Raw genomic sequence first — 144,179 nt, 5'->3', positions numbered from 1 at the left:
GAAGTAAGACTTAACAAACATAATACAATGAAGTCCTCATGGTGTTATAAAACACAGAAGTTTGGAATGGTTTAAGTGTTCACTGCACAACATTTTATGTGAGCAAAAACAGCAAGAGCTTTGATTTTTTAAAAGCAGCTGTCTATTCACGAAGACAGAAACTGGGAAATGTCATCTTTTAAAAATAACTTTGAATATTGGATATATGTTGTTTGCATAAGACATAATATAAATATTTAATCAATTAAACACAATTTTCTTTTGTTTTCGTGGTAAGCATACAAAGTGTTAGTGATCGTTACCACTTTAGAATAAACTCAGACAAAGGCATCATATAACCAACTAAGGGGCCTCAGATTTTTTTAACTGCAAATCATCATGTTTAAACAAATCCATTTTGGTTGTCTTTATGAAATTTAATTTCTCTGACAGATCATTAAAATCAGCTCTTGTTTCACCTTTTGTGTACAAAACAAATCAAAATCTCTAAAGACACGGGCATTGGAGAAAAACATACACTCTTTCTTTTGAGTTGGAGGACTAACTATGTTTATGGTTTTTCGAAAAGGAATGGAAAAACAGTACATTTGTAAATAAACAGGGCTTTACTTACAAAGGAAGTAATCCCCTACCATTCATAATCAAATACACTACCATTAATATTGAACTTGATTGTGGAAAAAAACATGAGTTTTACATAAGAAACATGTTTTTTGTTTCAGTTTGTTAAAGAGAACAATCCAAATGTGATCAAGAAGCATGTATTGTATATGTACAAGACAGTTAAATCCATGCGTTATACATGTATTTAACACATTAAGTACATGTTAAATGCATCTGTATGGATGAAGACATGAGAACTTCCCATCATAAACCACAGGATTGCTGCATTGTTGGTGGTGCTGGGAATGGTGAGAGGGGGGCCTGTCAGCATGACAGATGCTGTCAAATTACCCATATTTATACCCTAGAGAGCCAGTGATTGGCAGGAATTAGGTCTTGTCCTTCTCCTGAACTTTCATTACGAACACCAAGTATTTTCCCACACCTTTCGGTGCATGACTGAAATTCACATCAGAAAAGATGCTAAGCTTTGCTCTCAGTTCACTTTTTTAACCTCCCCCATTTCATTTTATCCCCCTCTGCTTTATGTCTGAAAAAGCGCGATCCTGTTTTGAGTCCTTTAAGAATCCTTCGTTATAATCTACAACAGGAATGAATCCAAAGGTAAAAATAAAAAATCAGTAGAACAAATAAACAGCTGTGACAGTTCTTAAGGTTAATGTGCTGCATTAAAGATGCGAGTGTTTGTAACATTTAACTTTCATGGTGAAAATGTTTTTTGTTTGAGTAGCTCTAATTTCTGTTTTTATTTAAAAAAAAACCATAATAAAATCTGTTTCGTGGTCAAATTAAGGGGGGGTGGAACACATTTCAGAAGAGTCGTGCAAAAAGGAGGGTCAGCTTCTTTCATATTCAGAAGTAATTTTTCTCACAGTCCATTTTCACATAACTCAAATCTTCACAAAAACATAAACAAAGGATATACTTTTCCACTTAGTGATGCATCTTAAAAATAGAAGGGAGCAAAAAAAACTGTAAAAGCATCCAGTGTTCCCAGCTGTTGTAATTCAGAAAGGTGCTACTGGAACAGACTATACTGAAGAAATTAGATTAGTAACGCCTAAGTGCCTAAGATCCATCTGTAGGTTATAAGTTCAGCAATGCACTTGGGAAATTAAAATATGTACGGGTTTCTGGTACATTCAGAATGATGCACGTGCCATTTGATTCAACCTTATATCCATGTCAATCTATGAATCACTTTCAAGACCCTTGTCATTGAATATGCCATTTTTATGCTGGAACCAGAACTTTATATCTATGTTCACATGCTTCATATTTTCTTGAAGCAGACATCTACTGTTTCACCAGTGAAATTTGTGGCATTAAAAATAAATTAGCAGATAGACAGTCAAAACATTAATTTGAGAGACGAATGTTGTTAAAATGGAATGAGTACCCAGAATCCCCACTGTAATATATTGTTTAATAGATATTTTAATGCATGGCTGGGGTGAAAAACAAATAGCAATAAAAGAGAAGAGAAAAGATTGTAGAGTAATGTATCATTACACCATTAAGTCAGTGTGTTTAAGGCTAGAATATCATATAAAAAATAGAATATAAAAATATATATTTAGTTCGATTGTGCTGATATTTGTGCTGAAGGAAAAATATTAAAATACTAAGACAAAATTATTTAGATGGATAATGTAAAATTGTGCAAATTCAAAATGCAGCTCTGCATTTCTAAAACATATATAACTGGCAAAAGATACTGTACCCCTGCTAAAGTCATTTAATGCTGAAATTAGAACATTTTTAACTAGATCAGGAGCTGAACGTTCCATAGAAAGTAGATATTATTCATTTATTTGAAAGGATTCGAAAACTGGAGTCAGTTCACTTTGAGGTCATCAGTAATGTGTTCAGAGATGCATCCTACACCCACTTTTTTTGGAGAAGTATTTGTGGAAAACCAACTCCACAGCTTTAATAATAAGTTGATAGCAATAATAATAGAAACAGAATTCTAATTCCAACAGGAATTAATGAGATTGAGTACTCAGTATTGAATCAATCTATTTAAGATACTAAGATATGTTTCAATGATATTCTTTTATTTTTCACCTTTAAGTGCCTTTTCAAATACTAAACTGGACTTTGGGGAAGGAATAATGTTAAGGGCCTAACTTTCAACTGTAAGTAAACTAATTATCTACTTTATTACAATAGAGTGGACAGCTTTATAGGGTTTTCTTATAGTGATATAGTATATAATCTGGGTACGATTTATCTGATTTAATGTGATTTACAGTTCACTGATTCACAAAAACTTAAAACCTAACACTGGCCTAATAAAGATACAAAATAACATAAAGAGCAGTCAGTTATTGTCACAACATAGAGACTTCCAAAACAAGGAGCAAGCAGTGCACAAGAAGCAATATTAATACCCAGGGGTGTGCAAAAAGACAGTGCATCTTAAAACTAAATCAAGAAGTATATTACTGAATTATTTGCCTCAAATCATCAGAGAAATGTGTGGAGTATAAAGGCCAGTAATCTAACATGACAGTTAATTAGAGGGTGACTATTAGAAAGTCACTCCACAGCCTTTATTATCCAAGTTCAGCCTCAGAAGCAGTGAGCTGCTCATACCAATTTACCCACAAAATAACCAGCACTCTTCTACTAGACACAGGTTTAGGTCAAACATGAGATGTAAATTTCCCTTTACTAGAGCATTATCAGATGAAAAAAGCACTGAAAAATGAAAGAAAACATAATAAAATAAACTAAATTAGAGCTGATCTGTATGTCCCAAGGACTTCACCTATAGTAATTTCTCCTTGTGATATTTTACCTGAGGCGCTAAACTGAACCTGATTGCCCCATTCACAAAAGACATTACTTTGTAATTTTTTCAAGACCTTGCACACCTCTTCACATCTTGAACTCTGGAGGAAAGGGTGCATTTTGATTTGTAAGGGAAAAGACTAAAGATAATTATAGAGTACGGTCTTAAATGACCAAAGCACTTTATGTTTATAGGTTCCTGATGCAAGCCAGAGCAGGAGACTAAACCGTTTTTAATTTGTTCAACAAGGTTTAAGTTAAAGTTCCATAAAACAAGTACCTTAGACCCTTCTGTATCAGATGGAGAAGTAATTTTGAAGAGGGAGTTTATGAGCTGCATTCTCTTGTGTCCCTACAGGAGACTTCAGGTTCCTGGGGTAAACCAATTATTGCTTAGAACATTTTAATTCAGCTTTGCCCTGCAGGAGAGAATGTCAGCAACAGGCCATGGGTGTTATTGGAGAGAATTGACATGGGTGAGAGCCTCATAACAAGGAAAATTAAAAAGGAGAAGTTTTTTTTTTTTTTTCAAAAGAGCCAGAAGGATATGTTTATTTGGATTACAACACTTAGGATATAGCATTTCCAACTGTTACAGAACACTATGATGAGATTGTTTTGAAATCCTTTCCAGTACTGTGAGACCTGCTGTGACTACAGAGAGACACAGCAGTGCTGACTTCCATCAAAGCATGTTAGAAAGGATTTATTTATGTCTGTTAACGAGAGGTTATTTGATAGTAAAAACAATTTAACCTAATACTTATCAAATATGGAAAATAACTCATTTTAATCTTGATTTGTTTACAAATCAGATAATGGGAAATTCTCAGTATGGTTGAAATAACTGATTTGCAGTACTGGTTTTAAAATATGCGATATCCCTTTAATTATAGCGATGTGAACATAAAGGAATAAACCTGTTTTAATGTATTCCTCAATATTTAAAGAGACATTGTTGTTTCTGGCATATTTTCAAAATACATGGGTGGACCCTCCTCTGTCATGATTATTTAGTCAATTTATGGGAAAAATAAATCAAGCCTCTTGAAATAATTCTGACTATTGTACACTTATTGTTTTCACATTCTTGAAGAGCAAAGAAAAGAGATTTCATAAAAGCGTACAAACTCTGAAGAATCCTTTCTATATTAAGTCAGGGAACAATTGGAAACTGGTGATTCAAGAGATCTGCCTCCAACACCCTGAAAAAATTAAAATGAAAATGACTTAGTGATCCCTGTTGGCTTTAAAATGTGACTTTAAAAAAACAAAACAAAAAAAACACTTACTTTTAGACCCATGTACTGTACAGTCCTTGGAACAGTTAAAAAGTAATGTACTGTACTATTGAGGTTGCCTTTTTTTTTCTTTGAAGAAAAGGTCTCTTTGTATTCATTAAACAATTTCCTAGCATGAGACCGCTATTTAATGTTAATGTTCCACATTCCATTTCTCCTTTGCTTTGTGTCCATCCAGTGTCTATTTTTTAGAACTCTTACTTTGCTTTTCCCATAGGCAAATGTTACCATTGGGCTCCGATAAATTATTAATCAAAATAATAAATCAGGAAACCCTTTCTATATGAAAAAATGTCTCTTTCCTGAACAAAATATGATATATTTTAAATACTCATTAATATTTAATACTATTAATAAAGTCAACTTATTGTATACTATTGTACCTGAAATATATCAGTGGCTCATGACAGAAGAAGATTTATATCTTCGTACAGTATTTACTATTTCCAAGTATATTTCAAGGGCTTAATGCATCTACTGTATTTTGTTAAAAACAGTGAAGAACATACCAAATTCATAAGAATATGAAATATTTCTTTCCACAGTTGTATTGCTGAAATAGTTACAGACAATATCTTATATTTATCTACAGACATAAACAAAATCCTCCACTTTTATACAGTACCACACTTTCAAATTAAATGTTATCATCTTTCTTCTTAGAGCAAAATGTCTTTGCTCTTTAACGTATTTATACACATCTAATTAGAACTGTAAACACAGGTCAAGAGTTAACCTGTTGTCCCTTTTTTGCTTTAAATTAATAAGCAAGATCGTTCACATGACTGAGTATACATAGATAACTGGTAAACTAATTTAAAATAATAAATAGATTACATTGATTTATGAAACCTATCAGTTTCAATTGCTACCTGCATTTCTAAATAAGTTAGTGGGTTTCCTGCCATATCAGAGTATAGATTTTTGAAGTACCATCCATTTGGCCATGCAATATGTACTGAGGATAATACCATTAACAAGTTAGACTCTCCTTAACAAGACTAACAGACAACGCCAAAGCAAGATCATTGATTTAAGTGCTTTTGGACAGCAAGGAGGATGTCTGCTTTGGCTTCAATTAATCAGTCTAAATGTTGATCTACGAGGTTAGTCTTTAATGTTGCATTTAAATGGGGTTTTTCTCTGACTTATTTTAAATGTTTTCTCTGATAATGACTAAGTAACCTTTAAAAGCATATAAAGATAAGTTCCATACATTGACACTAATGTGTCATTAGAGCTGCATGGCTTGGAGGCAAAAGTGTTGATTTAAGATCCCCAGTTTGTTCTTTGTACATTAAACAGGTATATCTGCCGTTATTGCAACATGATTTGCAATATAATTGGATCCTGAAAAGTGAAGTTTCGATCTTTAAATCTCTTTTGAAATGGTTTGAAAATCTGCCTTTGTTTTTCCTTGCTTCCATGTATTTCTTTTACTTCCCAACATCACTCAAAGTTTTAGTAGCCTTCAAAGGTATTCAAACTTTTAATGAACTACACTATAGCTAAAAGTTGACATTACATTTTAGGTGCACTTCTTAAACTGACATTGTTTGACTAGAGTTTATAACAAAAGTCTGGGAGGAATGATAACAACCAAGTTCAGTCAGACTTGGCTTTCAGTAATCCACAATCATTCCTCTTCTAAAACACTATACTTTAAATGTTGTATGTGATCCCCTTCTCTCCCTTACTTCCCAACTCCACCCATCTCCACCTTTGCAGGTACCCCTTGGTCACTCCTCCCTCTGCATGGGGGTCCTGGCCTCTTTGACTTATGGTCCAAATTTTGACTAAACACTCCAAAATCCTTACTGTACACTTAATACGTGAGTGTTGTTATTCCTATTGAATGCAAATAAATCACAAACTAAAGAATTCCAATATAGATTTTCAATATACAGTATACTGATATAAAAAAGAAACACAACATTTCCTGGAATGAGAATACTATAGTTATACAGTAGCTTATGTACTTTCACAAAACGTTTTCAATTTGTTTTAAGCTTAATCACATGACAGCTCATTAGGTTCACTTTTACCCAATGAGGTCCAGGTGAAACAATGCCTGATCAGGTCACCTTTAAAAAAGACTTAATTTAAAACTTAGGTCACTGCAAGAAAAAGGCAGCACTTAGTCAGTTTTCTGTGCATTCCATAATGCCTTGAATGTCACCAAAAGCAAGGGAGAGGACCATTGGTATTCTACAGGCAGGCATGGCATGCGCATGCATTGCCAAACACTATGGAGTAAGCTGCTCCACTGTGTCTCAACTGCAGAGAAGGTTTCAGCAGACTGGCAGGACAGATGACCGTCCAAGATCTGGTCACCCTCGAGTGACCACACTAGAGCAGAACGACACATCAGACTGGTCCATCTGAGAGATTGTTTCAGATCTGCCACCCATACAGCTGCTGAAACTGCCGGCAGACACAATACCTGCATCAGTGACAGGACAGTGAGGCTCCATGCTGCTGGCCTTAGAGCAAGGCAACCTGTCAGAGGCCCTTTGCACACACCTCCTAGATGCCACACCTGACTGGCTTGGGCCAGATGGAGGCTGTGATGAACACGTCAGCAGTGGCATCAGGTCCTCTTCAAGAATTAGTCACTCTTCAGCCTGTTCCACGTAGACGGGAGGGCCAGAGTGTGGAGGAGGAGGTGTTGCATTTTTGTTGTCCAGCAGTATATGTTTAAGAAGAATATCTGTGAAAAAGTACATGTATTTCTTAATGCAAGATAGTTCACATTTATTCATGCTCTGGCAATTGATATTGTGTGAACTTTCTTTTGGTTTCGATAACCTGATAAATGGGCATTAAACTCAAGGTTTCACTCTTTTAACCTATTCACATAAGGTCCCAGGTTTAAGCTAAAATTTTCTGATACGTTCTGCCAGTTCTAATTAGGTTACCAGGGCAAGACAATACAAAACCAGCTATGTTCTTCACAGAAAGAAAAGATTAGCACATTTCTGTGCTAATCGTACTGCTAGAGAGACTATACGATAATTCAATTTGTGTGTCATCCAACCAAAACATTTGGTCCTAAGTCAATTAGTTGTCCTTTAGCAAATTCATGTTTTTTTTTCTTTTAATGTCGCCATGGATCTCTGAAGCAGACCCCACCTCAAACGGTACTCTTGGAAACATTGTATCCTGATAAGATTACTAAAGGTAATTCAGCCTCCCTCACAACATTTTTTTTAAATTATAACAATCAATTATTTTTGGTAAATCTCAAATGATCTGGAAATGCCAATCACATGTTGTTGTTTTTTTACATCACGGCTTGCAATTGTGTACCCCACGACAACATACAAGGAAGGAAATGAAAAAAATGTATAGAAACACTCCTTTGACACCACAGCCATTTTAACACATCAACATTTCACAGAGAACTTACAGGAGTTCAGCACTGACTGGAGTAGAGGAGATGCTCTCACTGAAGCACCTCAAGCCTGCACCATATTTGAAATTGAGATAGTTTGTGGCTCATATTATGCACTAGAGTTGTCAGGGATAATATTTTACTTTTGATCAGTATTTTTACACCAGACTTATTTTTACACCAAGATCCAATTTTTCTCTGACTTTCTCTAGGATGACATGATGGAATTTACTCTCTCTGTGTTCAGCTCCATTTAATGGAAGTGGCAATCAACAGTAGAGTTACATTGGCTTCTATAAGAAAATCCTGGCTTTGTGAAAATACAAGATGACTTAAAATAAATGAAGGGCCCAATTTACAGCATTTCTTCTGTGTTTATATATTTAAACATTGTACATTTAGAGATGTTTTTATTTTTACATTTATCTAAGTATATATTTATATCACATTTTAAAATATAAATATTAAAGAAATGTGATGTTCTGAACATTTTCTCAGCTTAATCACCATTTCAGGGACTGCTGTATAATATTAAACACTACACCATTTTTCTCTCCAAATGTGATTTTATATGCTTTACCTTATCGTCCTAATTTGTTGTCACCTGTAACTGTAGATAATCTGAATTTAGAATTTATCCCTGTTTGAAATGAAGCAGTGGTCATGCTATTTGGCCAATGTAAGACACTTTGGTCTATTTGCAGACTTCAAAAACAGTTTGGCTGCAGCAGCTCTAGTGTGCAGTACAGCTTTTGTCTGTATTTAATGAAATTGTGACTACAGATATTATTGTATCCTCATCATTTCAGAACACTCTGCTCATTTTCCTCCTCTATATTATACTTGTAACAGTCAGGTACTTGTCATGATATTTTGGAGTTTTACTTGTATTTGCAGTTATCACGACCTTTTCTCTGCTTTCCTATTTCGGGGTGTTCCAAGCAACATTAATAGATACCTGTATTATTAAATATTAAATCTGAATATTTAAACTCAATATTAAAGCTGAAAAGAAGTTAATTTTACTCTCTTGGAGTCACACAGATTAATATTGTTAATATGAGGGAAGTTAATACATGAAGATATATAAAGTGATTTTAATATCACTAACAGAGCATAGTTTTTATGTTTGTGTGAGGAGCTGCGTCAGTATGCATTGTTTGCAAAAGGAACAAGAAAAGGAAATGTATAGAAACACAAAAAGACAAACACAAAAAGAAGGCTCAAGTGCCAAAACATTGTGTTTCTCCATTCTATTATTTAGCATGGAAATTAACCTTTACTTGTTCCTATGTACAAGATGTAAAAATCTGTGATATTCATGGGACTCCAAAGTATGATGTGAATTGTATGTTGTATGGACTAATTGTATTGTATTAATTGTATTAGTATGGACTAATATGCATAAATAGTGTGAACAGTTCTCAAAGGGACAGACAAATGACTTTTGCAAACTGTCAACTTCCTCAGAGAATTAATGGTATGTATAAACAGATTCAACTGTGGGTGTGTTCAATCCACAAAAGTCTTAGTAGAGTGTGCACATTGCCAGTGTCAAAATTGCTCTTTGATAAACACAGGCGTTTCACAAATGTGTCAGTCATCTACATTGAAGCAGAAGGTGATGCTCTTTTTTGTGTATCATCACTAAAGTAAAAAATGTGTTAATCATTATTAACCACAGAAAAAAAAATGGCGTCCATGCAATGGAGACAGCTGTCACAAGATGTCATCGCATCATATGGAATTGAGCTGTGCATAAATGTAAAGATACTAATTTTAAATATTAATATTACCTTGGGTACGTAAACATATACTATATCCATGCATTTTTGTCAAACTGATTCTAGATTAAGTTAAATATCTACATATTTATTCCAAGTAAGATTTTCTGTAAGATTGGCAAACACATTCATACTTAATCTCTTTTGCTAATATCATTCTATGAAGAGTTTATATTGAATTCTAAACTTTCACCTACTTCTTCAGTGTTTTTTCTGAAAAACATTTTAATTTAACTTTTAACACTAAATGTTGCTTTCATAAAACTGAAACTAACTAAATATACATAAGTAAAAATACATTTATGAAGGGATTGACAAGACTGGGATGATTTCCAATAAATAGGTACACAGTGCTTCATTTATTTATGAAAAACAAGTTCTAATAATAATATTGCTCTTGAAAATGTACCAAATGTGTCTTGTTGTGTACTTAATTGAGAAAATTAATTTCTCACAAACTAGGGCTATTTCATGTATTTGAAGACACTTATACCTCCCTCACTTCTCATTCCTGGCATATTCATGTAGATTTTCTGTCTCAGGGGTTAAAGTTCAGCATCGTGTTCAAGTGGATGTTTGTCTTTTCTTTGGCTTGGAAATGTAAAGCTGACTTGATACAAATACAAACTGACATGTTCCCAACTGTACCTTACAGTAAATGGTGCTCTATTCAATAAAGCATTTCAAGATACATTTCTCCTTAGTGGCAGCTACAGTGCAGAACTGGAGACTCCCTGCTGTCAGAGCTTATAAAAAATGTGCACATCTTGCAGTCAGAGCCAGCTCAGACAGGAAAGGTAAGAACAGCTTGCCAGCAGAGAACACACCACAGAAGATTGCCTCCAAAAATGCAGGATGCACAAAATCAAACTAAACTAAACCAATCTCTCTCCATTGCTCCTCCAAATCAAAGAACAAGCCATTGTTTTATTGTTTCTTCTTCTGCATTCTTTATATCTCACATCCATGTGTATTACCCTATATATATAATCAGAAATATCAGTTAAATCAATGGAAACGTGTAACGATTGTAGTCCCTCCTCCTTAAGGGCGCTCCGGCTCTTTTCACTTTGGACTTATTCTGTGCACCTGCCCCTTGTTCCAGCCTCCTTCCCGTTCCCCTTAAAAGCCAGACACTCAGTCAGTTCCGGGCTCTGCATCTGATTTCCGTATCGTGCGAGCCCGGGTCGGGATGAGTCTGGCTCCGTCATGGTTTTAAGTCTTTGTTCCTGTTTCCCTTGCCGGTTCCGACCCGGCTCCTGATTTTATCTCCTGTTTCAGATGGATCGCCTGGCCATGGACTCTAGCTTGTTTTTGGATTTCCTGTCTGGATTATTTTTGGATTGTTTGCCTCGCCCACACCTCCCCCGTGCACCAGCGCACTTTGGACACGCCCCCCTGTTTTCATCCCCATATTCCTGCATGACTTTTTCCACAGTGTTTCCTCACTATTTCGGATTGTGTCGTCCGCATAGGGACCAGAAAGAACTGTTTCGTTACAAAAAGCTTTTGAATGGCTTACCAAGAAGAACAGTAAATGGATCGAAACTAGTCATACAGTCCATATATAAATATAAAATATGATACAAACACAAACATGAAATGTAAGGTTAATGGAGTTTTACAACATAAATTTGGAAGGAAGTGAGTTCTGCTCTTTTATGCATAAATATCTCACCTGCTGAGTACTGTTGACATGCATCTTTTCTCACAACAGTGTTTTGGTCCTGCTTAAACAGATATCTCTTACACTCAGAGTTGCTAGACTATCGTTTTATTGTCACTCTGCTGCTCCGACACTCCTCACTTGGCTCAATCCCATCATCTCGTCATGCGTGCCATCCTTTCTAGCATGGCCAGACTCAATCATCCAGCCATCATTGGTTGTATCCCCTCCTCCATGCCAGGACAGGAATCGCTTGCTTCTTGCTTTCCCTGCTTCGTTTGTAGAGTTTCTGTTTTGGTGTCCAACCCATTGGTCCTTCATTGTTTCTCCCCTTTACTCAATCTTTTCAAAGTCCCAATAGGAGCTTCAACAGTCACTGACACTCAATTTCCCCAATAGCTTAAGTACATCATGTCTGTTTGCACTTGGCTGAGGCTCCTCTATCACAAACCTTGCTGCCTCCAATGCCCACAAAGGTTGCAGCCCAAGCTGTTATAGTATTGGCAAAAAAACTCTCCCCCTCACCAACTCATAAGTGGCCTCCCAACAGCATTGGACTCTTATTGCTTCCATGACCATCACTTTAAGACATTTTCCTCTTTGTGAGGATTCTACCAGAATCCATTCTTATTTATTCAAATTAAAAAAGGGCATCTACAGTACATTCAGTATATCAAGCTTGATTCTGTTATTAGCCGTATGGGTCACTTCTTGGGCTTTTGGCTAAGATCAGGTGTTGTGTAAAGACTTTTTACAAATAGTAAAAAAAGTGTAGATCTTTTACTTTCTGCTCTTTTTCTCAGCCTTCCTACTCACTGACAAACACCAGCAAATGGCTTCTTAATACTGTTTCCTCTGACACCTAGCATATTGGAATCAGCTCCATCCAACAAAACATTTGCTCTACTACTCTATTGTTAAAGAACCCAGCTTGATGTTATATAGTTCCTTTAACCCTTTTTGGAGGTAATGTCTGCCACAGCCTCAGGGCCATACTGTCATTTCCTCAGCCAGGTGTGTTAATACTAAATATTATATATTGAATGCTCTATTCTAATATATTTAATCATCTTGACATATTAATTCAAATTAAACTAAACTACGGAATTTGTTATTGCAAAGAGTAAAGATGTCACAATCCCATTTTAATTGTGCCACTCAGTTTTTCTGAGTAAATAAGAAAACATTTCTCCTTCAAAGCCAAAGATAACACTGCAGTTAATCATAGTATAATATGATTATGGTATATGGTATATAGGATACACAGTAGTATATAGTACATAGTATAGAGTAAGTAATCGCAATGAACAGTATTATTTAATTTTATTTGTATCAGCAAAGAGTGCTCTACGAAGAGTTACTGTAATTACAGAGATCATACTTTAAAACACTAAGAATGTACTGCAGTCACATGTAGTAAATGTTTTTCTAGTCTAATATATCAAAACTTATCCTTGAATTCAACAGCTTCTTACATATTGAAGGACCCATATTAAAAGGCTTCTTAGTCCTGCATGTGCACATATTTATGCAATTTGTAAATGGCCAAGTAACCATGTTGCAAATATTTTATCTGTGAATTAAATTACTGTCAAGCACATATTCATCTCACTGCCTGAAATTGTACCCCAACAGCTGTTAAATTGCTAAACACACTAGTTCACAGTGCAAAGTTAATATTTGGCAACTATCATTCCTCCAACAGACTTCAAATAATGTTTCCCTTGTAACTTTCTTAGACCTCCAACCAGCAAGGTCTGGATAGAAGCAAAGCTTTTTTCAATGCAACTAGTGATTTAAAAATGTTCTGTATAAAACCATCTTGTAAAACTTTCCATATGATTTCATGCACTCTTAGAAATCTGTTATATTTTTTAATGTAAATATTTAGATACCGTATCAGTAGACCGGTAAATACGTATTTTAAATGTAGCAATATTTGGTCCGGTAACATTAAATTCCTAATTCCATTCAACAGACCTGACTACATTTCTATAGCTGTATCTACATTATTGAAGGGAACCGGTATATTCCTGTTTAATTAAATAGTTGAATGAATGTAAATTTAAAAACGAAAATCATATCGCAACTATCAACACAAGACATACCAGTTCCTAGACTGTGGAATGCACTTTCAAGAATATTTAAAAATCTGAATCTTCAGACACTTTTGAATCTAGTCTTAAAAGTATTTTTCTACCTTGGATTTGTATTAGTACCATATAGTACACAGAACCACTATATAATAGCAGAAGCATTATATAATAAGAAAGGAAACACTTCAGTGTGGAAGATTATAAAACAACAAATTAATTTAGCTACCATTACTTATTATACAGTGTATTATAACTATGTTTATCAACCTTTCTAGAACACTGATTAATCCTGGTAAAGTAATATCAATGTTTCCAGGTCAATTAAATGAGTTCAAAAGGGGTGTGTCACTACACACTGTATGTCTTTCACTCCATTGTTATCTATGGATTTCTAGATGTAAATACTGATATTACTCTTTGGTCTGTCCTAATGAATAAGTTCAGATAGGGATTATTTACAAATTGAAAACTGAACAATGTGACAATGAACATTGCTTCAGATCAATCATTTTGTCTGCAACTGTAAGACATAGACATAGATTTGATTATCGCTTATATCTCAAAATAATCCTAACAAATCCCAAAAACAAAGCCCAACTGATCTACATCACATAATAAAAATAAAGAAAAGTTTTGAAAATTGGAAAATTGTTTTTGAGAAAAATATTCTGTTTAAGACCTTCATGAAATGCTTTAGCATAAGAGTAATTTTAAAATATTGAGACAAAAACACTACAATTTGCAGTTTGCTTATATAAATTCCCAAGAAAACCAAATATTGTATTTTTTTAAAATACTATGCTTCAGACTTACAGAAATCAAGCTTGACTGCACTGTAATATGGATTATTTTACCAAAAGACATTAAATCTAATTAAATTTAGTGATATTTAATGTCTGAATATCATCATACCCTTATAATTTGTGATCAGAAGGATGTAAGTTATATGCTTTAAAGTTTACTAAATATTGTTAGATGTTTAAACCTCTACACATAGAGTGGGCTTTTAGAAAAAATATTTGCAATACTAATTAAAATATTTTGATATCATTTTGATTAATTGGTCATTGATTGACTGACCATGATGATGAGCCACAATTATCCAAGTGCTCTATAGCAGTTAATCAAAGTTTTATTATTAATATCAGTGAGTGTGGCACAAACATAGGCATAGATTGTGACAGAACGCTACACTAATTTATAGAACAGACCGATAAATGCAGATGTCTTAATGTCATGGTCGGTGTAGATGAGTCTCGTCCTTACAGAACTCCACCTGATAATAGTGGTTGATGACAACATGACTGCATGTTGGTACGTTGATCAAGTTCCAAGACATTAGTACTGTAGGTGCCCTTCCTGCAGGCTCATTCTGACATGACAAGATTTCAACACGACAGCACACATCACAGCACGTCCTACTTTGACATGTGTGTCCAGACTTTAAAAGAGCCAGAAATTAGACAGAAATCCCCATGACAGCATCTGCAGCCTGGTGCAAGTCAGGTAACACAAATGTGCTGTACATCTTGTATTGCTTCTAAGAGGGTGACACAGTCTACTAGCTGGCAACCTTTACAGTAGGCCCCCTGTTGATGACAAATGTTAATCTCCATAATAAATTTAGCTAGGTCCTGTCTGGTCAATTGTACAAAAATATTTTTTCTTGGAATCCTTATACATTTGTTGCAGTTAGAAATAATGCTTCTTTTGATGCTCAGTATAATTTGTAACTTTTAAAAGCCAATCATATGATCAGACTCCCAGAATCTACAGTTTTGCCATGAAATATAAAATGGAAAAGCAAAATGAATATGTCAACCTTACCCTTTATATGTTTAAGCAATGTTTTCAGTAAGGTTTTGAAAATCTTACTGCTTGGATAGGGTCATGGCCTTTACAGTGCAACTAATCATTCATGTTTCATCTTTTTTTCCTCGAACATACACTCACCAGGCTCAGTCTGTTGAAATAGATGATTGTTCCTTTTGTGAGCACCTTAGTAGATCAATCAGAGTAACTGTTTGTGAAGGGCTTAAGTTGCTCAATGAGAAGCCATTTTCCAGAATGTTGGTGCTAACAGTGGCCCATGTCTATAAGAGATTGCTGCTGACGGCTAGCCTTGACTTCAAATTGTTACCACTCGCCTGCCATCTCGATTGGATCAAACGAGAAGTTGACTAGAAAAATAAGGCCATATTTTTTTCCCCTTAAATTAGATTTTAAAAGATGGTGTGGGAAACGATTAGTGTCAAAATGCCTCTCACATTTCATACCCATCTGTTTTAGATTTTAGTCTGTGACATATCAGGAGGTCTGATGCCAGTGCAGCAGTGTAGTTTTGCTGGCACCCAGCATGAACTTTCAGCAGGTTAGACAAGATTGAAGCAATTTTCAGACTTAAAATACTGCCAGATTTGACTATTACACAGCAAGTGTGGGCACAGCACACTCCCTGGGCCAACCATAACCTTCAAAATTATGTTCCCTTGTTTACATTGGATGTTTCACACAGAGTCTGTTTTTTTTTAATAATTCTATTTTCAAAGGCCTGTCATTAAATGCTGTATAATCTATACCTTACATGCAAAGTCCCCAAGACATTATCAGCACTGCAATATTCTTCCCTTTATATTTACGATTTCCATGCAAAAACATTCTTTAATAGATTATTTAAATGTTTAGGCTTGTGAACCTACCAAGTACTGTATGTTCCTCATCTATTGGTTACCTTCTATAACTTTTTGATCTCTCAGAGGCAGGTGGTATCTGCCAGTATAATTTATTTCAGAAAAAGGGCATTTCAAATTTTGAGGTCTTCAGTAGTTATCTATTGTAAAATGCACTTCATGCAAATCTTTTCACCCCAGGTGGTATACTGCTTCATTTTATCTTGTGGTACATAGTTTATTTAAAAGACAAAAATTAAGTCTAAGTTAGTGGCTTTATTTACTATGCTTTGTAGTTTATAACATTATAGAATAGTGCAATTATAATTATAATATTATAAATTATCATTTATAGTAGAAAAAATTGATTTAAAATGGGAAAACTAATAAAATGATTAAATGAATAGTAACAAGAAAAACAAGATAACTATATTAAACAGAGAGAGGATTACCAGACAGTACTGAAGGAACTGATTTTTAAACAATCTTCCTTTCAACTGTTGCTTTAAAGATTGCAGTCATGACTCATTGAGGTAGTAATTGATATTTATTGTATATTGTACACAACATTTTGTGCAGACACAACACATCACATCTCATGTAAACACCATCCTTGAAGTCAAGTATGGTGGTAGCAGCAGCATACTAAGACGATACTTTTCCTCAAATGGGACTAGAATAACTGTTATCAATGAAAGAAAAATGGATGAAGCAAAGTACATATAAATACTGGAGGAAACCTGTTAAAGACTTAATATTCAGTTTTTAGCAGGAGAGTGGTAGCTATATAACCAAAGTTATGTCAATGTCCTGACAAGAACCTTATTAAGAGTCAGAGGAAAGATTTAAAAACTGCTGTCCATAAGTGATACACAAGCAACATGAGAGAATCTGAGCAAATTTGCCAAGAAGATTTGGCAAGCACACAAGCCAGTGTGCAAAGTTGTTAGAAAGTTACTGAAAAATATAAATAGCTCTAATTGCCAAAGGTAATTCTACCAAATATTGAGTTAAGGGGTCTGGATACTTACTTTACATTTTGCATCATTTTGTTTATCACTTGAAATTATTGCTTTAAACACATACTGCAGTATGCTTTTTTCTAAAGTGACCAAATATATGAAAGGAATGACCAACAAGTAAATGCACTGCTCTTATCATTCATATTAATTTCATGATCCAAATTTAAATTGTGTGTCTTTTCTGCAAAATCACAGTTTTGTCATGCCAGTACATTTGAGGGAATTGCATAATTACTGTTAATAATGATAATTTTCTACTCTCCCTGGCTTGTTTGTTTACTCCACTATTCTTCTCAAACTATAATAGAGTGTTTAAGTAATTGCTCTCACTTGTCTTTTGTTACTAAAATTATTTTTTCAAGCTGGTAAGTTTTAAACAATGCAGTATCTCCTATTGTTATTTTCAAACGTATTTGTAGTCTTTTACTATTACAGTCTTAATTTTTATGTTTCTTGCCAGTTTGATATGAATCTTGAAATGTGCTGAAAACAATTCTTATTAATATAACTTCTACACACTCAGAGAGGAAAGTCTAAAATAGCATGCATAGTTTAAACTGTGTAAAAGAGTACAAGTGAGTGGAAACAAAAACAACAAATCTAAGTTTAAACAATGACAAATATTAATTGCTAGTGTTTTACTTTCACCCCTTCTATCTGAGGACGGGCTGTCAGAGACAGGTACATACACGTAATTATCATCTGACTCACATTAATATGCACATTCATATACTTTACTGCAGTTGTAATGTTGTTCTTGTTCTTTTGTGCTGTTTTGACTTCTTTAAGCAGTACAGATTTTTTGTCGCTCTGCATTTATGTCAAATCCTGGTGACTGTAGTCATATTTTTAGAGTCCTGTTGGTCTCATTCTATTCTGGTATTCATTACAGCTGAGTTTTCAAATTATTGATGAAATTTTGAAGTTTGAACATATTGTGATATTTGTTTTAACATACCTGTATCTGATGCATTAGTTGGATAACTAAATATTCTCCTTAGTTTCAATTTTGTATTTGCTTCCAATATTAACATCCTTTAAAATTCTAATTAAGATTGCGTCAAGTCCTTTGTCATATATTTGCTGTCTCTATGTAATTTCCTTTTGAATTGTGATGATTATTACGATTACGATGATTATTACTCGGAGGAATGCATCTTTTAAAAAATGTTTGAAAAAATATAAAAATAGTTTGTTTTACCTATCTCTAAGATATAATTCTCTGCAAATCTTTAAAAAATCAGTTTCAATAACTACAGAAAATGCCCTGGGCATGGCTGCTAAAGATATCTCCAACACAATGAACATAAGTAAATTATGTTACAGTATGATGGTATACAATATAGAAAGAGACATATTTGTTTATTTTTGGAAAAAATCCTAAAGATTCATGCAGAAATGAGTGACATATATTGGATGTTTTCCCTGTGTATTACAAAATGGTACAAAATTAATTTCCTATAAATGCAATGAACTGATTGTTAACACAAGCACTGCCTTGGCTTTATGTTTACAGAATCTAAAATTCAGCAAACATTACATACAGTATATACCAAAATATGTAAGAAGCAGTTCCATTTTTTCATCTTCTCTAAACATATGGAATAATGATAGCTATATACTTGCTGTTGATTGTTTTCTTTTTAATTATTTTAAAGAAAAATAATACATTAAAAATAAAGTTTCATATAACTAAAATGTGTATTAAATATATAAACAGATCTTTGCCATTATTGTTAGGCTGCCTTTTTTATAAAATATATAAATAAATGGAAACATTCTTAGGAATAATATTTTCAATGAAGGCAAAAACATGATTCAATAAACTGTAGGTATTCAATCTGAATTGCTGCTGAGACCCATTAGGGAATAATGTCCATGAGGGCATTACTTAATTCTTCAGTAAATTTTGTTGTCACTTCTGCCTCTAAAGACCAACTGAAAAGGGTTTCTGGCAGTCTGGCAAACTGCCCCCTGATTGCAAGTGACTCAAAACAGAGAATTATCTTGTTGAAATAAAGCTCCAGAAGGTATGGAATTGAAAAGGCATTTTAACATGTTAGAATAGTTCAACCTTTGTGCAGTTTGCTAAATCCTACACCATTATGAAATTTGGCAAATGGGACAATAAACAAGCGTTAAACTCACCATCTTGCTTATTGAAATGACATCCTAATTATGTTTCATATATGTTATGTATTTAATGTTTCATATTTCATATTTAATGTTATTTTCAAAATCTTTGATTAATTTACCAATCTTATAATTGCTTCTGTCTGACCGACCACTTTTGTATATTCCTGTTTTAAATTATTTTGTCAGTAAGATTTTTTCATGTTCATGACAATGAATGATCCATCTTTGCTTCATACCCATCTTCACATTTCATTCCCCTGTCAAGTTTATCTGTCCGATCTGATCTTTTTCCTCCAATTACTTCCAGTAATTCGTAAGAGAACTTAGAAGAATCTACAAATTAATTGTGTCTCTAATTGACAAAAGTCCATTATATGCATGTGTTCATGAAGTTGTGTGAGTCTTATCATGATCACTATGTGATGTTTGTTTATATGGAATTTTGTCTCTTGATGCTTATACTCTGTGACATCACCTGTAAGGAAAAGTTTTATCTGAGTATATTTTTGCTCAGCTCACTTTTTGTATTTTATATTGCTGAGCAACCTTTAGTCTAAGAACATATGTGCTCTTCAAAAATATCACAGATGTAAGCCCTAAAAGAATAAAAGTATTAATTAATCTGTAATTAATCTATTAAGAGCTCTCACTTAAAATCAATAATGTTTTTTAGATTTAAGCAGTAATTTGTTATGTATTTATTCTTTCCCACCCAAAATGGTTGTCCATAGTAATAATTATTTGGCTTGTATACTAATGAAATTTGTCACACAGTTATCTCAGAAGCTAACAACCATACATTCAATATTTAAGGAGACGCACAATTAAATCCTCAAAAAATGTGATGTTTTATTACACAAAACCCATTCTACGCATTCTTTGTCTATGGCCAACTTTAACATATCCCAGGTCAACACTGGAACAACAAAGTAGTAGTTTGAACAGGATTGGGCTTATTGCCCAGAATTTATATGTAATATAAGATTACCTCAATTACTTAACATAGTAATAAGTGACAGGAAAAAAAATTGGAACGGCAAAATTATGCTTTTCTTTTGTCATCTACTGACAGAGAGTAACAATGCGACACGATCACTCCCTGCAGTCTGTGGTGTTTGCAGGAGAGACATCTGTTGCTCATCAAACAGCTTTCTGCATTCACTGGGACAGTGTGCCTGACAAGAGAAAGCATTCAAATGTCCAACACATGCAAAGCATTTTTACCAAACTAAAGAGGGGTGAGAAGAATAATTAAGTTCTTTTACTTTTTTCTCCTCAATAGGTCTTAACAGTTAACAGATGAATGAATATTACAGCATTGCACACCATGGTTATATGTGTGTATATTACCTATTTCTTTAGCTATGTTTACTTGTAATAACATAGAAATTATAATGTATCATGAATTCAGACATATGGTTCATTTTGAGAATACATGAGCATGACTTTTTACATTTACAGTAGTTACACACAAATGTTTTTTTTTAGTAGGGAAATTTCACACATAAAATAAGGCTAAGATTTCCCTTTTAGTTTCCCTTTTAGGACTATTCATATGTAATTTAAATCTTATAATAAAATGGCATTCTAGACTTAAGGTTAAGAATCAATTTTTGGCTTCACCCATTATGTTTTACCCAAACCAATTTATTTTATTGCATACTCTTTAGGTGCATTACAAGAAATAGCTTTCTGACATTTGGATTCAATTAACAAGCCAAAGACAGTAACTACAAAAGGTTTCTACTGAAGTCTCTGGCTCCCTCAGCTGGAATATTAAGTCAATAAGTGTGTGTTCAGTATAACAAATATCAAACCTGGCAATGTGCTATGCAGCTATGTTGTGATCTAACAAATATGTGGAGGAAACATGCTGGATTTGTGGTGAAAGTAAACAAATGAAAACAATTGAAAACAATCTTGAATATATTTAAAATGAAATTTGTGATAATATATAAACAAGATGTTCTTACAACAAAATTCTGTTAAAATTCTCTGCTCTTTAAACGGACTTTTGTGTACTAATGAGCACTCTACATAGGTTCTGTTATACTGTATCTCTGTGACAGTAGCTGTAATTTGGCCAAGATGTGAAAGACATCCATAAAATGTTTACAGCAGTGTATACAAAACACAGAATTAAGAGACTTACATGCACAAATTAAAGGAGCTGAATCATGCTGATCTTTTATAATTTGTAACAATATGTCTTTATGTTCTCAATTAAACTGATCATTTCTGGACAGGAAAACTCAACTTGGTTGCATTAGTCTTGCATTTACACCAGATATTTTAATATATGTAATAGTGACATACATTCAAGGAACACAAACCACACCTGAAGAAGGCTCCACAGCTAAAACATTGTGTTTCCTTTCTTTTCTTTCCAGCGTGGAATAAACCCATTACCCGTTCCTTTGCAAACTACAGTAGATACAGTACAGCCAACTATACACTTCATACTAGTACATACTGTACTACAAGAACATCATTAATATATTCGGCATTGTACAGGTTGTACAGTCACAGTCACTCTCATTCTGCTACTGCTATTACTTCTGTAATCCTCCACAATCCAAGTAACAATGTCCGTAGCTACTGCATGTCCCTCAGGAATGCTTCAGATGGCGCTGAAGTACTACCATTGTATTACTAAATCAGCAACATGAAATCCACTAAGGTTTCAAATCTTCTCTTTGCTATCTAAAATTGATACATTTGTCAATCATAACAATAAGAAACTAATTCTTAACTGCAAAAACAACAGATTCTGTAATATTTTCATGTGAAAAAAATGCTTCTTAATACTTTTAATATGGATTAAATAATAACTTCAATCTTTCAATTACATATTCTAAATTTTCCGCTTTGTGGTGGCGTTTTATTTTCCAGATAATTCATTTGTTTGTCCAAAGATGCCATCAGTTGGTTGGGTGGAAATCCCTGTGCTGAGCCAGTGCCCATTCTCTCTGTAGTCTGCTTAATGCTACAGAAACCAGGATAAGCTCTGGCCCAATGAGCCACTATGTCTCTGGTATTGAATTGAATTTCCTTTGAAGAATCAATTTTCTAAATGTTTCATCCAATTCAGGGTCAAGGGGAAGCAGGAGCCTCTCTCAGCAAGCAACTTGCACAGGATGGAGTACACCCTGGACAGGACAAACACAGACATAGACACAAACACAGACAAGCACACACTCACACCAGGGCCAATTTTCCCAGAAGCCAATTAACCTGCCAGTACTGTACTGTATGTCTTTGGACTGTGGAAGAAAAACTGGAGCACCCAGAGGAAATCTACATGAACACTCAGAGAACAACTGAAGAATCATACAGTCCAATTCTGTGCTTGTGCTCTACCTACAGTATTATTTGGTGAAAGTTCTGTACATGTAGCAAAAATCCCATGTCAGAGGTCTGGTCATTTAACTAGTATCTTTTTCTTTCTTTTTAAATAACCATCTAGTAAAACATTTGTCAAATTCAGGTCCATAACTACTGTACTGTACATGAACAATTGTCTCTTGATGTTATTTTCAGTGTGGAAGACTAGGAGTCAGCTAAAATAAATGAATATGAATATACAACATATTTAATGCCATACAACATACATAATCCCTTGATATACTTAATTTTACTTTACATTATTTTAAGCACTCATAAGGAATTTGCTTGATGCAGTTTTAAATGCTGGTGTGAGAGTTCTTTTCATAAGGGGAGGACAAAGAGAATAACCATGCAGTCTGATCTAGGTTTTTCTCCTCTGTTTCCTTTGCGAATAAACATGTCCGTAATTTCTATTAATATGGCTCCTAAACATATGAGAAAGGGCAAAGATTCCAATGTTGCTAAGTGTTCTAGATCTATGATAAGCTTAAAAGGAAAAGAAGGGCTTGATAAGTTGCATGAAGGACTAAGTAATAGTGCTTTATGCCAGTTGTTTGGTGAAAATTAATCTACAATATATAGAATAAAGAATACTGTGGAAGCTATCAGAGTGAGTGTGGAACAGCAACATCTCTTAAGATCTTGTAAATGCCACATGACCTGAGCTACTTGAGCATCATCACACCCATAAAGGTAAGAATTATTGAATGTTATCAAACTCACTTAAAACTACACATATAATATTATTTCCATATTATTATTTTATAATATTATTTTACTCTGATGTTATGGTTTTACTTTATTATCAGTGATTTTTTTTTTAGGAATTTTAATAAGTTGAATTGAAACTTCAGTCCCTCCTCCCAGTGTCCCCATAACATCTTACGTTTACCAACAAATTACATTCCTGAACTGGCAAAGGATTGTTGTATTTCCAATATACTAGGAATAATCTTTTGGTTTTAAGTCTGTCAGATGTAAAAATATTGATCAGTAATAGCTTTGAAATTTAACTAGCAGAGGGGCTGATACAGAAGTGATATAGAATCAGCACTTCTTCTATTAGATAAAAGTCCAATAACCATTAAAAATAGAACTACTAATAACTGCTTGACTTTTGAACACAACTTCAATTAAGGCAATAAATTACAGTGAAGCTATTGTTTTTCAATCTGTTATAAACAGGACTGTATACTGCTAAATGCAAGCTGATCAGCATTATATTGTTAATTACTGTAGATAAGTAACTATGGTAAACAGATTTAATTTATTATAGTGAGCAATATGACTACAGATTTGAAGTTTTTGCCAAGCAAAAGAATGATCAGTGGCATATAAGCAACATATTATACTTTTCAGTTAACTGTGTTTGGGTATAGTATATATTTCAAATTTAATTACATTAATTTAATTAATTAGTGGACTGTGCTTTTTTTGTTACTGTAATTGGATACATTTATTTCAGTAAGAGCAATCTGACGTTCACACCACATTTTGATCTTTTTGGAGATTTATGAATATATCAGAAAAATATTACTCACTACTCATTACTGTCAGGCGTGATGTTTTTCTCTCTTTGTGTTTGATCTGTCCTCTAAGGTCTCCCTGTCCTGTAATGTGTATAATACAGTAAACTGTATGATATGTTCGTTTCCTAGACACCTGTCAAAAACCACACAGTCATAGGTGACACATTGGATGAGAGGGTGGGGACTGATCAGGCTAAGAGAGGACATGAACATTAATTTGATTAATGAAACAGTATGATATATATATAGTTATTGAATATGTTGTTGGGTTATAAACTTTTATCTGTAAATATGCTAAATTGTTAAAAACAAAAAGGAAATCCCCAAGAAGATGAGGAGCAGTGGGACAAAATAAGCTTTTGAAACACAGCCAGTGTAGATTACCAGCTGTGTAAAAAATGCTATTCAGGTGCAAAGTATGTGTCAGAACCAGTGGAGAATCAGATTTACAGACATTCAACTAATTGTGTGACTTGTACTTTTGCACAACCAAACTAATTTAGGATTGTCTGAGTAATCAATATATTTTAATATATATATATAATATAGTCAATGTAGTTTAATCAATATATTTTAGTTTTTTATGTTCCTCTGCACTTTTTACTGACATTTTACTTATTTCACCCATAAAAGTGTTCTTTTTGAGCATTCAAGATTTCATTAGAAATTCCCACAAAAATGGGTATACATCATTTGTAATTCAACAAAATTGGACATCATCAGAAGGGAGTAAATACTTTTGCAAGGCACTCTAGAAAGAGATGTAGAATATAAATCAAAGGCTGTTAAAAGCTATGCAAAAATAGTACGATGCACTCTTAAGATCTCATTTAGAATACTTTGTGCATTTTTAATCACCACTTCACTTCAAAAAACAGTTGCTCTGCTCTGGAATACTTGCAGAGAACAGCAACCTGATACATTCCAGGCTCAAAGGAATGTTATTCTCTGACAGGCTGAAAGAACTAAATCCTTTTAAGCTTGAACACAGAAAACTGCCTAAAGTATCTCACTTTCTCAAAGAAATTGACCAGGTCAGCATTTGGGACTTCTTTAGAGTGAATAGGTAAATCAGAGGGCCTACACATACATGAAAACTAAAAGGAAGAGCATTTTAAACTGAGAAAGGGAGGCATTTCTTTACACGGGTCATTATTGCACTGCCCTTCATTAGTAGCCTCTATCCTGTGATCGAAACTCTGAGGGGTCTACTACCAATATGGTTTATTTTGGAAGGTGGAGGAAAATGCTGTGTTGTTATGTTATGTTAATAAATAAAAGTTTTTTTAGGATGCAAGATGCATTTTGTTTGACATAGGAGCACAATTATTGTCTGATCTGCTCAGCACTAAACCTGCAAAGCTTGGAGGTGTCTGGCAAATACTGTGTTCAATCACAGCCAGTAAGAAATTTGACAAGAGAAAAAGAAGAAAAAATATTTCACTCATCAGATGGTGATAATGTTATTTTAAATATACCTCTGATTTCACTGGATGGGGATTAAATGAACAGCTACAGATGCAGCCATTCAAAATGCGCGGGCGATATCGCATTATTTTCCGGTACGCTGTACGCAGTCTACCGCGAGTTACTGGTAAATACCGCTAGTTACCGTAAATTCTCCTATAATACCGCAAGCAAAATAATAGTATCCGGAATTTCCGCAAGGTGGAGCTAATAAAGCTCAAATTGTCATGTTTGAACTGTCACCATCAAAGTCTTTAACGAAGATATTACTAATAGTATTAATAATGAATGACCTTGGACAAGCTGTAAGTGTAAACTCAAAGTATTGCCCTGGTCCACGTTCTTTTTTTCATTGACCGTCTTTGTAAAAGTAACACCACAGCATTTCGCAATCACGCATTTGTTTCCAATCATGCAAAGTACAGTAATTTTTGAGAATCGATTCACCATGCCTTTCACATGCTCATAAAAGAGATTGATTTAGGAACATAAACATATTACCGTATGCAAACTGTACTGTATACAGTATGTATATGTATATTTAATGTCTTAACTGTGCCCGTTTAGGTATTGAATATTTATATGGAATTTTACCACTGAAGGGAAATCTTAGTGCCTGAGCATAAAAAGAATAGGAGCATACTTCAACGTGTGTGAAGGCCATAAACGATATTAATTTTGGAACTTAAACATACAGTATATGGCTGGTCTCTGTACTTTAAAGAAAAAGGGAATATAATATGGAATCGCGTATCTAAAGAAATTAATAACGATATAATTATATTCATGTTGCAAAAAAACTGCAACGGACATAAAAACTCCCTTGCTTTTAACAGAGCGTTCCATAATTTCTAACTACAAAAAGTATTTAAACTGCGACACTTATCATTCAACCAGAGCTCGAAATATCACAAGGATTCTCTAGAGCACAGCAAAGACTGTATTAAAAGAATCGCGTATCTAAACAAAAATGAATAAGATATAATTATAATAATAATAATTGCTTACACTTATATAGCGCTTTTCTGGACACTCCACTCAAAGCGCTTTACAGGTAATGGGGATCCCCTCCACCACCACCAATGTGTAGCATCCACCTGGATGATGCGACGGCAGCCATAGTGCGCCAGAACGCTCACCACACATCAGCTATCAGTGGGGAGGAGAGCAGAGTAATGTAGCCAATTCATAGAGGGGGATTATTAGGAGGCCATAATTGGTTAGGGCCAATTGGAAATTTGGCCAGGACACCGGGGTTACACCCCTACTCTTTTCGAGAAGCGCCCTGGGATTTTTAATGACCACAGAGAGTCAGGACCTCGGTTTTACGTCTCATCCGAAGGACGGCGCCTGTTTACAGTATAGTGTCCCCATCACTATACTGGGGCATTAGGACCCACATGGACCACAGGGTGAGCGCCCCCTGCTGGCCCCACTAACACCTCATCCAGCAGCAACCTTAGTTTTTTTCCAGGAGGTCTCCCATCCAGGTACTGACCAGGCTCACACCTGCTTAGTTTCAGTGGGTTGCCAGTTGTGAGTTGCAGGGTGATATGGCTGCTGGCGATATGGTGATATGGCGATATGGCTGCAAGAATTATATTCTTGTACTGCGACAGGGCTGTGTAGGGCTGTTTCACCTCTCTCTTCATGTGACTCTATTCAAAAGCCATTTAGCAAAGAGGGGATGAGAAGAGTGACAAACTAGTATACAGTACAGTACTTTAGATCTTTTTTTCTGAACCGGGGAAAATCTGATCATGTTTCTCTATAACAATAATAAAAAACATTGCCACACCCGGACTGTTAAACCAACACATTAGCACGTCAAAGCCCATTGAGGAGCCGGGGGTAATAACTGTTTTGTCCCTTGATTTACTGATCTGCATTAATTACAGAAATCGAGTTCCTGCTCTTTGCAGATGACCTGGTCCTGCTGTCGCCCACAGAACAGAGGTTGCGGCAGAACCTGGCGCTGCTGGAGCAGCACTGTCAGACCTGAGCGCTGACAGTCAATCTGGACAAGACCAGAGTTATGATTTTCCAGAAAAAAAGCCAGACCCCCATTAGTCTTCCTGAGATCATCGGATTCTGAACGAATAAAAGCATCTTATTAAAAAACACGCTTGCGTTTGTTTGGGAGCTATATTATGTATTTTTCATATGTAAGATATAATGATGTGTTCCCCCTTACACATCGCACGACTTTAAAAGCTAGAAAAACAGGTTTTGATTCACATTATCTGGTGAGCCTTGTTTTGTCAAAGGACAGCACAAAAAAAAAACAGACATTGTGTGGTACAGCACAGAGCTCAGTCAATTCAAACAAGTTCAGTTTCAAAAAAACTGCAACGGACATAAATACTCCCTTGCTTTTAACAGAGCGTTTCATAATTGCCAACTACGAAATTTATTTAAACTGCGACACTTATCATTCAACCAGAGCTCGAAATATCACAAGGATCCTCTAGAGCACAGCAAAGACTGTATTAAAAGTATACTAGTGACAAACTAGTATACTTTAGATATTTTTTTCTGAACCGGGGAAAATCTGATCATGTTTCTCTATAACAATAATAAAAACATTATTTACATATCACCTTTATGTAATATCACCTTAAAGACAGCACATACATAAGGGTTAATTGCACAATGGACCGCACAAAGAAATTTAACATAGTCTTCTTTAGGTGCGAGGGCAGGAGTGGATCGCAGCAGGCATAATCGGCAAATTAGGAAAACAAAGAACAGGACAGGCGAGACGTTTATCCAGAGAGCGAGTGATCAGAAAAAGGAACAGCTGTTATGCCCAGGTTTTACACTCTCTGCTGAATGAATAAAAGCATTTTATTAAAAACGTGTGTGCGTTTGTCTGGGTATTTACTTTGTAATCTGTGGTTTACATCTACTGTATTGCTTTGAGATGCCACTTTTAAAGGTGATATGTAAAATAACGTTTTTTATTATTGTTATAGAGAAACATGATCAGATTTTCTCTGGTTCAGAAAAAAGACAATTAAAATCTGTTATCTTTCCACTTGTATGTCATGGGAAAATACAAGAAGTTTCTGCTTTGTGCGAAGACATTAACGAGTACAACCCCCCTCTCTGCGGGAGTGCTGGCTGTGACGAATTAAACCGGTTTCACAGGTATTTTCAAAGTAGGAAGTACAGTACTTACTAGTTAAGAAAGCTAGGCTCCTCAATGAAATCGCTTTAACATGCTAATGCGTTGGTGTAACAGTCCGGGCGTGGCAAGCTTCTAATGTCAACTCGACTCGATTGGAAGACAATGAACATCTTCTAGCCCTAAATGAATTAATAGCAAACATGGTTTAAATAAAATACATTTTTCCAAGAAAGTTTATAATAATACGATCTTTAGTTGAAATCTGAGCCTAAATATAAAGAAAAAGCATTTTCAGAGAGCAATCACGCTGTGTTTATGTAGAAAAAGTGATTAGGTTTATGAGCAATCTAATTACTTATTCGTTTAAAACGCTATATAAAATAAAGTTTATTTAAAGTTGAATGATAAGTGTCCCAGTTTAAATAAATTTGTAGTTGGCAATTATGAAACGCTCTGTTAAAAGCAAGGGAGTTTTTATGTCCGTTGCAGTTTTTTTTAAACTGAACTTGTTTGAATTGACTGAGCTAAGTGCTGTACCACACAATGTCTATCTTTTTTTTTGTGCTGTCCTTTGACAAAACAAGGCTCACCAGATAATGTGAATCGAAACCTGTTTTTCTAGTTTTTAAAGTCGTGCGATGTGTAAGCGGGAACACATCATTATATCTTTCTATATATAATATATATACATTATTTCAGGAAGCTTTCTGGAGGTCTGGCTTTTTTTCTGGAAAACCATAACTCTGGTCTTGTCCAGATTGACTGTCAGCGCTCAGGTCTGACAGTGCTGCTCCAGAAAGCTTCCTGAAATCATCCTGCTTTCAGGACGTCCTTCCTGCTCTGTTAAAAGCAAGAGAGTTTTTATGTCCGTTGCAGTAAAAGAAAATGCCTGACAAAGTAGGGCTTGGACAGGTTCCAAGTGCATTTTTGCTATTTACGTTGCATTGTCCAATGTGCTGCTGTAATACAGTTTAAAATACAGTAAGTCTAAACTGTATCAGCTTTATTTATGGGTTGCAATTTAGAAAAAGTCAAAAACCGCACTCAAAATGCAATTTAGAGCTTTCTGGCAAGAGGACACACCCAAATTAATAATGTAACATGCCACTGTTTGTGCATGAACAAAGTTATACTGCTATTTTCCTTAGATACGTGATTAAAAAAAAAATTTTTGGAATCCCCGGCGGAACACATTCCATAAGAATCAGCGCTTTTATATATCGCCTTTAAACACATATATTTAAACACGCGTTTACGATTTAAATCAAAACGCGATTCAAATCAATATAAATGTTTATTTTGTAACGCATAGGTGACTATTCATTGTTATTAAAAAGACTTAAATTCGATCATGTTGTGATATTTAGAAATATAAATTTGTTTGGTGCGAGTGAGGTTTTATTTAATCTCTGACCAAGGGAAACGTTTCATTTTTTCAAAGAAATGTTTGTTAAAAAAAAAGTCATAGTTCCAGTGGGATTCGATCACAGACCATGTGACATGGGAGTCAGGAACCTAACCCACAGCGCCACATGGAGAGTGCTGAAAAAGCACTACAGAAACATTATCGACAGGCAATGTACAGCGTGTACTATTCTTGTGTTGCGGTACATGAATATAATTATATCGTTATTAATTTCTTTAGATACGCGATTCCATATTATATTCCCTTTTAATCAAATTCTAAAAGTATGCTTGTTGACTCCGGTATCTCTTTAGTTAAAGACTTCGATGCGTAAAATGTTTAGGGAGAAATGGAATACTGGTGTGTATTTTTTTCTTTAAAGTACCAAGACCAGCCATATACTGTATGTTTATGCTCCAAAATTAATATCGTTTATGGCCTTCACACGCGTTACAGTATGCTCCTATTCTTTTTATGCTCAGCAACTAAGATTTCCCTTCAGTGGTAAAATTCCATATGAATATTCAATACTACAACGGGCACAGTAAAGACTTTTACTGTAAATCTTTCTACGACAGACCAACGGGCCACAAGTGCCCCTGTCGGTCAACCAATCATGTACCGCGGTACCGGGCGTCATCTTGCGTCAAAATGCGCGGCGCCGTAGCCAATTACCTCCGGTACGTGTCTGTACCGCGCACTTTGAATGGCTGCATCTGTATAACTTTAATTTGAATTTTATTTTAAAGTTTAAGCAATATATTTATATTCCAATTCAGCAGTTCAACAGTTGTTCCAAAACAGGTTCCTATAAATTAAGTGCCATAATTCTTAAATATGACAGAACATTTCATATAATTTGTTAATATACATTAACAAACCCTTGGTTGGGCAGAGAAAACTAAACCTTTTAGTACAGTATGCTTAGTAAAACTAACATTAACATTTAAGTGACACTTTAGAATTAATTAATCAAAAAATGGAAAGAGAAGATTTACCTTAATTTTTAATTTTAATAATAATTGTGATTATTACAAATCAAAATGATAACAAGATTACCATTCATGTAGAATATCACAAAGAACCTCTTAAAATTAAAACAGCTATGAAAAACAAAACAAAACAATTCAAAACAATAACTGTAAATCAGCAATAACCATTAAAGGCAGTGAAAGCCACAAAATGTGTTTTCATTTTTTATGTCTCTTTTATCCTTAGATGGTTTCTCAGCCTAAGATTACCAAAGTATCTAAAGTACCAAAGTACCACTTACTTGTAATGAAAAGAGCATGCCACAGTCTAAGAATCAAAGACGGCAAGGAGTGGAAAATCAGAAAGAAAATCAAATACTGTATGTTATGTGCTGTTAATTTGTACAAAGTCTTAAACATTAGGAGCAGAATTGTAGTTCAAATCTTTGTATTCAAGTTTTCATCCGAATTCAGCAGGCCAATGCCCAGATTTTATTTTATTTAAAAACAGGGCAGCTGAAATATGAATATACTGCAGCTTGTTTTGGTCTTTTTGGAAACCCCAGCCAAGCAGAGAACTGCAGAGGTACTGTATTACAAAAACAATACAAATACATGCATTTGTTTCACTGCATCTACCTGAGAAAGACAATAACAAATTAATTCAAAGTTACACCATCACAAATACGATTTTTGAAAGACATCGGACTATTAAGGAACAAGCTGAAATTGTTATAATACTTTTTTATTTATAGAGCTGATGTGGAAAACCAATCAGCATTACCTTGATCTTATCAGACCCTAGCTGCAAGAAATTTGGGCAGTGATTAAGAATACAGTATATGGATAAATCCATGTCAACTCATGCCTAAACGTCCATAGGTAAATGTGACCATCATCATCTTATCAATAAAAAATCTAACACAGCGGTAATATATACTGTACACTAAACAAAATCACTACCAAGTCGGATCTGTAAAGTATACCTGATAAATTGAAGCTTTATTTGAAGATGAACAAAGGCAAATTTTTACAGATCACTAAGTTCCAATATACTGTACATACACAGGCCTTAACTCAAAGCAGCATAATCATAATCAATAATAATCAATCAACAGAAGCATAATCAATTCTTAGCAGCATGAAGATCTCTAGACGAGGAAAGAAGGGGACACCAGAATTGGCATTCATCAATAAATCATTTACTATTGCTGCTTTACTGTGCATAGATCTGAATATGGGCTGAAAGGGTTTGAAGAAGTTGTAAGCAGATAGCTTTGTAACAGTATATAGCAGTACAAGGACTTTTGCCAAAAAATCATAGATTAGAATCAAAGCAATAGTATAATTATGTGGTAAGTTGTTTTTTTTTATCTAAGGATTAAAGATAGCACCTTTAAACACTGTGGGCATTCCACCAGGATAAAGCAATTACAGTAGAGCACAAAACTGAAAAGACAAGATACTGTAAATTTCAGAAGTAGGAATGGATTTCAGAGTGTAGTAGTATGTACTGAGCTGTATAATTTGTGAAATAGTTTTGAAACTGAAGCCTGTACAAAGCTTATGACAGGAGCTTATAAATTGAAAATTATCAAAATATTATGAACATCCATTATTTAGCTAAAATGGTACCTGTTTTTCATATTTCCCTTTGTAAAGGCTGAGACATTTTTCACACCTGAAGAAGGCTTCACAGCCTTTTCTCTCTTCTCTTTTCGGCATGGAATTAACCTATTATTTGTTCCTTAGTAAATATAATATTTTATTATTGATCCATTTGCTGGGCATTACTATTATTTTATACATAACATATGCTATTTGGTGCAAATTACATAAATTTGGTATAGATTTAAAACAGAAGATCACTTAAAGTGTAGAGTACCTTATATAAAGTAAACAATTAAAATAATGAATAAAGAATTTCAGACTACAGAAACCATTGTAAAAATGGGGAAAATAATAATACTCATAATCTGTTGCTCTCATAATTGTAATCACCTTTAAAATAGTAAATGATTGTCATGGTCTGGTATGAATTTCTTCATAAAGACTATGTCAAGATAAGTGTCAAAATAAATACTTTTGCATTGTCTTTTTCCTGTGTTGAAGAAGGATCCACAAAAAGATCGCTCCATTTATACCATTATATGGATTATATACCAACTCAGCAGTTGTCATCAAACATCTTTTTAAGTGTACAAGAATGACTTTTAATAAAGAATCTCATCTTAGGTTCAAGTTTTTTTTGTGAACATGAATAATGGATAACGGAATCGTTTACTTTTTATACCAAATGCCACAAGTGGTAGAATATATCCCGTTTTGTACATCTTCTCATTCAAATGTCACTGCACAGTTATATCAGAATTCTGGAAGGTAATTGCTAGTGTGCTATCTGTGTTATCAAATTGTAATGTGATACAGTACATGATCCCTGTTTATTTGCTGAATGAATAGTCCCAAAGTGGATAGGCTTAATGCTCTGCAGTATAAAATTTATGTTTAATCAGATTGCCAGATGCAAAAAGGTTCTCACACACTTTCATGAGTTAAAATGATCATCTTAATAATATAAATAATTATTAATCCTAATTTCTTCTCTTTAATCTGTGTATGAGTTATTTTGTGGATAGCTCTGTGTTTTTGTATTTTAGATACACTAATAATTTACAAAACAGTTGTGCCACAGTAAATGATTTGTTACAATGGATGTTTTGGCAGTCAAATCTGTGTTTTCAAACGTCACACCAGTTCAATATAAAGTACTATAGGCAAACAATTGCTTTATATTGGTGACTTCCTGTTCCTACTAAATTACAGGTATTGAATTAGTCCTTCACATCTGACATAAGAGTTTTGAGACTGTATTGAAAAGCAATTGGTGATACCCTAAAAGACACAATCACTTGTGATATTTTTTTTGCAACTACTGCCTTCCTTCCATGAGTTATAAACTAAAATAATTTTTCAAAGAATAAAGCGCTAAAGAAAAGCAGTTGCAGATTTGTATCATCTGCACAATGACCAGCGTCACTTTAATCTCATATTAATTCACAGAATTTGTCAAACATGACCTTTCAGATATTTCTAAGACAACACCATGGGAAAAAAATCTATCAACTTTTCCAAGATTGCTAAAAAATATTCTATGAGTTAATGATTGACTATGGTTGAGTGATTGAAAAGAAGTACAAAAAAAGATCTGAAATATCGACCCACGTCCATTGCACTGTCAGGATGTGATAAAATGGTGATTACAGAGTGTTGTAAAAGCCCCACCTAGTAGGATTTATTAAGATAAGGAAAAATCTGCAAGAGTCTAGCATAAACTACTGTACATGTTAATGACTGACTGGGGATGTTTAATGAAATACAGAAATATAATATGGAATAATTTCAAATTTTTTTTTTTTTTTGCATATTGCTTTAAATTGTGTCACTACATCATTAGGAAAACGCTGCTTACACAATTTGTAGATTGGAGGGCATTATTTCTCTGTCTTAACAGTCTTCTCTGTTTAAAACAAGAAAGATTTGTTTTTTTTCATCAGTAACTGTTGAACTGATTCCAGAGCAGCAACTTTTTTGCAGCGTGGTGACTAAATTTGCACACAATTTTCTATATGAGGTGATAATAGCACACTGTACAATTCTTACTTCCATTGATTAAATTGTACACTTTTAATTACATCTTAGCATTCCTTTTTATTTCTCCCGCCTGGAAAATGAAAATAATGTGTTTAAACACTTTATATTTGTAGTTTATGTTTTTGCTACCTACGTCCATCAGCACATTAAATATGGCTGCCGGGTGTTTGCCCAGTCCTTACTGTGGTCTAAATCTATTTGAATTCCTTCTACAATGAGTGTGTACCAATCCCCCACTTTTGGTGTTATCTGTGAACATGATTAGCTTGACAGCTATACCAGACCCTTGATATAAATAAAGAATAGCAATCATCCTAAGACATTGCCCAGTTGTATTCCATGGTCATGTTCCAATTAATATCACCCCAATCTGAGCATTTGTACCTTATCTGTGCTCTCTGTCCATTCTTGTCCATTAACAAAGTTTTAATTCAAGAATATACACAACCTTGAATGCCTGTAATTTGAAAATAAATATTTTCTCATAAATGTTATTAGAAGCCTTCTGTAAATCTAAATATACCATATCCTCTGTTTACAATCCATCACTACGCTTGTTCATTCAATGATTGCTAACTAAAGATAATTAAGCAAGACAGGATGGGAATGGGAATGAAGAAACTGGATTGTGAGTAGAGGGTCACTGGTGGGTTGCTTTGGCTTTTGTACAGGGGTCTCCAATGCCTGCCCTTCAGCCTGGTGTGTTTATGGGCTTTCTGTCCAGGTGCGCTTACTGTATGACAGTCTGAATCAGTTCATTACTGGCTTAATTAGACCAGTTTATCAGCTTCTTCCAGCTCTTCAGGTGTAGTTGCTTTGAAGAGACCTGGAAAATCTGCAGACACACCAGGACACAAAGACCAAGACTGAGAACTCTGCTACAGAGAATGTAGAGTTAAATAGATGCACCCTACCTGCCTGGGAACTCTGGAGCATTTCAGGTTTAGGGTGTGTGTCTGTCTCTAGAGCTGCTCACCTCTATTGTTCCACTAAAGATTGCACTTTGTGCTTTATCTCAGTTCAGACCTGTGCCCTCATGTGTCAGTCACTACCCTGTGAAACTGTTGGTTTCATTTCACAGTATATATACTGTATTTAAAACATGAGCAAGTGAGATTTAAATCAGTTCAATTGCCAGGTGTGCACTTAACCTTTGGTAAATTTGATTACATATGTATACATATGTATTGTAAATATATATTACAAGTTAAGGCAAATTCCAACAAATTATACAGGTCTCTATAAATAGTAAGTTTCCATACAATAGTGTCTATTGCGCAATTCACAAACACTCTTACAAAAGACTCCACCAAGATAACATTCTGTATGGCAGTCCATTGGCCTTGATCCATTACAAGAAGCAAAATTAGATTCGAGGTTGGATGACAGCTTTGGCAAATTATGCCATACAATATTTACAATAGAACTTCGGCTTGTATTTTTGCCAAAACAAATAAAAAGTATGGTGATGCAAATGCGATTATTAAAAAGTAATAAACTCAACAGGGTGATGTATCAATTACAGTATATCTTGCCTAATCTCTATAATGCTACCTATAATTTCATAAGAAAATACAGTTATTGCTCCTGCTATAATCAGTACTCCTATAATGTGCACTGCAGTGTATATGTACAGTACATATATTCTTGTATGTTAATGTCAGATATGCCTTGGTAGTGAACTTTACTGTGGTACTTTGTGGAAAATGTAGAGAAATATGTAGAAAGTACAATGAAACAAGCATTGCAACGTGTAAAACATGATCAAAGCTATGGAAAAGTGCAACAAAAAGCTTAGAAAATTACATGTACAAGTAAGGAATTTGTTTCTCAGACATTCATATAAAGTGTTTTTTTTTGTGGGAAGCATTGAGCACTATAAAATGTGCATTGAGGTGAACTTGACAAATGGAGAATTGATAATTCATGTATAGTAAGTGTAATTGATTAACAGATAGTTTGGTGTGTGAGACAGTTGAGGCTGCATGGCAAACGTTATTGAACCTCTGAATTGAGCAAAATAAAACTTATATCTGAGACATTTGAAACTGTTGTGTATTTACTTCAGTGTCACTTAATTTGATCACTACATGTCCTGTGATAAAGATCCAGAACCCTAAATGGTTTTCTGAATACCTAAGTACATTATTGATATGGAACCTTCAGATATAAGCAGCCATATCACCCTGCAACTCACAACTGGCAACCCACTGAAGCTAAGCGGGTGTGAGCCTGGTCAGTACCTGAATGGGAGACCTCCTGGGAAAAAACTAAGGTTGCTGCTGGAAGTGGTGATAGTGGGGCCAGCAGGGGGTGCGCACCCCGCGGTCCATGTGGGTCCTAATGCCCCAGTATAGTGACAGGGACACTATACTGTAATTAGGCGCCGTCCTTCGAATGAGACATAAAACCGAGGTCCTTGCTCTCTGTGGTCATTAAAAATCCCAGGGAGTTTCTCAAAAAGAGTAGGGGTGTAACCCCGGCGTCCTGGCCAAATTTCCCATTGGCCCTTACCAGTCATGGCCTCCTAATAATCCCCCTCTATGAATTGGCTACATTACTCTGCTCTCCTCCACTGATAGCTGATGTGTGGTGAGCGTTCTGGAGCACTATGGCTGCCGTCGCATCATCCAGGTGGATGCTGCACATTGGTGGTGGTGGAGGGGAGTCCCCATTACCTGTAAAGCACTTTGAGTGGAGTGTCCAGAAAAGTGCTATATAAGTGTAAGCAATTATTGTTATTATTATATGGAATGTGAAACAAAAGGAATACCACACAGAAAGATTTGGATCTGTATAAAACCACTTTCCTAACATAATAATAATAAAATAATAATAATTTTATGTTGTTTATTTGATAAGTAGGTTATCAAATGATATCAAAGGATATGATGACATAATAAGGCAAGGAAAATACAATAAATCACACTTTACAGAATTATATAGGATTTACATACTGGATTTCTCACTATATATTTAAGATTTTAGAACAATATATTTTTTAAATAAAGCTTACAGTATGTAACAACATCAGCCACAGAACTTCAGTACCTACAAAATAATATACAGTAGGTTATTTAAACTCAGATTTTACCTTTAAAATAACTTTCAAAAAATAAATAATAATTCTCAACTGTACAATGCTAAGCTCAAGTATAAGAGTTTAAGTTAATACTGTAAGTGAATTAAATGTATGAATTTCCACCAAGACCATTTTTATCTTAAAGGCGTGAACTTCCCTTGCACTTCAACAAACGTCTGCTACTGTTTCACAAGGTTATGGATGGCTCTGAAACAAAATTAAATTGGTCTGTCCCCAAGACATTTCTGCTCTGACAAACTTTCATCTGTGTCTCAGAGAATTCGTTCTGTTCATCAGACCAAAAAGATGACAATCCAACAGTTTAAATTGAGATTTTCAAGCCTGTAGAGTGGGAGCTGTAAGAGATCAAAAATCAAGTTTCTTAATGTATTGCACTGAAAACCTTGCCTATCATTTTCATGAGTTGCCATATTGCAGAAACTCCCCGGCAGCTTTGTATCACTACAGAAAAATGATATTCACAAATGTATCTGTTGGAATTTTGGTATTAATGGTTTACTTTGGTATGATATACTGTATGAAAAACAGTTCAGATTCTATTTTGAATGGTGCACAATAATGAAAAGAAGAGCTGCTAAAATATACAGTATATACTTTTCTGAAACAAACAAACAATACATGAAGTTGAAGTACTGTAGGTAGCTGCGTCAGAATGCGTAGGCTGCAAAGGAACAAGTAAAGGTTTATTCCATGCTGAAAAGAGAAGAAAAGAAACAATGTCTTGTTCTCTTTTCAGTATGGAATAAACCTTTATGCCGGCGTCACGCTACATGACTCGACACGACTTCTAGTCGGAGAGCGTGTCAAATTTAACGACTGCATCTGCTGAATCTCGCTGCCTTTTCTGTCCTAGAGGGTGTCAAATTATGCGACAAGGAATCAAAGAGGGTGACTAATTACATGATTCCCTCACGATTTTTATCACGGTTCCAAATTTCATATTGCGCCGCGAAAGTACCATGAGGTCACCTCATTTTGGGAGCCAATCAATGTGGAGCACACTGGAATAAAGGAGCACCGCACAAAAATAAACAAACAACATGGAGAACAAGCAGGTAGTTGTCGCCTTCACTGTAGCCTGTGCTCTCCTTTGTGACGAGAAAAAAAAGAAGATGATACTCTGAAAAACTTGGAGTAGAACACATTGGTTTGGTCTTGGTACTTCCGGTTGAGCACTCATTGGCTGTTGACTGTCGCAGACACAAGAGCCCTCCCCTACGACTTGAGACTCGCTACGAGAAGTTTGATTTTGTAATAGCAAGTCGCAGAGAGTCATAGGGGCTGTTAAGAGCGCTATGACTGAGTCATTGGGGGTTTATGTAATGAAGGCTACGACTGAAAATCCTAGGAAAAGTCATGTTGTGTGAAACCGGCATTACTTTCCAATAAAGTGTTGATGAATTATGTTCTTTCCAGGGATATAATTCACTGTACAGGTATCCATGTTGTTGTTACAACAAACAATTACAGGGGGCAATCAGCAATCAACATAACATTTTGATAGTAAAATGCATATTGCCATAGCTAATAGCCATATGTAAAGTAAGGTATTTAGAAGAACTGAACACAACAACAGCCAAGTTTCTCAGAATAATCAGAAAAGAGATACACTATACTGTTTCATTTGTTTATCTGGTATTTTCTAAATACACCAGGACAAAAAGTGATTACAAACCATTGTATTCATATTCTGGTTTTCAAGGACTTTGAATGAGGTCTCTGAACATTAAGTACAGACCATTGTTTATCGTTTATATACAAAATGTAATGAATGTTCACACAGTCAAATTGCATTCAATTCTAAAATAATCCTGCATAATGTATTGTTTTCTAAAAATACAGAAACTTTGGGTAATACTATCTAATGTGATGTGGTTATCAAATAATAAATTTAATCAAGTGAACTCACATTCTTATTTTATTTAAGTAGGATTATTACAGGTAGTTTTCATCAAATCTGTAGGGCTTATTATATGTCACACCCAAAATGCCTCTCAGCATTCCCTTCAGCTTCAGCAATATAATAATAAAGAATGTAAGAGAGGTCAAAATTGAGAGCAGGCAATTCAGTTCATGGACAGTAGTTTGTTTTGTAGCTGGTAGATGATTAATCTGTGGATCACATTCAGACACTTACTGCAGGAATTCAGCATATCATATCAACACCGACAATTGGGCCAGGCAGCTTCTTGTACATCTTCAAAAACCTTTGTTTAAAGCAGTGTCTCCAGCAATCAGTATTAAATGCACTTCCCCACAGTTTCCATTTGTATCCTAAGGTTCATATTTCACTTGTTTATTATGAAAATCCTATTGGTTGGCTTTATTGATGCCTTTCAGGATTCTGATCACATGGAGTTTCCCTTGTAGTCTTCTCTGATTCGCATTTAAAAGGTTTAGCTCTTTAAGCTTGTCAGAAGAGAACATTCTTTAAAGCCCAGAAATATATCTAGACAAATTTCAGAACAGCAGTCGATTTTTATACAATGGTACAAGACTGTACAAAAACTGTACATAGTATTTTAAATGACATTTAACAAAGCATTGCGCAAAATTTACATAACACCCCTGTATCCCATATATCCTAAAATTCTAATTGCCTTACCCCAATCAGATAGCTTTCTCCTTATTGTAAATCTGTTTTCTCTCAACTATTTAATATTCCATATGTAAACATTATCTTGTATTTCTACATGTTTCAAATTAAGATCATTAATATTGACACTTTTCAAATTCTTTCCCAAAATTGTGATGTACTATACAGTGCCTCTCATATGAAACTATTCAAACCCTTGCTCAGTTTTCATATTGTGTTGCTTTAAAGCTTGTAGCCTTGTTACACCACAACTACAGTACCTGCAGTGCAGTGCTGCAGGAATGACTGGCTGAAGTACAAATACAGGGCAGGTTACTACTCCATGGAGAGTCGAGGAAAGGGGAGCCCAGGGAATAAGCTGGACTCACTGGTTTGGGGGCTGCCAGGGGAATCGAGTAGACCGACAAACAGGAAAAGGACTGCCTGGGCAGGCAGACCTGATGGGCTGACAGGAATAGGGCTACCCAGGTTTGTAAGCAGAAGAAATTCTAATGGCTTTAACGGTGCTTGATGGAGGTTCAAATGGCAGTGATCAAATATAGAGCTGATCACCAGAAGGCTGTCTGTAACTGGTCAAGCTGTAAATCAAGCCTTTATGTGGTGGTTAATAGGTGGCTTGATTAGATGACTGACTGCCTGATTGATAGGCACTCAGATAGGCAAGCAGCCTGATCTCGTTCTGATGGACTCAGCCGGAGGGTGAATGCTCATGAGAATGCTGCAGTCGACTAAGACAACTGCAGGCAGTGAGCTGCTCCCAGCCCGGGCGTGATAATGACAATAGCTAAAAAGTAGTGGGCAAAATTTACACCAAACCTGTGTACAAAGTTGTTTGGAGCTTCCTCACAAAGTCTTGAGGCTGTAATCTTGGGATTGCTCCCAAAGGTGCTTTTTCTAAATACTGAGTTTGCAGGTCTGAATTCTTATGCAACATATTTATTTTTTCCACTTTATGTTACAGTAACCTATCTTCCTCTTAGACATATTTAACGAGTTTTAAGTAAACTCCATTCATGCAATACATTTTTTAAACATTTGTATCCAGTACAGGCTCGCAGGGAGAGCCAAGACCTAACCTGATAAGAAACAGATGCAAGTTGAGACATACACTGAATGGGATGGCTGTCCATCACAGGTTTTAAGTACAATAACTTTGTAATTCTATGGGACACCATAGAAAGAGCCTTTGATATGGCACTATACATAACTACCACATTTAAAACATAAATTTGTTGGGTTTTTTTGTTCCAAATGCATGCTGATGTTCTTGATTATATTGTTATACTCAGACAATATACAGACTTAATAGCTTACCTCTGAATGTTTTTCCATAATATTACATGGAAGTCCTGCATTAGGTAGGACTGGTTCCCTTATAATTCCCTTGTTTGACATTCATTTGGAACATTTATGTTTCCTTTCTTATATCTGGGCTTGAAAATGTTTTTTGTAGGGTGTATTAGCTCATGTTGTTTTTTTAACACTATTACAATGATCCCTTAAAAATGCTTCATAGATAGATATTGTGGTAACATTCTGAAAAGAGTGCAAAACCAAACTATGCGGATGGGCTGAGATTCTCATTGAGCCATTTGTTCATTTGCCTAACAGCGGAGGAAAATTAGGATTAGTTAGCCCGGACTCTCTCAAAGCAACAGTGACTGTTGTGAAATTCCAGACACCGCCCTGAAGTTCTGTTGTGATGTGAGTGAAGAATATGTACTGTAGCTCCTCCTATCACAATTAACATACTTGTCCGGTGCTGTGGAAGCTGCAGAATGTCAAACGGTAATTTGCATTTTCATTTCAAAATGAGGAAAGTTATATTTTCAGTTAGACATTTTATGGTTCAAATAAATAAAATGATAGCTTCAATTATTTACTAGGCTGTTACAAAAAAATGATATATTGAAAGTAATTAGATTTGATGCTGCTTGTATACTATTACAAGATAGTATAGGGTATTTTATTTTTATGATAGTATGAAAGTCTAATTGTAATTGCACTCCTGTCATAAACTGTATACTAATTAAGAAATTCCTTTAGCCTGGGAATGCAAAACAAGATTGTTCTTCTGTGGACAGATTATAAAGCTCTAATATATATTTTTACACCATAATTACCAAAACTGAACACAATATTTTGAATAAGGTCTTACTAGTGCACTCTACAAATTTAATAGAACATCCCTTAATTTAAATACTTTTTAATTTTAAAATTTATATTCTTACTAAAACTTAAACATCCTGAAACTGTTTACCTTTATCTAGACGTTAAATACAGTAAATGTGTTAACACAAACTCTGTTATGTTTCCCATTTGATATTTGTAGTTTAGGTTTATTACTACGTGTATGAAACACTCTGTCTCTGTCAACATTAAATGTCATCTGTCAGGTGTTTATCTAGATTTGAATTCTTTATCTTCTTTGCTGTACTTTAATCTGCAACGTCGAATAGTTTATAAACTATATCAGAGTCTTCACAATTGATATAAACTCGGTAGAGAAGCAACTGTAATCCAGACATGTTTCATCTTGAATGCCTCCTGCTTTTAATTTAAGAACTAAATTCAGAGAATCTTAATGTACTTTATAATGTCTTCTGATTGTATAATTTACTTTCCTTCCTTGTTCAAAGAACTCTAACAAATTAGTTATGTAAGACCATGTTTACTTTGTCTAAATTGTTTTGAGTGTCCTTTGCAGCTTCTAAAACATTTTTTGGCTGTGTCATTTTTTTGTCATCACGCTACCCATGTCAGGCATCTCATATCTGATTTGCTTGCACTGCATAAGGCGTGACGGGCACAGGCTGAAGAACATTGTCGTCAAAAATAAGGATTGTTAGGGTTTGTATTTCAGAGAAAAACTTAACTTATTGATCTATGCCTTTTTCACACTTCTAATTTCACTGTTGCAATCTGACTTTCCACTGACCTGGTGCCACAAAATTGTTTTGCTTTGTAGTAGTGCTAAATTTGGCTTTCAATTGTCACATCTACTACTCATATAGTACACAGATAGTTCTTTATGAGAAGTAGAATAGTTCTTCTGTACCACCTTAAACATGAGCTGCTCCTGATAGAAAAACAGCTAACCATCTTCACTTAAACCTGAAGATATGAATATGCAGCTGAACGTTGCCTCAGACAACAACTGTCTTCCCCTTTTCAGCTCTTCTGCTCTGAAATTATAAAATAATATGTCTTTCTAGTTCAGTAATTTGTTTTCCTTTTTAAAAACTCAAATAGAAACTGGCATACAAATACTCACTCATCACAGCCTTATGGTTTTGCTTATGCAAACAATTTTGTGAAAGGTTCTCCAGTTCATGTTTTATTTTTCTGTAAACCCATTGAACTTTTCTTTACAGCCTGGCTTGACTTTATCAAAACAGAAATTATTTTATTGCTGTTAAAAAAGACTGCTAAAGTTACAAGGTAATAGTTTACCAGATGTTGCCAAGCAATTCTGATTTCTCTATATACTGTACATAAACTGCTTTTCATTTGCTGTGATATAATAAAAAAGCTTAAGATATTAATCCAATATATGTACAACACAAATTCTCATGTGTTCATTTTTACCAAATTGTTTTAGGACTAATTTTTAGAAATTAATTATTATTGAATTGTTTGTTATTATTTACTGGTGACAGAAGGAAATTCTTTAATATACACCACTGAAGAAATCAATATTTCAACTCAAATTATTTTTTGAAGCATTTCTTGACAGTGTTCTTATGATGGAATGTTAGATTGCAATTTAATCAGAATTACATCTCATAAACATTATCTGTATGTTTAATAATCTTTTCTCTCTTTGTTGTATAAACAAAAAAACGAAAATAAAGTTTAAAGAAAATAAAAGTATATATGTATTCATCCACATATTAGTTTTGTTTCAATAAGAAGTATATTCCTGAAATTAAGTATTTAGGAAGTTATAGAGTAAAATGGGAATTGTGATCTCAAAATGTTGAAGATCACACTGAAGCTAAGCAGGTGTGAACCTGGTCACTACCAGGATGGGAGACCTCCTGGGAAAAACTGAGGTTGCTGCTGGAAGAGGTGTTAGTGGGACCAGCAGGGGGTGCTCACCCTGCAGTCTGTGTTGGTCCTAAAGCCCCCATAGATTGATGGAGACACTATACTGTAAAAAGGTGCCATCCTTCGGATGAGATCCTGACTCTCTGTGGTCATTAGAAATCCCAGGGTGTTTCTCAAAAAGAGTAGGGGTGTTATCCCGGTGCCCTGGCCAAATTTCCCCTTGGCCTTTACATCTTATGGCCTCCTAATAACACCCATCTGTGAATTAGGTTCATCACTCTGTTCTCCTCCCCACTAATAGCTGATGTGTGTTGAATGCTACACATTGGTGGTGGTGGAGGGGAGATGTCATTTTCTGTAAAGCTCCTTGAGTGGAGTGTCCTGAAAAGTGCTATATAATAATTATATGTCCTACTTTCTAAATCTTTCTTTGTTTTACACATTATTCTGCTTGTGGTCTTTTTTCAGAATGCAATTTTCAGTACAATTATACCAAACAAAGTGATCACCACGGAATAAAATTAAACATTAGTGAGCATAATAACTTTGAAAAAACTCAATATATAATTTTTTATACTTTTAGTGCTGATGATATGATTACCAGTATTACTTTGCACCATATATGGCTTCAAATTAAAATTAAACATGAAAAAGATACAGTTATAGGATGTTTCACTGGAATATTGTTACCAGCATTATTACTGATACAATAATTCATTTTTGGCATATTCATAACAGGTCTTACATCTATGTATGTAGTATAGATACATAATTATGGTATCAATTTTTAGTATATATGACTTCATAGGCTTCATTTACTTATTGTGTTTAAATAAAAAAGGATGAATTTTTATATTTGTTAAAATCAAGAATTGTTATCAGTATGTATAAAGTACTGTGATAATTTTGTGTAAGGAAGAGGGAGATGTAATTGTTTAAGCAATTGATTTTCTCTTTTACCTATTCTGAGCATTTGGTTGCTATAATTATGTCCTGCTGTGGTTTATAAGGCAATGGGGATGAAAAGCTGGGGCTGACCGAGAGGACCTGTGCTGAGGATAGTTGTCGGTGGAAACCTTTTTCTTTGTATGGGGAATTTGAGTTAGGCGATGCACTGGATGGTTGTGCACCAATATGTTATATTGAATTTTATTTTCTTCTCAGGAGAAAAGGAACAAGTAATGGGCTTATTCCATGCTGAAAAGAGAAGAGAGAAAACACAACATTTCAGCTGTGGAGCCTTCTTCAAGTGTGAGAAAGACTGGGTAGACAGAAAAGATTAAATATGACAGAAGAACAAAAGCTGGGAGAGTGAAGGAAGCAGGAGGGGGGAGAGGCAGAGAGACCACTCAGGTGGTGCAAGGAGAGTGGGTGAAGAAAGATGTGAAGTCGAAACCTGCATGAGAATAGAGAAGATTACATGAAAATAAGTCTGTCACTGAGAGAAGGGGTAAGGTGTGAACCTAGTTTCAGGAAGAGTTTAGTTTCTGTTGCCTTTCTGCTATGGGAGTTGAGAAACCCTTCTTTTAGAACAGAGACAAAGAGATCAGTGTGATCATGTCCGTCTGAGGTGAAATGAGAAACTATGGGCTTGTAGAAATCTTTAATCTTCACAGCCCTAACATGTTCCCTGAAGTGGTCCCCTAGTCTCCTTCTGGTTTCTCCAACGTAGATAGTTGAGAATTTTTTGCAAGAGGTTCAGTAAATTAGGTTGTTGGAGGTACAGGATGTCGTCTGGGTGATCCAGAATTGTCCTGAGGGGCCCTAAAAGAGCGTGTTGTTAGCTATGTAATTGTAGGTGATGCAGCAAGTTCTGTTGCAGGGGAAGGTGCCTGGTGGGGACAATTGCTGAGTGTGGTCAAGGGAGCTGTGAACAAGAAGTTTACATAGATTGGGTGATCGGCGGTAAGAGATGACTGGGTGGTCAGACAAAAGGGTACCGATGGAGGAATCGTCCTGTAAAATGGAGTAGTTGTTAATAATGGTTCTGGGGGTAGAAAGTGTGTTAGGGTGGTAGGGAAGAACTAAAGGAATGCAGTTTTGAGATTGGGAGTTCCTGGGATCTGAGGGCTGTTTTTGGCCCGGGACAGGGCCCTATTGATAACGTGGGTAGGGTATCCTCTGTTGATGAAAAAAAAATGCATTTTGAGTGCTTGGTTCTGAAAATCCATGTCATCACTGTAGAGTCGACATAGCCTGAGGAACTGTGAAAAAGGAAGAGAGTTTTTGGTGTGAGTGGGGTGAAAAAAGCTGTAGAGCAGATAGCTGTGTGAATCTGTGGGTTTGTAACAGACTGAGGTAGAGAGTTGGGAATGATTAATATATAAATTTATGTCTAGAAATGGAAGAGTGGTGAAAGATATGTTAACTGTATATTTGAGGGACGGGTGAGAGTTAGTGAATTGATGAAGGAAGTGCTCTAGCTGGTCATTAGAGCATGTAGCAACACCGATGCAGTCATCGATGTATCGTTTGTAGAGATCAGGGACGAACCAAGTATAGGAAGCAAAGAAGCATTCTTCTCCCCAGCCGACAAAAATATTGGCATAGCTAATTCCCATCCTAGTGCCCATGGAGACTCTATTAACCTATTGATAAAAAGGGTTATTAAATGAGAATGCATTAAGTGTGAGAACCAATTCCACAAGACGAACTAGAGTGTGGGTGGGTGGATGAAGCACTGTGCATTTGTCTAGCATGTGCTTGAGGGCTGTAAGACCATCATTGTGAGGAATGACGATGTAGAGAGATCTGACATCCACGGTAAAAAGGTAGCATTCTGTCCCTGAAATTGGAAATCATTGAAATGTTGGAGAGCATGGTTAGTATCCTTGATATATGAGGGAAGCATTTCAACCAGTGTTCTCATAAGGCTGTCGAGAAAAGCAGAGATGAGTGTGGTCGGACAATTGCATGCTGAAACAAAGGAGCATCCAGGGGTGTCGGGTTTGTGTATTTTGGGAAGGAGATAGAATTGGGATACCTGGGGATGTTCAACTATGAGATGGTTCGCCTCCTGGGGGAGCTCCTTGCTTCTGATAAGAAGGGAGATTTTAGATACCACTTCCTTCTGGTAGTCAGTGGTAGGATCCTGTTGGAGAGGACAGTAGGCACATGTATCGGTTAATTAATAATAATTGCTTACACTTATATAGCGCTTTTTCTGGACACTCCACTCAAAGCGCTTTACAGGTAATGGGGACTCCCCTCCACCACCACCAATGTGCAGCATCCACCTGGATGATGCGACGGCAGCCATAGTGCGCCAGAATGCTCACCACACATCAGCTATCAGTGGGGAGGAGAGCAGAGTAATGAAGCCAATTCACAGAGGGGGATTGTTAGGAGGCCATGATTGATAACAGCCGATGGGGAAATTTGGCCAGGATGCCGGGGTTACACCCCTACTCTTTTCGAGAAACACCCTGGGATTTTTAATGACCACAGAGAGTCAGGACCTCGGTTTTACGTCTCATCCGAAGGACGGCGCCTGTTTACAGTATAGTGTCCCCATCACTACACTGGGGCATTAGAACCCACATGAGCCGCAGGGTGAGCACCCCCTGCTGGCCCCACTAACGCCTCTTCCAGCAGCAACCTTAGTTTTTCCCAGGAGGTCTCCCATCCAGGTACTGACCAGGCTCACACCTGCTTAGCTTCTGTGGGTTGCCAGTTGTGAGTTGCAGGGTGATATGGCTGCTGGCTATAAATTGTCTGGAAGCTTCCTTAATTTACAGGTCTTTTTGCCACACCACAACAATTCCTCCTTTGTCTGCTGGTTTGATGACACTATCATCCCTATTTATTTTCTTCTCGCTTGGTTTGAGTAAGTATTGGTGTTGGTGGGTTGTTGGTGTTGGGTAAAGGAAGCACTTTCTTTGCCAGATTCTATAGTTCCTCTCACCTCAGGCTCTCTTTTTAATTGTGTTCAGTTATATTATTCTTTTTCTTTGGTGTTGTGTACTTGAAAGATTGGAATTGTTTTGAATTTTTGCGTTTGCTCATTTGGCAATGTTGAGACTTTTTCTATGTTTTGTATGTTGTTTTAATCCATGTACAGTATACATAGGATCTTAGAGTCTTATTAGAATTCTTTTATTTCTGGCTCTGGTTGTATTTGGTGAGTTGAAGACCATGTTAAGAACTGGCCCATTCTTTGCCAGTGTGCAGTGTGAAGCTTTATTGTGAGCAGAGGTGAGGATGAAGGAAGATGGGACATCACTTATCAGATTGAAAAGAGGTCTGTATCCAGTTCAGGTCCTATTGATTTCTAACAGTTGAAACAAGCCTGTCAGGAGGACATGGTGGCAGAGATTCAATAGCAGATGGACAGCTTGTGGCAGTGTTAGAGGCAGAACAAACTCAAGTGGTTCCAGGTTCAGTATTAACCTTGCCTTTATCTGAAACTTCATGTCAGATTGTAAAGGCCCTGCAGATGCCTTTGCAAGTAGATTGTCAATTTTATTGTAATCAGTATGATACCAATTGATGTCCTATTTGTTGGAAGTGTCAATGGCTGAGTCACATTCAGTGGAAAATTAAGAATACAAGAAAGCAGCATGTTAATGGAAAGCTTTTAAACTAGTAAGCCCCACTGTCATAGCTCAAACAGCGGGGCAGTCTAATAGTCCTTCCAGTGAAGACAAAAGGATAGAGACGTTTTCATTGGTAATACCCCAATTGTCCATGTGAAGATGGGGGGTGAGTTAGCTCCAAGCCTCCTTGATACTGGTTTCCAAGTTTCCATGATTCAAAAGAGTTTTTTCCATTCATACCTTTGGTTATCGAGGCACCTTTTTTAAAGATTGCTGCTAACGGACAAAAGATCCCCTATTTGGGTTGGTTGGAGATGGGGGTGCAGATTTGGGAAGACAACTTTACCTTAAGGTAAGGTAACTTTACCTTATTGTGGTGTTGTGGTGGTTGAAAATAAATGCTGTTTTATTGGGGATGAATGTCATTTGTAGATGATGGAGAGAACTTTTTCAAGGATCTGAGGCTTGACCAGTAGCCTTGCAAGTGAACATCACGGAGCAGTTGATGTAGAAGCAAGTCTTTAAAATCTGTAGCCCAGAGGCCCATTTGATTGGCCTGATGGTAGGGTGGAGTATGTACTTATACCAAGGAAGGTGGTGATTCCATCTAAGCAGGAAGTGATCTTCGTTGGGTGTGTGCAAGTTGGCCCAGGAAGGCAAAAATACACTGCTATAGCTAAACCAAAAGATGGGACAATACAATGGAGACTGGCTTGTGCGGTGATGATCGTTGAAGGGGGTAGAATTTCTGTGCGAGTTATGAATGTGAGTGAGGCTCCTGTGTGTTTGTATTGTTATCAGAGGTGAGGACCTTTATTTGCAATTACACCTGCTGATGTGTTTTCAGGTGATGTTAATTTGTGTTTGGAAGAGCCAGGTGTAGTTACCATTTATTTACAACAAGTGAATGTTGGTGGATTGATTCCTACTCTTCCAGGTGTGGAGGATTTGGCTGGTGCAGAAGAGCATTTGGGTGAAGTGTCTGCTCGTTTGGATAGTTTCCGGCATGTCCTCTCTGTTGATGAGAATGGTTGTGTGATTGTGGGCAAAATTCTACAGTATGCCAATGTATTCCTACAGGTAATGCATCACCAGTGCAGGAATGATATTGGCAGATTCCACCTCAGCTTTATCAAGAGGTTCATACCTTTTTAAAAGAGATGTTGGATGCAGGTATTATAAGAAAGAGCTGTAGCTCATGGGCATCCACAATTGTGCTGGTCTTAAAAGAAGCTGGGACTTAAAGATTCTACATGGATTATTGCAAGGTTAATGTAGTAAATTAGAAGGATACCTTTTCTCTTCCAGATGTTGACTAATCTTTTACAATGTTGCCTTAAGCTTGGTATTTCCCTACTCTGGATTTAGCAAGTGTTTATTGGCATGTTCAAGTGCATCCTGAGGACCAAGGGAAAACTGTGTTAACTTCAATAGTGGCGTTATATAAGTTTGTGAGTTATATGAGGCTGTGTAATGCCCTAGCTATGTTTTAAGGATTAATGGAATTTTGTTTGGGAGATCAGAATTATGAGACAGTATTGATACATTTCTATGATATTGTTTCTGTTTTTATTACTTGTTAAACATTTAAAAGATCCTTAACTTGTGTTTCATAGGTTAGCACAACACCTGGGAAGTCTTAGACAAAGGATGGTGCCAGCAGGAGGAGATGAGAAGACTCAGCAAAATCCCCTGTGCATTCAGGAAGAACAAGAATTGTCCCAAGTACTAAGGAGATTTGCAAGGACTACTCGGGGACAGGTACCAGCTCAATATTGCCATTGATAGGACAGTTATTGAACTCATTTGGACATGACTTGTTAAGCAGGGAAGAATATAAGGGAGAGGGAGCTGTAATTGATAAAGCAATTGATTTTCTCTTTTTCCTGTTAAGAGCAGCCCTGTGATTGGTCTGTACATCCTGCTGTTGGTTCTGCAGTGATGGTGGTTAAAAGCTGGGGCTGAGAGATCCCTGTTGAGTCCAGTTGTCAGCTGGCAAGTTTTTTTTTTGTACGCAGAGTTTGGGGTTGCACTGGATAGTTGCTGAAAAAAAGACAGAAAATGGTAACGCTTTATTTTCTTCCTGTTTGATTTGAGTACGTACTAGAGTGGGTGGTGTTGGGAAAATGAAGTAGTTTGTTTCCCAAATTTTAGTTTGGTTCGCTATATGTGTGTCCCTTTTTAATTGTGCTATTGTCCTCAGTCTTATATTGGTCTTTTTCTTTGGTGCTGTGTTTATGGAAGATTGGAATTTTTTTTAGTTTTATCTTTGCCCATTTGGCATTGTTTGGAATTTTTGTCTGTTCTGAATGTTGTTTTAGTCCATGTATATACAAGATGTTAGGGTTAAAACTAAAAATTTTATTTCTGGCTATGGTTGTAGTTGGTGTGGTTACCTATAAAGAAACTTTACTGTGGTGGGGCAAGTTAGCCGTTACACTATACCTTACTTGCAGTGGTATCCTTATCACATGCGAGTCATGGTTCTGGGAAGTTACTGTTGGATCATCCACCAGATGCTGGCTGGTTCGCTGGAGCTGGTTTTAGATACTCTTGTTTGATGTGAAGTTGATAAATGCTAATGTAAGCAATGTTTCTTGCCCTGTGATTCAAGTGTGTCCCGGCAGAATAAAAAGAACCTGGATATGACAACTTAAAGGTCCCTCACCTTTATCGAGGGTGACGTTGGATGATATGAAATAAGTTTAGAGATTTCACGGGAGAGGGGGGTAAAGTAGATAAAAGCGAATTATTCATTTGATAGTCCTATGATTCTCTTGGAGTGATAATGTGGAAGACCACTTGTGCATGTGTTACACCCTGTGTAGAGAGTGACATGCACTACTGATAGTATAGTGTTTTCTTTTTTTTTAGCAGTTACCCCTTGCCTCACATATCAGCCCCCTCCCCCCTTTACATTTGCAGTGTTAGACATTGCAATCACTGACACTGATTTAAAGGAAAGGACTACAGACCAATGTACTAGATTGGATAATAGATACACTAAACTTGACCAGTAAGCCATAGAATATATTCAGTTTTTACACCACATAATACATTAGTACAGATGTTTACATTTACAGTGGGATAGTTCTTGGTTTAAAACAAATACTTTATGATCTGAATGGATGGGGGAATTAGGGGAATTCCACTTGTTGCAATACAGTATGTGTTCTCCTTCATACAAGATCCCTTGGTAAAAGAATGTATTCCTCATTAAGAAAAGTACAAAAACTGTTTCTAATGTATGCAGCCACCAAAGCTCTAGATTGACAAAAATCATTCAAGTGGCACCACCACATTTACTCTCATTCTTCTTTGTTATTTTTCAGTAGCTCAATACAGACCTACAGTAGTTTTAACAGACAATAGGCAATAACAGCCTAGATAAACAATGATTGCTTTGTAAATGATTACTTTAAAATGCCAAAAATGTACAGACCAGTTAAACTGCGTAATTAAAATATATGCAATATGCAAATTTATCATATTTTTTTCAATTTACTTATACAAAACAATCTTCAGATCTTATTTTTAGAGAACACTTTAAATAACTTTAAACATAGTTTAGAGTGGTGGCTCAGTTGGCTGTAAGAGGAGTTAAGAGCCACAGTGACAAAATAAAAGTTATCCTTTCCTATAATGTTGATCAATATTATCATTATTTCTTGTGTACACTCAGGACTCTCCAGAATTTTATGTTTATGTTGTAAGACCTGAAAAATTAGTCATGAGAAATCAGAAATGTGTCATAAAGAATGGGAAAATCAGATTTGTGTAGGAACACTGATTTCTTTGTATGCATGAACTGTTTCTCTTTCTACAATACACTACACTGTTTTCTAAAGCTGATAGCATTGCAACACACTCACCCCTATTTACTAAGAAAGCTCTACTTCTGAGGAGGTTGTGTTTGTTAGCTTACAGTATATATCAGCTCAGGATGCTTGAATTTTAAATGTTTTATTCTGAATACACAGTTAATTAGACAAAAGGTTGTATAGTACAGTCATCCCCAAAATTCAATAGCTCTTTTCAAATATGTTTCAGAACATGATCTATGAAGCTGTAAACATGGTCTCCTTTTTCTAACAGCTTTCCTCAAAAAAAGAGGACAGTGCTATCACTTTCAGACAATTTCCATATCAATGCCTGTATTACATTATAAAAAAGACACATTACATGATCTGTTCAGGACACAAAACATGAATTTCTGAATTTCAATTAAGAAAATACAAAGTTATCTTCACTGCTATGCTCTCAGCTGTTCTCAAGTTGTTTTTTTTTTTTACGTTAACACTACATTTAACATACTGTAAATGACTAGAGCTGTCCTACAGTAGTAGAGGATGAAGGTGTTTTAGTAAAGGAATTAGCCAGAACTCGCCAGTCTGATGGTTGTGGCTAATTACTTAAGGGAGTTAAGAGAGCAACACATACTGTATATATTTGTATCAGAAATGTGTCTTAGAGAAGTAACAGAAAAAAATCTGATTCGTGTGGGAACACTGATATCTTTGTATCCCTAAACTGCTCCTTCTTTAACAATACACTGCATTGCAACACACCCAGTCCTTGATTTACCTTTTCCAATAATATTGGGTTCTTGTCAGATGTAACACTTTGCATTTAGACCAAAATGTCCAGTTGTTTGGACCTCAAAATATTTTTGACACGTTTGTAGTATCACTTTTGTGAGTGACCAGGGTGTTGTTGTCTCATGGACATTCATTCCCTTCTCAGCCACTATGTTCTAAGCTATAAAGTTATTTTATTAAAATTTAATAGTCTCAAACCATAACCTCAAACTGTACATAGATTGTTTCAGCACGAAAAATCCTATTTAGAGGATGTATCAACAGTGAAGTATGAAAAGCAGTGCGAAACCTTCTATATTGTTACAGCTAATCACGGCCAATTCTTTTTTTTTCTGTGCCTCCAGTGTGCAACTAGTGTTTTCATAACCCACTGCAAATCGAGCTTGTGTTTGCAAACTGTTTTTGGTGAGGAATAATTAAACGTTGCATTTCTTACAAAATGATATATGACCTACAGATTTCTTTAGATTTTTTTAGCTGTAAGGCTTTAATCCCCGAATTCATTCGTTTACAGAGGCAATTCGCGTTTATCTTCCGTACTGGACCTCAACAGATTGTACAGGTGATGAAAACGGGAAACAAATCATGCTGCTGTTTTTTTTTAAGCGAGACTGACACAATAATTCTGGTTTTCTTTTTACAGAAGGATTGTTTCACTTGCTGAACCTGCTTAAAATGTCTGAATACTATTTACAGTAGCTGTGCCCTGCAATTCGTGCATTGTGGAATTATTTTTTTAATGAAGGAATTGTGCGTTCTCCGTGGAAACATACTGTACTGAACAAACCCCGCGGAACTAGTCATTCATTATCAGGCTACACAAGTGCACAGAAACAATTCAGAAACATCAAGTATGTCGTTGAAATGGTAGAAGAGCCAGCATGTCGTTGAAAGCACAGACATTTTTCACATTCACAATGAAAGTTGAAATCTACGTGACATTTATAAAACAGCAGCCCAGCCTTTCCATTATGCCGATCTCTTCTTACCTGGATATACTTGCACATACTAATGAAACTGCTTGAAAATTACTTTAAATGTATTTTAAAAATGCCCGTGTTGTCTTTTTACAAAAATCTTTTGCCTGTTGCAATGCGCGCTACAATGATTATATATAGCTGATTTAAACTTTAACACAGGTAATTATTGTATTTTTATAAGGAGTTGTGACTTCTGTGTATAGAAACTACCGGTTATTATGCATTTAATTACATTTTGGAAAGGGTGAACTTTGCGTTTACTGTATATTTGTTTATTTCTCGAATAATCCCACGGAAACTTGGATTCGTTTTTCGGCTAAGGGCAAATAAAAAAAAAAACCTCAATCGTGAACAAACTTTTATTTTTACTAAATTTCTCTAAAGCAAAGGCAATAAAAATCTGTACCCTCGTTATAATTGTATTGCACGTTACTTATTTTCTTAAATTTATTGCAATTGCATGTGTTACAAATTGCTTCTGTAGAGAAAAAAAAATTAAGTCTCCTGAAATAAAATGTGGCTCCCTCCAAGCAATTTCCAATTAGATGAGAATTGGCAGTTGGTGCCAATATACTATAAAGCAGGATCTTTACAGAAAGTTTAAAATTCCCCTTAATTTAAATATACCTATTTAATGGGCTCTTTGCTCATTCATAAATCCTATGTAATTGGTCTGCTGGGTGAAATTTTCAACTAAAAGTATGAGTAAATATATATATCTTTCTTGTTACTTTAAATTGCAAATAATTACTTAGCTAAACCACATGTAATTATGTTTTCCTAATTAACACTGTGATTTCATAAAACCATTCTTTCTCAGTTCACCCAAAATAGAAACTTACAGTTTTACAGTACCTTGACAAACAATGTTTTTTCTGTTTTTACAGACACATTATTTATTGTGTTATTGTTTTACTCACCAATAGTACAAATATATAGAAACAACTTGATTTCAGTTTCTTAACTTCCAAGACTGTACTAAGCTAAGGAGGTAATATTTATTTTCTTTTTTACAGGCTCTTTTTACAAACTGTCAATATTTAACTTATCTAACTGGATAAACAAGCAGGCTAAACAAAAGTCTTCATGTCTTCAAAACTACATAATCAACTTACATTCCTCAAGATAAAAAGATGGACATTGTTTCAAGTGTCGGGTAAGTTTGGACTTAGCTTTCAGTTTCATTCAGATATTGAAAGAAAAATGAGAGAAACTTTTGTAAAATCAACATGATTCAACATCAAATCTAAATATATTTTCTATTCTTTTCCAGGATTAAATAAATAATATGCATTGAAATATGGTGCTGCTAGTAAAGAATATCAGGGAAGTTTCTTCTTTTCCTGGTTGATGTTTCAAATACTAAAAAAAATGTTTGTGAAATATTAAAAAGGACTCTAAAACTTTACCTTTGAGTCTAAAAAATCCAATTAAATGTTCAAATCTTATAAAATATAGGATTTGCTGCTGAAAGTTGCAAAATTGACCTTTTTGACATTTACTAGTTAAATGCATGCTGTAGTTTTCCATAAAGACAGTTTGGTTGACTTGATAAATTGCTATTATTAGCTATCTGTTATTTATTCTCCTCTAAAACATGCCTGAAAAGACAACTCCTATCACTCAAGCACAGAATCATTTAAAACATACAAACAGTATTCGTTGTAATAATAATAGCCATTAATAATTAAAATATTTTGCAGAAATTAGATATACAAGAAATATGAAATTGGTCTTCAAACAGACGATAAGCAGAGAATCATAGTACAAAAATTGGAATATATTATTCTTCACCTGTTTAAACCTTGTATAATTGCTATATTGTTTTTTTTTGGGTGTCTTCTAAGTTCAAGGTCTTCAGAACTTCTTTATTCATATTTCTGTTTTGGCAAAAAATAGAATTAACATGAGGATTAAAAGTTCAACATTTTAAAATAGAAACAAGGAGCCCAAATGCATTGTTTTTAGAAGCTGTTTTTAATGGCTTCATTTTGTACTATATATATTTTGGTAAAGTAGCTTCTACCAGTTCTGTTACTTAGTGGTGGCAGTTCTATCCTGGTACATCTCATGCACTAGGCCTTCTTTTTTAATATTCCCATCATTAGTACATTTTTATCAGTAGTAAAACTACAAAAGGAATCACTACAGCTCAGCACTACTGTGTACTGATCCACTAATGCATCCATAAGAACATTTACGAATGATTGTAGTCCATTTGGTCCATCTAGTCTGTTTTTTAGTTAGTAGCTAATCGATCAAAGGATTTCATTAATCTGTTTCTTAAAAGAAGCCAGGTTATCGGCCACAGCAACATAGCTGGGTGGTTGTTGTTCCATACTCCAACAACCCTTTGAGTAAAGAATTGTCTCCTACTGTCTCCAGGTTTAAATACACTTATACTGTACATAGTTTCTGCTTGAGTCCTCATTTCCATGTAGGTGATGCTTCTGTTTCATAAAATTGTTACTAAACTTCACACATAATAGAAAACATATTGGTCTATAATTATTTTCTCTTTTCTCTCAGCTTTCTTATGGATGGACACTACGTTAGTAACTCTCTAGTCTTTAGGTACTACCCCTGTCTTGAGGGACTGCTGGAAGAGTTTGTCAGTGGCTTCTGAATAACATCTGTTGTTTCTTTGAGTACATAAGATAACATCAGACTTTAGAGACTTATTAATTCTAGGTGCATATAGTACCCAAAATACTTCTTCCACTTTTATGCTCCTACTAATTAGAAGAGAACCTTATCCTTGCCTGGGGGATTGAAATACTCATTTAGCACATTACCTTTGTAGGAAATTCATGCTATTTTTCCTTAGTCACCATTAGTGATTTACATATTATACGTATTACAAGTGTTTAGTATATTCTGATATATTTTTATATTACTATATGACTACCGTATATACCGTATAGATGGGCAATTTTGCATATAAAGTACAAAAGTAATATACCACAGTTTAAGATAAATTACAAGTTTTATAATTGCAAGATACAGGGCAAAGTCTATAGTCCTCTTGTCATTTGGTACAATATGTTGTTGGGTTGGGAAGCACGGTGGAGTAGTGTTTAGCATTGCTTCCTTGCATTTCTAGGTCCCTGGGTTCAGTTCCTGGGCTGCTTTCTGCATGGAATTTGTATTTTTTATCAGATTCAAATGGGTTTCCTCCAGTGACTCTGGTTTCCTCCCACAGTCCAAAAACATGCTGCTACTGTAGGTAAACTGGCTTCTGGGAAAATTGGCCCTAGTGTGAGCGTGTACATGTCTGTGTTTGTGTCTATCCAAGTACCCTGTGATGGACTGGAGTCCCTTCCAGGGTGTATCCAGCCTAACGCCCATTATTTGCTAAAATAGGCTTCAGCTCCCCAATGACCCTGAATTAGAAGAATTAGTTAGAAAATGGATCAGTGGATGTTGTTGGGTTCTCTAGTTACTTTGACAAAACAGCACTCTACTACAAACTGCTCCCAGACTAATCACTGATTCTTAAAAAGGTACCCAACAAAGCAGGTTTGAAAACTAACAATGAGAGACTGACTCTGCTGCTGTGTACCAACAAAATGGGCAAAAAAAAGCTAAAGCCTCTGAGCAGCGGCAAATGTCAATTTCCTCAGCCAAGTACCGTACAGTATGTCAACATGAAATGTTTGCCTGTGAGCTACAAAAATACTGCTTATGTTTGGATGACGTGATATTTTTAATTATTTTTTTGGCTTGAAAGTGAGTTTATACCATTGGTGAGATAACACTTGTGTTACAAAAAAAAGACCCTGATCAGTTGATGTCCTAAAAACCCTGATAAATGTTTTTCTGAACAGCAATTCAAAACAGGAGGATTAAATCACAGAGTTACAGTAGCAGTATTTCCAGGACAAGATGTAAGACTGCCTGCTTCCCCTACAAGCTTAATATATTATTATTGTTCTGCCATATTGGCCACTTTTATATAGTAGGTTTTTATGGAACTTAACTACCTAGATGTCTTTCTTATACCCACTGAGTCAGCAGCTTTGGTCAACAGTGGATCTACTGTACTGCAGGTCTCTCTCAGAATTTGTGGTGGTAAAATATCTATCTCAGGGTTCCAGGGTTATTAAATATGTTTTTTTCTCCATATTTATATGTACAATTCCTTAATTACTTAAAACAAAATCAAATGTTTTGTATTAAACAAAATAATAAATCTATCATAAATGATCTGGCCTACAGTAACTTGCCATTATTTTTTTTTTGAATTATACATATTTCAACATTATCAGTTGTTCTAAGGATCACTCTAAAACTGAAAAGTTAAGTAATACATAATTGAGGCTAATGAATTAAAATAATTGCTAAAACATGGTTTGAGATTATATTATTTTAAGAAAATTCTGTTTTAGGGTGGTTGATGTTCTGGTCTGCGTTTGCTTTAGGCTTTTGCTTATATTCTGTTCCTTTTTGATGCTAAAGAATATTTACAGAAAGGGGCCAATGAGTTTAAAACATTACTAAACCAGAACGATAACATATTATCGCATTTCTCTTCTTTCATAAACAAATTATTTGAGATAAAAATGTAATGAGATAGTGTTACCATGGATATTTGATGAGTTTGCAGTAATAAGTAATATTGTGTGGGAGTTTTTATTTTAAATTTATATTGTATGACATATCATTTTATTATCTGCATGTTATAAGATTTGAATGATTATTTACTTGTATCTGTTAGAATTGTATACCTTTCTTCAAATTATTTCCTTTGTCTTTTTTTTTCAAGTTTTCTTATCATCTTTTAACTCACCCTTTTACATTTTTATTGAAATGTTTGTAACACCTGATATAATATATAGGATATACGTGCAAAAACAGCAAATCATTTGTAGAAATGTAAAATTATTCTAAACTAAAATGATTATGATTATAACAAAAATGATTAAATGTAAAATCTACACATAAAAAAACAGCAGTATACATAAAGAAACCCCTCTGACCTCAATAATTGAGTATAATATATAATAATACTGCTTAATTCAATTACAGTGATCAGACAATACCACCACTTCAGTGCTGCAAAACTACTAATCAATTAGGTTTATTTCTATTTAGTGTAAACCTATAGAAATAAACCTATATTACAAAATTGTAAACAAAAAGTAGAGCATAAATTAAAAATTAAACATTAGCTGTAACCAGTCTGGATTTCAAAAAGAAAACAATGCCTAATTAACAATTAACAATTAACTAAGTAGCAATTGGTGTAATGAATAAAAATATATTATAGAGCCCCACAGGTATTGATTTCTCAGCTGAAAGCTGTAGGAACCCAAAACAGAATATGCATATGGATTCTGAAACAGTTGATGAACAGAAAAAGGGGGTCCTAAGATGATGCAAGGTAACACCACAAGGATGAGTACAAAGCCATATGTTGTATATAATCTACTTCAAATTAGTCTTTGCTACTGTTTGTAATCTTAAATTAAATATTCTAATGTATAGCAATAAAGGAAGTGCCAAATCATGTAGCAGACTTCTCAAATCAGCTGTTAAAAAGAAAACAGAATTGAATACAAAACAAGTGTAAGGTACAGTACTTTATGCAGACAAGAAAGCATATGACATTTATGCCATTAAACATACTGCAATTACATGCAGCCTTTGAAAAGATCAGTGGAGTTTATACTGACGTGGTTGTCCTCTTGCAGGGAAGTGATGAAGAGTTGAAGTTGGAAAGAGTTGTAAAAATCCCAGAAAATGCTTACCAAACTGAAAGGTATCCTGCAAGATGGGGTTAAAAGAGCTCACTCTGTTTAGGGCTGTGGAAATTTAATTCAGGTATTCAAATTAAACCCATTGAAGGAATCTACCAGAATTTAAGTTCAGAGAGGAAAACTGGGACTAATGTACATTACTGGCAGTTAAGTATGAATACATTTAAGATACAAAATCATTCATTGCACAGAAAATTGTGAAACTCAGATCCTTTCACAAGCACAGTAGCTTGATGAAATCCTTGAATCAGTAAGATACTTATAACAAGATTGAGCAAATGGCCACTCCTACTTTTTAAGATGTAATTTGTTGTTTATTCTCATTTATTATTTTCTTTGGGAACTGCACTGTGTTTATCTCACATTTGAACCTTCTGTATGTCTACATTCTACATGTCTACAAGTCCCTATGTGAATGCAGAATCATTTTAAGTACCACACAGTAAACAATAAATATACAAATAAAAAGGAAAATGTATTTTTGGAACAAATAATGATTAGAAAATAACTAGGGTTTAAGAACTTCTTGGCACAAAAAGTAACAGTCTCCCACACCACAACCAGAAAAGGTCCAGAATCCACCATGATGTTGCTGATGCTGTTGTGTCACCTGGATTCACCTCTGCATCTTCTCTCCAGCAGGTGCCACTCTAATCAAGCTCTCTTCTCTACTCACACAGTCTCAATAGTAACAGCTCCACCTTCCTTCTTATTACTGTAGACTACTTATAAACAGACAGTAGCAGAACCCTTAGGTTGACCTTACAGTATATTGAAAGAACCGTTCCAACAGTATCTGAGTTCAGTCATTTGTACCAATTAGTGCATTATAAGAAGCTTAGGGAAGAGTCAAACCTCTCTTTTGAAAAACAAATATTTTGGAATCATGCACTCTTCATCCTGAACTGACTTTCAACTCTTTTATATTTGTACAGAAGCCCTTTTTCATCCCCTTAATGAAAATAAAGAATTTAATAAATGTATTATTGTATGCATATACAAACTACAGTATAACAACATTTTTGTTTTCCTTTTTGGAGTCATACAAATGATATACACTCCTTTTTGTAAGTGAAAACATAGTCAAAACTGGAATACTCAAACTGAGCACTTTTATGCACAAAAGAAGTTAAATGTCAGTTAAAACAGCACAGAAAACACAACAATTGATATATACTGATTGCAAACATATTTAATTCCTAGTAAATACTACTGTCTCTGTATGGTCCCTCCATCAATGAGAGTGAAAGCCACAGATTGGGAGAAGTGTATAAAAATTTGAGAGACTCTAAATATCCCTTTAAGAATAGTGAAGTCAATCATTAAGAAGTGAAAGGTGTTTTGTACCAACCAGTCACTGTTCAAAACTGGCAAGAAGACAAATGGTTAGAGATGCTACCATGAAACCAACAGATGACTTTGAAACATCTACAGAGTTCAATGGCTGAGTGCCTTAGAAAGGAAGAAAATGTCCATTAATGCTAATCCCAGTCACTCCACAAAGATGACCTATAGACAGTAGCAAAGTAGCAAACAAATTATCATATCTTACAGAGTTTACAACAAAACAAGTTGTGGCAAAAAGGTTTGGGGACAAACAGGACAAAACTAGAACATTTCGGTCTAAATGCAGAGTATTACATCTGAGCCATTCCAACCCAAGCTCTTCACCTTGTCTACACCTTCCTAATTGTCAAGCATGATAATGGCAGCATGATAGTATATAATGAAACTGCTTTTCATCAGCAGGTTCTGCGGCGCTTGTCAAGGCTGAGGGGTAAATGGATGGCGAAAAGTTCACACAAACCTTAGAGGAAAAAAATGCTTCAGTTTACTAAGACTCTTATGACTGGGATGAAAATTCACCGTTCAACAGGACAGTGACCCAAACGACAAACCAGAGATACAGTGGAGTGGCATAACAAGGAAAAAGTGAATATCCTTTCTGGAATTATTTTCCTTTTCATACAATTATAATGAGTATTGATAGCTCAAATTTCAATAAATGTTTACTCTAACACCATTACCATTACCCCCAAAGTGTATTTTTTCCATATTGAATATTTATTAAATCATTACCTTATACAGTATTTAACTGTTCATGACACATACGGTTACTATGGTTTGAAATTTTTGTATAATTGTTTTGTATAATTTGTTTAATATATCTCTATGTTAAAAATATCATTTTCCAGAAAGAAGAATGCCACCAACACCACTAGCAGGAAGAATCTTATTTTCTACAGTCTAACATCACAATTCACCAGAGCAGATCACAAATATCACAGAGTTCCACAGAAATATGAATTTGAAACATTTAACATCAAGTAACTTCTTATTACTCCTCCAGTGATTGACCAGTCACTATCACATTTTTGCTGGTTCTTGGCAGGGCTCATCTTGGCTGTGATAGGGGACTGATCCTTTAGCATTTAGGAGAAGAGTGGACAACTGAGGAATGCTTTGGGTTAGCTTGCAAAATCAGTTAAAATTAGAGTTCTGATGGTACACTGCTAGAATAGGCAAGTGCCTAACAAGCAAGGAAAAAATAGTTTTAAAGTTTTATAGTTGTATAGTTACGATGTTCTTATTTGTTCTCAATGTTTACCATTTGAGTTCTTAATTGGGACTGACAGAACACTGTCTGTGGAGGGTGTAGTTTCCATTGTGACCAACAAAGTCACACTTGTGCCCAGTTTTCTATAGATTTGTTCAGCTAAGGCAGAACGGGCCAGTGGCCAAGCTTTAGTTACCTATTTCTGTTTGCGTTCCAATTTCTGTAAAGTGTAGAGAAGTGTAGAAAAGTCATTTAATGAAGGAAATACAAAGTTACAAAATGCAATCCAAAGATGGATTAAGTGGAAGAAACATACAGTAATTATAGTACCATTATTTTTTTCTGTGAGAGGATAATGTCAGAATTTTACTTCAGTGAAAAAAGAAATGTCTGTTTGGTACTCTTTGTATTTTTGTCTCATGCATTTATTACTTTTATGCCAGCAGAAAATTATTCAAGTTAAAATCAAGAAATCACAAAAGATCTGGCTCCGATACTTTGTAAATCAGATTTTTCCTGTGCCTAGTATAATGAATAGTACTTCTGCCTATAAAAGTTGGGTCCATCTGGGTATAAGATACAGAACTGTGTTATCGAAAGTGTAACTAAATTGAAGTGGACACCATGGCCACAGTGACCAGCTCAGCTGTAGCTGCAAAAAGCCACTGATTTGAAGATTTGAAAAAACACTGTGATTCACTGGTAACAGAATCAAATTATAGCATAGTTTTAAATGATACAATAATAGTTAGAAATCCACCTTTAATGTTAATAATTTACTATTTAGAAATTAACTTCATGCATGACTGTATGCATGGTACACCTACTCACATGAACTTTAAGCTAATGTGATGATTAGATATCTCTCATGCTCTCGTGAAACCAGTTTGCAAGTATCAGCTGTGAAATGCATTTTTATATACTCATGAAGATAGAATCTAGGGTGTTCTTAGTCCAAATCTAGAACAAATAACAGCACAAAACGTGATGAGTATGAATACAAAATACATCTAAGTTCAAGTTCCCTTGTAAATCCACTCTTAAGCTACAGAGGTATAAGGAAGTTACTTCTGTTTTGAAGCTCAGCAAAAGTTAAGGTGTGGTTATTAAAGATCCTATAGTTCTTCCTTCTGACATCCTTCTAATTAAAGTTTAGTTTGCATATACTTTTAGAGCTGTTATCTTGATAATAAAACAATACCTTCATTCTTAAGTCCCTTTCATAAGGCTTTTGTGTGTGCTCGATGAATATATTTTACAAATGTGCAAATATTCTTTCTACTGTGACACACAGTAAAAACATAAACTAACAAAAAGTCTCTCAAATAATAAATTCTTCTACTTTTGATCTATAGTTTGCTTTGGTGATTTTTTATTTATATCTTTCAATCCAGAATCTTTAACTGTTTAAAATGAGTTGTACTGCTAATACCCTTAGCTGAGGAAGGACAAGGACTGTCCATGCCTTTCTCAGAAAATTGCACTGTCAAACTATTCACCTTCGCCACTTCATGGTGCCCACAGAAGAGTTAGCAAACTGAGGTTACCATCACAAGACCACTCAGTCACCATAGTGCTAGACCTATTGTTTATCTCTGCTGGAGGAATCCTAGTCACGGATAGCCCAGAAAAGAGATATTTGGACTATTAAAGGTAACACTCCATTAAAGGTTCTCCAACTGATCAAATTAAATTTGAGCCACACAGAAGATTTTTCAACTGGTACTTCCCAGCAAAAATTAATAATTTTTTTTTTTTTTAGTTGCAATACAGGTTAAAAGTGCAAGATTACACTTACTGACATATCAGACATCTAGCACACAATTTAACTAAACAGACGAACCACATTGATTTTTGCTTAAGCCTAAGATTTGATTAATTCCCTTTTGCCTGACAAATCAGTTTCCATTGTGCAGATTATTCTGTTTGCTAATGATACTTTACAAATTATCTTCTGGGGGATCTTTTTGACATACTGTATCTCACCTATTTACAGACTGTTCTCTTTTACAGCTGAGTTGACACATTGCACATCTTTTTTGTCCATTACTCTTTTGATCACTGTTTCGCACCTATTGTATTTTTTGATGACTTCATCATTGTTACACAAGCTTCTCAAGCACAAATCTGCACATCATATCAGCTTCTCATAGATTTATGTTTCCTTTTGTATGTAGAGGACTGATGTGAAATTGACAACAGTAGCAGGTAGAGAGCTGTTAAGGATATGATTAGACTTTCAGAAAATGTTTTCCTGTTTGCCTTTCTGCCTTGAATCCACTTTTGTTTACATGTTGTGTTTGTTCCTTGCACCCTATAGTCTCTTGCACAAAACATTAGCCATTAATCAAGATTTCACTCCAGGAATATCCTACCTTATGAAGGTGTATTTATCTTCTTCCTTGGAACGATATTATATTCTTTCTCTGCTTTTTAATCAAATATTGTGTTCTGTTTTTCATTGAACTCTCCATTCTTTTGTTTCACTAGGAATTACTTCACCCAAGATTAAAGCATCATGAACCGATGATGGAGTGAAATTTTGCCTTAACCCACTTGTCCTATTTTGGCCATAGGACAAGGAGGCCAGGACCCCCATGCGAGGTGACCAAGGGGTAGCTGCAGAGGTGGAGATGGGGTGGAGGTGGGATGCAAAAGACGTATGCAAGGGAGAGATGGGGATCATGTAGGTATTTATAGCATTTTGGGAGAGGCAAGGATATTGGGAGCAATTGCTAATTACTGACGGCTGAGTCTGATTGAACTTGGTTGTTGTCATCCCTCCTGAAGTTTCATTATAAGCTCCATTACTTTAGATCCTTAAGTGGTCTTTGAAATTCCAACCTTCACTCCAATAAAAAAATTTAGCAATATTACAATGTTATATATACATACAGTACATGCAATTACTTTTAATAGCCTGTTTCATTGGTCAGGTTAGTTTTGTAGCACTGATAATCCTAGTAAAAGTGAAACAGCTATTGACTTCATGCAGGGGAAAGAACTGTTTAGAGGGTCCTACTTTCTGACTAATTAATACTCATATTTCCTTAATATGTATATCTATCCATATATACTGAGAACCATTAAAAATGCAACAAATGCCATTGAACTCTACTCCATTTGATCTGCCATTTGATCTACTTCTACCACCTGTATATACTGTAAACCTGTACACCTATGCTTTCAAGACAGGGCCTAGTGTACCCCTAATAACACAAAAAAACTTTCTGATTATGGATTGATGAATGGATATACCATCTTTATAAATGGGCATCATTTTTTTCTTAATAGTTGGTCTATGCTATTCCATTCTTTGTGGGGCTTTAACAGGGTGCTGTAAGATTTCCAGGTGTACTCAAAACTTCAACAGATTGTACTACACTTGAATGTGTTCAATTGCTCCAGATGCCAAAAGCTGAATTTTAAACTACGATGCCAGTTCTGGGGGCAATTAAGAAAAAAAACAATAAACTTTATATAATATTATCTTCATGTTAAATTATATCAAAGGGTTGAACAAACACAAATTCCAAGTTTACACAAATTAAAACAGTAAATTGCACAGAATTAAAAGTTTAAAATTGTTTTTAAGACTCAGATTTGAAAGGGTTGAGGGATAAGCCATAAGGGATGGTTGATCATTCCACAGTAGTGAAGCAACAGAACAAAAAGCATGGTCCAGTTTCTGGAGCCTTACATTGGAAACTGAAGTCCAAAGAGTGCAAATAATGATAAGGTCTGCAGGGAGATAACAGATCACTGATGTAGGCAGGAGGCAAGCCTTTGGAGCCCTTAAATGTGAGCAGTAGTATTTTGAATTTTATGCTGGAATCAACTGGGCATCAATGTAAGGAAGCTAAAATAGGTGATAAATAGGTCTGTGTGTTTTAATTTTGGTTAAAATCAAAGAGACTGGGTTCTGAACCTACAGTACCAGCAAGCACTGCATTAGAACATGAAGCCTGGAAAAGACCCAAAGCAAACCTTAGATTATCTGCATCAGACTGGGAGGGATGTGAATGTCACAAACAAAAAGTCTTGGGACGAAAATGAACACAAGCTTCTCCATCTGAATTGTTGGATTATTTCCAGGACAGTTAATGAACAAAGACTGACACATTTGCAAATCTGAAAAAGAGAGCCAGTTAGCATAACTTTGGCTTCAGGTTTTAAAAAGTGTTGCATCATCTAAGCAGTGTGATAAAACAGTGATTGAATGTCAGGTTTCATACATTATGAACATATATTTTGATGTCATCAGCATGAAAAGCTCATGCCATACCTACAAAGAATCTGACCAAATGGGAACATATAGATACTGAAAAGAACTGGATCAAGAACATAACGTTGCGGGAGTGACCAGCTTTGTATAGGAGGAACAGCACCTACTGTATTTTAAACATATTACTTTCTATTAGATCAAATTTAAACCACAACACAGGAATTCTAATCAGTAAGATGGGATGATCAAAAGTGTCAGCAAGACAAGAATGGACATTCTCAGAATCTGCAGATGTTTAGTGATTGTGACAAGAACTTCCTATGTAAAGTTCTGTTGATTGATCTGAACTCATACAGAAAAGACTCATGCACAGTAGTTTATTTGCAGTTAAGTGAGCTTGTACCTGAACAGCAACAGCTTGTTCTGCAGCCTTTGCCAAAAGTGTTATGTCACATATTGGCTGATAATTACTTAAGAGTGTTGGAGTCTACATTTTCCTTCTTTAACAAAGGAATAATTGTTAAAGGACTGAGCAAACAATTTTAGAGATTAATGATTCATAATAAGTGTTACAGTGATACAGGGAATTGTAAATTATGATCAAAGCATGGTAGCGGGAATAGGATCTAAGGAACATCAACTGTAATTGGTTTCATTTTAAAGATTATTTTAAAGCACTGCTAAGGAAAAAATGCTTGAATCTCCATAATCCTGAGAATACACAAAATGTGGTTTGAAGTAGATACCATTTACAATTACAGCTCACTTTAAGAAGTAATTATTTAAATTATTGTGGAGCAGGAAGGAATGCCACTGTTTTACTTAGCTTTACATTTTTTAAATATGTTTGGCTGTGCTAATTTACAGCAATGATACACCAAGAAGTTTACACAGGGACCATAATAAAGGAAAAAAAAACAATAAAATATATAAAGTAAAATATTTTATTTTGTATTATCTTTGTTCATTTTTACACTGGCTTGTCTTTAAGAACAACAGGATTTTTGGTTATTCTAAATGATACCAGGGTGAGCTCTAAATTCATATTGAAGTACAACAGCTGATGGCTATGTTGCTTCTGGTCTTGGTTAATCCAATGGCATAGTTAAAAGTTCATACCTTGAAGACAGTGTAACAGCGACATCATTTCTGCTGTATCACCTTCTCAAATGTAGACGATAGTGCCTTACTGATCCCAACACAGTCACACGGTTAAAGCTGTCACACGGAGAGATGCAGAACCCATTACTGTACAGATGGATCAATGGAAAGACTGTATAACTCACTGTTCCCATAACACTTCTCCACCATAGTTTTCCTCTCCACCACTGTGCTTTCACAACATATCTGCTTTAACATACTGTAGGATAGTGCAATCCTGGGCAGTAAGAGTCCAGCAAATTTCATACATCACAACAATAACGGTTAGCTCTCAATCAAATGTTTTTTAAACATGTAGAACAATTAAGTACTCAAGCAAGTTATTTGTTTAATGAATTAAGAGATTCTTTGGCATTAAATACTTAGCCCGCAGCCCTACTGGACCAGAGCTGTTCATTCATGACATAATGGAACAAATGACTTCCTAAATTGATCAAAAGCTCTCACTCATTGCTTGTCCTTAGAAAATGGGTGAAAGTGGTGTGACCTATAAAATCAGTTGTTGGAGTGCAGCTCTCTGGAACCACTTCTAACCTAAGGGAACCACAGACTAAACTCTCTGGAAACAAAAACTTCCTCCCTGTTGAGAAGCTTATCCAGTCAAGTATTCTCAGGGAATATTTTAGGAATCCAAACTATACCTTTATAATTCAATGCAATGCATACAGTCAGAGACAAGTTACAAATATATTAGTAAAGTAAAACATTTTCAGCCTTCAGCATGGATGAAAAATTCTAAACTACATTTTTCTGTGGCAAAACTATAATATCTATACTCTAATGTTTATATTATATTTGTCACACACCTTTGTGTTTTTCTATGTTTAGATTACAGTTATCCAGTTCATGTTATGATGGAAATTATACACATTATGAATTATCAGTTAAAAACACTTCCACATTAATTCAGGCTGCTCTGCAGAAATTGTTGCACATGTGAATTGATTACTGTCCTACATTCCAAGCAGATATCACTGAGGTTACAGGCAGGCAGTGCCTTCCAGCGTTACACTCACATGTGATGATAACCCTTGAACAATCAAAGGGCTTGCTCAGTGCCAACTGCTATATAAAGAAGAATGAAACCCGCACAAATCAGGTAGTTTTTCAGTAGATAATCTTACTGCTAAGGAGTACCTCAGTCACCACCAAGAGCATCATAGCTGGTGAGTTAAAATAATTTATTTTACATTTGACTGGCAACACAGCAATGCGTGTGTTTAACAGTTCGCGAGGATACTTTAACATCTTTTATTCGGATACCACTAATTAAAGGGGTTATACATAACTTGACTGGCGCACGTAGATATTACGGGTTACATTTACTCTTAATGAATCAAGCCGTAGGTTTATGCCAGCGAAACTAAACCATACAGTATGTCATTTAATGGAAATAACCGCGTGTTCAGGTGTGAGACCTAACATCATCAATGTTAAAATAGCACACCGCTTTCTAAGAAACCCTTAATGGAGATTAACTACAGTACGTTCAAAATTTTTAGACCTGTATTAGCTGTAATTTGAGTAGATTTTATTTTTATTACTGCTGCTCCTATTAATACTTTAATATGAATCGTGTCTTGTTAATATGTAATAGTATGTAAGTGCTAACTTAAATCAGAATATATTTCAATATGAAATATATTTCAATACGTCCATAAAAGGTTTATTCAGCAAATATTAATAATTATTGAACATCTGTGCTGAACGTGGTGTTTAAAAGTAAACGTTTCAAAAGTTGTCTCAAAATAATAAACAACTTAAACAGAATACATGCAATGAGTACAAACAATTCAGGGAGTAAATACATTTTTTTTATTTTCGTATTATTCACGTAAGCACTTCTTACCGTAGACAAAGTTTTGAAACTATAAAAAGATTCACCGAAAACAAGTAAATAATCTGGCTAAATCAGGACCCGGCGGGTTGTAGACCCACAGTATCGCACAAGCTGTATTGATCTATGGCATTCATTGACAGGATTTTCGCAATGTCTTGTGAGTTTCCTGAAAACGATTAATCTTAGAGACTAACGAGCATCTTTACGATGTACGTACGTAACGTACGACCTACTTTTTCGTGCGTTTCCCAAAACCCCTCTTAATCGGTCATTTAACGAGCGAGTATAAAGTATTTATTTGTTAAACCCTCCCCTTAAGTCGCTAAGCAAAAAGCATTACAAGTCGATTTGAAAAACAATCGATTGACAATACTTTCATTATATGGTGTCGGTTTTGGTCCTTCAGTGGGATGAAATAAAGTTGTGAAAAGGAATATGAAGCAAACATGACATCATAATTTAACAACCATTTAAGCGAAAGCGTATAGATAGGCACAAAATGGGACTCTTATTGTTTCTAAGAGAAAATAAAATAAATGACTGACATGCCGTAAAAGAAAACCAAGTTTAACTGTGTGGACAGTGTATGCGTCCTGCACGACGTCTTTGATTTAAAGCAATATTTTTTGGGCGTGCTGCCATTGTTAAGAATCACAATGTTTCATGAGAAAAAACTTATTTATAGTCATTGGGTGTATTGGAACTCAATGGAAAAAATAACTACTAAGCTTGGCATGTGTCACTCAACAAATACAGGACCTATAATCAAATTTAAAAACAAGTACAGTAGGTCTAAGCTTTACCGTCAATAATCATGACAGAACATAAAACGGTATTGGAACTTTAAATATTGTATCGACCGCGGGTTTCGGTACGGAATGAAGCAGGCGTGGGACTCAGGGAATGGGGTTGAACAACACATTTATTAACTCGAATCGGGAAAGGTACACACACAGGGACGGGGGTTACAGCGCTGCACCTACACTAACATACACACACACGAAGGGAAGAGACTATCTCAGCCTCCGTCCCACTATATACAGTCCGGTAGTCCCCAGGTGGTGTTCTCAGCCCGCCTTGCGTGCGCATCGCTAGAGCGCCCTGCGTGGCGCTACATTATAAATACATGTTAGGCCCAATGATTTAACTTAAATAATGCATTGCTGCATTTCATTCTGAAAATAATATCATCTATTCAAGTATAAAACTTATCTTTTTTTAAATTAAGTGTATTGTAACGGATTGGGGTTCTCTGGCCATGTGCCCTCGCAGCTCCCAAACAAATACAAGCAGAGGAGAAAATACAGATAAAGAAAACATAAAAAGAACAAAACAAAAATAACTGCCAGCGGTAATGAAGTAAATATTTATGTAACCAAGTTATATTTTTACATATATCAAATGTTTTCCTTGCTTTGGCATTTTTCACGTTCTTTTTGGAATTTAAATACAATTTAAACCCCACCTCAAAAGTACTAAAAACTTTTGACTTATGAATATGAAATTTACCCAAGATTACTAATAAATTCATTACTGTATAAATAAATGTTATTTTTTCAAATTTGCTCTTACATAGTACAACAAAATATCTAAATCCTTAATATAATATCTTAGTATTCTATATTTCCAGAGAATTCCCGTGATGTGAATTGAATGTGCTCTGTCTGGTGATCTCTGTCGCTGAAGTTGGCGCAAGAGGTAGCCAGTTTAAGAAGCACTTAGTGATTAACGAGTGAGTCGGGGAGCACGTAGATTATGAAGGATTTAACGTGCTACTTTAGTTATGATGGGTTTTGGGAAACACTCGTAAATTAACGATAGGTCTTAAGATCAAGTTTACGATGTTCTTAGCGTTACGATGCTTTCGGGAAACTCACCCCAGATCGCATTTGCTCCTTTATTTCTCACAGTTAAATTAGCTAATGGTTTAAAGCAAAAACATAATAGGCTGCCCTGACAGGATAAAGTGAGCTGTTATAAATGTATTAATGTAATAGATTCTAAAACACCATACTTTCTCTATCGAGCCTACGTAAAATAAGTCGTCGTATCACATTGACTTCGACATCGCAAATAGTTGCAGTGTTATATATAACAAGGTATTTTGTACTGCCAAGGAACTGTATCTAGTAATTAAAATGTTAATTGTTTTGCACCAATTTATATCAAAATACTTTATTTTAAATTTCTCTCTTCAAAAACAGGGGAAGAAACAAACTTTGTATATATGTGGTCCACTGCACGCATGACATATTTCTAAGTGTTGATTATTCCAATTTTTTATTACACAGAATACATTCAGTTAAGTTATGCTAATATGTCTCAAGTATTCTTTAATACATAGTAATGACATTTCTATATGCTTGTAAGGTATTGAAAATTATTAGGTATAAACATACATTGGTTTATTTTGTTTTTAGAGCTATTATTTCTAAAAGAACAAAAATCATTTCAGTTAGAAAAGTAAAACATATAAATATATTAAATATAGAATTATTATCATATTCATCATTTTGAGGAGAAGTCTTTGTGAGTCTCCACCTTTAAGGCAGAATAGCAGTGGTTAGGACTGTGGACCTAGGAGAGGTTAATGGGTTCAGTTCCCATATGGGATACTGAAGTCATAGTTGTGATCAAGGTACTGTACTTTACTCCAATTGCTCCAGTAAATGTGCTGCTGTAACATGGATATTCAAGTTATTATTGCAAATGAAAATCTGTTCTTCATTGATTTATAATATATTGACTGTATAATAACACATATATAATTATGTATTATAATGTATTTCAAAATAAAAGAATAAAACATACTGCATTAGGCTTTGGATGCAAAAGAGAGAAGCTAGATCATGATGAGAATCAGTGTTCCATTGCACTGTCAGAGATTTTCAGGAAGCTTTAAGATTTTCCACTGTCACCATCTTGTGACAAAAACATGTGGTTGTAGTAGCATGAAATACGTGGGATGATATAAAAATAATTTAGGAACTAATCTGGATACAACTGTACACTGCGAAACTAGGGAAATTAGACTGTATCCACAGAGAGCTTCAAAAAGGATGATCATTTTTGTAATACAGGTTGGGATTATTTATTTTCCGAATACAGCTATATTATATCTAGCTGCTAAATTAGTCCTTGTGTTTGGGAATGTGGGAAGATAAGTAAACTGTACACAGAAGTACAGTTTCCAAGGCTGATTTTTTAAGCAGAAGAATATCAACAACAACAACGTTTCATTCATAGAAGAACCAGACTTGCTTAATATATTTTAACTGTGTATTTAATTAACATGCCTGTAAAATTACAGTTATTTTGTTGCACTTTAATAGAATTTCATTAGTTTGCCATAAGTATTACTTTAAAAAGAAACTGTTGTGACTTCTAAAGAAATGTGTAGGTGTGTTTTTAAATTGCATTTCTTTCTTTTCCAGACAATGGCTCCTCGACCAGAGCTGGAGAATGCTTCTTCAGGAGAACCCAAAGACCCCGCTCAGGGACTAAGTGGTACGTTTTGTTTTTAATGATACTGTAGCAGCATTTTTTTTCATGACAGCACTTAATTTAAAACAAGAGAATTAACATTTCTGTTCTTTTTCCTGTTTCATCTCAACCGTTGGTTCAGGGGTACTACCAAAGGAGCCTGTGATTCACCCAGCCTGTTCCACTGTAGCGTTGGTGAACGATGAAGCAGAAGATCCTTGGGCCCTTCCTGAACTCCAAAGTGTGGGAGTCAAGTGGTCAGGTAAAAAAATGCCCCAAAACGTCCCTTCACTCTTCCTAGTTAGGATAAATTCTTCCTTAATTACACTGTCCACTAAGAACCACCTATTGTGACTGTGGAAAACAATAACAGCCATTTGTTTCTTCTCAGAACCCTTTAATTTGTTGTAGTCAACCCACCATCCATACATGTACAGTGGCGCCATGATCTTTACTGACTCAGTCTCAGTCTGACTCAGTCTTACTGACTCAGTCGTAGAATCTTAGTTTCATTCTTTGTCTCCTGTTTGTCTTAAAAGTAGTACTTTGGTCTTTTTAAGTTACTGATTTTTTTCCTCATTTGATTTATTTTCTATTCATTAAGACTTGGACACCAAAGGAAAGATTCTCCGTGTTCTAATTTCTATTGGAAAGTTTTTTTTACTGCTTGGATTCCTTTACATGTTCGTCTGCTCCTTGGATATCCTGAGTTCTGCCTTCCAGCTTGTAGGAGGTAGGAAAATAAAGAAAACAGGAATATAATAATATAAACACAATGCTATTTTTGTCTGCTATTTTTAATGTTTTACTGTAGTTGGTGTTCAAATTGAAATAGCAAAACTGTTTTTTTTATAGAGCTTAGTTTATAAATTAGTCATACAGTAAATAGCTTAGTAATAGATTTAGTAAGAAGGTCTAGATGTGAGACGTTCGATTATATTCAAAATCCTTAATAGCATAAGTAGGTCCAGTGATAATAATTAATTGTTCAAACTCCTCAACAGGGAAGGCGGCAGGTGACATTTTCCAAGACAATGCTGTGCTGTCAAATCCCGTGGCTGGACTGGTGATTGGAGTTTTGGTTACAGTGCTAGTTCAGAGTTCTAGCACATCTTCCTCAATCGTGGTTAGCATGGTTTCCTCTGGGTGTGAGTATTTTTTTTTTAAATGATTTGGGACTAGGGTTAAAACCATTTATTAATTGAAATGGCAGATACCTCAAAACCTAAAGGAAAAAGTAACACTCATTTTCAGCCAAAAGATTGTCAGAACAAGATTAATTTACAGGCAACTTAAAAAATGGAAAGTTAAATTATATAAAATCTGTCCTGGACATGTTGAATTTCATATTATGTAGATAACAATGCAAAATAACTCATAGTCCTTTTATCAACAGTTATACAGTACTACAGATTATTAAAGTGTTGTGTAATGATATATGCAGTACCACAGTTTCATACAGCATATTGGAAAGAAATGAACCCTATATTTTCTCATTATTTTCTCTATGTGTAATAGTGTTAGAGGTCCAGTCTGCTATACCTATTATAATGGGGGCCAACATTGGAACCTCTGTGACTAACACCATTGTGGCAATGATGCAAGCTGGAGACAGAAACGAGTTTCGGAGGTATGGATGACACTAATGCCCAAACAGGAAGTCCAGACTTTCTGGATTTAAATAGTAGTATTTAAACTGATTATAAAATGTTGTGTTTTGTGTTAGGTAACTATTAAATAAAGGTAAATTTTGTAAAAAACAAAAAAAAAAACAAATGTAAATTATTTATTGTTGCTTACCTTTTGTAGAAAAAAAAGTTTCTCTAATATTAGATAGATACTTTATTGATCCCGTGAGGGAAATGGCCAGTTATTATGGCCAGTAGCCATATCACCTTGCGACTCACAACTGACAGCCCACTAAAGTTAAGCAGGTGTGAGCCTGGCCGGTACCTGGATGATATTACCTCCTTGGAAAAACTACGAAGTGATGTTAGTTGATCAGGAGGGGGCGCTCACCCTCCAGTTTGTGTGGGTCCTGATGCCCCAGTATTGTGACAGGGACACTATACTGTAAAAAAGGCGCCGTCCTCCAGATGAGATGTAAAGCTGAAGTCCTGACTCTTTGTAGCCATTAAAAATCCCAGGTTGTTTCTAGAAAAGAGTAGGGGTTTTACCCCACATCCTGGCCAAATTTCCCATTGACCCTTACCAATCATGGCCTCTTAATAATCCCTATCTATGAATTGGCTTCATCACTTGTTTTCCACCCCACTGGTAACTTGTGTGGTGAGCATTCTGGAGCACTATGGCTGATGTTGTATCATCCAGGTGGAGGAGTCTCCATTACCTGAAAAGTGCTTTGAGAGGAGTGTCCAGAAAAGTGCTATATAAGTGTAAGTAATTAATTATAATTATAAATCTTAAAATACATCATTTCAATAGGATGCTTGGGTAATAAAATAATGCTTTGAAATGTTTTTTTAATATTTCATTTAATTCCTCAGGGCTTTTGCTGGAGCCACAGTCCATGATTTTTTTAACTGGCTCTCAGTACTTGTGCTATTACCGCTCGAGGCAGCAACTGGCTACCTGTACCGTCTGACACAGCTGGTCATTGACTCATTTAATATCCAAAGTGGGGAAGACGCCCCGGATTTGCTGAAAGTCATCACAGACCCCTTAACAAAGACAATCATTCAGGTAAGAAACCTAATTTGCAAATTCTACAGATCAATCCTTGTTCTTTGTCAGCAAGCTTTCTAGATCCCTGCTAAGCAAAAGAACTTAAAGTGCTGGGAGAAGCTGTTAAATTGGTCAATTAAACTAATTAATGAGGTGGTTTACATCAGTAAGAGATTAGTTGAAATGAAAACCTGCAGACGTATCAGCCCACTAGGATGATGATTGTACGTCCCTGATATACAGTAGATTAACATTTGGGTAGGTGCTGGAAAAATCAAAGTTTCTTTCAGGAGCTGCCACGTCTCTTACTGAAGCTTCTGTAGCAGGTGTTAGCTGTTCTCTATTATTTACCTATAATATGTTTACCTAAATTATATACATTGAGTTAAATTATTTGAGCAAAATATACTGTATAAAGAAGGATTCATGAAACAGTGGCATTCTGTTTTTCTGGACTTGGGATGCTATCTGTGTGGAGTTTGTTTGTTCTCTCTGTGTTTCCGTGGGTTTCCTCCAGGTGCTCCAGTTTCCTGCCATAGTCTAAAAAAGCATATTGGTAGGCTAATTGGCTTCTCGGAAAATTAACCCTGGTGTAAGTGTGTGCGTGTCTGCCCTGCGATGGACTGGTGTCCTGTCCAGGGTGAATCTTGCCTTGCACCCATGACTCTAAACTGGATGAAGAAGTCAGAAGATGGATGGATTGTTTGAAAATCATTCTATAAATATGAAATGACTTTAGAAGACACTAATTGATTCTGGGTGTTCTGATTATACATTTTGTCATGCGGGTAATTTTTAATTTCTGAAAATTATTTAGCTAATTTATGATGATGAGAATCAGAGCTCTTGTTTTTAGTACAAATTTCTTCAAAGAAGGGTGTTTCAAATATAAATATGCTTTTCTTTTAGCTTGACAAATCTGTTATCAATGAAATTGCTACTGGTGATCCTGCAGCAAAGAACAAAAGCCTGATCAAAATCTGGTGTAAAACTCAAACAATCATGGTAAGTAAACTTCCAGCAGGTAATGTTCTAGTGACCATATACAGGTATCCTGTAATAATACATTCATTTTTGTGCATTCAGTATTACTGTATTATGTTACCATATAGGGTATGTACTGTATACCGAAGAGAAGTAAACTGAATCTGACTTATAACAAAATGTTAAAGTTTACATTAAGTGAAAATTCCCAGTTAATTAATATAGTAACTGTTAAGGGTCAGAGGAGATGCAAGCAATGTTTTAACAAATAGTGTGACATGTAAGTAGATTTTAAAAACAACAAAGTGTGTGTTAATTAAGTTCAATATACACTAAGTATTTAAAGAAAGCAATAGTTAATTATTTTTCAAATATGCTACCATTAGCCCTGTAAAAAAGGGGAAGACGGGTAAAACACAAAAAGACATTAAAATGAACTTTTTAGGAAGATAAGGTACTGTACTTATACAGTACATACAATTAGAGTTCAGGGTGTTCTTTCTTGCTTTAAATTTGTGGTTTATAGTCACATTAAATAGTGTGCATTTGTACATTGAATAATCAACCTACTCCAGCTTTTAATACTGAATGTCTCTCATCTTCCAAATCGTCAATGATATACCTTTTCTATTAAGTTGTTTGTTTGTTGCTGCAGACAGAAAAGAATATGACAGTGCCTGGGACTGAAAACTGCACTTCTCCCAGTCTCTGTTGGTCAGATGGCAATATCACATGGACCCTGAAAAATGTTTCTGAAAAGATAAACATTGCGAAATGTAAGTGCCACTACATGTCTAATCAAAGACAACCTAAAAATAAATCAATTGACAAAATGTGAGTTATCGTCTGTGTAAACACAAAATCTCCCACTGGAGTCTTCATTCTCCAGATTTCCTTAATTGCCTTATAGTCTCTCATGAGATGGTATGAGATTTACAATGTGTGGTTTCTATTTATTTACAGTAATCCACATAGTAGTTTGAAGCCAACTATTAGTGAAGAAAAAAGTTATGCCAGTCCCTAAAAAAGTAATCCTAGAGCAAGCTATCCGAGTCCCACTGGCTTTGAATTTTGTCATACAATGGGTCCTTTTCAAATTATGCAGTGACTAAGCAAACTATTCCACCTTGCCATGGCCCCTTGCTATTTCCTTAAGGGACTTATTCCCAACTATTCTGCCCTGTGTGCAGCAGAGCTGCAAGCTAAACAAGGCAAGCAAATCCGGTACTTTACTCTTGAGTATGTCTTGTCTGGTTTCATGTTAAACAGTGACTGGGTTTTTGATTAAATACAAATGAAAACCCTCTGCAGTTAACAGAAACCAATGTGTGAATAAACCGAAAGATGTAAGCAAAAAAAAAAGGCACTCAGCAAGATTTTCGATAACTAATATATTACATCCTTCCCATATGTTTCCTCATCTGTTGGATTAAGGTGAATTTACGTTGGTGGGCTGTTTATTGACCTATACATGAAATCTGAAACAGTATGTAATTGTTTCTGTCATTTATTTGGTTAATCTGTTTCATTATTTTATTTTCACCAGGCAATCACATTTTTGCAAACTCTTCTTTGTCGGATCTGGCTGTTGGCCTTATCCTCCTTGCCTTGTCCTTGCTAGTGCTTTGTACCTGCTTAATCCTTATCGTGAAACTGCTTAATTCCATTCTCAAAGGACAAGTGGCAGCAGTTATCAAGAAGATCATCAACACAGGTAAGACTCTTATTTTGTTTGAAAGACAAAAATAATTTCCTTTGCCTTACCTTTAAAGTATTTGCAAATACAAATATAGGATTCACATATTTACCTAAATTTCGTACTGTAGTCCAATGAGAGAAGCAGTTTTAGCTCATTTCCAAGCAGCAGATTAAATTTTCAATGGAATTCAATTGAAATGAATCATTTAGAAATGTGATACACAGATACGCACCTGCAACCTAAATAACCCAATGAACCATGATCAAGAAGCATAAAGGGCCCCTTCTGGCTTTTTCTAGAGAGGTCTATAGACTACATGAGTGTAATAATAGCAATCAAACTCTTTTGACCAGGACTGTATCACACACATCACGTGCGTCTCAATTTAGGAATGCTGCAGTTGCATGCCTTAAACTGCATTCAATATATTACACAGAACTAGTAGATGTGGTGAAAGGTAATATGGGTGATTTACATCTAAATATGCAAACTGAGAATCTATATCTAAATCTGAGTACACAAAAGCCTATTTTTAAGCACTCACCCCGACTAAGGGCAGATATGTCAAAGATTGTCTTCAACTTAAAATTCTCACCTGCTTTGGCTATCTCATGTACAGCAGATTATTATTTAATCCTCCTCATCCTTGAATGGGATAGATATATACTGTATATATTCTTAAATCACCTTAAAGCAAAATTCTAATACATTATGTCATGGAAATGAACAAATTTCTATGTTTCATTATTGTTCTTACAGATTTCCCATTCCCATTCGGGTGGGTGACTGGATATATTGCCATTCTGGTTGGAGCAGGAATGACTTTCATAGTCCAAAGCAGCTCAGTGTTCACCTCTGCCATTACCCCCCTAGTTGGTAAGTGATGTGCGGTATTTGCCTTGGTGTTATGACTCTATGCTTTATAAATATAGTCTTCACAGACACTTGTCAGAATACTTATTTTCCTCATTTCTTTTTCCTTAACAGGCATCGGAGTCATAAGCATAGAGAGAGCGTACCCACTAACTTTGGGTTCAAATATTGGTACAACCACTACATCTATATTAGCAGCTATGGCAAGTCCTGGAGAAACACTTGCCAACTCATTGCAGGTCAGCAATGACCTCTTTCAAGTTTCTGAATTGTCATTCCTGATTTTTTTCCCCATATCATTCGGGGTAATATCTAGTTCCAAATCTCATGCTCTAAGCAACTTCATACTAATTACACTTGCAGTTGACTAATTGTAACAAAAAAAGAGTGAGAAACTCTGATACATTTTGGTATCAATGCTGATTTCCTTTTGTTATTTTTTATTCGCAGATTGCTCTGTGCCATTTCTTTTTCAACATCTCTGGGATTCTGCTGTGGTACCCAATCCCTTATACACGTATTCCTATACGTATGGCCAAGGCACTGGGTGATCGTACTGCTAAGTACCGGTGGTTTGCTATCATGTACCTGGTGCTCATGTTCTTGATCATGCCTCTTACTGTATTTGGGCTTTCAGTGGCAGGCTGGCAGGTCCTTGTTGGAGTTGGTGTGCCAGTTGTGGTTCTCATCGTGGCTGTGATTATTATTAATATCATGCAGTCCAGATGGCCACAATACATGCCCAAGGTGCTGAGGACCTGGGAGTTCCTCCCCAAATGGATGCACTCTCTGAAGCCTTGGGACAGGGTGATCACCTCTATGCTATCATTCTGCAGAACCCGCTGTTGCTGCTGCTGCAAGTGCTGTAACAAAATCAGCAGTGAAGAAGATGGAACTGGTAAAGAGAAGAGAGGATCGCTTGAAATGTATGACAACCCAGCATTGGAAACTGATGAAAATTGTCACAAAAACACACAGATTGAGGCAAAAACAACAAATTTGTAGCACTGCTCAATTTAAGTTTAGAAATTTGAAACTTTTTAAAGCATGCAAGGGGTTTTCTGTTCAGGAATAGCCAATTCTGTTCCAGCTCCTGAACCCGATGACATCAAACAGCGTCAACTTTGACCTCAGAGAAGAACTAATGTAAAGAATTTAAAAATCTTGAAAAAACGTTCATGCAAAAAATGACTAGGCAAAAAGATGCCAAATTGAAGATACAGAAGAAAGGTGTTAATGCATTGGATATTTTGAATATTTATATTAGTCAGAGGAAAGTTTAACAATGATGGTAAAAACAAATGTGCTTTGGTAGCATAGGAAAAAAGTAAAGAACTAGATGGTTTCATTTTTACAGGGTTATGAATACTTTATGTTTTTGTATACATTTAAGTATACAGTATATATAAGAAGGATTTCATTTATGTGTCTTAATTAAGGGGAACGAACGTGGGCAACTGATTTATTGAAATTATTTGGGAAATAATTATGAGATCATGAGACCAACACAAAAAGTATGACTCATCCATATCTTGTGTTTTATATGTATATAAGTGCTGTTCGTAAAATGAATAATAACCCCAAAACACAAATCACTTTCTCAGTGATCACACAGTACATTTGTGAACTACCTATAGAGACAGTTTTTAAGTCTCACAAAGAGAAAACAAAAAACTAGTCAAAGTAGTGAATCACATACTGTACACCTGACTAAATCACAATCTTGTTCATTTTTTGTTAAGAAAACTAGGAGGAATAGGGACTACAAGTGAAAATTATGAACTAAAGTCTAATTTATAGCGTTCAACCTTCAATATTTGTTTAGAAATATGATTCATGAAAAATGTAGTAGTGTAAATTGTGCAAATTGAGCAGCACTGAATTCAAGTCTATATGATAAGTCACTGGGGCTGATTGCAGGGAAAATGGTAATCATATCAGCAGATTTGTAGACTTCCTACATTGCTCACTTTGCAGATACTGTAGGTCTCATAGATTGAGAATACATGTCTTACAGCAAAAGTTTGTCATACAGTCACATTTAATTCACAGCAGTGGCTAATCTGACTTCAAGGAGTCAAAAGCCTGCTGTGTATTTTAAATAGTCATTATCTGCAATAAAATGTATATACGTTTTTTTTTATTTGCAAATTCTCTTTTGGAGAGAGATTTTTAAAGTGTTTTGCTCTAGATTTCATTAAATAAATTCTAAAAGTTTGGAAGTGCAGATCTTTCAAACAACATGTGCAAGCATTTTCTTCCAGTTGTTTTTTCATCATTTTAATTAGTCTCTATGGGGAAAAAAGGAAAAAGTGGAGCAAACTTTGCACAGGTGCAAAATGTGGTAACACTTTAGATTGGGGGTTACAAAAGCTATTTGTAAATGTTTTATTACTTATTAATGAAACATATTAATAAGGTATTAATAAAACAGGTTGACTAATGGCAATAATTAACCTCTTTTGTAGATTAATTGCTTTGTACTATCAAAAACCTATTTATTTTATTCAGTCATAAACTGTAATCTTCTTATTACTCATCTACAGTGTGACCACAAATTGTTGGAAGTTGTTTTATTTATGTACCCTATAGGTGTTAATAGTCATGTGCGCTTGAATGTGCTGTTGTGGTGTTTTTTTTTCTTTTTTGGAAAAGCTATGCAAAATATTTAAGTTTCTATTTATGCCAAAATAGGGGATATATACAGAGTTTACAAAATAAATGTGTATGTGTTTATATCTACAGTATACTGTATAGATATACTATACTGTATAGACATAATTGCTTTTTTGAAAATATATTCAGCGATCAGTGCTGCTTTTATTATGTGTTTATATATTCCCTCTTTAAGGAATTTGTAACGAGTTTCATTTAAACACCTTTCTTTCTCATTTCTCTTCCTGTCATAAATTTTATGGAGACATTTCTGAAATCATACTTCCAGAGAACATACAAAACAAGGAAATAATCTTTGCACCATGTCTTTGCTCATCACTAATCCTGATTCAGTACTTTTATTTTTTTGTCACAATTTCTCATTCAGTTTTTCAGTTCTTTTGTGCAGGGGAGGTAAGCCTAACACTGTGATCAGAAACAATAACTTTAAGTATCACATGGACAATTTACATAGGCACGTACAAAGAAAAGTCCACAATTTCAGTGTTCTGTACATGCAGAAATTTAAATCAGTCCAAAATGCCTGTACAGCTGAAATGTCTGTGTTTTACTTGGATTTATTTTATTGTGCCCTGAAATTATTTTTGGATTTTGCAACATTTTATTATACTGTGAGCATGTGTAATTACTGTAACCACTTGTATCAAAATAAAAGTGGCTTTGAAAAAAGAATTCCATCTTTCAATAGTTCTTTTTTAGTATTCACAGAGTATTAGAACCATAAATAGAGAAGTCAAGGAATAGTAACTAATTATCTACGAATTTGTCAAGAAAAACACTCAAAATTGATATTTACACAATCTCGTCAAAATTTTCCTTCTGAAAAACTCCTCACCCCTGCAATTATTTTCCATGTCAGATCCAAGCATTATTGTAAAATGTTTGATGTTTATTTGATAGGTTATGTTTCAGTTGTGGAAAACACTGTGGTTCTTTAATAAACTGATTGCACCATTGTTATTTTGAAGAAGCTAATTATTGTACTTTTATAGACAGAAAAATCAATTGAAAGCTATTTCAGTTTCTGTGATGGGCATAGTTGCCGTAGAAACAGAAGACCTACTCTGTAGTACAAGTAATCAATATTTAAATGTATAGTCCAGCTATACATTTATGTTTTTAAATTTACAGATACATATCTGTTCATAGCTGATAGCTGATATCTCACTAGTCGTTTGGAAAATATTTGTGTGCTTCTATCAAGGATTATTTTATATCCAGTGGTATTTTACAAATCTTTATGTATAATTTGTCTTCTTTCTGTTTCTGCCAATGAAGTTTCATTTTCCATTAGAAGTAACACTGAGTTTCTGCAAGTTAGGATATATAAATATATTAATTTTGCCAGAAAATAAGATTTCTGTGACATTAGCTGTTTTGCTAAACACCATAACTTTTACTTTATAACTTTATTGTCCATCCAAAAGGGTAGAAACTTGTCGTTGGCATCTCTATAAAAAACTACAAAAAGCAACTCTCAACAAAAAATAAATACACATTAGTCCTAGACATTCAACAATATATGCACACACATCTCATTCTGCCCATATTACACTACCATTACACATAATCCGATAGCTCCATATAGGAAACAGTCAGTTAGCTTAGTTTAATATACTGACTGCACAGGGAACAAAGGATTTCTTGTATACATTTTTCTTTGTCACGGGAATTCTAAAAGGTCTCCCTAATAGCAGGTGGAAATGGAAATGAAGAGGCTGGGAGAGGTCATCAATGATAAGATGATATTTCTTTTGAACTGCAATAAGCTGTTTGTGTGGTCAACCAATTACTAGAATAATTTACAATTCTTGGCAATTTCCCTTTACTCTTAATACTCAGGCTACCATGCCATACCACGATATCAAAAGTAGATGTTTTCTACTAATATTTTAGAAATCCTTTCTAAAACATTTTGACTCATCCCAAACCCATTCAGCTTTCAAAAACATACATTGATTAGACTTCTTAAAAATGAATTTGGTATTCCCTGCAAAGTTTATTAATCTTTTACTGTTCTTAAATATTTGACACTGAACAACCTACATAGGCTGATATAGACTGATTAATTAGGGAGAGAGTTAGAAAATCTAATGTATTACAATCACATATAGCTAGTTCTTTTTATCAATATTAATGTGAAGTATACTTGAGTGACACCACCTTTCCAGTTTTATATATCTGTTCAAAGTAATTCTCCACCCCTTCTCAGTCAAATCCAGTAAACAATCCAATTTAGGGCCATATCATCTGCGTACTTTAATAGATTAACAGAAGTTCTATGCCTTTTCTTTTCATGTGTAGATACACGTGGAAAATAGTAAAGGTGAAAAAACACTGCCACGGAGAACACCAGTATTTAAAACAATTCCATTTTACAATGTAAAAAATAAATAGACCATAAGTAGCACAATGTCCATAAATCTGGAGAAAATGTTTGCAAAAAAGAAGATTACATCTGCTTTAGAAAGCACCTACAATGAATTTCCTGTTTAAATGTTTTATTTTTTAGTGAAGCAGATATCTCAGATAATGACACTCAGTGACCTAGAAGGATCACTTAGAGTTGTTCTATAATGAAAGCAGCTTGTACTTCTTAAGGTTTATGAGGCTGTGTGTTATCAGTGAGTATCTGATTTGGTTTCATAAAGTACCTTTTAAACCAGGAACTTTGCTCTCAACAGATGACAGACAATAAAGATCTCATGACTAGTAGCACTTAATACAATTTTTTTTTTAAATCTCTTATTCGGTACAATAACTGATTACATACTGTACCACACTTTTTAATATCTACTGTACAAGAAATACTAGTAAATTTAGTATATAGATTTATCTAGCACTTTACTATATCATACAACATACAGTACTACTACATAATATTGTATTGTAAAAATATTTTAAAACAGATTTTTTCTTTTTTTTATTATATTTTTTACAGCAAACAACAGAGGAAGAGTTACTATTCTGGCATAGCTGAGAATTAGTGTCCTTGAACTGATAAAATGTTTCCAATATGAAATGGAAAGAGTGAGCAGTGGGCAATAAAATATAACCTTCCTTGAAGGCACTGTAATTGTATAGCTGACTGCTTATAAAAGGTAAACCCCATGTGTGGGTCAAAGAGTTTGAGTGGAGGAGTGCCCGTGTGTTTAAAGGAAGATACTGTATGCATGGTGACCAACGCAGTGATTCAATTACAGAAGAGATGTGATAGACAAGACTTTATACTAACAGTGACTTGTATTCTTTAGTTTTCACATTTTTCTCATGATAGCATATTGTGCTTGCATTTAGAAAGCTCGTGTTATCTGCTTACACGCACACCTGTTCACAAAATCACCAACCTTATAACTTTGTACAGCCGAATTAAAGAATACTGACAAAAAAATAAAGCAAAACTCATTATTGGCTCATTATTGTCATTTGCAGTAAAGCCTTGACCTGGAGTGTTAGGTACACATTTAATTGCAGATGTGAAATCATGGCTTGAGCCAGACATCCAAGTGGTGAACAGTAGTAGCACCATCAGGATTAGGATGAACAGCAGCACAAACTTCTTCTCATACCCAGTCTGCAGGAGTGCATCCTTTCTGATCAGAATGTGTACAGAGCAGACTGGCCTGGCAGCATGCTCCTAGAGCATGAATTTCCCCTAAACAGTGGAGTGTACAAGTGTGAAAGTCAGCAGTTATCAGCCTGCAACTCACAGCTAGCAGCCCACTGAAGCTAAGCAGGTGTGAGCCTGGCTAGTACCTGGGTGGGACACCTCCTGCTAAAAACTAAGGTTGCTGCATGAAGTGGTGTTTGTAGGGCCAGTATGGGGTGCTCACCCTGCAGTCTATGTGGGTCCCAATGTAACAGTACACAGTCTTTAATCCAGTGCCTTCCAAGTTGGCATCCGTTTAAAACAGATATAGCCATTACTGTACTAATTATGTTTTCTTGAAACCAGCCATTGAGAAAAGGGTTAAGGTGCAGAATTTTTTTTTTAAAAAGGATGCTTTCAATGATGTATTATGTAAAACAGGTGCGAGGTGTGCATGGTCCCAGGAGGTCCAGAAGGGTTAATCATTTTGACACTGCAGTATGTTTTCTTTCTTTTTAGCCTGAATGTAACATCTTTTGTTATTTATTTCAAATATTGTCTATTTAGGGGAAAACAGGATTCTATCTAGTTCATTGTTTACAAATCACGTACAAAGGCATCAACAGTTAAACAGTTATATATCTATCATGAATATCATCATGAATAACAAGGTTTCTGAAAAATAAAAATTTTGCTCACCTATAAGGTGTATTGTAGACCTAGACTGGTTCTGTGGCACTGAAAGACTGCAAAAGTTAAAAATGCAAATCCAAAACTTTTAAAGATTTCCTGCTATACTGTGGCTGGTGCATCATAAGTATAACCCCCCCCCCCCCCCCGTGTTTTCTGTAAATGAGAATTTCCAGTTTGCCTGCATTGAGCATAAACTGAAACTTACCTACAAGAAAATCACAGAATATTCACTGTGCTGTTCAGCAGCTTAATAATATAATGTTATAATAATATGTTTTAGAAACACTTTAGGCACATTGAAAGATTTATTTGGGGTACATAAAAATATTGTTTTTGAGTAGCATTTTCCTTAATATCTTAGCTCTTATAGACAGAAAGGTCAGTTTTACACAGTGCAGGTATATTAATTTACATGTTTAACACTAACTGTAAACAATTATACAGATCATTATCAAATATATTTTCATACTGCAGATTCCAAAAAGGGATAATGTGGATAATGATTTAGTTTCAATCTGTGTGGGCCTGCAAATTAATAAACGTTTACCTAAATCACAGCTTCATGTTTTTTTAATCATAATGAATAGTGTCTTGGCACGAAGTAAAAATATCCATGTGTGCTCCAAAACAAATTGTACAATGGTAAATAATTCCAATGAAAGTGACTTGTTAAAGAACAGAATTTGATTAAAAAAATACTTGTTCCCTTAGAGCAGCTGTGCACAACTCCTGTCCTTGAGGGCCACAATCCAGAATTTTATAGGTCTCTATAAATCATCAACAGCTAAAACACACAATTATTACAAATAAGCCAACACAGTTCAACTGCTAAGTTAATACTTCAGAAGTAATGATAACAAGGAAAACCTGTACCTCTCACAACACCAAAGTTGTACAAAGATGTCCTAAACAAAGGCTCCACAAAATAAGTCCCACAGCCAATAAAAGTCCATAGTCCCACTAGAGTAAGAGTTCAAAATCATTCCAGTTAATCCTTCATGCTGGGATGATACATAGTTCACTTAATAAAGTGCAGCTACATCTACCTTTTGTTTTTTTCCCATTTTTTTCCTATTTTAATAACCATACCACATCACTTTAATAAATTACAATAGACATTTTCATAAAACTTGCAATTGAGATACAATATGCATATATCAATATAGAAAGTATATTTAAAGTACTGTTAATCCTAATTGAACAACTGGATCATTTGTCATTTTCTAAATGTAATCCTCCGTCATTGTGTGCCAGTTATACAGCACAGACCAGTATTGAAAGGTAATTGCATATTCAGAAGCAGTTCAACAGGTATGGAGTTAGGATTCAGTATCTGTTCATACCCTGTGATAACATCTACTGGGAGAAATTATTTGAATTTTATCATTTCTAAAATAGGATGTAATGAAAGTATTAGAAGAACAAGCCAGATCTCCAGTACTTTATATAATGCTTATGTCTGAAAGAACAAAAGTGTTTACAAGTAAGTAATATGGACCTAATTCCAGTGTAGTAGTTAGCATTGTTGCCTCATAATTCTGGGGCTCTAGGTTCAATTTCAGATCTCAGGTGCTATCTATGTGGAGTTTGTATGTCCTCTCCAGGTTTCCTTGGGTTTCTTCTGGGTGCTACGGTTTCCTCTCACAGCCCAAGGACATACTGGCATTTTAACTGGCTTCTGGTTAACTGGCCCTGGTGTGAGTGTATGTGTGTTGCTGTGTCTGTGTGTGCCCTGCAATGGACTTGCATCCCATCCAGGGTGTACCCCGCTTGCCAAGATAGGCTCCGGTTACCCCACGACTCTAGACTGGATGAAATGGTTGGAAAATAAATGGATGGGCTGAATTCCATTGTCCTTATCTTAGTTTTGGAAGTCTCATGACAGATATAAAAAACAGGAGAGGGTAAAAGGCAAGGTAATTGCCTGACACCTTGTGAAAGAGACTTTGGCTGGATGTTCTAAAACAAGGTCAGTTATTAGTAATACTTATCACAGGGATGTTAATGCATTATTTTAAAGTGTCATTAGAGTCTGGAGGTCATTAATGGGTTACCTATTAGAGCATGTCAAAAAGCAAGGGCAACTTAATCTTTTCATTACGGATGAAGATACCTGATCATTTTATTAATATTTTTCCTGAATGAGGAAGGACATTAAAATCAGGACTGATTGATTGCTGGGCCATACACAATAATACACAATTACATACTTCTAATTATTTAGCAACAATTATGTGTGTACTCTCAAGTAGACCACTAACTTTGATAGATGTATAATCTATGTAGAACAGTCTGTGATGAATTGAAAGTTTGTAATTATGAAATTGTAGGGGTATCACATCTGGAGGTATTGTTCAGTAATGTGGTAATTGCAGGAGCTTTTCATAGTCTTTGGTCAGTATAACTTCAATATAATCTTAAAATACATAATTTACATACTTAAATTCCTACATTCAGCATTACTTATCTCATGCCATCATCAAAATCAGCATCTTTTTAACATGGCATCTCACATCACACAAAGAAACAAAGTTTTTAGAGAGTGAAAATATTAAATTTATACAGCAAAGGCTCTTGTGTCACAAGATATATCAAAATCATAACGTTGTAAATGAATTACTGTACTTCGATAAAGGTTTATCCTTTCAAGATTAGGCAGACTGTACTGCATGTGATCATTCTGGAGCAGAATTTCTTCCCCCAGATCTGCTTCCTATCTAATTGCTGCTCATCAAAACCAAAGATACATTATTTCTGCATGGCAAAGGGCTACCTTTTTTCCTTTCATTTAAAAAAAAATTGATTTACATTTAAAAAAACCATTAAAAATAACTTAATAAACACTGTAATATGTCACAATTTTTTGTGGCGGGAGTGCTGTTTAGAGATCTTTTTTACAACAGATGCATCACAATAACAACACATAGTATGCATAAGCATACCCCCAGCAGTGTAAAGGCCCATTCCTCGACATGTTGACTGCGTAGTAGCTTTAGAAGGGAGCAAACCAGGTGGTTAACTCTGGACTTGAGCAATCTTAGCCAGCAGGTGCTGTTGTGCCTGACTGGAATGGCAGGAGAAACAGTGTAGTCTTCTGGATGTGTGATGTTCTCATAAGTGTTACTCCTGAATGAGGTATTCACATACTGCTGTGCAATTCCATCTATAACACAATGAAAAAGCAGATTAGCACTAAGGAGTTTAAATGATGAAAAATAAGATTTCTCCTTATTTTAAAATTGTTATTTAAACAGAAGAATATTAAAACATCAAAAACTGTAATCTTCTTACAACGTAATTAATTGCACATGCAGTGGTCTATTTGGAGCAAAGCTAATAATGCTTTTGTCCTGTCAACTTGCTAGAGAAATGACCTGTTTAAAACTAGGCCCATATGAACAAATTATCAAATATTTTGCTAATTAAAAACAAAATAAAATTTAAAAACTTACAAAAATCTTAAACCACATATAAGAAAAGTGAAGATTCTATATGTACTGTATTGTGAAATACAGAAGACATGTCCTGACATTTCAACATGTTATTAATGCCTGTATTGTTAGACTATTCTATACATGTTGTGATGTATTATTATTAGTAGTAGTAGTAGTAGTAGTAGTAGTAGTAGTAGTAGTAGTAGCAGCAGCAGCAGCAGCAGCAGCAGCAGCAGCAGCAGCAGAGGTCAAAATATATACTTGCTTTCCTAGCAATCTTGTGTGAACAGCACCCCCAGGTGAGTTATTTAAAAAGTACAAAGAAAAGTCTGATAAAAGTTTCTTTTTCCTTGCTGTATTTTCCCCCTTCAATAATAAACTAAAATCATCTCTTGAAAATGCTCATTCGAAAGGACTAGAAATAATGTAAAAATTCAAATTTGCTTGTGCACAGCGAATCACAGATTTTCATCTTATCTTCAGATTTCCTGAAGCCAATTATCCTGTGAAGCACTGATCTAATTGTAATCAAAAAGATGAAAAATACTGCATGCATATCATTCTCATAGCCTCTTTCACCTCTACATATTATGTCATGGAAATAACTCCACAGGCTAATTACAGAAGAGTGTTTAACTTTTAGCTTAATATTTCGTATAAACTGAGTTATTATGGAGGAAACCATGTGTGACTTGTGTATTTTGTTTCTCTATTTTGTGGAGTTTGTAACAGAAGTTTGAGTTAGATCTTAATCTCACACACTTCCACACACCTACTGTACATATACTGTAGAAGTCTCAAGCCCAGGTCTTCCCTTTGCGTATCTCTCTCCCTCCCAAACTACCCATCTACACCCTTGCAGTAAGCTCCCTTGCTCACACCTCACAATAGTTAAGTGGGAGTTTGGGCATTATCCTCACAGCAAGACTGCCATTCACTCAGCTAGGTGAGTCACATCAGATACATTATACAGTGATATTTCATCTATCACATTCATTTTGATCTAACTGAACTACTAACAAAGCAACTGCCATGTCATAACATTTCCAACAGTATAAGAAATGTTGAATATTGCTTACCTGTAGCTCTTCCACATTCAATGTGTTGTACCAGAAAGGTAATAAAAGTTGCAGTAATGACACTGAAAGTGAGCCATGTCTGTAAAATATAAAGGCTGGTATTTACCAAAAATCAAAAGACAGCATTAAACCAACACAAAAAAATATCCACATACCAAGGAAGATAATGCTGTATTATTCATAATTTTTTTCCATGTGGTTTTCATCTGAATTCTGAACAAAGCTAAAGAACATGGGGATAACAATACTTCACGATCCAGGTCTCTGCATCTGGAACAACAAACATTATGATTAACACACAGCAAATGCATAATAATTAAAACCAACTAAAGAGGTAATCTGGAGCTGTGGTAGCTCAGACAGCAAGGGGCGTCAAGCTGCTGGCTGGAAGGTCCCGGGTTCAATCCCAGGTAGAATTCCTCTCCTTCTTTAGCCTTTCCTCATTTCTTCCTCCCCCTATCATCATCACTTCTGTTCCACAGTAATAATGCCCTCATTCTGTTATGTTCCAAAACACATTTCTCATGTCTTATATTAATGTTTGGAGCTATGAATGATTTTCAATGAAGCCTATAAAGACTTCATAGTTAAATGAATGGTAAAAATGTTCCACAATAATTGATTTACTGGAAAGAAGCAGGGTGGCACAGTGGCATAGTGGCAAGCATTCCTACCTCACAATGCTAGAGCAGTGGGTTGAATCCTAGATCTGGGGTGCTACTGTATATGTGTGGAGTTTGTATATTCTCCCTGTGTTTTTGTGGGTTTCCACTGGGTACTCTGGTTTCCTCCCAGAGTTCAAAAGCATATCAGTAGCAAAATTAGCTTCTGGGAAAACTGGACCTACTGTAGGTGTGAGTGTGTGCATATCTACAGTATATATTTGCCTTGCAGTGGACTGACATCACATCCAGGGTGTACCCTGCCTTGTGCCTGTGACTGCAACCATGAATTGGATGAATAGAAAAATAACAAACTAACTGAATCCAGTTCAAAATACCTCACATATGTCCAAAAACAAAACATTGTTTATTTCAAGACATTAGTTTTCAGCAGAAAGAAAAGATATCATACACGGTAGATCAAAGATAGCATACCTTTTATAAAGCTGTTCTAATGTAAACGTTTTTCCCAGCTGTTCATCCTCATCAATTTGTAATTTTTCTAAAATGTCTTTGGAAACTGTAAGTCCTTCTTCAATTAGCCCTGCTAAGTTAAATATTCCCTGTAAAATAATAATAATAAATTAATACATGCAGGTATGAACATATACGTGTTGGCTCTGTAACTGCTATGGTTTCATGGCAATAAAATAACAAGCAAGCATGACCTCTATCTTACTCTGTGTATTTCTTTCAATAATGCACATTTTAGAACACAAGAAAGGTAACAAGTGACAGGAGATAATTTGGCCCTTCAAGTTCATTTTGTTACTACCAGTTAATTGACCAAAGAATCTCATCCAGACATCTTTTAAGGAATCAAGTGTATCATCTTCAACAAAATATCTGGGTAGCTTATTCCAGATTCACACAACCCTTTGTGTGAAGAAGAGTTTTCTGTTCTCAGTTTTAAATATATATTATTGTAATTTGCTTTTGTGCTCAAACTTTTTCACATGTTGATGTATTTTACATTCCTACAGCATAACAGTTTTATCAATTACACTAGTTAATATTATTTTATCACTGAAGAGATCCATGAGGAACAAACGGTACATAACAGATGAAAAATGATATACATGCAATCAAGCAATGTGCTATTCTCTCTGTGAACCTAAAGTTACAACAATCAGTTAGCTTAAGTGTTTCAGCCTTGAAAATTCCTTGCCGGAATTAATCTTGACAGATGTCACAAAGATCACATAAGAAGTCATCCACTTAAATTTAAAATAAGAAATCTATGAAAAAAACTGGTGAAAGTTAATGTTGATCTGAAGTAAATTTTGACAAATATTTTTTTATTGTTATATAAATATTCTTTCTCACATAAAAGTGTAATCTGCGAATAAAAATGGAAGACTTTTAAATGTCCTTATGAAACTAAAGAGGTTTCACCTAATACCTCCTGAATTTTATAATATCTGGTAGGTTTCCATAGTAGAGACCAAAATCCAGCTGTCTTTTTATTAATATTCAATCTTTATGTACACGTACATCTGTTTACAGATCTTCATAAGTAAGTCCCAGTTTGATAAAACACAACAATAAAACAGAATATCTGATGATCCCAACATAATATATGATATACACAGAAAGCAGATATCTCACCTGAGAACTGTCAGCTAAAGCAGCATAAGCATACATAGAACTAGACAAGAGAATGTCTCGTGATTGATTTTTGTGCCCATAGTAGTAATAGTCTCCCATTTTCAGAAAACCTGTCAAAACAAATATATTTATTTTTTACTAATGCAGAGTGTACACTTTGTATAGTAATATAGCAGGGATGGAAAGAACTTACCTAAAGTGGAACCAAAGTAATGCAAAGTGGAATGATTATAGTATCTCCATTCACAATCATAAGTAGAGAAAAGGCTGTGAACCAATTCCTGTAGGGAAATCAACAACTGAGAATCAGCCAAAGCTTTTTTCTTACAGTTAGGGAACCATAAAAATTTGGACATAGAAACAAAACATAAAAAAGCAATTAGTTTATGATATCATTTTGGCATCATATGACATTGGTTATAAAATACATAAGCATTTATTTATTTTAATTTCAATTTCTTGGAATATTTAAAACTACACAGATGAACATCATGAGTATTTGGATGTTAAAAGTCACATATTTAAGAATTCTTACAGTGTTCTCCTCACAGATATGGGCAGTATTTGTCTGTGCTACTTCCATTCCAGTCTCAGCAGCTATAAGGTAATTCAGAAAAGCTTCTTCCCTAAAATAGATTAAAACATAACATCCTCTTTAAAATGAAAGAAGTCTTTTGGTTGAGATGCAAGTAAGAGATCCCCAGAAGACTGTGTAACAAAAGTGATTAGTCAGGTGATTAAAAATATCTCCAGAAAGACAAAACATCCTAAGAGCTCTTCAACTCTTCAACCTGAATAAGCAAGGAGATCCTCTTGTGCGTGCTGCACAAGATGTCATAGCTACAGAGTGAGAGCTAAAAGCAACAAACAAGCAAGTAAATTAAAATTTTGCATCCAATATATATTTGTTTTCTTTTTTGGTGCTAGAATGCAGCTTAGCCAACTAGTATAATAAGTAGGGACTTTGAGAAGTCAGACAGAGCTCCAGGAGCCTGAAGACTTGTTTTGGGGTTTCTTCTCTGCAGTTTTCTCAGATGTACCAGTACCCTTGTCCACAAGAGTGTGCTCTCAAAAAGAATGTGAAGTTCACATTCTCCAGTATATGTACCCCTATGGGGCAGCAAGGTGTTGTGGCTCTTTTAGGTGGGTAGGATCTCAAAAGGTATACACTAAGAAAGCTATGAGGTACAAAATACTGCCCTTTTTATATAGTGTAAAGACACAGACTCTTTGAGGTACTACTTTGAAGTATGTGCTTGTTATACTAGGAAGGTATGTTACATACTGGCACTGAAGAAATAACTTAAGTACAGTATACCACACACATAAATCGTGTCCACTCCCTCACTAATTTGCTTGTTGCTTACTTCCAGCTCTAACTTCCCAGCTTTGGCTGTCTCTTCTCTTGTTCAGACAACAGATATATGAGTGAGTATAGATACCTTTTTCTCCTAATTACTGTATATGCAATCATCTGACAAACTGTTTCTGTACGTGTGGCCAGATGACAGCATGCAACAGGTCACCCGCATAGACTGCTGGCTTAATACAATTTAATGCAGTGAACAAATTCAAAACACTAAAAAACATATACACAACACTAAAAAACACTATGTTTTAGAAGAATGTGCAAAAATAATAGACTAAAAATAAGTTTATGTGATTATCCAGAATCTTTGAAAATCCTTTGACTCCTCCCCACCTCCCACAGAGCATCAGATAAAGATAAATATACAGTATACATTTACAAACACACACCCTCTTACGAAAGCTATCCTTTGAGAGGAAGACTGAGAGGACATCTACCTCTCTCATACAGTAACTGTCCCAACAAGAGAACAACAGACAATAAAGACAGGCGGAGGAATAACAGATAATGCTGCAAGTTTCTTCCACCTACAAAATTCTAGGAGTTGCTGTTGAGCAAGAAGAGAGCATCCTGCCAAAATGAATTTCATTCAACTCTAATGGCACTGTGTGCTACCATGTGGGGAAACCACTTTACAGCAAGTAAATAGCATAAGCAAGTTTTCAGATTACCAATTAATCAACTACAGAGATCCCAAAAAGGATGCTTACCAGATGCTTACTAAAACACAAATGTATTTTTGCTGCATACATTATGTGTAAGAGTTGTAAACCTTTCTTACCAAGATCCTTTCAGATATGCATTGAGACCTCTTCTGATAATGTATCCTAAATAACCATTTTGCTCACAAATGTTTTTCAGAAACCTGAAAAAATAGAGACGTTTACTGTAAGTAAAAACTGGCTTTAAGTTCACAAAAATGTTCAAATCATTCAACATTTTCCATTTTCAGAATCCTTCTGGTAAAACCTACAGAAAAGTTTATCATTGGAGTTTAAGTGTTAAACAGATCATCCCTCTTAAACAAATATTTTAAATTATGGTTGCAAATAAGAAAATCTGTTCACAGTAAGTTTAAATCCAATATTCAAAGGATAAAAATACTAAATGAAACACAGAAGACCAAACAAAATACAATAGTGTGATTTGAAGGGGACACTGTCCAAAACACTGCATTAGAAATACTGTTCTTCCTGGTTTATATCAGTGATAGATTTTCTGGTATAGTCAGCCAGCAAGTCAAATTCACAGATGATAGCAAGCTATGATAATTAGCAAACACTGTATAAGCTGAAATATAATTATTTTAAGCTCTTAAGACCAATAACATTTAAGTCTTACAACATTTGTTTCATACCCAACAGCATAAACATTTTAAATGTCTTACCTAACTGCTGTTTCTGGATTTCGTGTAAAATTGTCTAGATTTCCTGTGGCATAGTAGTGAGAAGTTTCAACAATGGCGTCAACATGTCCTAAAAGAGAAGCTTTCAAAAAGTGCTGAAAAGCTGTGGACTGTAAAAGACAAAAAAAGACAGACGCAGGAATGGATGACTAGTTTCATAGAAATAAGTAATTAAAATGATCCTGGATCCAAAGTCCAAGATAGCTATAGTCCAAGATAGATAGTCATTACTATATTTCAATTTAGACCACTTGACTTAAATGCATTTAGCCCTCTGTGGCAGTAGCTACCTACATGCTGTGGAAAGCACCTTTCTATATCATTCATAGGAGAATACTGTATCTGATCATATTATGATCTAACTCACTTGTGTTTAATGATGATTTACAGTAACTAATGATGGCAGCAGAATTCAATCTGAAGTTTATAAAAACATTGGTCAAGTTAGTTTCCAGATCTAAATTCACTTGAGCATGCATTTCACATGGTGAAAAAAGTGACTGTGGCAAAGCACCTCAAATGATTGCATAAAGAGCTTGGGATATGCAACTGAATACTGATTATTATGCTCTAGAAAGTGATGACCATGTCTTGTGGTGATCTGAAATCACCGGGTTGAAAAAAAAGCTTTTTTTTTGTTATAATATGATTCAATGTTTGCATTTTACCACGCAAAAATAAGATGTACATTATATGGTGCTTTAATTCATATTAAAAGATGGATGAATGTTTTAGGGCATAATCCCAAATGTAATTCTAATCCTCTGAAGGGTACTTGGTTTTTCGAATTTCACTTTGTCTTCTGCACAAGTACTCTAACCATTATGGTATTCGTGAAATATTCATAGCCTTTGCACTGCAGGGCTGGTGTGGTCTGCGTGTGTTAAAGGAAGTGAAGCTGGCCTTTTGTTTTGAAAGCGGGAGGCTTTAAAGTTATAACTTTATAACTGTATACAATCAATGAGTTTGTGTTATACACATTATCCAAACAAACAATGGGTTTGGTTGCCTCTGGACCCATTTCCAAGTTACAACTTTTCACCTTCAAAGCAGTGAACATATCTAGATAGGCGATGCAGAACTTTAACTGTTTTTAATCCAGAATGCTTGCTATCTTCATTTAAAACGTTAGTAGCTTTATGCATACATTGTATTCAGTGAGTTTATATGTTTTAAGGTCCTAACTGAATAGTTTTTTTCAGTTATGTGTTGGACTTGTGTATAACCTCAAATAATCTTTCAGACCAAAGTATGGTTTGTCATCTGGTCTTGGAAATTGAAGGGTCAGGTGTTATCAGGTTCAGGGAGAAGCCTCTGTGACCCTTCCGTCCCTTAAACCAATGTCTTCTTTTTCACCATCTCTGTTCTTCCTTTTTACTGGTTTATATGTATTTACCAAAATCGTTCCACCAAACTGGCATGTAGTAATAGTTTTGAGTGATATTTAATCAAAACGGGTCCCTTTGAATTCCAGAAAACAGTCTTTCTTTTCTGATGGGTCAGTGTATAATATCCAGAGCAATGAGGTGCCCTAATTCTTCCAGTAAATGGACTTGTTTGATTTTTTTATTGTTTGAGTCCCAGTGCTCAATTCATGTCCATTAACTTGACCTGAGATGCACCAGATGCACAAGATGATTGGATCCTCATTGAAAATATCTCTAGATTTTGGTCGGTGCTTATCTCGAGGTAAGATGTTTAGGGCTGATGTTCCAGGGACCCATGGCAGGTGGAAACACATCCACTGGAAAGACAAGACTCTCCTGCTATCTAAGCTATCTGGCATTATTCATGTTTAGACTTCGTTGATTAGTTTACATTCATTTGTTGCCCAATGTTGCCATGAAGGTCGATGCTGATGAGCATATGAAAACAGTAGGGCTTCAGGATATTGTGTTATTTTTTAAAGGATTCAAACCCCAGTACTTGGTTCACCACCACAATATACACTGTGTAATTGCTGATTTCATTACAATTACCACAGAAATGTGTTGTGCTGGTGAAGGGGAAGTGTGTCTTAATCACTGATCCTCCAGTCAAGAAGAGAACAAATAAAAAACATGTAAATGAAAGTTAAGTAATAAGCTTTCAACTTAGCCATGAACCATGTTGCAGTAATGAACTGAAATATATTAAATATGTTTCAATATAAGATATATGAATTAATTATTAATATATTAATTGAAATATAACTATATCTTTTCACATACATCCTTAGATGCCTTTTTTGTGTTCCATGTGAAAAGATGGAGGTTCTTGTCTGAAACCACACTTCCCAGAAGTCAATAGGGTTTGACCTGCCATCCTTAATCATCTGACTAATTAATGGAAGACAATTGCTCTGGTGACAGTTAAGATCAATAAATGGGGCGCTTCCAATATGGCTGTTATTTTTCTGCCTTCCAGGAAGAGGGCGGAACCTGTGCTATGTCCTGCTCAGAGGCAGAAGGGGGCAGAAGGAAGCAAACAGCCGATAAGCCAGTGCATGTTGTATGCAATTTGGAAGCTAAAAAGTTTTTAATTGAGAAGCAAGCTTAGTTGCCTGACTATTGTAGAAAGGGGACACAAAGTTAGTCAGGAGCTCTTAAATGGCTTATGTATTTACTTTTTTAGTTCCCTGCACTGCAAATAAAAGGAGCACTAGTTTGTACCTTCTGGCTGTATTTGTGTGCCTGTTTTTCCTGAGACCCACTTATTTAAAGATCCCGTTAAAGCAGCCCTACACATATTCAAAGATCCATGGAAAATATGTTGATAACACTGATCTCCATTGAGAAAAACAATGTAATCTGTATGTAATATGAAGTTATAGTTTATGGTCTATCTATACTCATCTATCCAAGCTTTAATCATGCTTATGGAGCTACTTACTTCATTCTTTGATGGATTTCTCGGGTGGTAACCATTTAGATGAAATACTCCCAAATTATATAATGCATCTCGACTTCCTTTTTCAGCAGCCTTTTCAAAGTACTTCACTGCTGTCACCATATCTGCCTTAAAGGTGCTATAATACCATCCCAAACCGTTGATAGCCTCAACACAGCCCTAACCAAACAAGAAAAAAAGATGTTTTAAACACAAAAGATGATTTGTTTAGACCCCTTACTTCCTTTACAATTTCATAACCTTTTCTTGCCTTTCAATAATCATGAATAGGGCGAAACACTGTGAGAATCTGTTAAGATGCATTATATAAAACATTTAAAATGTGTTCATGTTTGCATTTAACACTCTACTGCAAATCATAGGATACCATTTAAAATGTCTTCTTCAATAAATAACATACATTATCCATACGCAATAATAATTGTTTCTTCAAAAGAAGGTATTTTCTAATTACATAATATCTTGAGATATGCAAAATGAACTCACCATAGATGCTGCTTTTCTCATCATTTGTAAACCCAGAGTTTTGTTCTTCTTCACTCCGTGACCCTAAATAACATTTTTTTTTGTAGTGGAGAGTTGTGTCAGTTTACAAGCCAGAAAGGAACAAGCAGAGCTTAATTCTATACTAAAAAGTATAAAGAAAAAAAAAACACCAAGCTTTGGTCTTTGAAGACTCCATAGCCCATTTTTTTCTTTAACTTTTTAGCATGGATTTCAAGCATCACCTTAAAGTTGACCTGAACATTTATTTAGAAAATATTAAAACTGTGTGCATAGGTAATGTACAAGGCAGCAATCAAAACAATTCTTTGAATGAAATCATTTATGACTCCATTAAGATTCATCTGGCAAATTCATTGCTTGGTTCAGTTTATCAGGGCAATAAGAAGAGAAAGTTCCCACTGTTCACAGATATGCAGGGTCATTGATGCAGAGCAACAAGTGTGACCACCCAATGCCAGACCCAGACACATGCCGTATATGAGGCATCTACTGACAGACATATCACAAGTGTTTGTGGGAGGGCATGTATTGCAAACACCTTCTAACAGCTCTTTCATAGACAGTATGCGGTTGATCAGCTTGCTGTGAAACAGGGATTCAACTCATCTCACAATTGTCCATTTGGGTGTTTACTTGGGCCATCGTGGTGCCCAATTCTACATATCAACAACGGATTAGATTGGCCAAGCACTATCGTGTTAGAAAATGAACTGTTTGTTTCCACGAGGTTACACTGACAGAGGAGGGATATGGTTTAGATGCAAGATGCTGTCCACATAGAGTTGGACAGTGAAATTAGGCTGTACGTGTTTTGCTCTGAACTAAAAATTAATTTCTTTCCACACCACCCCTACTCTACTAAAACAACAGTTCTGTGGAAATTGCTCATCTTAGTATTGATAGATTCAAAGTCATCCAACAATTTGGATTAAACCTAGATTGACCTTGAGTAAATTACATCTTCCCATTTTCTGCAAGGTAACATTCATTTGCTACCCAGTGTCGTAATGTCTTAATTTCCTTCAGACTGTTCTACTACTAACTGTCCAGTTACAAGTCCTGATGACACCAATTGCTGCAGCTCCTAAAAAAGTGTTTAATACACATGTTTAAGTTACATTAACAGACAAGATTAGTCTGCTGTATGAAGATTAATTACACAGCTGCTGGCATTCCAGTATTCAACTGCTTGGCTTCTCTCTGCTAGTCTTGGAATCAGATCAATGTGTAGGTAGTTTATTAATGAGTTGGTTTTATGGGGCTGGGCTGCACATGCATCATGACATCCTCACAGTACTGACATTCTGTCAAATTAATGGACTGCTGCGTTTATTCTATGACTATCACCATTCAGGAACAGCACAACACACTCCAAAACGTTCTCTAAAGATTAAATTTGAATTAAAATTGGCAACAAATATTATTAGATGATTTAACTACATTTTATAACCAATAACTTTATTGTATAACTCAATTGTATAGCTTAATGTGTAGGATATTTCCAAATAAACTGAGGCAGTCAATATTCCTTATCACCATGCTTCCTTTTACCATGTACCTACTATCTACATTTAAATCTATGCAATTGGTACAATGTAATACAAATTCCACATTAAAAAAAAAATGCTGTGCAAAATCAACATAGAATTTAAACTACTTTTATTATAGGGATTGTTACCACCGATATAAAATAAGTCATATTGGCTATGTTCAAATTCCTTTATTTATTTTGGAAATGAAGTGCTTTGTAGCATACCAGTTCAAAATATCACTTCACTGTGCCTTCACTGACATTTGCTGAGCTAAAGGGATTTGTAATATTCAACGGATATGTTACATTTTTACTACACTATACCACTTAGGAAGATATACATACAAGATCAAATGTCTTACTACCAATAATCTTTTAATAAGTTGAAAAAGAAAAAAATACTTAATTATTCATGTATTAACCCTTTTGTAACTTATAATGTTTCAAAAATTAAAACATTCTTACTGAAAATAACTTCCTACATTTTAGATTTCCTTTTTATATGTTTCACATTCAGGTACTTCACACACTACTGTAGTTCTCAGAAAATTACAAATATAAGAATTTTCCCATCTTGGGCCTGTATTTAATAAAAGACTACATTAAATACCTGAATGAAGTAATTTGCATTGAAAGCAGGGAGTTTGTATCTGTGAATGTAGAATATTGAATATAGAATATTGAATATTGGATATAGAACGTAGAATACCTCACAAATGAAGTGTACAATTCACAGAAAGATGATACTTCATTAAAAAACTAAACAGTTCTTACCTTAATCAATACAACTGAGAGGTCATACATTGATTGAGCATCTTTCAGTTTTAGAGCACTTTTGGTATACCACTTTACTGCTGTTTCAATATCCTTTGACACACCATGTTGTCCCCAAAAAAGCATTCTTGCCAAGTTTCTCTTTATAAAAGAATAAACATCACAAAATCATACTTTTATCCAAGTCATTCATTGAATTATTTTTTTTAAATCAATTGGTGAGCAAGAATAGAACCTACTTGGGCTTCCAAGTCCCCACGTTGTGCTTGAAAATTGAGATAATGGAATATATCATCTTCCTCATTTGTTTGAGACTTCAGTGCCATCTCATCAGAAAGTAAGATGTATTCTGTTGTATATTGCTTGCAAAAAAATAAAAAAACAACACAATATAACAGTGTAGGGCACAGGCATAATCACAACTCACAACTGGCAACCCACTGAAGCTAAGCAGGTGTGAGCCTGGTCAGTACCTGGATGAGAGACCTCCTGGGAAAAACTAAGGTTGCTGCTGGAAGAGCTGTTAGTGGGGCCAGCAGGGGGCGCTCACCCTGCGGTCCATGTGGGTCCTAATGCCCCAGTATAGTGACGGGGACACTATACTGTAAAAAAGTCGCCGTCCTTCGGATGAGACGTAAAACCGAGGTCCTGACTCTCTGTGGTCATTAAAAATTCCAGGGATTTTCTTGAAAAGAGTAGGGATGTAACCCCGGCGTCCTGGCCAAATTTCCCATTGGCCTCCTAATAATCCCCATCTATGAATTGGCTTCATTACTCTGCTCTCCTCCCCACTGATAGCTGATGTGTGGTGAGCGTTCTGGTGCACTATGGCTGCTTTCGCATCATCCAGGTGGATGCTGCACATTGGTGGTGGTGGAGTCCCCATTACCTGTAAAGCGCTTTTAATGTGGAGTGTCCAGAAAAGCGCCCTATAAGTGTAACCAATTATTATTACTATTAAATAGGAGTACCAATAATCTCCTTAGCATGTCATTCAACATATTTAGTGCTGACATGTGGCACAACTGGCTATTTTGTGCAATTTCTTCAATATTAATTCGGTACAACACACAGGAAATGTTCACCTTGACAAAAGAATACTGTAATTTTCAACTGAAATATTAAATGTTTTATTTACTTCAGATTCTTGTACTTCCCACCGATCCACAGAGGTCATTTTCCCAATATTAGCATAGTAACTGTATGAAAGGTCATAATCCTGTGGGTACCCATCAATTCCTTGCATGTGCTTGTAACCAAGGTGCATGAGAGCCATCCTTTCATCTCCCTGGGCAGCTATCAAACTATAAAGATGTCCCTGTAGATGAAATAAGAAGGTCAATTACTGAATTAACTGAAAGCAAGTTAAAATGGATTGAACACACATGCAGTATAGAATACATATATGTATTTTCTATACATGCATGGTATCTTTTATATTTTTATATATATATATTTCATATTTAATATAGAGATTCAAGAATTAGGTAAATTTATGGTAATACTTCATGTCAATATTCCAATACAGGGCCATGCTGTGGAGGTGGTGAAGACCTTTACCTATCTCTTGAAGTAGCCCCATAACACAAGGAGCAGTGAGTCAGGAATACGATGTTGAATTTATGTGCATCTGCATGTACAGTATGTGCTGGACTGAAATATCTGGCACTCAACTATATGGCTTAACACAATAGTTGTGTCTATAGATGCCTGTCGTACATCTTTTCTGTGTTATTGTACACATCGGAGACCTGTTTGACCACTTCCAACCTCAAACACCATCTGGATACATTCGACTACTGCTGTCTGCATTAGATATTGCAAATTCATATATTGCAATCCATCACCAATGCAGAAGTCTGAGCCGCAACTAGGCAAGAGTCTGTGATGACCCTGATGAATGAAAAACATTTGCATAATCTTTGGACACCTGGTTCACTCAAACACCTCTGAGGTTCATCTTGGAGCACTTTTTGTGGCAATGAAAAGACTTCCAGAGAACTGAAAGTGACTCCTCAGCAGGTGTGGATATACTGTATATGGTGGAGGATGACTTGTCTCCCTGTAACATCATACTGCACATAGCAGAGCTAAGCATTGCAACGTTTAGCAACACACTGTGGTTACAGCAATGCCCCAGCTAGGGATTTGCCATGGATCATATGGTAGAGGGAGATTAATATTTAAATCCTATTAATTGCATTTGCAGTGCTGGGGCTCGTTGTGTAGTGCGCTGGTCTGCGGTCGATGAGAGTCTAGGTTCAAATCCGCAGAATAAACTGCAATCGGTGAAGGTCTTGGTTCAAGACCACGGACAGTAGAGACTTTAAGGGGCAGTGCGGTGGCTCTGTGGGTGAGGATCTGCGCCTGTGGCTGGAAGGCTTCCAATTCGTATCACGCGTATCCTGTTGGACTCCTGAGCAAGGCCATTAACCCCAACTGCTCCAGGGGCAACATAAAAATAGCTGACCATGCGCTCTGACCCCAAGCTTCTCTCCCTGTCTGTGTGTCTCATGGAGAGCAAGTTGGGGTATGCGAAAAGACAAATTCCTAATACAAGAAATTGTATATGGCCAATAAAGTGATCTTATCTTATTAGAGAGCTACAGAGACAATGGCACTAAGCCATTTTAAAAATAAATGCAGTGGTAAAAACATTAATGTTCATAAGTTCAAAACTTGAAAAATCAATCAATTTCAAAGCTACACAATAAAAACATATTATGAGGTCAAATTAATCTTAAAGATTTCACAAAAAATATTTTAAATTGGTGAGATCAGATTAGTTATGTACTTTGTTTCTTAATATACAAATGAGGTATTAAAATCCAATTATCACCAGAACAGGTAGAAAAAGCAGTATACAGATTTTCTTGTACCTGTACCAAATCCACTGGTAGGCCTAGTCCTGCCTCATGAATGATAGCCAAGAAGGTGGATGCTTTATGATACCCACAGCAGCTTGAAATCTGTAAATATGGAATCAGCGAGCGTACAAGCCCAAGCCCTTCTTGCTGGGTTAATCTCTCCAAAACCATTTCATAAACATGTCTCCCAAAGTTCTTTGTGACATCCATATCCCAGAAACCTTAAAAGAAAAAAATCATAAAATGCATTTTAAAAATAGAGCTCAAAGGTTGTTTGCAGTGTTGCTTTAAGTATTTTAGTACCTTCCTCTCTGTATATTTGACTAAAAACTGTTCCTTCCAAGACGCAGTAAGAACACTGAATCATTTATATTGTTAAATGCAATTATTAATCATGCAGCACAACTTAACTCGAGCATGGGTCGAGGTTAAAGGTCAAAGGTTGTAATATCACTGTAGAATATGTTACAGCCCATGTCCCCCAGGTTTTACACTCCTTGTTACTTCCTGGGGGTGAAATAAAATTACAAAAAGTGTATAAATGCACGTGTTATGGGAAGCACATGCTTGCAAGTGAAGTAAGAGACAAGATGTAAAAAGGGTTAATAACTTAAGTCAGTTCTGCCTGAAAATTAGACTTCTAAGCAACAGGGGTTTATGGCAGGAAAGGGGGTAAACTGATAAGGATTCCAAATGCAAGCAAGGAACCCCCTGGGGGCATAATCTTAAACTGACCATTTGGCCAGGGCCTCTTAACTGGCCAAACACCATGACCTCCCCCCCCCCCCTTACCATAACACCGAATGACGTCCGAAGCAGCAAGGAAGGACTATATAACCTAAAAGTTTGTACCGGCACATCGAACAATACTTCGGTTTTGTTGTTTCTTGCGGGAAACAAGACTTCGGCTTTATTGTTCCTTGCATGCAATAAACTCATCTGTTTTACTTCATCTCGGGATCCAGAACCTTATTCTTTCTGTTACAACAAATTTGGCGTTGTCGGCAGGATGCTCCAGAAGGCGCAGAACTTCCCATTGGCAGGAGAGATGGTCAGCGCTCACATTACGAAGAGGTAAGGACTCTTAAAAAAAAAGTCCCGACTCTCTCTGACCGATTGGGAAGTCTATGCTCCCTGCGAGAATCACCCGAGATGATGGAGTAAACGTTAGTTCCTGAATTCCTCTGGCCCGGGGAAGACACCGGTGTATGTAATGGGTGGTTTGCTGTAAGCCCAGAATTTGGTCTGGCAGGCGGTCCGTGGTATTGTGAACAGGCGTTTGAAGCTGATGTATGCCTTAATTGCGTGTGGAGTTTTTGAACGGGTTTTGGACCTTTACCGCGAAGTTCAGGACTGGTGTGGGCCTTAATTGCGCCCGGAGTTCTGAAGTTCAGGACTGGTGTGGGCCTTAATTGCACCCGGAGTTCTGAGGCTCAGGATCTGTGTGGGCCTTAATTGCGCCCGGGGTTCTGGAGCTGAGTGGTGCATTAAATGCACATAATTCAGGACTGGTGTGGGCCTTAATTGCGCCCTGGGTCCTGAGATTAGCTACGCCTTGATCGTGCACGGATTGGCGTGGCGTGGTTTTTTGTTTTAAAGGAAACAGAAGTAGAAGAGATATATATATATATGTATGTATGTTTTTGGTGTTTTCCTTGTTTGTGAATACATATACACACACACGACACTAACATAAACACATCTCATAATAAAAGAGCAAAGCATTAAGTAGCAGGATTTAAAGGACGTTGAGACCCGAGAATCGCCCTGATTGAGCTCAGTGTGTAAGTCCACCTCGGGGCAAAAGCAGCGATGCTGGCGTTCTGGGGATGGTGAATTACTGATCAAGAAAGGGGGTTTTTGAGGTCTCGTTCCTTGCCTGTGAACAGTGTGGTGTAAGTCCTCTCTAAAGGCACTGAGAGGCATTTAGATCTGGAAGTAACAGATGCCCTTAGCTGAATGAGTGCAGGAATGCACAGGTTTTTCAAGTGAAAGCATCCCCCTACCGTATTAGCTGTTACCTCACACGCGACAAAAGTAAACTCTTAAAGAGACCGAACATGTGTGCTAACTGATGGTTTGAGAAAGTGGTGGAAGGGTCCGTTTATATATCGGAAAAGTGTAAGTTGACGGAAAAAAATGAGAAAAATATGCGAAAAGTTGAGTTTGTCAGAGGGAGTTTGGGGCGAAGATGCCTGTAAAGAAAGCATATGAGTATTGATTGGCAAAAGCACAAGCATGTAGCTCCCACCCTGATGCACGGCCGGCACCAGTGGTGGCAGATACATGAGAGAAAAGAAAAGAAAGAAATTGGAATGTGACTTCTTAAAAGTGTGTTTACGGGAAAAACAAAAACCCGAAAGAAATTATACTTTACTCGCTACGAAAGAGTATGAACAAAAGCGAAAAGAAGCAGTGCAGGAGAATCAGAAACTAAAGGAAGAATTAGTTCCTGGTCGCACTGCACTAGTTAATGTGTTACAACCGTCAACTAAATTTTATCTTGCTCTCCCATAGGGGAACAGACAGGCAGGAAATGAAAATAATTGGGATCAATTCCCACAGTGACCATATGGAGACGGGGGGTCCGAGTGGGATGACACCTGGTACGAGTGTAATAGAGACGGAACAGGGACTCCCTTCTTAAAGGGAGGGCGCCCGCAGATCTGTACTGACCTCTCACCCGAAGTGGGAAAGGACTTGATGTAGCGGGGGCTGGCGCTGTTGATGACAGCGTCACTCTAAGTGTCTCGCACCCCGTTGAGGGGGTCCGCACTCGCACCTACCTTCCCTGATTCCCCCATATGATCAAATCCAAAACCGGAAGATATTGACCGGTGGGCTAAAGTACCGCACCCGAAATTAGGAATGCAGCGAACCTGGAGTGCGCTTCAGGAATTAAAAGGAATCATGTAGAAGTGAAACAAGAATACAGCACATTGTAGTATGAAGAGAAAAATATATTCTCGATGTGTATGTGTGTTTTATGAATTTGTGTGCCGGCATGTATGTGTGTAACTGTGAGTTTTGGTATACTAAATGACGGTGCAAGTGTGTTTAGCCAGCGGGACTGGCTAGAGACGTAACTAAAGAGACTTGACGAAAATCAACTTAAGGAGATTGGAAAATATAAGAGCGTCTGAAACGTATAAGTACAGTACAGGTGGACGTAAAAGTAGTTAGATAAACAGTTTTTGTATTTTCATACAATTAGTTGCAATAGTGGAAACAATTTGGATTTATTCGAATGTCTCGAAACCAGACATGCTGAAACGCTGTAGGTTTAGAATCGAGACTGGGGAGAATAACGTCTTGTGAGAAGATCTGTTTACCTAACGATTAGATCCTGTAAATCCCTTGTAGCCTCCCAAAGCTGTCCCAGTCCAGTGGATAAAAATGTACTGTTAATGGAGTGTTGGTTTCTCTGTTAGGGGATACTGGAGCTCTACTGTCATGCTTGTTTCACTCCTCTGTTCAACAGTGTGCTATAGAGTAATGTATATGGGAAGACGGCAGGAGGCCACAGGAGTATTGGGGCAGCAAGTTTTACTTGCTGAGTACCAGATTTTAACATTCACGTGCACTTATCACACGAATGTGGGTGGTTTTATCCCAGATCTATTGGGTTGGAATATTATGCATTACAAAGAATGACTATCCAGAACAGGGTATCACGTGGCTTCAACTGACTGTGATCACTCAGTATGTTGATGGTATTCTGAGTGCTTCCCCTGATGAGGAAACCCACAAGTCTGAGTTGCTTCAGGTTTAGAGATCTGCTTAAGGGGGGAGTGCAGTACAAGGACAAGATTGCCTTTGTTCCAGCAGCAAAAGCCGCCTGTAATAATTTGAAACAAGCTCTCTTACAGGTGCTGAGACTGGGGTTTCCTCAGATGGATCAACCATTCCTTTGTATGTAAGTGTGGACAAAGGGTTCTGGGCAGCTGTGCTGACGCAGGAGCATGGAGGTAGGCACTATTATACCATTAGATACTGTAGCCAAAGGGTGGGGGACCCTGAAAATCTAAGAAAATGTAATACTGTTTACTGATGGGTCCTCTCTGATGCATGAGGGAGAACAGAGAACAGGCTGAGCCGTTACAACAGAATTCGAGGTGCTAACAATTGGAAAATGCCCCTCCACTGCCTAAGCGCAGCAAGCCAGTTAAGAGCACTGATGGAAGATTGTAAAAAGAAAGATGTTAAAGGGTTACTGTATATGTATATAATGTATGTATTTGTTGCATGTAGGCCACAATTCTGGATGGCTATGGAAAAATAGGATTCTCTCACAACGGCAGGGACTCCAGTTAAGAATACTGGGCTTATCTCTGAACTGATTTGTAGTTTTACAGCTGCCGACAGAAGCAGCTTGAGTAAGGTGTAAATAACACAATAAATAAAGAATTCCAGTAACTCAAGGTAACAACCATGCAGATGCAGATGCCAGACGAGCGGCACTGGGAGAGCGGGAGTCTGAGACCCCTGTGAAACCTCTATTGGGGAAAGGGGAGAAGGCTTCAGGTTGAGGGCTTTAATAGATGTTTAATAGTGGTTAGAAAAAATGTGTAAAGAATGTGGGGTTGTATAATGATGGGATGTGGGCTGGCGCATACCCAAGTGTATGACAAAGATGATCCCGTGGTACGGACTGCCCTGCCCCTTGGATACTGAACCAAGGGCATACTACACTGGGAAGGTGTGCCAGGCTGTAACTGCCTCACTGGGGGTAAGTTGGAAGTCACATTGACCCCATCACCCACAGTCTGAAAGACCAACTAAGGAAATATCAACTGAAGGAACACCGTGGGTAGATGCTCTACCTGCAGTCCTGTGCGGTTTGCGGGCTGGAGCAAACGGAACTGTGAGACTGAGCCCATTTGAGATCATCACAGGCAGCCAAAGAAACTCCCTGGAGGCCGTTTGGCTAACGCACTGATGAATTTACTAACTCTCTATTAAAGTATTGTAGGTTTGTTAACTGAAGCGGTGCACAGGGCTCGTGAACAGGTGCCGGAAGCTTGGGGACCTCCAGTAGAAGGGAGACACGACTGGATACCTGGCGAGTGGGTGTAGGTGAAGAAGAGATACCCTGCCAGACGTTGCAATCCTGCTGGGAGGGACCATATCAAGTGCCACTAATTACTGATTGTGCCATCTGAGTGACAGGATGAGATCGCTGGATCTGCGCATCGCACTTTCACCGACCCACGGCACCAGAGACTGAGTGAACAGAAAGAAGGATGTTGTTACCGTTTCTGTGTCTGATGACCAACAGTCATCCAACAACAACAACAGTGTGCTTGTTAGGCCTGAGGAGCATTACTGGGGATATGGTATCAATACATTCCGGGTGTTGGCATATCTATCAGCCAAAAAATTATAATCGGAGTTGGGTCAATATTGCTATTCCAAGATCCTGACGATAGATCTCCACATGGCTGAGGTCTGCGTTTGGGTCCTGGGGTAGGACTTTATGTATTTGTAGGATTAGGATTGTTTTATGTGTATAATTGTAACTATCACTTGTACAAAAACATCAATAACATCTTGTTGTAACCGTGGAACGCACAATGTCATGGTAATGCATGCCTGTACATCTAAAAAGGAAAGATCTGCCCTGACATTGTATGTGTAAAAATAGGCAGTCCTGACGTATGCCATATTTTATAAGGGGGGAATGAAGTAAGAGACAAGATGTAAAAAGGGTTAATAACTTAAGTCAGTTCTGCCTGAAAATTAGACTTCTAAGCAACAGGGGTTTATGGCAGGAAAGGGGGTTAACTGATAAGGATTCCAGATGCGAGCAAGGAACCCCCTGGGGGCATAATCTTAAACTGACCATTTGGCCAGGGCCTCTTAACTGGCCAAATACCATGACCCCCCCCCCCCCTTACCATAACACCGAATGACGTCCGAAGCAGCAAGGAAGGACTATATAACCTAAAAGTTTGTACCGGCACATCGAACAATACTTCGGTTTTGTTGTTTCTTGCGAGAAACAAGACTTCAGCTTTATTGTTCCTTGCATGTAATAAACTCATCTGTTTTACTTCATCTCGGGATCCAGAACCTTATTCTTTCTGTTACAACAGAAGTTAGAAGCAATTTTAAATTAAGACTTAAAAAAATAATCTGGACACAATTTTAAAGTATCCTGATTTCGGTTGATAATGACATCATACTGCATAATATTATATTTGTCACGATTAATGACTTAATGTCTTTTGTTGGTAGTTTAGTAATAATTATAGATGACTAAAACAGAAAAAATATATATCCATCATCTCATGATCACAAGATAATTTATCTCAGGATCCAAATATCTTGATATGATCAAAGGATTTATACCACATTTCCCACATATTAATATATCATACTAGAATGGAAATGTATGATACTGCAAATTTAAATTTTAGATCCATTTTTCTTACTATTCAAAATACAAGATTCTATTACATTAATAATTTTATACTTATTAACTGTTATAGTTAAGTTTCACATATGAGAAAATATTGATTTTTATGCATCAAGAATAATGTTGTCTATATATTGCTTAATATTTCTATCTAACGAAATATTAAATAAGTTTAACAAGACACTGCAACTATTTGTTTCACACTAACCACATCAGTTAATACTGCCTTCGTGTGGGATTGTCTTACTGCATCTGAAGAAGACACATTACAATCTAACACATATAGGTTATAAATAATCTGTAAGTTTAATTTTAAAATTCTTTGTTGCTCTTATCAAGAAATAATACAGTAGAACAACCTACACTTGTGAAGAATGGGTTCATACTGGAAAAGTCAGAATTTCATGAGATACAGTGCCTTGCAAAAGTATTCACCCCTCTTGGACTTTTTCACATTTTGTTGTGTTACAGCATGGAACCATCATGTATTTAACCGAGAATTTTTGCCACTCATCAACACAAAGTACTCTATAATGTCGAAGTGAAAAAACAAATCCAGACATTTTGCTAAATTAATTAAAAATAAAAAAACAGTTAATAATTGAATGCATAAGTATTCACCCCTTTGCTTTGACACACCTAAATTACCTCTGAAGTAACCAATTCTCTTCTCCAAGTCACAGAATGACTTGACTGGAGTCCACCTGTGTGCAGTTGAGGTGTTTCATATGATTTCAGAATAAACACACCTGTGTCTGGGAGCTTTCCCACTTAGTGCATTTGCAAGGAAACACTACACCATGAAGACCAAGGAACGTTCCAAGCAGATCCGAGACAAGGTTCTTGAAAAATACCAGTCATGGCAAGGATATAAGAAAATTTCCAAGGCATTGAATATACAGTACCTCGAAGCACAGTGAAGTTCATCATTAAAAAGGTAAGAAAATATGGAACAACTGTGAATCTGTCCAAAACTGAGTGTCTGGGCAAGAAGAGCTGTAGTAAGGGAGGCGTCCAAGAGGCTACGGCAACTCTAAAGGAGTTACAGTCCTCCATGAGAGAGATTGGAGAAACTGTACATGAGACAACAATAGCACGCACACTTCATAAATCTGGCTTGTCCGGAAGGGTGGCAAGAAGAAAGCCTTTGTTGAAAACTCATATCACATCTCGGCTGGAGTTTGCCCAAAGGCACGTGAGAGACTCACCAATTTGGAGGTAGAGTCTGTGGTCTGATGAGACCAAAACTGAACTTTGTTTGGCACAAACCTAACACAGCACATCACACTGAGAACACCATCCCTAGATTGAAGCATGGTGGTGGCAGCATCATGCTTTGGGGATCCTACACTGCAGCAGGGACTGGAAAAGTCATAAAGATAAAAGGAAAAATGGATGGAGCTAAGTACAGAAAAATGCTGGAGGAAAACATGCTGCAATCCGCAAGAGCACTGGGACTTGGAAGATAATTCGTCTTCCAACAGGACAAGTGCCCGAAACATACAGCAAAAGCCACACTGGAGTGGCTTAAAACCAAAAACGTTAATGTCCTGGAGTGGCCCAGACTTGAGCATCTGTGGAATGACTTAACAATTGCTGTTCACAAACGGTCCCCATCCAACTTGATGCAGCCTGAGCAGTTTTGTCAAGAAAAATGGGCAAAAATTCCAGTGTCAAGATGTGCAACGCTGATAGAGACTTACCCAAAGAGGCTCACAGCTATACTTGCTGCCAAAGGTGGTCCTACCAAGTATTAACTCTAGGGGGAGGGGGGTGAATACTTATGCATTCAATTATTTTCAGTTTTTTTATTTTTAATTCATTTAGTAAAATGTCTGGATTTTTTCTTTCACTTTGACATTATAGAGTATTTTGTGTTGGTGAGTGGCAAAAATTCTCAGTAAAATACATCATGGCCCCATGCTGTAACACAATAAAATGTGAAAAAGTCAGAGGGGGGTGAATACTTTTGCAAGGCACTGTACTTGTGGAATACAGTTTGAGAAATTGTTTTCAATGTTAAAATTGGTAGAGAGGGTAACATTGGCCAAACGCAACCTTAATTAGACCAATCTGACTCTTTTCCTAATTGTAAAGATTTCTATAACTTTAAAGAGACAAAAAAACCTAACCTAACCTAAAAACCTAACTAAAAAGACACCCACTCCCTTTACAGAAATATACAGCATTGTGTGCAAAAAGTGTGATCAAAAAGCACCCTCTCCCACCAGGAAGTGAAAACCTAGCATGCCACTGGTACAAGGCTGGCTCTTACTGGTCTTCCTTTTTAAAGCACAACTCAAAAAGCTCTTTGAGACATGTTCCTGATTTAAAAGGACTACATGATTCTATATCATTTTGCATTTTATCAAAAGATTAAGGGATCATCTGAAGAATCACTTGCAACACCACCTGCTAAACAGTGACCTTAATGTGTATTGGGACAACATAGTCAAAACAGTTATTTTGCCTTACAGTTAAACAATTTGGAAAACACTTTAATAAACTGACACACCACAGGGTACAGCAGGAAAGAACACACTTCCTCACACTTGTCACATCTGAGTTGTCAATAGGGATAGAAAAGCATTACCAGATCCTCCAACCAAATGAAAAGGGTCACATTTCCAGTTCTCTTTAAAAAATAATAGTTTTTAGTGTATCGGAGAAATCTGAAAATAATCACTTAGGCAACTTTCAGAAGATCAGTTTTCATATATTCTTTGTGGAATTATTTTTTGAAGAATCTGACTGGATTCACCTTCCTCTACCTAACCCAGGATGCCAACCTTATAATGCCAAGAGAGATCCTCCAGTTTTGCAACTTTGCTTTTCCGGTCAATTCAGCTTCATTGCATTATCTATCTTTTAAATTTTTATCTTATTTAATATTCCTTTGCTCATCTGATACTATCAATTAATGAGAACTGATGATTTCTGAATAGTTCATTTTGCACAAGTTGCCAACAACCCAAAAACACATGAAGTTTAAGTTCTTCCAACCTCTTCTTAATTAACGTTGAATGAAAAATCTGTCTTTTCCATGCCATTTTAGGATAACAAATACAAAATTAAAAAAGAGAGGAACAACAAACGCAGTCTAATAGTGTGGCAAGCAATAGGAGCACTTTCACTCATGTAGTCATGTAGTCAATTTTTTCTACTTAAACCTAATATTGATTCAAAAAGATTCATTCAAAGAAATCTAATAATATCCTCATTCTTTCTGTAGTCAATGGAAATAAAAAAGACATTTGTTTGATACATACCAGAAGAGAGATTCCACTCTGTTGTCTGCATTAGACTGATAAGAGTGTGGTGATTTTTCCATGTCTCCAAACTCCAGGGCAATTTGTCACAAACAGGCAGCTGGCCAAATTTGTTATTTAAATATGAAAAATATGAGTGACATGTGCCTAAAATATATTAAAATGAAAAATGTGTATACATTTAGAAGTATGTACATCAATATCCAGTTTAATTTAGAGCATTATATAATTTCCTGATCCTGTTTTTAATGCATAGTGAAATACGTTTTGTTAATTATTTTATTTTTTTATAAATCATGTTTCCCTATAGTAAATAACAGATTTCAAATATACTTACAGTACAAGCACAGATTTCCTGGAAATCTTACAAGTGGATGGGTAATGCTTTTTTAGTTATGTTTAGTTTTTTACTATGTTTCTTTATTTTGTGTGTTTGCCACACATTAAAAAATGTAATCCCAAATAAAATAGCAATTGCTAAAACAAATATTATCAATACAAAAACCTTAAGAAAAAAAAATACATACAGTAGTAAAACCTAAATAGAACAATGGCAGATAAAATGCAGTATATTACAAAATTTCAAACTGGTTTAAATGAGCTACCACAATACTCTACAGTACATGAGTAGAATATAATAAAATAATTTCCTTTCATTTCTTACCTTTATTTGTGATGTCTCTACTTTGTTTAAGTATCTGTAGAAAAACTGGGATAATTTCTGATATGTTGTCACAATAAAATAATTTCCTTTCATTTCTTACCTTTGTTTGTGATGTCTCTACTTTGTTTAAGTATCTGTAGAAAAACTGGGATAATTTCTGATATGCTGTCACACATTTGATATTTCTGATCCAGCTCCTCTAACATCTTCTGAGGAAACAGGGGGTTAACCACCTACAAATCACAAGTCTTGTCAGTTTCATAGTGTATTATCATACTTGAATAACTTCAGAGAAAAACTAATCTTTACTGTCCTATTTTTGCTCTTTCAATAGCTTCCTGAATCATCTGTTGGAATCACCCCACTCTCTTGTATAAAGTCTTAATTTAATTCCTTTCAATATAAGTTATACAATAATTATTACTTTAAGTAGTGGTTATATTTTATTAACTGAAATTCTACTGAAGTATTTATTGCTGGATTGCTGAGCATATACCTTTCATAATCACACCTTGATTTCATATGATAAAGGTTATGCATATGAAATATATATATATATATTGCAATTTCTAAATGCTGCTGTACAGCAAACTTCCCAATTCAAGTTTTAATGGTTGAGTGTTAGTCTGATAAAATATCCAGGATACCTGGAACATTTGGTTAACAGTTGGTCTTTTCAAAAATTAAATATATTAAAACTGAAGGTAAGTTAGGTAATAAGCATAATGCAGCAGAAAATCTGTTAAAAACACAAACAGTGCTACAGAAGGGTAACCGTTATATGATTAATTACTTACAGATTCAAACCCATTTGCTTCAAGGCGATAGTACTTCACTGGGCCAAAAAAGCCCTGTATGCTGGGTAAAAACCTGCTGCCTCCAATTACAAAGTATCCAGAAGTGTCATTGTAGTGTATAGCACTGTCAAAACTGGAAAATATACAGTAGTTAACATCTTCTAAAATGTAGACTCATTTGATTTGCAGCTTCCTGCCACTGAATACAATTTTGATTCATACAGTAAATATTGTTTTTTTTAACAATTAAACAGGAAAACTGATTATGATTACCACTTGAAACATGATTCAGAGAAAGTACCCATGTGCTTTTCTGTGGCTTCTGGTTTGTGCAGAGCTATACTGTATCTGAAATTAATTTCCTATGGATAAATGAAACTTCTTTGCATACATGTATGGGAAAAATAATAGAAGAATAAAATATTATCTCAGATTTTGATGATTGCTTATTTATTTCTGTGTTAATACAGTTACAGACTCTACAACCATACACGACAAATTTGTTTATCATCAAAGTCAAAACCACAGAAAACCATTCTTAAAGAACTGTGCATCTTATAGAATCAGAATTCTCAGTTTCATAACTAAAGCAAAACAAAAACGTTTTGCAAATTATTTCCTCAACTATAATTTTTCTAATGTCATTAATTCTGTAAATTCAAGATTCTTGTATTAGTACTTGTTTATTCATTAATTCTTTTGTTTATTGAGATGATGTACCCAGAAAGGAGCTAAAGTAAACATTTTTTTTTTATTAGAGCACAAAAAGTGTGTGTATGCCTACAGTGATCCTCCACAAAGATTCATTATGAAGTGGAGTGATTATAATGATTACGCAAATGTTCACTTTTTCACATACACATTCTTACATGCATATATGTATTACCAATGATTTTGAAACATCAATAAAAGCGCACACAAGCACACAATACATAACAAGATACTGCTTTGAACATACAGATATATTTATATAAATTTTTTTATTGACTTTGTTTATTTATAAACTTACATGTATGTATGTTTATTTTCAACCGTTTCTTTTATAGACTTCCAAGCAGTGACATTCAACGTGACCTGAAAAGCACAGCAAAAGTAAACAGGCATAATCCATAAAAATAGAAACAAATTAATATAAATCAAGTCTGGTGTGCTCCTGGTATGACACAAAATCGATTCAGGACCTGTACTTCAACTGTCCTTATGGTATTATGATTAATTTAATTACAAATTATAGTAATTCCAGTGCAACCTGTGCAATCTGCCACCATGATAATAGTCATTACTAAAAACAGCAATCACTTCTACTTTCAGTATCAACCGGGTGTAAACATCTGATAATCAGGAAAGGAGGTCAGCACAAGAGCCAGAAATGTCAGAATGAGGAAGCAAAACAAGACATTGGAGAAATCTCATCATGACTGGTTTGCACAGTCCACAACTTAATATCTCTTTAAACAATAATTGCTCGAGTGTGTGGATCCATATTGGCCTTATCAGAAAAATTTGGGTTAATGCAAATATAATCATCTTCAACAGCAGGGGATAGTGAATGAATGATGTCAACTTGTAGACCTTCTTGTATGACACAAAGTAACAAGTAAAGGTTTATTCCATGCTGAGAAAAGAAGACAAGAAACACAACATTTTGGCTGTGGAGTCTACTTCATCCACTTCGACCCGAAGAAGGCTCCACAGCCGAAACATTGTGTTTCTTTTCTTTTCTTCTCAGCATGGAATAAACCTTTACTTGTTCCTTTGTAGCCTACGCATGCTGATGCAGCTACCTACCTGATCTTCTTGTATGATCACATCTTAATCCAAAATTGCACCCGTAGGTGCTTCCATTCTCAAATAATGTCACTATTGCTTTAGATACTCAAAGATTAAACACTCTTGTGGGATGTGTACAAGGTGCCGACTAGTCTATGCATGTTCTTTTATTTCTATACACAAAAGTTACAGATGAACAAACAGGATACTAATAATCTCAGTAAGGGTAACTGACTTTTGCCAATTTCCTTGTAAGACATCTTGCAAATTAAGAAATTATTAATAGCTAAATCTTACGTAATACTCCAAAGTCTAAGGCATCTAAAGTGTACCTTAAACTTGGTGTTAATCCAAAATATTAAAGTTAAAACAAATATTACATCTTATTATATGAGGTTTTGCAGGTCAAGAGGAAAAGGTTCAGGATTGTGCCTAGACTATGTCTGTTTTCAATATACAAACTGTATATTTAAAATAAATCACAGAGATTAAATAGATTTACTCAACAGCATTTCTTAAAGGTATCTGTAATACAGGCCATGTAATTAGCTTAACCTGTCAGGTTACATTTGCCTATATCACTAAAACAAGTTCTCCTGCATTTTGTTTAAATGCCATGAAGGACAGCAATTGATGCAAAGACTAATTGTTTTCACACACACACAGTTGGTCTAGAGCACAATTATAAGTAAAAAAAGAAATACAACTTAGCAGGTTACTGTATCATAAGTAATAATCATTACATATTTAGTATATACACACTTGAAAATGTTTTATTTTTAAAAATCACTAAATCCCATTATATATATTTTCTTTTCCTGTAATACTATATACGTTTATCAGATTTAAGTGATTTCCAGCCACTGCAAAAGAGCAATATCTTGAGCTTTGGACTATACAATATTTGTTATGTCACTATGAAATTGCTGTTTTTTTTTATTTCAAGCTTAAATGAAAACAAGGTGAATCTTTAATATGGAAATCGATATCAGACTGTGTCTTCTGTTGAAGAAATATCCTCCATTATGTTCATGCTGAACTGTAAGGTGTTTTTATTTTAATAATGGATAAGCCTTAGTAGAATCAGAATCAAAGGTAAATGTCCATTTGAACTTTCCTCATTGCGTATTTTATTCAGTTTTGTAAGGCTCTGTGGAACAGAGTGGAGAATTTTTATTGATTTTCACCACAGTACTGGAATGTACCTTTGTTCCTTCCAGAGACACATCCAGGCGATACCACATCTTTAGGGAGAGTCCAGTAAAGGATTTGAAAGCGCTGTCTTGTCCTGATGCAAGATGGACCTGGATAATGATTTCCCCTAAAAATATTACACAGTTTGTGACTCACAAAGTGGAACAGAAAAACTTTTCCTTGAAAAAAAAAAAGAGATACAAACGACGGAACTGAGATATAAGAAGCTTCTAGTGAGCCAAGAGGAAACTCCAGTTCAGGGTAATGGAGGAATGTTTTGACTACATTCTCCTTCAACAGCCCAGAAATAATTATTAATGTGGACAAACCCAAGTCATCCAGATGGAAAATTTAGGGTTCTATTATTAATCATATTAAGCATAACTCTTTAATACAGTACTATGTTTGTCTAATAATTCTTTGGTCTACTTCCTGTGGTATTCAATCTCAAAGCAACAGACCATCATGTTATACTGTAAATCTTTTGAAGGACAATAAAACCTGAAAATAGCTTTAGGTTATTAATGATTACTTTCATCATTTATCTTGTACCATTTATTTTTAAAAGTTATTTCTGTTGATTTCCTTACTTAGTGCTAAATGAGTTTCTGTGAAGACTCTAATATGAATTCTAACTGGACAATCTGTTTTGTTTCACGACAGCCAAGAATTAATTATTGTTTTAAACACTGTTTAGTAAAAGATTGCATTCAGCAAATGACATTCTTAAATATACAGTATGTAAGTTTGCATAAATAATCTAGGAAATGTCAACTTTCCAGAGGACAGAGCTGACTGACATATAATGCTTATTCATCTGTTAATCCGTTAAGACTAAGGCTGACCTCTTGTCACACACTTCTGATCATAAATATTCAGTACAATACTTGATGCCAGAAGGAAGAAGCCTCAAATAAACAAAAATGCACCAACAAGTACAGGACTTCTAATTATGTTTTAATAGGTTAGATTGTATTTTGCTTTAATGCAGGCCTTGAAAAACTGTTGAGCACAATTACCTGTCAGGTATTAAACCCACTGAATCAATTATAGTATACTTATTTGAAATGCCTTTTATCCATTGATTTGAAATGTACAATGTTTACAAACATATAAATGCATGCTCATTAAGGAACTTGCTTTGTCAAAAACTTGTAAAAACAAGGAAAAAGTCCAATTTACATATTACCATCTATTTTATATAATCAATTTAATTTATTTAAATATAATCTATGGATTATTTTAATTAATATCCAAGGATTGCATATACTCATAATAACACTAAAATAAAACAAAAAACTTAATTTCCACATGCTCTTGATGTGCATTGGATTAATACTGGTCTGAACTATGAGTACAGTACATTGATTCAATAAAGCATTACATAAAAAAAATAAATTTCTGTCTGTTTCACATTGGGAGTGCCACAGATTATTACATGTACAGACAAGAAGAATGAGAAAGCAAAATCAAATCTCAATAAATCTTTTTTAGCCACATACAGCAAATATACTTTAGGGCTTACTTACCGTTATTAGTTAGTAATATTAAAGGTGTGTGGTACAAATTGTTTTCACTCACATGTTGAAGAATTCCACAAATTTGACTGTTACACAAACTAAGCAGGTAGATCCAAACTGAAAAGGTAAACCTAAATGGGCAATGGATTAAGAAAATAATGTTTTGTTTAAAAACATTAATGATGTTAGACACATACACTGTAATTTCAGTGACTGCATTGGGCTATACAGTACCAATGGACAGCAAAAAACTAAATCATCATGAATATCATTATATCATGAATGCATAACTCATTTCTACTTGAAGTGTAGCTGGGATTTAGAATGACAATGAGCAATCTTATAATAACTTTCATAATTGTTATTTCCAGATGATTTGTAATAAACGTGAGCATGGGAAAATATTGACACAGTGACAGTGAATTCCTAAATTCCTAACATCACCACAAACCCAAGACTGCCTCTGAAGTAGCTAAAAGACTGCTTCTGTATTCTTTGAACTGTACTGGGTATACGGTATACATTGTTTGTTTTAATTCTTTGTCACCTATAAAATACTGTCAGAGAAAAAAACAAGAAAGAACTCACACAGCTACTTTGCATCACTTAAGAAACACAATTTTCTTGTGGAAGGAAAATTATAATGACTCATGTTGTGATTACTGTGTTCTTACTCTTAATGTTTTCAGTAAATGCTGGCTCTTACCTCAAAAGCATATTATAATTGGGGCTCTCAACTCGTAAAGATGCTAGCTTTGAGTGCCAAATAGCTCTAAGATCCTGACATTGCCAGTTTGAGGCTGGGTCACATCACTACTTCATTATGATATGGATTCCTCAAACAGAAGTACCTGTATTATGCTATATTTTATCCTTTAAATCACAATCATTTTATAGTGAACCATTTGCTGCTACTTTTGCTCTTTTACTCCTCAATTCACAGATACAGTACAGTGATTTGTGTGTTGCTGTGCTGGTACTGTATCCAACAATCACCATGAAAGTGGGAGTAAGTCCTACACATTCCTGGGCAGCAGCAAACCATGGTGACATCAGTGAGGAATACATCTCTCCTCCAGTCGGTGCTGAATCTCCTGTACTATATGTCACTATAGAGCTAATTTCTTGTCAAAAGATGTGTGGCTCAATGGTTGTAGAGATTGGCAGGGCCCATTAAAATGTTAAAATAATTTGTGTTCACTAATCTGGTATATAATAAATTGCTATTCTTAAAAAAGCATAAAATAAATGCTTAAATAAATAAAATAAATCTCTTATCTTTTTCAACCCACTTTGACCTTAATGTCAGTCTGCTGGGTAAGACTCGCTAATGTCTTTGTCTATTGTCAAACACAGCTGTTTTGAAGAAAAAAAACTAAGCAAATAAAAATCTGATTAACAGATAAAAACAATCTTAACTATGTAGGTATGATACTGTATGTTTGATTAAAGGCAGGACCAACAATTTCAATGATGCCAATAGTAACACAGGCATAGACAACATTATAAGTTTTTGGTTTTTTTTAAATAGCACAAGACAGAAACATACATAATGTAGATATGTACTGCCCCTAAAGACCTAGAATTTATTACATTAATTAAGTTGAATTACCTGGGATTGTGGACCCTCTGGACTCTGATCTTTTCAAAATCTTTATTTATAAAGCGATCCAACTTTCTGATTATTCCAAATCTCTCTCCAGTGCTTGCATGTGGGAAATTTAGCATATCCACAGTGTCTGAAAAAAAATGAAAGTCTATTAATATTTGAATATTTCCATAACAAAAAATAAGCAAGTAGTAATAATAGAACAGTATATGGAAATCTGTAGACAAAAGAGTTTGATGTTCAAATGAGGATATACACATAGAGCTTTGCTTGAGTGTTGATTGGACCAGTCTACAACTAAATAATAGATAAAAACACAAGATTATCATGATTATCAAACACAACACACACTGATTATCATGCTGTCTTATACATCTGTTGAGCCAGTGCCTGGCATACATTTATTCATTACTCATGTTTATTATCTATTACATGGACTCTTAACTTTACAAGTCTCAAACTGCTGTAATAGATCAAATTTTTGTCATGTGTCACAAATTGGAGAGGGCTGTTTCCAAACTCCTGCTTTAACATTATAGTATGAGGTGAAATGTCCATTTCCCTTCACACAAAGCTTATACAGAAACAAATATATTTGGAATGATGGTCTGAGAAGTGGTGAACTGTGAACTGGGCAGTGTGGGGGACATAACTAAATGTTGTAGGCATCTTAAAACAGCTGGGAAGAAAGTTCGATAAGAACATGCCAAACAGACTCTGTTTATCTAAATAACTAAACAATAAAAGTATCACAAAGACTCCAAGACTGTTCACACTCTATTCACGCGCTTGATCACGTACTAGGAAGAACACAGCCTGGTATAGCAGGTTCATAACATAAAAGGTTGCTTTCTTGAAGGGATGCTACAGGAGCAGCAATGTGGTGGAAGTCCTCTGAGCCAAATGACAGAGAATTGTGTCTGCCCCATTTGTATTTTTGCTTTTTTCCCCACTGGATTTCATTTCTTTCATTTTATGTATCTACAGTGCCTTGCGAAAGTATTCGGCCCCCTTGAACTTTTCAACCTTTTGCCACATTTCAGGCTTCAAACATAAAGATATAAATTTTTTATTTTATGTGAAGAATCACCAACAAGTGGGACACAATTGTGAAGTGGAACGAAATCTATTGGATTTTTGAAACTTTTTTAACTAATAAAAAAATGAAAAGTGGGGCGTGCAAAATTATTCGGCCCCTTTACTTTCAGTGCAGCAAACTCACTCCAGAAGTTCAGCGAGGATCTCTGAATGATCCAATGTTGTCCTAAATAACTGATGGTGATAAATAGAATCCACCTGTGTGTAATCAAGTCTCTGTATAAATGCACCTGCTCTGTGATAGTCTCAAGGTTCTGTTGAAAGCGCAGAGAGCATCATGAAGACCAAGGAACACACCAGGCAGGTCCGTAATACTGTTGTGGAGAAGTTTAAAGCCGGATTTGGATACAAAAAGATTTCCCAAGCTTCAAACATCCCAAGGAGCACTGTGCAAGCGATCATCTTGAAATGGAAGGAGTATCAGACCACTGCAAATCTACCAAGACCTGGCCGTCCCTCTAAACTTTCAGCTCAGACAAGGAGAAGACTGATCAGAGATGCAGCCAAGAGGCCCATGATCACTCTGGATGAACTGCAGAGAACTACAGCTGAGGTGGGAGAGTCTGTCCATAGGACAACAATCAGTCTTACACTGCACAAATCTGGCCTTTATGGAAGAGTGGCAAGAAGAAAGCCATTTCTCAAAGATATCCATAAAAAGTCTCGTCTAAAGTTTGCCACAAGCCACCTGGGAGACACCCCAAACATGTGGAAGAAGGTGCTCTGGTCAGATGAAACCAAAATTGAACTTTTTGGCCACAATGCAAAACGATATGTTTGGCGTAAAAGCAACACAGCTCATCACCCTCAACACACCATCCCCACTGTCAAACATGGTGGTGGCAGCATCATGGTTTGGGCCTGCTTTTCTTCAGCAGGGACAGGGAAGATGGTTAAAATTGAGGGGAAGATGGATGCAGCCAAATACAGGACCATTCTGGATGAAAACCTGTTGGAGTCTGCAAAAGACCTGAAACTGGGACGGAGATTTATCTTCCAACAAGACAATGATCCCAAACATACAGCAAAATCTACAAAGGAATGGTTCACAAATAAACGTATCCAGGTGTTTGAATGGCCAAGTCAAAGTCCAGACCTGAATCCAATCGAGAATCTGTGGAAAGAGCTGAAAACTGCTGTTCACAAACGCTCTCCATCCAACCTCACTGAGCTCGAGCTGTTTTGCAAGGAAGAATGGGCAAGAATTTCAGTCTCTCGATGTGCAAAACTGATAGAGACATACCCCAAGCGACTTGCAGCTGTAATCGCAGCAAAAGGTGGCTCTACAAAGTATTAACGCAAGGGGGCCGAATAATTTTGCACGCCCCACTTTTCATTTTTTTATTAGTTAAAAAAGTTTCAAAAATCCAATAGATTTCGTTCCACTTCACAATTGTGTCCCACTTGTTGGTGATTCTTCACATAAAATAAAAAATTTATATCTTTATGTTTGAAGCCTGAAATGTGGCAAAAGGTTGAAAAGTTCAAGGGGGCCGAATACTTTCGCAAGGCACTGTATGTATTTTTGCGTATTTTGCACGTGTCCTTAAACTAGGGTGTCTGCTAAGCAAAACAACACTTTACATATAGTTGTAGGCTTACCAGATTCATGAGGGCAACGAGGAATCCTGTTTTCAGTTAATCGCCATATTTGTTCAGCATCCCACTGAAGACATTTCGTGTGGTTTTTGAATGGACGTTGAAAGGGTGGGAGAGCCTTCAGAACTTTAAAGGTGTTCACTTTGGCTTGTGCGAAGCTGTCTACATACCCATTGTGTTCATTGTGGTGGTGACTATCAACAATCCAGGCCCTAAGGACCACACTTCTGATGCTAATTGTGTGTTTTATGAAAAAATCCTCCCTGTAGACCATGATGTCTGGAAACTTCAATAACACTGTCCGGTTCCTGGTAACATGAAGGTGTTTTTCATTTTTCCACCTTGTCCTGTAAATAACAACTCCAGTTCTAAACTCTGAAGAAGCTACAACTTCAACAACAATTGTGCAAGGCCTTGAACACAGGTATTGTATTGAAAGATTGTAGTTATCAATGACAATATCTTGGTCATAATCAAACTCAATAAAATCACAGTCCATAACACTTTCAGTGGGAACTGTAGCAGTTACTGTAGTGAGTGATGTATGTTGGCAAAAGGTTGGTAATCGAACCTAAAGGAGAGAAAATAGATCATAAACAAACATACCAAAATATTATTAAAATATTTTTTTCTTTAAATCCAACTTTGTGAATGCAAAAATCATTGATAAAAGTAATAATTTCAGCTGTAATGGAATGAAATTCATAAACATGATAGCCTACATTATCATAATGATTATCTGAAGACTCCTTTCAGTAGTAGAATCAGTCGGTAATAACACTGTGTTAAGTTTATTATTTTGTCATAGAAAACAAAAGTAGGAAGAACAGATCTACAAGATTTCTTATTACATACAGTATCAGGTACTTTCAACTCTGGTCCTCAAAGTCCAGATTTGGGATCCCTTGCTGAGTACAAAATTCTGGAACATCCTGTTTCAAGTCTCATCCCGTCATGCTTCGTGCTACCACAAAGTCATTTATGTTATTTATGGCATCTGACAGTGAGACCTAAATATTATGGTTCTGAATTTAGATTAATGTCATTAATAACCAAAGAAGAACTGCAACAACAACGGAACCAGAAAAAAAAATCCAGCTTATTTAGTAATATTGTCGCCGAAAAGATTTCATAGAAATTTGAAGGCACACAGATAAACAAATACGACTCTCATATACAATGTCTTGTAAGATTACATTACAGAAAACACTACGCCACTGATAGCGTTGTTAAAACCGAATGATATTCAGTTTAAATAGTATGGGAAATATATATTAGGTTCCGGCTCCGCCGCAACGCTGAATTGGATAATGCGGTAAGAAAATGGATGAATGAGAAGTATATATAACTATTTTGTGAAGACAAACACTAACATTTAAACGAAACAGAAATATCAAAATCATGACACATCAGTCCATCGCACATTTTGAAAAGCAAATAATACCAACTAACCCGGAAACGTGACAAGTCTCAACAATCATTGCTTACCAAAGTGAGAAATAGTAGAGTAAATAATGCTGATCGCATGACACCAAAACTTCTCAGAACAAACATTTTCGTCTTCATCCCTATCCCTTCTTCTGTATGTTCAGGATTGATATTGCAGCCGAAACTTTTCTGAAGCGCAGTCCATGCAGTTTTGCCTCAGGTATTCAGCAGTATTTTTTTAAAAGGATGCCTTTAATAATTTATAAAGAAGCTAAATAAAACATATATATATAAAAATAAGAATGACGAGATTTGTTTTACTTTGTACGAAAACTAATATTTTTACACTTTTGTTTCCTTTTTGCCGGTGGAATTTAGGAACGCCCTCCCTAATCAAAATGTACAGACAGGTGAGAGCACCACCTGTTCTGTAAATCTGATTCAGGAAGCAGAGTCTTCCGTTGTATTGACTTTATTATTATTATTATTATTATTATTATTATTATTATTATTATTATTATTAAAGTTTTGGCACAGCATTTAAGTATTTTCTTTTACCTTATTAATATGAAAATTCTAAGACATTATCCTATAGTTAGTTAGAAACATGGGCTAAAACAACTGTTTTAACAATGCCTACATATGCTATTTTTTCTAATTTATAGTTACTTCATACTGTATGCAATTGTATTTTCTACAGTTGAAAGAAGTTTAACTTTTTTTTACCGCTAGAGGGAGACGTAAAATCATCAATGTTTCCTTTAGAATGTGTTACGTTTGCTCCGGAAGTGCGTCTACGGCTGGCTGTGTGTCTTCTTTGCTTTGCGACAAACATGGGGCGGAACACGAAAATTGCGTTGATCTTTGGAGGTTTTGTAACTGCTGTCGGTGTTGCATTTTATCCTATATTTTTTCATCCTCTTACACATGTTGATGAATACAGTAAGTGCAAACGATATACGTGGCTGAAACGGTCATTTGAAGGGAAACTTTAATTTTAAAGATGACCTTTTCTAAAAAATGTTGAATGAACTTTTGTATACCTTATTAAAACGCACTGATGCGTTTAAAACGTCATTATTAAAAATAACAACATGACCGACTCCCTCTTAACATAAAGTTTGATATTAGGAAATTAAAATTCCTAAATTAGTATTTTAATCTTTCATTAAAAAAAATAGGAGGCTATTAGTAGTAGTTAATTAGATGGATAGTGCCAGTGTCGGCGACCATGTGGGGATTGTCTTACAATCAGGATGGTTATTCAATGTCAGGTCAGCTGTACCCCTGTGGCCTTCAGCAGTCACGGAAGAATCATAATGCCTTGTGTTCGGTCAAGCAGAAGCATCAGCTCTTTTCTCAATAACTGTTACCAGTGTTTAAGGAAGAAAAGAAGTTGTTACAAATACTGTAAATTAAGTACAGAAATATATTTAAAAAGTAGCAACTCCCTGGAAGAGACAAAAACAGCAATGTTGATAGACTTCCATTGTACCAGTAGATTGTTTTGTGGGGTCACCAATAAGATTTTTATGTATCAGTTGGGGAGACAGCACTCAGTATTTTTAATAATGGGATACAGTATGTACTCCACATCATCCTAATACCATCAAGATTCAGACAGTTAAGATAAATCATGGTCAATGCTTTAATTCAAAAGCAATTTCCTAGCAATACCACTTGTTATTGTTCTGTAACTTCCGTAGATTAGGTTAATCTCTGGGCCATCATGTGAAAATATCATTTTTTAAATAATGTTTCTATGTCAGTTGCTCAAGAAATGTTAATAGAGGAGAGTTACAGCCTTTGTGGCTGAGTGGAGATAAAAAAATTGGATTGTTGCTACATAAATGTACTATATAAGCATTGTAATTTAATATACTGTATGTCTTTTTTTGCTTGTGTAGTTCATATTATCCAATTTGCTTTAATACACATTCATATTGTAATTTGTTTTAACAGAGAAAATTCAGCAAGTGAACAGAACTGGAATCAATCAAGAGAATGTCCAACCTATAGGTAAATTTAGTTAAGATACTGTTTTGTATTTGCTAACCTTTTCATGTGACCATAAATCTTGTAATACAGGTAAAGAAAATGCATAGATTCTACCCCAAAAGGTTACTGTTATAATGCATGCTTATGTTGCACTTCACACTTTTGTAGTTGCTACATTGACACAAATAGTTACAAAGTAACTGGGGAAAATTAATTAAGTCTAGTACCCATTTAGGACAGTTGTAAACTGATCAATTGCTCAATCTTAAAGAATAGTTTTACTTAAAATTTGTGCTCGAACGAATGAACCATTCATTACTACTGAAACTGAATAACAAGATTGTTTTTCATAATGTATGAAACTGGACCTAAAGCTTGCAAACAAAGAAAAACAAAGACTTAAAATCTTTCTTGTCACTTTAGGAGTAAAAATTTGGTCTGATCCCTTCAAATCAAAGTGAGCCATTCAATAAGATGAAGAAAGTAACTGGAATCAGATTATACGGACACTCCGAGTGAAGAAAGTGAAGAAAATTAAATAGTATACAGAGAAGGCTGAGGTGTTCCAAAATGTATGTAGAAATCGAATTCTGTGCCATTGACCACAGATGTCATGTCTCCAGTAAGGAAGAAGGGTTGCTCTGAATTAGGCTGTTTTGTATTTAATTTTAATTTTTGTCATCAGAATAATTCGTAATGAGTGTTTATTTCTTGAGGTTCCTCTGAATTTTGAAAACTTATCTTAAACTACCTAGAAATTGTATTTCTTGCCAAGCATTTTTGTTTTCTTATTCAATGTCTGTGCTCCATTAATAACAGATCACATGGAATTAATACATCTGAGAGAAATATTTTTCAGTTTTTTTGTGGTTTGTCAATCCCTGATACATGAACATAAAGAATCATTTTACATTATTGTTTTGTTACATGGAAATTGATGTAATTATGTAAATTATAATAAAAAATTTAATGACATTCAGTGTAATTAAGTGATTCAAAATCTTTACTTAAAATTATCTTTATTGTTCAACCTACAAGAATGCCATAAGATATTTAAAAAAAACCTTTCACAATGTGATGTAGAGTGTTATTGGTAATTGTCTTTACAGGAGAGATTTCTTTAATGAATAAAATAAATCTTGAGAACCCCAACATAATTTTAGAGGTTACTTTAGAAGAAAAGCCTGTATTAAAAAGAGACAGTAATGTGGTTTATTTTTACTGTGTTGTATGCTGAAACTGATCTTAGAATTATTAGTTCGGAGGATTTGAAAGTGTTTGATTACACTGGATTGAAAGATTAACAAGTTTTTTGTTAATAATATGATCATAAAAATTATTTTGTAGGTATATTTTAGTATACATCTAGGTTATAGTGTTGTTAAATAAAAGTTTTTTTTATTCTGTGTCCTTTTCACTTATGTGGTTGATAAAAGTTTATGTTGACATATCCTTCATTTGGCATAACCTTTCCATGTGTTTTGCAAAGAAAATAAATGCCCCTTTTGTGTATCGTGAACATGAGAAAACAAAAAAAGGTTAATTACAAGGATGTTCAAACTTTGTCTCATCTTATTCATTTGGTAGTTAGTAACTTATGAGTCCGTGGATCTTACCCAGCCATTTTTTGAAGGATGCTGGAGAATTTGCTTGTTCCAGACCCCCACAAGTTTTTGAATACTAGAATAAGGTCAAAACAACATAAATGTCTCTGATCAAAACTGGAAATGTTCAACTGTTTTAATGTGTGACCACAGAGCATGTGCATACAGTATATCTGGTCACTCTTCTCTGGACTGATTTTAGAGAAGCAAAGTCTTTTTTGCATCTTGTCAGTCTGAGTGTGGTATTACTAGTGCATTATGAAAGTTTTGCTATTAAGATTCCTTAATTTAAATTATATAATTATATATCCTAATGATATATTAGGATATACTGTCATGTGGTAAAGTACTCCCTCTTTCAATTCAATGGTTTTACATATCAGGGCATAAATAACAATCGTCTGGTCCTCACCAACTTCCATAATTAGACAAATCTAGCCTCAGATAACAGACAACACATAACAGATTTCACTATGTCATTATTCATCAAAAAGTAAGCCAAAATGCAGAAACCATGTGGGAAAAATTAAGCACACCCTTACCGCTTCCATAGGAATTAAGAAGGTAATTAGCGCCCAGGTGCTGCTAATCAAATGCATGTGATTAGTTGATCATCAGGAAGTGTGACCACCTCTATAAAAGCAAAACTTTTGGCAGTTTGGTTGTCTAGAATCATTCAGGTGTGTGTTAACTCCATACCAAGGAGAAAAGACATCAGCAATGAACTCAGAGAAGCAACTGCTGCTGCTCATCAATGTGGTAAGGGTTATAAGGCCATTACCAAACAATTTGAAATCCATCATTCTACAGTGAGAAGGATTATTTACAAATGGAGAACATTCAAGAATTGACTACATTACTCTGCTCTCCTCCCCACTGATAGCTGATGTGTGGTGAGCGTTCTGGCGCACTATGGCTGCCGTCGCATCATCCAGGTGGATGCTGCACATTGGTGGTGGTGGAGGGGAGTCCCCATTACCTGTAAAACGCTTTGAGTGGAGTGTCCAGAAAAGTGCTATATACGTGTAAGCAATTATTATTATTAAGACAGTTGCCAATCTTCCCAGGAGTGGGCGTCCCAGGAAAATTCACCCCAAGGTCAGACCGTATAATGCTCAGAGAAATCGCAAGGAACCCAGGAGCTACATCTAGGGATCTACAGTCCTCGGTTAACATGTTAAATGTTAAAGGTCATGACAGTACGATCAGAAAAAGACTGAACAAGTATGACTTTCATGGAAGAGTAGCCAGGAGAAAGCCCTTTCTTTCAGTGTATCACCACAAATACCTTATACCATCAAGCACGGTGGTGGGGGGGTGGTGATTTGGGCTTGTTTTCTAGACATATTCTAGATACAAATGTGAAGCCATCTATCCAACAGCGAAAGCTTGGCCAAACTTGGGTCATGCAACAGGACAATGATCCCAAGCACAGCAGCATGAATTGCTGAAAAAGAAAAGAATCAAGGTGTTGGAATGGCCAAGTCAAAGTCCAGACCTCAACCCCATTGAAATGCTGTGGCGGGACCTTAAGAGAGCTGTGCATAAAAAAATGCCCTCAAACATCAATGAACTGAAGCAATGTTGTAAAGAAGAGTGAGCCAAAACTCCTCCAAAATGATGTGAGAGTCTGATAAACTCAAACAGAAAACGATTACTTCACGTTATTGCTGCTCAAGGTGGTTCTACAAGCTACTGAATCATGTTCTTAGTTGTGTACCTAGTTTTTCACACATAGCTTCTGCATGTTGGCTTATTTTTTGTTAAATAAATAATGACATAGTGGAATCTGTTATGGGATGTTTGTCACCTGAGGTTAGATTTACCTAATTCTAGGACCTAGTTGGGACCAGATGATTTTTTGTTATGTCCTGATATATAAAAACATAGAATTGAAAGAGGGTGTACTTTCTTTTTCACATCACTGTATCTTTCAATCATAGTATCATATCATGTTATGATACACCCTAATAATAAGATAAGATCACTTTATTGGCCATATACATTTTCTTGCATTAGGAATTTGTCTTTTTTCCACATATCCCAACTTGCTCTCTATGATACAAGCGGACAGGGAGAAAAGCTTGGGGTCAGAGCGCAGGGTCAGCCATTTATATGGCACTCCTGAAGTAGTTGGGGTTAAGGGGCCATGCTCAGGGGCCCAATGGAGTAGGATTCCTCTGCCGTCCATGGGATATGAACCGGCAACCTTCCGGCCATAGATGGAGATCCTTAGCCACAGAGCCACCCACCACTCCGAAGAAGTTTCCTTTGTGGCAGCGGTTGAATTAGGGTTAGCAGTGGGATTTTATTAGACATAGTTTAAGGATGTTCTTTCCATTTTATTCTAGTAGGCTGAGACCAGCCGTCTTCCATCACCTGACCAATTGATGAAAAACAATTGGTCTGATCGTTTTTAAAAACTAGGAAGCCGAGACTCTTTGAGGGCTATAAAACTCTCCTATCCAGTGAAAAAGCAGATTTAAAGTATTAATAATTAATAATGGGAAAGCAAATTCTTTAAATTCTCCTCAGACAGGAAGTTAAAACAGTAAGTCATGTCAAAAAAGGTTACTAGCCACCAGCCATATCACTCTGCACCTTACAACTGGCAACCCACTGAAGCTAAGCAGGTATGAGCCTGGTCAGTACCTGCATGGGAGACCTCCTGGGAAAAACTAAGGTTGCTGCTGGAAGAGGTGTTAGTGGGGCCAGCAGGGGGCGCTCACCCTGTGGCCAATGTGTGTCCTTATGTCCCAGTATAGACATGGGGACACTATACTGTAAACAGGTGGTGTTCTTCAGATGAGACATAAAACTGAAGTCCTGACTCTCTGTGGTCATTAAAAATCCCAGGGTGTTTCTCAAAAAGAGTAGGGATGTAACCCTAGCGTCCTGGCTAAATTTCCTATTGGCCCTTACCAATCATGGCCTCCTAATAATCCCCATCTATGAATTGGCTTCACCACTCTGCTCTCCTCCCCACTGATAGCTGATGTGTGGTGAGTGTTGTGGTGCACTATGGCTGCCGTCGCATCATCCAGGTGGATGCTGCACATTGGTGGTGGTGGAGGGGAGTCCCCATTACATAAAGTGCTTTGAGTGGAGTGTCCCAAAAAGTGCTATATAAGTATAAGCAATTAATTAATAATATCAGGTTTAGGTTCTCAATTAAGGTTACACACTACGATTGGGTATCAGGTGCTGGATGACGCGTAATCTGAGAAGCGAATGGAAACTTCAAATTACAGTCTTCTCAGAGCTGCATAAGGACAGGACTGTCGAAAACAATCCAGCCTTTGGTCACGGTGACACCACAGTCCTAAAATATGGATCAGAGGCTGACAAATCTCTGATCAAACCATGCTAAAAAAAACAGCATGGGCTTGAACTTGAACAGTCCCTGTGTTACCGTGTGAACACTTTAAACATAGCCTTTAAGCATAAAAAAGATTAACAGAACAACCAGGCTTTTCTGAGAGGCAGAGGGCTGTACCCACTGCTAATGTAGATCCTCTATGTTTAAACTGACTTTAGTATAGAGTACTTTAAAGGAACATCATATTCCGATGCTCAAACCCTAAAGACAACAGGTCTATTAATATGGAAATGTTGCAAAAGTAGGTCTAATGGCATATGATTATGGACTGTAAAAATCACGAATTTAAAAGGCTTTTTTTATTTTAACCTTAATTGCATGACAGTGGTGGCTTGAAGATGTATTGAAAGTGTTTTAGATTGATGTAGAGTGCTGTGTGCATGACCAGTGCCTCCATTACCCCAAGTACATCTGCTCTTTCCCATTCACATTGAGATCCGGCACCTCATGAGTTACAAAATAAGCATTGTCCATCTATTAAAAAGATCTCTGATTTGGACTCCAGTCCCAGGAGCATCACAGTATTGGTTTTGCTTGCTTGATGCAACACTGCACTTTTTATGTTAAATATCTTCTGCTATTAGATCTGAATTGGACTTTAATAACTTCTTTTCCAAATTCCACAGTGTTGACTAATCTACCTAGTTTTGTATCCTCTATGAATTGAGCTATCTTTATCAGAATCTACATTGTTAATTAAAAGTTGAATAGTTGTCTCAATACCAATCCCTAAGGTATTCCTTTAACTATATCACCCAATTTGAGCATTTACTTCCTATCTCTGCCCTCGGTTTCCTGTCCAATAACCTATTCTTAATTCAATTACATGCATTACCTTGAATGACTACTGCCTGCATTTTGTGTAAACCACCATTGAATATCTTATTTTATAGATAGGTCTGACAAAAAAAAAGTTTTGCTCGGTCAGATAACTAACAAAATGCCAGATAAAGTCTATCACAAAATAATTCATTATATGTTGAGATATAGCAGACTTAAACTAAACTGTGTTGTGTTATAATCCTTGACTTCCTAGAAATGCACTTTTTCCGAGACTGATATGTGCTTTTAAAACAAGGCCATCAACCACATTCATAGCTTTCCAGCAGCTCCTGCTGATCTCCAGCAGGTGGCGCAGCAATCATGTTTTAATGCTGCACGTGCGTCATTCACAAGAGAATAGCGTGATTTGTTTTTTGCCATGGATTCGAGTTATATTTACAAACAATGTTAGGTTTTTTTTAAATTAAATTTAGATTTTTTTTTGTTTGTCAAAATATCTTCTTGTCACAAAACTAAATTTCTTTGTAATCTAAGCAAAGATTTATTAGAAAATCTGTATGGCTGTCCCATTCAGTCTAGTTTCACATATTTAAAGTTATGTTTGAATTTGCTGTTTTTGCAGTGTATTTTTGTATTCCTATTTGGTTGTGCTGTAAAATAAAATGTTGTAATGTTTTGTACCTGATGAAAGACTTGCAGAATTTGTATATGGGATTTTACTACATGCTTATGTAAGGTCTCTTGTATCATTATTATTTGTGGTGGTGCTGTTGTTATTTGTGTTGGTACATATTTTCCCACAATTTCTCTATTTTCTCACCAGAAAATGACCCCATCGGGAACATTTCTTAGCAGGTCAGGCCTGCTGGCATAACAGAACTGTGTGTGTTGGAGTACAGGAGACACAGATTTGGATCAAACTTAACATTCAGAGAAGCAGATGCATCGTGTCTCCTGAAACATCCTAAATCTCCTACCTCAACTGTGGTATATATACTAAGTCTCACCTAGTGTAGTATATGTGCTCAGCCAGGGGAGACCAGTCAACAATGAAGGGGCAAATACATACAGTATAGTACAGCTCCATGAATCGGTTGTACAGTGGCATTTAGGAAGGAGAATCCTGGGGATTTAGATAACCTTCTTAACTAGAACCAGCAGTTTTCATGTGCTCTTTAACAAAAGAAAATATCACCAAAGACTAATTATATGAAGTAAGCACATTTTTCTCATATAATAGTTTTGAAACCACAAATTTCAAGTCATATATACTCACACAATTATTTAAACCACTAAGCTTCCATCTGAGCCTAACAAATCATGCATTCACACAAATTACTTTGTCAAAAAAAAGCTTCTGTCTTTTGGAGGGCTTTTTGGCATGTGCTAAAAATGCTGTCGAAGGTTTCTTTCTAGCAACCAGAAAGAAACTGGTTTCTTATTGCAAATAATTTGTTCTATATTTTTAACCCAAACAATATATGCTTTGTACATCTACTAAATATACCTAAAACTATAAGTAAATTATTGTTTAAGCACACATGGCATTAAATAATTCTTCAGACGAAAAGACTACATTCTTAACAACTTGCTTGAGTATAAACTAAGATAAGTCATTATTTATTAATAGCATTCACATTGAATTTAAAACTGTGCAAGAAAATAGAAAATGTGATCCTACCTGTGTGTGTAGACCTCCTCTACACTGATATATTTTATATCTTATTGTTCTGGTTAGTAAAGTAATCTTCGCAATCTGGAATAATATGATCTTTTTTTTTTAAATCTTCCATTTTCTAAACAATTTAAACTGATAATGGTCAAAGAAACTGCTTTTCTTTCTTTCTGTGTGGCATTTATTAGTTTTGGAAAAAAACATGTCACTGTATTAGCTTGCATTGTATTTCAATGAAGGCCCAATCTTTGATTAGTACTGGCATGGTTTGACAGACACCATTCCAGTTACTTTATGTGCAACTTCCTCTGTTCACGAGGCCCGACTATAAGACTACTTGTGGAAATAACTCTGGAAACTAATTGAAGGCAGTCTTCCAACAAAGAGAGAAGCTGCATATTGAGGAACTGACATAATTTCTCAACACCACAACAAGCACTTTGAATCTATAAAGACTGCCAAGTCCTACTGCCAAAACCAATAATGCTCAACCCCCTAATCAACAAATCCCATTGTTTATGGGATATTATTTTTGTTGGTTACAGCACAAAATTTGAAACCCTAACATTGCTTCAACTGAGAATTCCAGAAAATAAAGGCATTCTTTCATATGCAGTTGTTTTCCAAAGTACATAAGGAAAAAAAGAGATGTCAGCTAACTAAGGAATGTGTGATTGACAAGGGAAAGATTAAATAGTACTTAGTGTTCACAGAAAAAATACATTGAGGAAAAAGGGAAGGATGTTCCAACATTCTTAAGCAAGCCTCCTGTTGCAGCTGAGAACATTTCCGTTAGTGGGGATCCAGAGAACATCATATGGCAGAACATAACGTTTAGTTTATCAGATTTGCTTGTTTATGGCTTTTGGCTTTGTTAATGTCTGTTTCTCTTTTAGGTTATCTGTTTTTTTTCTAAGTTACTTAACAATACTTAATTTATGAGTAAGTCTAAACCTTCCCTGGCAGTTGTACTTAGTTTCATTGGTTACAAGAAACTGGTAGCTAAAACCCCAGAAGACCTGGATAGTTACAGTATATGTAAGCTACAGTATGTGTTGTTCAACTGTAAGACAAAATCCAAAAGGTGACCAGCTCACAAACCATTTGCATAAGTACTGTCAGATGTTGTATTACGTGATGTACAGCACCTTCCATCAGGATCTCATGGACAATATACACTGTTAAACAGTCATGGCCCTCCTGTTGCTGGAGATTTCAACAGAGTGAGGTGTCGTAGTGAGTTGTCTCACCATAATATGCTCACACTGTATGAACCCTCTTACAGTATACAGTAAATACTGTAGATACTGGCAATAACCCTGAAGTAAATATAGTCAAACCCCTCACCCCTCATGTGTAAAATGATACTCCAAAATTCATTTAATTGTGTTTCCATCTTTAATGGGGTAACTTGTCATTTTTTTTAAATTAAACTCATTGTTTCTGCACTTTATTTCCAATAATATGTCTGCTTGACCACTTGCATTGCAACCAGGATCGACAGATTTCAGCACAACCTCCTTCTCTCCCTCAGTGCAAGCCATGTTTTCTTGTTTTCCATCACTTGTTTTCAATCACAGCTTATTTAACACCATCCTGCTTCAAAAAGCTGCTAATTTCTAAGCAAGTACTGTAAATATTATGAACAGTGAATAGACATATTTTCTACAGCAGATGATTTAAGACAGCTTATAACCTCTGCCATGTTTCAGAAATAATTAATTCATCACAAAAAAAGGAAAAATTGTTATGAGACAGACGTGCCTGAATTAACAAGCCAAAACTTGAGTAATTCTTTTCTAAAAGCACTGTATATGGGCGAGAGTCCATTTTACAGCAGATAGTTGCCTTGGGAAATGAAACAGGTTGCATCAGCCAAGAGAATTGTGAAACAACAGGCTTAATATTTGAAAATAAAAAGCATTTATACAAATTGCTCACAAGAAACCAACAGGATGTGCAGTGGTAAAAATCCCTCAAAGCTAGTTTTGTTGTTATACTGTTCGATCATCCTTGTATTAGCAAATACAATCACAGAACGTTATTCTTTTTTCCTTTCTTCATGTCAAGACATGACGCATTGAATATAGGGCATATATACAAGACACTTCTTGTGTCTTGCATATCTTTACAAAAATTTCTTCTCCAAAAACTGTTAAAGTAGTTTAGAAAGAGCCATATCTGATCGCATGCATGAGGTATTGAAACTGGGACCACATGGTTATTAAATAGAAGTGTAAACCACAAATATGTGCTGTAGATGATGTCATCTTTTAGTATTTGGCATGTGAAGGTACAAATCCAATTGTGTTTTAGTTTTTATTTAATTTGGTGTCTCCTTGCCTGGTGTTTGGATGTCACAATGAGTCATTACAGACCATTTCAGTATCATTGTACATTGTACATTGTAACAAAGCATCCAATCTATAACAGGTCTAGTTTGAGGGCAAAGCATACAGTACCAAGGTCATTTTATTGTTGAACATAGTCATCATCTCTGTTTCCCAAGATACATAAAGAAAAGGATTCCATCCTAAATATTACTTTGTAATCATTCTGATAGGCCTTAAAGTAATTATCTGAGGTTTGGTTTCTGCATTCCAGTGAATATAAAATTACCAGTTTCAAATGTTTTGTCAAGACTGTCAATCTCACAGGTGTCAATGACCCAGGTTACTCAGTTCTCATTAACCCATTTCATTGTGCTCATTTTGACATCATTTCTTGATATCAACATTACTTCAGCTTCTTATGTTAAATCATCTAATATTTTTCTGCACTAGGTCCACAAAAGCTATTATTCCTAATGCAATTAGTTGTCCATCAGTCAAATGTGCTTACAATTCTTACAAAGGTATTTACCCCCTTGTTTCCACATTTTTCTGTTGTATGACACTCTCAGAAAGGACTTTGTTTAGATTTCAATCATATTTTAAAGAAAATTAAAATATTATTAGTTCCATGAGTATTATTCCTTTGCTTCAGCAATAAATTATATTGGGTAGAAATGAATAGTTTGAAAGATCACAACATTTAGGTAATGGCCTCTGTCTGTGTATAATCAAAGTGGTTTAACTTAACTGTAACTGTAATTTCTCTCAGATAGATATTGAGCCACGGCTCAGGTGGTGATACAGTAAATTCACTGTTACAGGCTGGAGAAACAATAGCTGGATGTGGTGTTCTTCATTTACACGTTTGTCTCAGAGGTTCTGTCAATCTCTTTCCCTCTTTTCTCACTTATGTGGAGCTCATCACAGCTGAAATCACCCACAGTTACTGTACATCCTTCTCAGATGCCCATGAGCCAACTGTTTCACAGCAACCAAGAAGAAGAGCTTTTGAAACAAATCAGGGTTAAAAAGCTAGAAACACAGATCAGGACAAGGCTAATTATCCCTATTAGTGCACTGAAGTACATCATTAAGAAGTGGAAAGTGCAATACACAGTACCACCCAGCCACTAACATTTATTGTGAGTTGATGGGTTGGATTCAACCTGCTTAGAGATGACACTGTGAAGATGAAATTACATTAAAAGATATTCAAAGGTCTATCTCTTAGATATGGGTCACTGTTCAGATATACAGTAGATAATATCCCCTTGTCCCCATTGTCGACATATAGCTAATGTACCCCTCACAAAACTGGCATTTATGAAGGTGAATGAAGAAATAATACTGAAAAACACTTATCCTAAATATTTAATAAAATTTTATGTGTATACATATTCATATAAAAATATGAACCTTTTATATAATATATTGTATAGTTACGATTCCAGGATATAGAAACAATGGATAGAAGAAGTATTTATTGAGCTTTAAGGGGTCTCATCAAAGGGGACCTTCTGGGGAATTACTCTGTTTTATCATAATACAAGTAAACAGGAAAAGAAAGGAAACAGAGAGAGAGAAAAAGAAGAGAGGAGAAGAAGAATGCCAGTTGAGTGAACCATGTATGAATCAACCTTTAAGACCAAGTTAAGTATTTGAACCTTTTTAAAGAGAGCTTACAGTTCTGTTATTTTAGGAAACTCTAATTTCCTTTATAAGGAATCCCAGAGCTAAAAATGTTCTCTCGTGGTCAGTGGATGCATTTTTAGAACAGGGGATAGAATTAAGGAAGGGAGATTTAACTCTGTGTTGGATTTTGTTTTAGTTGGGATGCAGGTTTATCTTTCTTGTGGACCTGTTTAGGATCTATATAGTATTACAAAGTATAGGTTTAACAGTCTGAGTTTTTTTCTTGTTGGTCAGGATGATGATGGTAGGATGATGATGATACTACTACTACTACTACTACTACTACTACTACTACTACTAATACTAATACTACTACTAATAATAATAATAATAATTCCTTACACTTCTATAGTGTTTTTCTCGGCACTCCACTTAAAGTACTTTACAGGTAATGGTGACTCCCGTCCACTACCAATGTGTAGCCCCCACCTGGATGATACAACAGCAGCCAAGGAGGCCAAGACTGAGAATGGCCACGGTAAACTTTGGCAAGGACATGAGGAGTAACACCTACTCTTTTCAAGACATGCCCTAGAATTTTTAAGGACCACGGGAAGTCAGAAACTCGGTTTTATGTCTCATACACAAGATTTTTATAAGTTTTAACTAAATGAAAAGGGTCAAATCTGCACAGTACATCACCCAGGAAGCACCACCTGTCAATCTTAGTGGTGGTAGTATCATGTTATGGGATTACTTTTCATCAGCACCTGGTGTGAAGTTGGTCAATATATTGGGATATAGTCATATATAGTTATATATATGGTCAAAATATATCCAAGAGGTTAGCCTAAAATCCGAAACTAGGTTAAATTTCACACACTTTTAGTTGCTGAATACTTATCCAATTAATACATTTTGCACTGTACATATTTTTTTACAGGTTTTGTGAAGTTTTACTATCGCACAATAATAAAAATATTATATACAGTGTTTTGCAAAATTATTCTTCCACAGTTTTCACATTTGGTTGATTTAAAGCATGCAGTCATGATACTTTGCAATTGAAATATGTATTATATACAGTCCACAACACATTCATATGAATGATTCCTAACATTGTCAGGATAGCTGACTTCTCATTGAAAGAACCAAGTGTGGTGTCGTGTTGTGTCATGTGGTGGTTTGTGCGACTTGTTACATGTATGATGTTTAATTGCATAAGACAGACTTGGACAGACAGGTCTTGGATTGTAAATAATGAGAGAACCTCATTTATTATTAAAAAGTGCTGTCCTTAACCGAACCGGATCAGCCAGTAGAGATATTGAAAGGTGAATAGTGATTTGAAAAATGAAGGTTAAGTTCTACTGAAAATATGTGGCAAATGTGTTGGTGGTCAAATGGGATAAAATTTTAATCTTTTTGGTGTAAGCATGAAGCACTGTGTGTGGTGCACACCCATCACAGCACATCTCTTAACCACAATCATCCCCACAGCAAAGAAAGGTGGAGACAGCATCATGCTTTGGGGATGCTCTGGTGATGACACTTACGGTCAGAAAAACATATCTTATTTTAGCCTGATAAGTTTGAGCATTCGAGGTTTGAAATAAATATTAAGTTTAAAAATGTATTATGTGTCACTTTGTAATTTCAAAAAACAGGGTCTGAATATGTTTATAAGGCACTATACATTACTTGTAATTCATGTAAATGTGATAATGGCAAGGGGTGAATACTTTAGCTAAACCATGTAGATGTAGTAAATGAAGTTTAATAATCAGCAAAATAATAGCTTTCCCCTGATTAGCTTTAAGAGCCTATTACGTCTATCTCTGTATTTCTATAACTTGGTAAAGAGAGAACGTAATACAAAAGTACAACAATTACTCCCAGTTATTGATAAAGGAGAAGAAAATCTGCACTGAATTTGACTCCCCCAAATCCATCTTTTAAATATGGTTATATTGTTTTTTGATGTAAAAGTAATGTTCTTATTCCACCTTTCAGCTTTCATCAATTTTACCACTCCCATGTGAAACTCAAACTGGGACTCTTTTAACAAGGGGTTTTCTAGTGAGTCCTGAATGCTTCAGTTAAATGTCTAAATGTTAAGGAAACAGATAACGTAAGTATTTAGCAATGTCTGGAAAAACAAACACAACACAGGATGGACATTCTTTGGACAGTGCAGAATGAGCTAATGTTACTGGATTTCAATTCTGAAAAAGCAAATCATAACAAAAAAACAACTTTGTAGCCAAAATGTTAAACACCAAAAAAATCTTTTAGTGCTTAACCACAACACAAAATTGTTCAAGGCTAGAATACTGATTTGTTTTCCATGCTTGTTATTGTTCTTAAACAATTTTCTAAAAAATCTGCAGTGTTTCATTGATGATTCATCCAGTGTGGTCCATGGTACAGTATCTGCAATGCTGTTTACCAAAGTTTAATGAGCATCTTAAACAACAAGCAATAAAAATCAATGTTGCAGATGTGTGTCTATGTATTGTAGTGCAAATCATTCAATTCAAATATATTATTAATACTAAACTCGTATTTACAGTATATAGCAGTTATCAACCCAAAGAATCTCTCAACACAAAGATTATTAATAACAATAATAACAGTAACAGAATAATCCCTTACATTTATACAGCACTTTTCCTCTCCTAAAGAACAAAAAACTTTTTATACATATGTGCTGCATATATTATACAAATACTGACCTGCTACAGAATAGATAAAATAATTGAATTTTTCAGTGCCTTTCTTTTGCTTCATTTGCTTTTCCAATTGAATTAAGAGACTTTTCAGTTAGACATCTTATCTGAAGTCTAGTACCCCCTACAGTCCCTAACTGGTCAGCATACTGGGGAATTGTCTTGGAAATACTGGTCTAGGGGAGTAACAGATCTCATCCTAACCCACTTCTGTTTGGATCAGTACACACTGATCATACATGCAGCTTTTACCTAACACACGAGAGCATACAGTTTTACAAAAGTTATCCTTTACTATTGCCACTTGATTCGGGAAAGAATAAAGCAGTGGTTAGATCTTTTTACTACAGAGTGATGGGTTTAAGTTCCAATGATGACAGGGCTTTTGTAAACTTCAGCAAGGTATTTTATTCTAATTGCTCAATCAACAGTATAAATAGGTAGCAGCACTGTTGAGGGTAACCTGCAATGAATGAGAATCCCATCCAGGGAAAGGCTTGTTTTCTCAGTTTACTTAACTACACAAGCACAGAAAGTATCCTAAAGGATTTTAACCTTGTCTCTTTCATACAATAACAAATAAAAACAAATAATGCATAACTATGTGCATACACCCTGACATAACAGCATCCAAAACAAGGTTCATTTTCATATTTCAATGAGTAGGCTGAGATGTCAAATAGCATTTAAATTTATTTAGAATCAAACCTATGACACCAGAAGAAAATAACTTTTATCTTTATTTGTCTTGGACTCCAGATGTTTTTTACAAGCTTTGCTTTCTCTTATCCATGTAACAAAAATACATTGCGATAAAGAATGAACGCTGTACCAGTTTAAGAACATGATGATATATTTGGAGTTTTTTGTAGGGTGCACAATTCATGTACATAGCATGGAAGAGTGTGGGCTTTTGGTATGAAAACTGGTATGAGGACAATAGTGAGCCAAGTCTCCTTTTCACATTTGATGGTGCAGTGTGAACTGTCTGCAATTTCTGCCCAATATCCTGTAGGATCATGGCACTTCAACAAGAAAAGACATCTCAAATCCTGTGGCACTTCACAGAAAATAAAGTTGTGCCAAGTAATATGCACACTCTCGGGTCTTAAACCGCTCATTCAGTCCCCTGTGTACCAAAAGACAAACAGGAGAATATTTGCTGTCAAATTATTTGTAGTACTGCACTTGGATTTCATGACAATGAACAACAGGACTTGTCTAAGTAGCGAGGCAAACTTAAGGATCCTGAGTACATTCCTGAAATCTGAAAAGGAAGAAGGAAGTTCACTAGAAAAAACACAAAGCTCTCTTCATCAGGCACTGGTTTATAAATAGGAATAATTGGTAGGTGGTACTGTGATACAGGTTTATAAATAGGAATGATTGATTTTGCTATTGCTCCATATCTGAACAATGTAGTTTTATTGGTGTTTTT

At 35.7% G+C, this 144,179-nt stretch overlaps 3 protein-coding genes, 1 long non-coding RNA gene and 1 pseudogene across 5 annotated transcripts; 3 read left to right on the top strand and 2 right to left on the bottom strand.

The window, feature by feature from the left end:
- Positions 1-46,081: 46,081 nt before the first annotated feature.
- Positions 46,082-47,482, bottom strand: LOC148677920 (uncharacterized; annotated as a pseudogene).
- Positions 47,483-50,957: 3,475 nt separating this feature from the next.
- Positions 50,958-62,676, top strand: LOC148677919 (uncharacterized). Its single transcript, XR_015939831.1, has 4 exons — positions 50,958-51,076; positions 55,910-56,049; positions 60,587-60,654; positions 62,399-62,676. It is a non-coding gene; the product is annotated as an uncharacterized LOC148677919 (long non-coding RNA).
- A 6,938-nt stretch (positions 62,677-69,614) lies between these two features.
- slc34a2b (solute carrier family 34 member 2b) lies at positions 69,615-83,795 on the top strand. Its single transcript, XM_088628125.1, has 13 exons — positions 69,615-69,761; positions 73,870-73,942; positions 74,061-74,180; positions 74,523-74,651; positions 74,923-75,066; positions 75,437-75,548; positions 76,426-76,621; positions 77,513-77,608; positions 78,243-78,363; positions 79,134-79,301; positions 80,046-80,162; positions 80,274-80,398; positions 80,610-83,795. The coding sequence occupies exons 2-13, from the start codon at positions 73,873-73,875 to the stop codon at positions 81,162-81,164; spliced, it is 1,953 nt and encodes a 650-aa protein (XP_088484251.1). The 5' UTR covers positions 69,615-69,761; positions 73,870-73,872; the 3' UTR covers positions 81,165-83,795.
- A 4,369-nt stretch (positions 83,796-88,164) lies between these two features.
- On the bottom strand, positions 88,165-127,279 carry LOC148677917 (protein sel-1 homolog 3). Of its 2 annotated transcripts, none has more exons than XM_088628086.1 (24): positions 126,669-127,279; positions 125,184-125,751; positions 122,487-122,613; positions 120,884-121,005; positions 119,366-119,481; positions 117,400-117,464; positions 116,391-116,523; positions 115,694-115,826; positions 114,930-115,076; positions 105,255-105,463; positions 103,514-103,693; positions 102,615-102,737; positions 102,376-102,516; positions 100,050-100,112; positions 99,546-99,722; positions 96,657-96,784; positions 96,051-96,134; positions 94,436-94,526; positions 94,094-94,181; positions 93,901-94,010; positions 92,728-92,855; positions 91,786-91,900; positions 91,631-91,709; positions 88,165-90,280 (listed from the first exon to the last, which is right to left on the bottom strand). In XM_088628086.1, exons 1-24 carry the CDS (start codon positions 126,744-126,746, stop codon positions 90,012-90,014), a joined length of 3,474 nt encoding a protein of 1,157 aa, XP_088484212.1. In that variant the 5' UTR covers positions 126,747-127,279; the 3' UTR covers positions 88,165-90,011. The 2 variants fall into 2 exon arrangements, with proteins under 2 accessions (XP_088484212.1, XP_088484222.1); XM_088628096.1 differs by having other exon boundaries at positions 125,184-125,527.
- A 112-nt stretch (positions 127,280-127,391) lies between these two features.
- smim20 (small integral membrane protein 20) lies at positions 127,392-129,581 on the top strand. The gene is made up of 3 exons (XM_088628111.1): positions 127,392-127,550; positions 128,571-128,627; positions 129,030-129,581. Exons 1-3 carry the CDS (start codon positions 127,442-127,444, stop codon positions 129,065-129,067), a joined length of 204 nt encoding a protein of 67 aa, XP_088484237.1. The 5' UTR covers positions 127,392-127,441; the 3' UTR covers positions 129,068-129,581.
- Positions 129,582-144,179: the final 14,598 nt, after the last annotated feature.

This window comes from Lepisosteus platostomus, chromosome 1, assembly GCF_059453375.1.
Source record: "Lepisosteus platostomus isolate fLepPlt1 chromosome 1, fLepPlt1.hap1, whole genome shotgun sequence".
Lineage (NCBI taxonomy): Eukaryota > Metazoa > Chordata > Actinopteri > Semionotiformes > Lepisosteidae > Lepisosteus > Lepisosteus platostomus.
The sequence above is the reverse complement of the archived record's forward strand: the minus strand, read 5'-3'. Positions and strand labels throughout refer to the sequence as shown.

Bases quoted from the DNA above. Each gene is read 5' to 3' on its own strand.
- slc34a2b (XM_088628125.1), top strand. From the start codon at position 73,873: ATGGCTCCTCGACCAGAGCTGGAGAATGCTTCTTCAGGAGAACCCAAA. The intron at 73,943-74,060 runs GTACGTTTTGTT...CCGTTGGTTCAG, and splicing joins CCCCGCTCAGGGACTAAGTG to GGGTACTACCAAAGGAGCCT. The intron at 74,652-74,922 runs GTAGGAAAATAA...ACTCCTCAACAG, and splicing joins TGCCTTCCAGCTTGTAGGAG to GGAAGGCGGCAGGTGACATT.
- LOC148677917 (XM_088628086.1), bottom strand. From the start codon at position 126,746: ATGAAGACGAAAATGTTTGTTCTGAGAAGTTTTGGTGTCATGCGATCA. The intron at 119,482-120,883 runs GTAAGTAAGCCC...TAATATTTTTAG, and splicing joins AATATTACTAACTAATAACG to GGGAAATCATTATCCAGGTC. The intron at 115,827-116,390 runs GTAAGTAATTAA...TGTGATTTGTAG, and splicing joins AAGCAAATGGGTTTGAATCT to GTGGTTAACCCCCTGTTTCC.
- smim20 (XM_088628111.1), top strand. From the start codon at position 127,442: ATGGGGCGGAACACGAAAATTGCGTTGATCTTTGGAGGTTTTGTAACT. The intron at 127,551-128,570 runs GTAAGTGCAAAC...TTGTTTTAACAG, and splicing joins TACACATGTTGATGAATACA to AGAAAATTCAGCAAGTGAAC. The intron at 128,628-129,029 runs GTAAATTTAGTT...TTGTCACTTTAG, and splicing joins AGAGAATGTCCAACCTATAG to GAGTAAAAATTTGGTCTGAT.